The 115,357-nt window shown below is 43.2% G+C and overlaps 3 protein-coding genes across 3 annotated transcripts; 2 read left to right on the top strand and 1 right to left on the bottom strand.

The window, feature by feature from the left end:
- Nucleotides 1-2,918: 2,918 nt before the first annotated feature.
- On the bottom strand, nt 2,919-11,026 carry LOC140133648 (patched domain-containing protein 3-like). The gene is made up of 4 exons (XM_072154093.1): nt 10,213-11,026; nt 8,279-8,400; nt 6,364-6,509; nt 2,919-4,648 (listed from the first exon to the last, which is right to left on the bottom strand). The coding sequence occupies exons 1-4, from the start codon at nt 10,951-10,953 to the stop codon at nt 2,982-2,984; spliced, it is 2,676 nt and encodes an 891-aa protein (XP_072010194.1). The 5' UTR covers nt 10,954-11,026; the 3' UTR covers nt 2,919-2,981.
- A 32,357-nt stretch (nt 11,027-43,383) lies between these two features.
- On the top strand, nt 43,384-68,675 carry LOC140133647 (mycolipanoate synthase-like). The gene is made up of 7 exons (XM_072154091.1): nt 43,384-43,626; nt 44,626-44,701; nt 44,904-45,057; nt 48,394-48,554; nt 49,489-49,692; nt 51,432-51,613; nt 63,134-68,675. The coding sequence occupies exons 2-7, from the start codon at nt 44,644-44,646 to the stop codon at nt 68,603-68,605; spliced, it is 6,231 nt and encodes a 2,076-aa protein (XP_072010192.1). The 5' UTR covers nt 43,384-43,626; nt 44,626-44,643; the 3' UTR covers nt 68,606-68,675.
- A 9,452-nt stretch (nt 68,676-78,127) lies between these two features.
- Nucleotides 78,128-98,688, top strand: RAB18 (RAB18, member RAS oncogene family). Its single transcript, XM_072154090.1, has 7 exons — nt 78,128-78,410; nt 84,552-84,607; nt 86,524-86,585; nt 89,674-89,746; nt 90,797-90,915; nt 91,462-91,528; nt 97,507-98,688. Exons 1-7 carry the CDS (start codon nt 78,343-78,345, stop codon nt 97,677-97,679), a joined length of 618 nt encoding a protein of 205 aa, XP_072010191.1. The 5' UTR covers nt 78,128-78,342; the 3' UTR covers nt 97,680-98,688.
- Nucleotides 98,689-115,357: the final 16,669 nt, after the last annotated feature.

Here is a 115,357-nt window from a genome sequence, read left to right as displayed (position 1 = left end):
TAAGTACAGCCAGGTTTTCCTATGGAGAGGGGAGCAGTGAGCAGCGCTCATCCTTCCAACTCTCTAGCCAAACGTGTTCTACACCTGGGTCCCGACCCGGGCATAGCACATGTTTCTCTGCAAGAAGCATTACTGCTGTATATTAGTGACTGAACTGTATCACATATACCAGGGATTTCTGCTTCTACTATATATTTGAGGTTTTATCATACTAGTGTCTGCAGATGATTACCTGGATCAGGCTTGTTTGGAAACCCTGCCTTATCATGCTGGCTGGAGATAATCCCGGGTTTATTATAACCATCTCTCATTAATACCACAGTGGCCTAAACATACCTTCTATTAAACATAATCATCCATTACTTCACACCATCCCTTGTGCTTTTCTTGTTTTATAGTGTTCTCTATGATTGTGATCGACGTACCCTTTCATACAGTAAACTGTGCATATGTTACCTTATGTTATAGATGTAATGTGTAGTCCTCAATGAGAGCCTAAATAAATGCTTGAATGGTGCCTGTGTATACATGTTGCACCTCAAGGACATGGAGCCAGATTTTGGTCCATTACAAGAGATGGTTGTCTATATTGATATTCTCACTGAGCTGATGTCTCTAATGCTTCTATAATTTTACAACTCCTGGTCCATCTTCTCCCCTGTGCCGAGAAGTGGTGGGAAAGTAATTTACCAAATCCTCGAAAATGGGGCGTTCCTCAGGGTCTATATTTGAGCCTGATTGATACTTACAAATAACATTTTTCAATTTGAGATGCACTGTACAAGAACTGCTGGGATCTGCTGGTTCAGAAGGAAATAACCAGACACATAAGATGACATAATCAGTATAATCACTGCTTTATAGTGTCACTAGACCAAAAATTAGCATCATTCATAAGTACAGATCTTTTGTCTTTCATAAAGTATATAACAGTACTAAAGACAAATGCTCATCTGTCCTTTTTTCAAAAAAGCATCCAATTACAATTTTGACACTGAGAAATCTATGGGGGGCATTTATCAGGGCTTCTGTGCCAGAAAAGTGGTGTAGATGTCGTGCCCCTTCCCCTTGGCCAAGGTTCTCTACAAAAAGGGGAACCAGGACCGCCACATACAGTGCTCAAAAGGGGGGAAAGGTCTTGTAGGGAAATAGTTTGTGACGCCAGTTGGGATGATCGCTGACTTGGGCCCCTGGGAGATAGGTGTTGTGGGTCAGCGTGATGTTTAACCCTTCCCAACAAGGGCTAGCTTCCAGGGGATTAATAATAGAGGAGTAAATTATTTGCCTTGTGGTGATGGCGGCGTCCAAAGAAACAACTCTCGCACTTGTGCGTTTAACTGCAAGGCCACCGGCCACCTTGTTGAGCTATCCTCCTTAACGTGCTCCTCATAGGCTCTGCACTGTGCTAGCTGTGCTCACTCACTCTGCCTCTGCTTGGCTCCTTAGAGCCCCAGGCTCTTCTCTAGCTCCTCTTACACTCCTCAGCACTGACCACATTGCTGTCTCCCTCAGAACTCACTTACTGGGGAAGATTTATCAAGCTGTCTGAAAGTGAGAATATTTCTAGTTGCCTATGGCAATCAATCACAGCTCCCCTTTAAAATATTCATGAGCACTGGTAAAATGAAAGCCGAGCTGTGATTGGTTGCCAATGGCAGCTAGAAATATTCTGACTTTCAGACAGCTTGATAAATCTGCCCCACTGACCTCTAACTCCTCCTTTCTTCTTCCCATAATCCCCCAGTGCTGCTCTAGTTACCTTGGTAAGCCGACCCCCTTCTCCAGCATTTAACCCCCTTAAGGAGGAGATTTTCCATTTTCCAGTCACAGCCACGTATTGTCAGTTCAACTCACTCGAATGAGAAAAGCTTCTCTATCTATCGCTCTCTTATCTGGACCTTCTGTTTTCCAGCCAATAGCAGCAGAAAGAACATTAACTGAATGGGTGAAGGGGTCATTGTTTTGCCAAATTCCATTATACTATTTATTTACATAAAGCAGTAGTTGTACTTATATTTGAACCTTGAATTTGGACTTGTGAAATCAATTATTTACATGATATTTATCATGTAATTTTGCCCCAAATCACTCTTAAAAACAGGCAGGAATCTAGAAATGTACAAAAACATTTTTTACTTTTGAATTTTTTTGCATACACATTAGAAACTTGTTTTACTTGATAGGTAGCATTATTTTTTTTTAACAATTTATCTGGTACAAATATAACTTTGAGCAACCCACGCCGATGTACAATAAATATAAATGTCCTGCTTTTAAAACCTGCTACCATTTTGTTTGCCTATTCTGCGGCCCAGCTTCAGAGGCATAACTAGGAGAGGCTGGGCCTCATAGGAGACTTCTGTATGGGGCCTCCCTCAGAAAATATACATACTTACATACTCAAACATTTATACACCTTTGCACACATACACACATTTGTGCACTGATATATACATTTATACACTTACACATATGCTGATCACATGGCAGAAGGAAACGGCAGGTATTAGAGATAAAAGATCCCTAGTCCTGTCATTCTGCTGTCCCCTATCTCTCCTCTAAAATGTCTTATTTAGCCAATTTGTGCTGTGTACTGTGGAAGATGTGCAGAATAATATGAACACAATGGTACTCATCCTTCATTCTTTAGTGTGTCAGGTCATATTCTGAGGCCCCCTGACACAGCGAGCCCCATAACAGCTGCTATGGCTACTACCTCTTTGGATGTTGCATAATGACACATTTTTTTGAAAGTTCAGGACAGCTACTCCTGGAATGGTGCTATATCTTAATTAGCCAAAGGGATCTATAATACTATCATGACCATGTTTCATCAACCTCATGGGTTGGAAGAAGCTGATTATATGGTAATAACATACTCAAGGATCAATTTTGAATGAAGCTTGTTTTTCTGGTCTAATAAAGTGGATTTGTATTGGAAGCACATCAACTGTGTGTTCATTCCATAAGTAAATTCATTATTAAGGGCATTTAGGATCAACATTTGTAGATTTCTTTGGAAAATGTGTAACTATGTTGTCATAATCATTTAAATATGTTTCTTTCATATCATTGTCTAAGCTTTGTTCATCTATATCTGCTGCAATCTTTGTAGCCTCATTGTGCGTCACACAATTACCGAAGAATGTGAAAAATACAGGAAGGAAAACCAGTCCATGTATCATACCAAATGCAATAACAAGGAATATGATCTTAAAAAATGTCCTGAAGATGTAACTCTCAGCTGCAGAAAGGACAATCACCCCCAGGATGGTGGACACAGCTCCCTGCACTATAGGATACCCCAGAGAATGTAAGGCCTCGATCACCCTATCATTGGCTTTGGTGTTGAAGTTGGAGACATAAGCATATGAAATGTGAGCAGAGAAGTCTACAGAGAATCCAATGCAGATGACGAGGTTGATCATGGAGATGGAATCTAAGTTGACATCCCAGTAAGCCATGAAACCTGTAACACCCACTATAATAGATGCTATAGTGAATGTCACCCACAAGGAGCACAGAGGATTTGGAATTAGGAGGATTGAGATCACAAACATGGTGGCCGCAGCAACTGCAGTGTTCTGTATGGTGTTTGATATGATTACAGCATATTGGTCAAAATATATAAACGCTGGATGATAGACAAGAACTGGGATCTCACACGTCTTTGCTGTATGTCGGACTTGGTTTAACAGGTTTCTCTCATCCACTGCTGATGTAACATTTACCGTCTGGATAAAGAAACGGGAAGCTAATATATTACCCGACTGAATGTCCACATCTTGCCTAAAATCTGGTATTGTAGTAAATAATACTGATAAATTATCGATAAAGTTGCTTTTGTCACTAATGTTCAAGTTCATCTGCTGAGCCATCTCTCTATACACTGTGAACCAGGACTCGGAGAGAGACTTACTAACATAGGGATCATCTATAAAAGACTCCATACACCTGTCAATTTTTCCCTGAACATCTAAGTCCCAGTATGAAAGCTCCTCAGTCACCACAACCATCACTCTAGGACCGTACTCTGAAAAATATAAATCTTCATCGTCATAGAAGGAACGAACATAAGAGCTATCAGTAGCTAGATTACGTAAGTCAATGCCTTCCTGAACCTGAAAACAGCCATATATACTGCTGGCCAGATATCCTAAGTACAATAGAAGAACAAAAATCTTGGTCCAGATGTTAGTCAGAAATGGTCCATACTGATTCCGAAAAAAACTAGTGATGGGATGATCGGTCTCTTTACCAGTGATCTGGCTGTATCCTCCTCCAACACAGCACATGTTATAGGCAGAAGATCGATGGGTGTCTTTCTCTTCTGTCACCTTCTTACAAATGAACCAATGCCTGTTACTCTCCTCTCTTCTGCCATTGAGAGCTAAGAAAGCCCCAAAGCAAGTGACGTTATACAGGAAGCAGAACAAGATGGCCGTCCCAGTGTATATACAAAATGACTGCACAGACTGGAAGGAGGTCAGAATTCCAATGTAGAAAGCTAGAACATCTGTGAGCGTTGTGATTGTTATGGAGACAGCAGCCTCAGCGTATGTATCGGCCATTCTGTCTTCAACTTTATCCTTTACTTTAGTTTGTTGCCAGCTGGAAATCATAATGAACATATCATCCACCCCGACACCTAAATGTAACAGCATTAAAAGTATTGTAACAGTAATCTCTGTAAAAATAGACAAAGGTGTTTTTTATATACAGGTCATTGAATTAGAACAAACAAATCTAAATTTTCTCTCTGTATAACATTCCATTGTATTAAGACAGAACCGAAAAGTAATTGCCCAATAAAGGACAGGTGAATGATAAATTAGCATTTTATAGCCAGGTAAATTTAAAGTTAATTTCTGTTCAATGGAGATGTAAGATAATATGAATTAAAATCTTAGGGATCAATTAGGTTCACATTAAGGAGATTATCAGCAGAACAGTGATGATTTTTACCCTTGTTGTGTCGAAAGATTAATGTGCATCAGATGGTGAAATATGAAAATGAAATGCAGAGAAGTAACCTCATTTAGGAAATAACATCTCTCACAAAATTAATCAAGGGGTTACTAATTATTTTCACTAGGGTAAGACCACTGGAATTGGAATCACCCAAGATGTGGCCCCATATTTGATACGACATCTATGAAGAAATTTATCATGGATAAATAATTCTAAATATCTTAAACATGTTATGTAATCCCCATGTCCCAAAGCGGGGAATGTTTCAATGGAAAAATACAGAAACATAAAAATGTAAAACGGCATTGGAGGCAAAGGTTTAATGAGAGGATGCTGTTCTATGAATCTTTCTCTCTCTCGCATTGGCGTAGTTTTTCACGTCTGTGGTTGTGATTTCCACAGATGCCTCACAAAGCCATTGATTTCTATGGGTGTTATCGCATTGGCTTGTATTTTCACTGATCCGTTGTCCGTGGAAAAATTATGAATCATGTCTTTTTCACGGATGCGGATCACGGAAGGAAATAGAAGTCTATTGGTCCGTAAAAAAAAAAACCAGATGAAATATCCGCTTTTTTTTCACTGATGAGGCTGAAAAACCTGGTGTGATGCTTTCAGAGCAATCTTACACCTTCATTGTTTTTTTGTGGACACAAAACGGGAGAAAAACGGAGACACAACAGAGACAAAATGTAACGGATGCGCAACTGAAGCTGAACATCAATGCCAATGTGAAAGAGCCCTTAATAACAGGGTGCGGGTGTTAAATGTGAATTAATGATGTGATGATATGTGCCAAATATGAATGCCGGTGCTAGCAATGACCGCGGGTGTTACCAGTGGGTGTTTTCTGCAATTTCCAGCAAATACCCACCTTGTATGGAGAGAGCTCGGTCCATGAGCACTCTCCATACATTCGCAACCGGCACGTGACGTACTATTACATCTCATGTTGCAAAGTAAATATTTGTATGTGCGATTTTGGGAGGGAGTCCTTGTCCCTCTAAGTGTAGTCCAAAAGGACGGAACTTCATTTATAGCATATCCTGTGGATAACCCATCTACACTGCTACAGTTAGATTAGCCTGTCTGAGTTAGTGGCTTATGATAGATGATATGTTTGATGCATAATTAAATATTCTTCCTTAATCTTGCACCAGTTATTGGTTGACAAAATTCTTGTGCAAATTTTGCACATTATAAGCCACCAATCTACAGCCGTTTCCCACTAAACCACACCTCCTTTCTAAAAAAAAATGTCATAAATATACCTGAAATATATATAATGAATGCAGTAAAAAGCATGCATACTTGTTTTTTTGCGACAAATTGAACTAATTCTTATGCATATAGATTAGTAATTCTCTACCAATGTTTCTTTTTTTAACTTACCAAGAATGAGGAATGGTGCATTCGCAACAGTCACTACAAAGGGCACTCCACATAGTAACAAAAGGCCAAAACTAGAGAGCACAGCCAATCCAGAAGAAATGACTCCAAATCCGGCCACCCAGAATTTGTTCCTCACACAATCAAGTCTGTAAGTAAATCAAATCCAAAATGTAGAAATTTTTGGAAGATGCAACTATTGCTATGGAACTATAATATATAACATATACTGTTATGTATAATTATATTTGCATGGTAATCAATTGATTAACTAAGACCAATCCTGCATATAGAACTTATATTTACTTGCTTTAAACATTATCAATAATAAATAACAAATTAAAGGTTACGAAATAAGACAGTGAGCATAACCATTTCTCAATATGTGGCTCCCAGTATCACTGTTTGCAGTGGAAACTCTGGCAGAAGTGGAGTCACTAGTGATTGTCACCACTGATTGGCCACAGCAGACACGTGACTGCCAACCCTCCCTGACCAACCGAGGGTGAAGAATTTAATTTTTTCTTGCTTCCATTTCTATTAAAATTGTTAAAACCAGATAACCCCTTGCTCCGACGCTGTTGATCAGCATTAAATAGGCTAGCTGTCACTCGCAGCCAGGAACACCAAAATGACAGGCGACTGTGCGGATATTGTGCGCAGTGGTAGCCTATCTAATGCTCTTCAGCAACATGCACATGCACGTTGGAGTAGTTCTCACTCGCAGCCGGCACTGTATACAGTGGGGGTCATTTACTAAGGGCCCGATTCGCGTTTTCCCGATGTGTTACCTGAATATTTCTGATTTGCGCAGATTTCCCCTGAATTGCCCCGGGATTTTGGCGCACGCGATCGGATTGTGGCGCATCAGCGCTGGCATGCACGCGACGGAACTCGGGGGGCGTGGCCGAACGAAAACCCGACGGATTCAGAAAAACCGCCACATTTAAAAAAAAATCTGTTGCGGAGCTTGCACTTACCTTCACTCAGCCCGAGCCGGTGAACTCCAGCGCATTCCGATGCTTGTCAGCGCAGCAGCGCCACCTGGTGGATGGCGGAGGAACTACCTTAATAAATCCCGGCCGGACCCGAATCCAGCGCAGAGAATGCGCCGCTGGATCGCGAATGGACCGGGTAATTAAATCTGCCTCAGTAAGTACTCTTACTGGTGTTCGTGCTGAAATGACAGATACGGAAATGTCAAAAAGAATGAAGTGACTTAAGCTGAGGGGAGTGCCGAGGGGCATGTGGAGGGGCAGGTTTACAAAGCAGGATAGCTGTAAGACGGTGGAGAGCTGTATTGAAGAGCTTTCCTGCCTCCTTGACTGAATTTTTTAAAGAAAAGTGAGGGAATAAATAATTTTTCCAGCAGGGCAGCAACCTACTGGATCATCACTTATGAAACATAATTAGAGTCTTGTATAAGGTACTAACTTAGGTTTATTAAAAGGGTATTCTCCTTTGGGCATTCACATTTAATTTTATTCATTGCCATAGCTGCCTCGGATACGACCACCCTGCACTCTGGCAGCGGTGGCCAGACATGCGCTATTGATCCCTGCCCAACCACCTGGCTTCAGCGTTCATTACCACAGGACGGCTGTAGGACCTGCAGTAACTCCCGGACATTTCATATACAAAAAACTTTTTGTTTCTTTGTGCAATCACTCCAGCAGAGGTGGTCGTATCCATGGACACAGACTTGTTTCTATGGGACCATATGACTACATTTATGAGAAATTATCTTCACTCAGGTAATTTAGATTTAATAACATCTAATTGAAGAAATTTATATATATGGCAGATTAATGAAACTGAATATAATTGCCCAGACAAGAATACCCCTTTAAGTATCTCTGAGTTGACAAGTTAGCTCTAAAATCCCACATTTATTTGGCAAACGATCATTTGATCTTACCTTATACATGACAAAATAGAAAAAAATATGGTGATAAAATAGGTAATGGAAAACAATGGAATTACAGACTTTGTGATGCCGTCAAATTCCTGCTGCCGTGATAGCGATGTGAAATATGATACCTACAAAAGAAAAGTCGATGAGAAAACATCAGCGTTGAAGTGAACCGTAATGTGTAACATACTGTATAGAGAATAAATATGAAAAAGGTCCCAGACGATTTTAGTGTAAATGGGAATAAACCCAAAACATCTGAAATATAAACTAAAAAAAAATAATAATAATCATAATAATAAAAATTTATGCTAGGTAATGTTTTTTTTCAATAATAAACATTATTGTATAATGTATAATCGTTGGAGTCACGAGCAGTCTTGAGAACCTGAGTGAAGTTGGCCCCCCCACCTTGTCCAAATCAAACAAAATTTGAGCAGCACAAACCAGCACAAACGTAGCAGAATTGATTGGCACCAGCTTTGTTTGGTTTGGGCAATGTGGGGGGGGGGGGGGAGGCTGGTTGACCTCTGATGACCTCTGGAAACTTTCATTAAAATCTTAAAAACGATAGCGGCACAAACTAAATTTTTTGCTGCACAAACGTAGCACAAAAGTTTGACACCAATTTTGTTTGATTTGAACAAGGTGGGGGGGCCAACTTCACTCAGGTGTCATGAGACAGGGATCAGTGGAGCAATAGAACAGATACATGGCCACTGCTCTTCACTTGTATAATAGACAGGATATACTGTACTTGGCTATGTGTCCCGGTGCATGGAGAGGGCTCGTGGGCCGAGCCTTTTCCATAGCCGGTAAGTCTTTGCTTCATATTGCAGAAAAGGCTTACCGGTAACACCGATCCGCCATCTTGTCGCGGATCGTCGCTCCCCGATGGCGTCACGGGGAGCGTCGATCCATCGCCATGGTAGCCTCGGGTGTTCCGAATACCCGAGGCTACTTCATTTTAACCCATGCATTACAATGTGCTAATTTCCTTTAACCCAGTAACGGGAAATAGTGTCCAAAGTCGAAAATGGCATTTTTTTGCCATTTTGAAAAATATAAAAAAATTTATAAAAAGTGATCAAAAGGTTGCACAGTCCCAAAAATTATAGAAATGAAATGACACTACCCACAGCTCCGTACACCAAAGTATGAAAAAGTTATTGGTGCCAGAAGATGGCAAAATAAAAAAAAAATATTTTGTACAGGAGGTTTTAATTTTTTTAAATGTATGAAAACATTATAAAACCTATACAAATTTGGTATCCACATGATCGTACCGACCCAAAGAATAAAGTAGACATGTCATTTGGGACACAGAGTGAAAGCTGTAAAATCCAAGCCCTCAAGAAAATGTCGCAAATGTGGTTTTTCACCATTTTCACTGCATTTGGAATTTTTTTCCCGCTTCCCAGTACACGCCATGGAATATTAAATACCATCACTATGAAGTGCAATTTGTTACGCAGAAAATAAGCCACAACACAGCTCTTTATGTGGAAAAATAAACAAGTTATAGATTTTTGAAGTTTGTGAGTGAAAAAACTAAAAAAGGCCAAGTCGTTAAGGGGGTAAAGGTGGCCACAAAAACCTATCACAAGGCCAGATCCTGCATCAGAGAGCAACGTTGATTCAGCAAGTGATGCTGCTAATGTTTTTTTTTTAACAATGTATGAAAAATTGGTATTCTGGGTGCTGTTCAGGTACTCAGGCTTATGTGTATTATTATAGATGATGGCATCATCTCAGTACCTATAGCAGTAAAAAAGATAAATACATAGTTTTCTGTGCTCAGAAAGTGACTAGGCAGAGACACCAATTAAAACAATTCCATTTTTATGCAGTATGAAATTTGACAAAAGAAAATTGTTACTGAATAATTAACATTTCACTTGTTAAACTTTTCCGCAGCTCATAAAAATGAGTTACAGTACCTTGATTTCACCGAGCTGTAAGTCATTCTTTGAGAAAAATGTGATAAATTCGTTGATCCATTGCAGACTCTTTTCTCTGTCGTTCTCATCGTCTTCTCTCAGGTAATAAACTAATTTGATGGCTTTGGCTTTTTGGACAATATTTCCTGAATTCAGTTGCACTCCACCCAGGTATGTCCCTATGAATGTTCTATTTCTAAACATGGGATATTGTATATGTATTGTCTCTATCAGACTCAGATTGCCTTGTACTGCAGATAGAAGGGGATTAGGTGAGATACATTTTGGTCCCTGGACCTCGGCACACAGTTGCTGAAATGTGAGAGTTGTGTTAGTTGTAGGATCCATCACGGTGAAGTTCTGCACCATCTCATCCAACTTCATGAGTTCTTCAAACGTGTTACTGTTTAGGACATTATCAGATGTGCTCACGGCCAAGAGAGAGACAAAGGAACCTTCTGTGTACAATCGCGATGCAGAAAACTGTCCCGAGTCATTGGTGGGAAAACGTGTCCTTACAAATTCTCGCTCAGTTTTAGCCGGACCTCCAATTGGTGTGAACTGTTCTTCAATGTCATTTGCTTTTCTCTGTGGTAAAAAGTAAAACCCAGCTCCCAAACCAGCAGATAAAACAAAAGGAATGAGAAGGAACCACCAGGGGTATCTTCCCACCAGCTTACCAAGCCACCTGAAGGCTCGAGAGAGAGGTCTCTGTATACAGTCTGTGTGACACCTGGACATTCTCAATCCTTGGTTATCTACAAAGAATAACAAGTGAATAGTTTAGACAGTTTCTTTATACATAGATATATAAATCAGGTCAGCTGACAATGAGGTGAAGGACAAATGCTTTCATTATTTATAGCATGATTTCACATAAGGAAGAAGGAAGTTTCTAATGTCTACGGGCATGGTAACAAAACACACAAATCACCTTTGTAGCAACCTTCTTCTAAAGAACGTCAATCTATTGAAAACTAATGCAAATAAAGAAGAAATGAGCAAACAGGCGAAGCTCTTTTGGGCAACCTACCAAATTACATATGTTACATTCAGAGGAAAAGTGAAACCAAAGTGTAATCAGTACAACTGTGAAGATTTAAAAAATTTCCAAAACTTCTTGCATGCCCAACTTATACCAGCTGTAACTTTTTCATACTTGGGTCTACCTAGCTGGGAAATGTGTAATTTTTTGCGAGAAAAGATAACATTTTTTTATTCGTACTGTTTCGACAAAGATACAACCTTTTGATCACTATTTATTAAAATTTTTATGGTTGGTAAAATGGCAAAGCAGTGTCTGTTTGGACACTTGGATGCATTTTTCCGCGACGGCATTCACCAAATGGAAAAATCATGAGCATACCTGACACATTCATTATTTTATTTATTTTCAGATGTATACTAGAGAAAGCGGGAATCAAATTTTTACTTTTAAATTCTCCCCTAACTTTAAAAAAATTCAAGGGATGAGGGATAGGGATGAGCGGATCCGTTTAACCCGGGAACGTTTTCGGTTATACTGACTCCTCAAAAAGCAGTAGTGTAACAGTTACGAAGCCACGTTTTTAAGTGATTAAAGGGCAATTTGGGTCATATGTCCAACTAAAAAAGTATATTATATTTCTTTATCAGACACAGGACTTATGAACTCTTTTGGAGGGTATTTAGCTCCCGGACATTAAAGGTGGTAAACATCAAGGACACCATCAAAGCACAAAATCAAAGCCTCAGTGGTACCAGCCACAAACAAAAAAAGCTGTGAGAACAGTAAAACATAGAACAATAGGGGCATCACGGCGCAGACTGATCTGTGGCTGGCACCGCTGAACCTGAAGCCAGGCATGGTTGTGTGTGACAACGGCCGTAACCTGGTGGCAGCTCTGCAACTCGGCAGAGTGACAAATGTGCCATGCCTGGCCCATGTGTTAAATCTCATAGTTCAGCGTTTCCTCAAGACATACCCCAATCTGTCTGATTTGCTCACGAAGGTGCGCCGCATCTGTGCGCATTTCAGGAAGTCCAGCCCAGATGCTGCCACTCTCAGGGCAGCGCAGCGCCGCCTCCAACTGCCCGCTCACCGACTGTTGTGCGACATGCCCACGAGGTGGAATTCAACACTAACCATGTTATCCAGAGTTTACCAGCAGCGCAGAGCGATTGTAGACTGCCAGATGTCAACTTCCACCAGAACTGGTAGTCAGGTCAGTCAGCTTCCTCAAGTCTACAATGAGGAGTGGACGTGGATGTCTGATATCTGTCAGGTGCTGAGTAACTTTGAGGAGTCAACACAGATGGTCAGTGGTGATGCCGCCATCATCAGCCTCACCATCCCGCTGCTTGGCCTGTTGAAAAACTCTCTGGTCAGCATGAAGTCGGAAGCTTTGCGCTCGTCACAAGAGACGGGGGAAGAAGATTTCCTTGTTGATAGCCAAAGCACCCTTAGGCCTGTTTCTCAGCGCATATCGGAGGAGGTGGAGGAGGATGAGGAGGAATAGGAGGAGAATGTTGGCGAGACAGAAGAGGGGACCATTGTTCAGTCTTTCACTGTTCAGCGTGTATGGGCAGAAGAAGAGGAGTTGGAGGAGGAGGAAATGGACAGTCAGGCCAGTGAGGGGAGTGAATTCTTGCGCGTTGGGACTCTGGCGCATATGGCAGATTTCATGCTAGGCTGCCTATTCCGTGACCCTCGCATTCAAAGAATTTATTCCAGCACCGATTACTGGGTATTCACTCTCCTGGACCCACGGTACAAGCAAAATCTTTCCACTCTCATCCCTGGAGAGAAAAGGAGTGTGAGAATGCATGAATACCAGCAGGCCCTGGTGCACAAGCTGAAACAGTATTTCCCTTCTGACAGCGCTAGCGGCAGAGGGCATACTTCTGCGGGACAAGTAGCGAGGGAGAGTAGGCGACCAGGCAGCTTGTCCAGCACTGGCAGGGGTACGCTTTACAAGGCCTTTGCCAGTTTTATGTCACCCCAGCAAGACACTGTCACCTGTCCCCAGTCTCGGCAGAGTAGGGCTGATCTTTACAGAAAGATGGTGAGGGAGTACGTAGCTGACCATACCATCGTCCTAAATGATCACACAGCTCCCTACAACTACTGGGTTTCAAAGCTGGACATGTGGCACGAACTGGCGCTGTACGCCTTGGAGGTTCTTGCCTGCCCTGCCGCTAGCGTGTTGTCCGAGCGGGTTTTCAGTGCAGCTGGTGGCATCATCACCGATAAGCGTACACGCCTGTCGACTGACAGCGCTGACAGGCTGACACTTATCAAGATGAATAAAGCCTGGATTTCTCCGGATTTCCAATCTCCACCAGGTGAAAGAAGCTCAACCTGAATAATGTATGCACTCCTCCTCCTCATTGTCCTCCTTCTCCTCCTCTTTGTACACTAAAGCATAGGAAACTGGCTATTTTTTGCCAGGGCCAACTGGCTCTAGCTATAGTACTCTATGTATTTAATTTTTCTGGAGGGCCACCTCTGTTTTAAGCAATTTTTGGGAGTGCCACATACAGGCACTCAATCTATTTAATTTTTCTGGAGGACCACCTACCTGCTCCTCTGGTTTGAAAACTTTTTTGGACTGCCACATACAGGCACTCCATCTATTTAATTTTTCTGGCGGACCACCTACCTGCTCCTCTGGTTTGAAAACTTTTTTGGACTGCCACATACAGGCACTCAATTTATTTAATTTCTCTGGAGGACCACCTACCTGCTCCTCTGGTTTGAAAACTTTTTTGGACTGCCACATACAGGCACTATCCAAATTAAATTGTCTCCATAGCAGCCTCCACATGTTGTCTTTTTAGCTGGCTCCACACGTTGTCTCCATTGCTACCTCCCCACGTCATCGCCATAGCTGCCTCCAAAAGTCGTCCATATAGCTGCCTCCATACATGGTCCCCTTATCAAACGAGCTGTGTCAGGCAGAATTTTGGGTTGTTTTCATGGATTCCACATCAAACTTGTTAACTTTGTCGCCACCCTGCTGTGTAATCCACAAAATATACTGGCAAACTTTTATCATTTACCGATATTATTTCAGCGCTTCTTGCACATCTGTTTACATTCCCCTCACCCGCCATATCCCAAACTTATAAGAACGCTACTACACTTGATCTTATACAAAAGGTTCTTAGAAGTGCTGTTTGGGGAGTAGCCTAGAGACAGGGGCTTGGATTGGCGAAAGCTCGCCTGGCAGCGGAGCGCCAGCTCCATCCCAAGATCCTCCGAATTACCATCCGTGGGCATGGCGCCATCAGTCGGTAGCTCTAGGCACAGCAGCAGTGCCGTCGCTAAGCGACAGCAGGCGGTGCTCAAACTGCTGAGCCTAGGCGATAAAAGGCACACTGCCCAAGAGCTATTACAGGGCATCACGGCGCAGACCGATCTGTGGCTGGCACCGCTGAACCTGAAGCCAGGCATGGTTGTGTGTGACAACGGCCGTGACCTGGTGGCGGCTCTGCAACTCGGCAGACTGACACATGTGCCATGCCTGGCCCATGTGTTAAATCTCATAGTTCAGCGTTTCCTCAAGCCATATCCCAAACTTATAAGAACGCTACTACACTTGATCTTATACAAAAGGTTCTTAGAAGTGCTGTTTGGGGAGTAGCCTAGAGACAGGGGCTTGGATTGGCGAAAGCTCGCCTGGCAGCGGAGCACCAGCTCCATCCCAAGATCCAACTAACATAGTTTTAACTGCAGCACCTTTAAACTACTACTAGTTCACTGCCTCCATACATGGTCCCCTTATCAAACGAGCTGTGTCAGGCAGAATTTTGGGTTGTTTTCATGGATTCCACATCAAACTTGTTAACTTTGTCGCCACCCTGCTGTGTAATCCACAAAATATACTGGCAAACTTTTATCATTTACCGATATTATTTCAGCGCTTCTTGCGCATCTGTTTACATTCCCCTCACCCGCCATATCCCAAACTTATAAGAACGCTACTACACTTGATCTTATACAAAAGGTTCTTAGAAGTGCTGTTTGGGGAGTAGCCTAGAGACAGGGGCTTGGATTGGCGAAAGCTCGCCTGGCAGCGGAGCGCCAGCTCCATCCTAAGATCCAACTAACATAGTTTTAACTGCAGCACCTTTAATCTACTACTAGTTCACTGCCTCCATACATGGTCCCCTTATCAAACGAGCTGTGTCAGGCAGAATTTTCAGGTGTTTCACCAGATACATAGTGGAACGCGGCCCATCTGTCGCCGCCATGCTGGAGACCTGAAGTTGCAATCATAGCAGCGCAATATGGATGCCCCATACTGTCGCTCTTAATCATGGAACCATTTCCGCAAAACAATTACAAATAGAACCACTATGCTATTCCATTATTCCTAGGTGAAATATTCAAACGACCCGGCCTGCTTTGAAAATTATAATTTTTTCAAAGTAAACGCTTCTGGCCCCCAGGCCCATTTTGGGTGGGGAGGAGCCGAGAGACAGGGGCTTGGACAGGCAAAAGCTCGCCTGGCAGCGGACCGCCAGCTCCATCCCAAGATTAGGCAGCCTCAGAGGCATCCATGCATGCTGCCCCTGCTGTTTCCTGTCCATTTTGCCTCCACGATCCTCCACAGCGTCCACCAATGTCTCATTTCAACTCTCTATAACCCAGACGCTGGAGCACGAGAGGATATGCAGCACATCATCCCCTTATCAAACGAGCTGTGTCAGGCAGAATTTTCAGGTGTTTCACCAGATACATAGTGGAACTCGGCCCATCTGTCGCCGCCATGCTGGAGACCTGAAGTTGCAATCATAGCAGCGCAATATGAATGCCCCATACTGTCGCTCTTAATCATGGAAGTCGTCTCCATGGCTGCCTCCACATGTCGTCCCCTTATCAAAAGAGCTGTGTCAGGCTCATTTTTCGGGTGTTTCACCAGATACGTTATGGAACTTGGTCACTATGTCGCCACCATGCTGTGTTATCGACTAAATATACCGTCAACCTTTTGTTCACATAGGAAATCATTTCACCTCCTTTGGTGAAACCTGAGTCCATTTAGGGTATGTCGCCATGACACTCTCTAGCCTGCTGCCGCTGCCTCTGCATGCCGTCCCCTATAGTGTCAGGGTCAATTATTGGATGTTTTAGATGCTATCTAGCCTCATTCGGTCACTCTGTCATGGCCATGCTGTTGCCCATTATTTTGGCATAATGGTGCGATTAAGCAGCCTCAGAGGCATCCATGCATGCTGCCCCTGCTGTTTCCTGTCCATTTCCGTGGTGTTTCCATCCTTTTCTGAGGTTCCCAGGTGTTTGGCCGAGCTTCCCTGTGCAGACCCTTGGTCCCCTTGAAAAATGCTCGAGTCTCCCATTGACTTCAATGGGGTTCGTTATTCGAGACGAGCACTCGAGCATCGGGAAAAGTTCGTCTCGAATAACGAGTACCCGAGCATTTTAGTGCTCGCTCATCTCTAGTGGTAAGGTATTAACACCTCATTTTTGATGCGCTCCCTAAGGAAGGGATCAGGAAAAAATTAACCATCCAGGTGAGTTTGCTAATTCAGAGAGTTTATATCTTGAACGAAGCATGGAATCTGTAAGGGCCGACAACCCTCACAAAGTAGACTTTTTGATCTTCGGAAATGTATTCTTGAGCAACTGATGCAATTGCTCATGCTTGGGAAGAAGAGGTAAGTCGAAGAAAACCTTCAGGACTGCTAACCATGAAGAAACCATGCTTGTTGCAGATGTTCTGGAACTCTGACAGTGCATCTCTGACCTTTATGTTAAAATGTCAGCCGAAACTGAAACAGCTAGCGGAATAGAATCGTATTCTCTGTCAGATATTCAGTGGGGGACATGTATCATAAGTCTGGCTTTTTATGTCTGTTTTTTGAAACGTTTATTGGCTTTCCTGTTAGTCAGATGTATCTTAACAGTTTTTCTTTCCTGATACATTTGGCGTTTGTTCTGTAGTAATTTTGCGACTTTTTAAAACAAAAGTCACAAAAAGTCTCCAAAAGTGACAAACAGTTCCCCATCTAATTTCTATGCCTGGTCAAGGGCAGCCATAGATTTTTGCTAAAATTTACAACTTTTGGGGGACTTTTTAAAGGAAAAGCAATGGCGAACTTTGAAAGGAGACAGTTTTGCGCACAAAAATAGTCGCAAATGAGCACAGGAATCATGAAAAGTCTCAAAAATTTAAGAAAAAGGCAAGCCAAAAGTGTGATACATGTACCCTAGTGAGCAGATGTAGCATAGAGTGTTTATTGAGGGTAGAGGAAGCCAAGTCTTGGTATAAAGTAACCTTGGTGTTGTCCAGCAGTATCTCCTCTTTCTACTTTTTAGAACATGTCTCTTTAATATAAGAGAGTGCACATCGAAAGCTGTAAAAACAGAGCCCGCAATTTTTTTTTACAGCTTTCGAGTACATGGCATGGAATATTTAGTACTAGGAAGTATAAATTGTCATGCAGTTAAGCCCTAATTTAGCTCTGTATATGGATTGAGTGAAAAATGGAAAAAGGTTATCGACAGCATGGGATTAAAATTAAATTTTGCCAATGTAATTGCCATGTGCCACACCTCAGTAATGCCAGGCTTCTGTTGCTTTATTGTATCTGGATAGATGCAAAAAGGTAGGGAGGTAGAGTGGCACCTTGTCTTTTAAATTATTTATTTATTAATTTATCATTGGTAGTCTAGAAGAAAGGAGTATATATATATATATTTTTATTTTCAATATATACAGTTGGGTGCACAAATATTTGGGCAGAGACGACATTTGTTAAATTTTGGTTCTGTACATTATCACAATAAATTTTGAAAAAAGCAATTCAGAAGCAGTAAAAGTTTAGACTTTAAGCTTTAATTTAGCGGGTGGAACAATATGAATGTATAAAAATGTGAGAAACTAAAGCAATTTTAAACACTATCCCTTTCTTTCAGGTACTCAAAACGTAATTAGACAAATTACCGTAAATGCCCATGTGAACCTGGGTAAGATGATTCTCCTGCCTTAAATCCTATACGGTATATACTGCCGCAGTCCCCAGTTATATTCCATGTCACTTTTTTCAGAAACTCCATAGTTGCATAGCCCTCTTTGTCTGGGGGGGAAGGGGGTGCAGGGCATACTACAGTATGGCAGTATATGGGGATTTTATTGATCATCTATTACAATGGGGGGTCATTTACTAAGGGCCCGATTCGCGTTTTCCCGGCGTGTTACCCAAATATTTCCGATTTGTGCCGATTTCCCCTGTGTTGCCCCGGGATTTTGGCGCACGCAATCGGATTGTGGCGCATCGGCGCCGACATGCGTGCAACGGAAATCAGGGGGCGTGGCCGAACGAAAACCCGACGTATACGGAAAAACCGCTGCATTTAAAAACGGAAAATGTGTCGCTTGGGACGCCCTTGCCTTCACTTGGTCCAGCTCGGTGTATTCCGGCGCGTTCCGATGCTCTTCAGCGCAGCAGCGCCACCTGGTGGACGGCCGAGGAACTACCTTCATAAATCCCGGCCGGACCCGAATCCAGCGCAGAGAACGCGCCGCTGGATCGCGAATGGGCCGGGTAAGTAAATCTGCCCCAATGTGTCACTGGCACATTGTAACAAATGTCCAGAAAACATATAGGGGGTCATTTACTAAGGGCCCGATTCGCGTTTTCCCGACGTGTTACCCGAATATTTCAGATTTGCGCCGATTTTCCCTGTATTGCCCCGGGATTTTGGCGCACGCAATTGGATTGTGGCGCATCGGCGCCGACATGCGCGCGACGGAAATCGGGGGCGTGGCCGAACGAAAACCCGACGTATACGGAAAAACCGCTGCATTTAAAAATGGAAAATGTGTCGCTTGGGACGCCCTTACCTTCACTTGGTCCAGCTCGGTGTATTCCGGCGCATTCAGATGCTTTTCAGCGCAGCAGCGCCACCTGGTGGACGGCGGAGAAACTACCTTCATAAATCCCGGCCGGACCCGAATCCAGCACAGAGAACGCGCCGTGGATCGCGTATGGGCCGGGTAAGTAAATCTTCCCCATAGCCTCAAGTCTTTCAAATACCCGAGGCTGTCAATGACGTCATGAGGAGCAACGATCTAAGCCAACATGGTGACGCTCACACGCCACCAGCTTTTTGCCAACACCGTTACCGGTGGGTGTTTGCTACAATATGGAGAAGGCTCAGCCCTTGAGCCCTATCCGTACACCCGCAGCCAAAATGTGACGTACTAAAACGTCACACATCGGTAAGGGGTTAATTACAGTAATTGTCTACATAGCTAGTTGAGTGCTTGTTTTTTCGCGGGACATGTTGTACTTTTCAACAATACAAATTTAGTATTTAGACTTTTTTTTAATCACATTTATGTGCATCAAGAAAGGTGGGTTTTTAAAGAAAATGTTACGCCTTTCATCATGCAGATTTCATAGTGATGTTGTTTTATTGTACGGGTTATTACCGACATGGCGATAACTTATATGTGGGGTTTAAAACCCCGACTCCACCGGCGTCCCTCATACGGCTAGACGAAGCGCAGGAGTGCGCGAAACGGCCCGTCGCCGAAGCTTTTCTTGTGCTGCACCTCCCTGTCCTATGCAGTAACCGAATAAAGAAGATTTCTGGGTGAGTGCCGCTCTCTTTTGTCTTCATTTGATTGCATTCATCTGGTTGAACAAGCTGTGCACCACCCGTATACTTTGGTTTAATCAAGCCCGATAACACCGTACCTGTGCCCCAAAGCCATCCGTACACTCTTGGTCTGGCAGTGCCGACATCCCGCTGGGAGACTTGCCGGTCCCCGGCGTTTTTTCTGTTTTACTGACTTTGTGCATACTGTTGCGTCTGAGCACGCCGCAAGACCTCCATATTCAAGGAACTAGATGGAAATGGACACGAATCAGGAACCGGGCTGCAGTAATACCTTCACTAAATATAGGCAGGGAGGATGCAAGCACATTTTTCGAACAGTGTGATCAAAAAGATGAGTTGCAAGTTTTGAGTACAAAAGCTCTAGAACAAAAAATCTCACATCTAGCAGAAAAAGAGTGTCCCCAGAGGACTACGTCCATATAAAGAAGCATCACAGTACCAAGATGACCCCACTTTCTTGGAGAGATGGAATAGTATTCAACTTACCTGCTCCTTGGAACTTATGCGACTAGTACTTAGCAAAAACGAAGAAGATTATGAGCGTGTCACCTCTGACCTATGCAGAGCTAAGATTGAGTTGAGAACCCGCCTTACGGAAAAGCAGAATGATACCTTCTACAAAAAATTGGAAAAAAGGCTGGTCCCATTACAGGCGGAAATTAAAGAAAAGAAACGTGATAAGTTCATGCGTGATAAGACTGATTTTGAAACGGGTCGTGTCTTTAGCTGGCGAACGAAGAAACCCATAAAACGAAACAAATCCAACAAACGCCGCGCTACAGATTTTTGGACGACCGAATCAGACTCTAGCAGTTCCGAGGAACGAGGCCCGATTACAACCGACGGCAGAGATGAACCCATCACTCCGACATCGGGAACCCCTTTAGGGGGAGTGAACCGAGACGCAGAATCCGGAGGGGAAGGCACCGGAAGAGGCAGAGGGAGATCGAGATCGAGCCAGAAAAGAAAGAAAGTTTCTTGGCGTTAGCACCCGCTAACCTTGCCCCAGATCCAACTTCGGACTGTAACGTTGTAAATCTATCCAAAACAACTCTGGACGATGTCTGCTTGTCAGCCCTATCCAAGGGCTTGAACTTTAGTATCCCTAGGAGTTTTGACTTCGTACAATTTCAGATTGACCTATATAAATCTATTAGGCAAATAGCATTAAGGAAGTTTTTTGATGTCAATATTTCTAGGGATAAACCGAATGTGAAAAAACTAGAAGGAGAAATACCTTGTATAGGACCATTGGGCTTTCACATTAATAGTCCCCTTGAAAGCACAGACCTAATTTGTCTAGACACACTACAAGGTCTATTGATGGATAATGATGACCCTACACATAATACCCTGGTAAACTATGGTCCCAACATTTCCGAATTTAGAGGTGGCAATCGATCCACTTTTTGTCCTCCCTTGCCGGCCGGCTCCTCTATCGACATATTTTACGAACAGGTCTGTAGAGAAGTCAAAGCCTTGATTTATCCCACTCAGGCCCCTAATTTGTCCACCGAGGAGTGGAAGGCCTTGCAAAAACTAAAAAAGGACAAATCCCTTGTTATAAAGCCGGCCGACAAGGGCGGAAATATAGTGATCATGCAGGAAGACTACTATGTGGCAGAGGCCGAAAGGCAACTCAACGACACCTCCACCTATATACGATTGGCAGGAGACCCCACATCTAAGTATCTGTCACTCTTACGCTCGGTCCTGAGATGGGCAGTAGAGAAGGGGGTATTAACAGATAAAACAGCTGAGAAGTTGCTCCCTAAATTCCCCAAAAGACCCTCGTGGTATTTCCTCCCGAAGATTCACAAATCACCGAGTCGACCCCCTGGACGACCAATCGTCGCGGGGATCGGCTCGGTGACAGAATCCTTGTCACAATTTGTGGATTGGCTGCTCAGACCCATCTTAGCCGATATTCCATCATATTTGAAGGACACTAACTCATTTTTACAGGCCGTAGAGGGTATCCCCTGGCGAGAGGACCTCAAGCTCACATCCATTGACGTTGAAAGTCTCTACACTAGGATTCCACACCAGGAGGGAGTAGAGGCTATTTGCCTCGTCCTACGTAAGACCAACAAAAGTGACGCTCTTATAGAGTTTGTACCAGAAGCCCTACTGTTTATCCTCACACATAATTCGTTCCTGTTCAATAACCAATAGTTCAACCAGATTACAGGAACGGCCATGGGCACACCGGTCGCATGTACCTTTGCCAATATTTTTTTGGCCGTGTTTGAAAGTAGGTACATCCTCAACACGGCCAATCCATTTATTAAACACATACACACTTATTTAAGGTACGTGGACGATGTGTTCATGGCCTGGTCCGGATCTGAGCAGGAATTCAACAATTTTGTAGACTACCTCAACGAGGGGAACAAAATGAATATGCGTTTTACCAGCGTTTTCGGCAATACACATCTGGAATTTTTAGATGTTCAAGTGGACGCACTACATGATCATATTCAAGTTAGTGGGTTTCGCAAGTCCACAGCTACCAACGCATTATTACATTACGATAGTGCCCATCCAGATCACGTCAAGAGAGCCATCCCTTATGGTCAGTTCGTCCGCTTGAGACGTATTAACGATACAGACGAATCCTTTCTAAAACAAGCGGTGGAACTGAGGGATAGATTAAGAACCAGAGGGTACCCCGACGGTATTATTGGAAAGGCCTTTGAAAGGGCGTCGAAGCTAGAGAGGAGGCAACTAATACACGGGGGTCGTAATAATAAGAAAAAACACGAGAGGGATAGATTCACATTCACCTTTGATTTCGGACCCAATGAAAATAATATCGGTAAGGCCATCCAGAAAAACTGGAATATATTAGAAAGGGACCCAGAGCTTAAAACACTCACGGCCAATAGACCCATGGTAGCTTTCAGACGGAACCCCGCCCTTAGGAACCTTCTGGTTAGAAGTAGATTTGGAAATGATAAAACCACATGGTTAGACAAAGCTAGCCCACAAGGTAATTTCCCATGTCACCATTGTAATTTTTGTAAATTCCATTTAAGGGACAAGACCCTCAGGGTAGGAGGAGTCACAACTACTGTGAAACAATTCATTAGTTGCAAAACCGATTACGTAGTCTATGTTGTTTTTTGCCCATGTAGACGATTCTACATAGGAAAAACCATTAGACCCCTCTACATTAGGTTTAGGGAGCACCATTGCTCAGTTATCACAGGGAAAGGTTCCCCTAGATTGATACAACATGTGCACACAGCGCATGCAGGCAACCCCGATACACTGTCTTTTGCGGGAATAGAAAGAGTAACAGTTAATACCAACGGTGGAGATAGACACAGAGAGCTCCTCCGATGCGAGGCTAGATGGATCCTTAAGACAGAAGCAGAAGGTCCAGTAGGACTAAACGATAAAAACGACATGGCAGTTTTCCTATAGACGTATTAGGTGCTAGAAGAAAGATATAGAGTAAGCCGACTTGCACTCTGTAAACTTTTGATATACCACACTGCATAGAAAATTGTTTTTAATTATGTGATGTCACTAGGATTATGTGTAACTTGCCGTTTCTTGTTTCACTCATCCTTGTTTCCTGTATTCACAGCGGCTTGAGGGATTGTGCTCGTCGGCGACGTCCGTAACTTGACTGGTCAGCTGACGGTCCTGTGCGGGCGCCGCCCACACTGCTGCACACACACATACACACCCCCTTGTTCCCCGATCACATGATTCCTTTGATCACATAATCTCTCTATGAGTGACGTCAGAGGGAGGACGGTTTAAAACCCCGACTCCACCGGCGTCCCTCATACGGCTAGACGAAGCGCAGGAGTGCGCGAAACAGCCCGTCGCCGAAGCTTTTCTTGTGCTGCACCTCCCTGTCCTATGCAGTAACCGAATAAAGAAGATTTCTGGGTGAGTGCCGCTCTCTTTTGTCTTCATTTGATTGCATTCATCTGGTTGAACAAGCTGTGCACCACCCGTATACTTTGGTTTAATCAAGCCCGATAACACCGTACCTGTGCCCCAAAGCCATCCGTACACTCTTGGTCTGGCAGTGCCAACATCCCGCTGGGAGACTTGCCGGTCCCCGGCGTTTTTTCTGTTTTACTGTATATGTGGGGTTTGTATGGTGATAATCGCTTTTTTAATTTTATATGTTATTTTTATATGTAACGGGCATTGGGGGCATTTTTATTAATTTGTCAGTTTATTTTTATTTAGAAACTTTTTTTTAACTTTTTTACTTGTCCAATTAAGGGAAATGAACAAGCAATAATTCAACCGCTTGTTCATTATAATACCCTGCAATACTGATGTAATAGAACTGTATGCTGATTCATAGGTTGAAGGGTCCTGTCAAAGACAGCCCGCACTTCCCGATGCCAGTTCAGCTCTGATCCACGCCATACTAGTACATTGTGGAGCACTATAAGCGGGACTCCATGACATACTAGTACAGTGTGGAGGGCTATTAGTGGGACTCCATGACATACTAGTATAGAGTGTAGCACTATTAGTGGGACTCCATGACATGCTAGTACAGTGTGGAGCACTAATAATGGGACTCCATGACATGCTAGTACAGTGTGGAGCTCTATTAGCGGGACTCCATGACATACTAGTACAGTGTGGAGCACTATTAGTGGGACTCCATGACATACTAGTATAGTGTGTAGCACTATTAGTGGGACTCCATGACATACTAGTACAGTGTGGAGCGCTATTAGCGGGACTCCATGACATACTAGTACAGTGTGGAGCGCTATTAGCGGGACTCCATGACATACTAGTACAGTGTGGAGCACTATTAGTGGGACTCCATGACATACTAGTACAGTGTGGAGCGCTATTAGTGGGACTCCATGACATACTAGTACAGTGTGGAGTGCTATTAGCGGGACTCCATGACATACTAGTACAGTGTGGAGGGCTATTAGTGGGACTCCATGACATACTAGTATAGAGTGTAGCACTATTAGTGGGACTCCATGACATGCTAGTACAGTGTGGAGCACTAATAATGGGACTCCATGACATGCTAGTACAGTGTGGAGCTCTATTAGCGGGACTCCATGACATGCTAGTACAGTGTGGAGCTCTATTAGTGGGACTCCATGACATACTAGTATAGTGTGTAGCACTATTAGTGGGACTCCATGACATACTAGTACAGTGTGGAGCGCTATTAGCGGGACTCCATGACATGCTAGTACAGTGTGGAGCGCTATTAGCGGGACTCCATGACATACTAGTACAGTGTGGAGCACTATTAGTGGGACTCCATGACATACTAGTACAGTGTGGAGCGCTATTAGTGGGACTCCATGACATACTAGTACAGTGTGGAGTGCTATTAGCGGGACTCCATGACATACTAGTACAGTGTGGAGCGCTATTAGCAGGACTCCATGACATACTAGTACAGTGTGGAGCGCTATTAGTGGGACTCCATGACATACTAGTACAGTGTGGAGCGCTATTAGTGGGACTCCATGACATGCTAGTACAGTGTGGAGCACTATTAGTGGGACTCCATGACATACTAGTACAGTGTGGAGTACTATTAGTGGGACTCCATGACATACTAGTACTGTGTGAAGCACTAATAGTGGGACTCCATGACATACTAGTACAGTGTGGAGCGCTATTAGTGGGACTCCATGACATACTAGTACAGTGTGGAGCACTATTAGTGGGACTCCATGACATACTAGTACAGTGTGGAGCGCTATTAGTGGGACTCCATGACATACTAGTACAGTGTGGAGCGCTATTAGTGGGACTCCATGACATACTAGTACAGTGTGGAGCACTATTAGCGGGACTCCATGACATACTAGTACAGTGTGGAGAGCTATTACTGGGACTCCATGACATGCTAGTACAGTGTGGAGCACTATGAGTGGGACCCATGACATACTAGTACAGTGTGGAGCGCTATTAGTGGGACTCCATGACATACTAGTACAGTGTGGAGCACTATAAGCGGGACTCCATGACATACTAGTACAGTGTGGAGCACTATGAGTGGGACTCCATGACATACTAATACAGTGTGGAGCGCTATTAGTGGGACTCCATGACATACTAGTACAGTGTGGAGCACTATAAGCGGGACTCCATGACATGCTAGCACAGTGTGGAGCGCTATTAGTGGGACTCCATGACATACTAGTACAGTGTGGAGCGCTAATAGTGGGACTCCATGACATACTAGTACAGTGTGGAGCACTATAAGCGGGACTCCATGACATACTAGTACAGTGTGGAGCACTATTAGCGGGACTCCATGACATACTAGTACAGTGTTAAGCACTATTAGTGGAACTCCATGACATACTAGTACAGTGTGGAGCACTATTAGCAGGACTCCATGACATACTAGTACAGTGTGGAGCACTATTAGCAGGACTCCATGACATACTAGTACAGTTTGAAGCGCTATTAGCATGCCCCATGAAATACTAGTACAGTGTGGAGCACTATTAGCGGGACTCCATGACATACTAGTACATTGTGGAGCACTATGAGTGGGACTCCATGACATACTAGTACAGTGTGAAGCACTATTAGTGGGACTCCATGACATACTAGTACAGTGTGGAGCACTATTAGTGGGACTCCATGACATACTAGTACAGTGTGGAGCACTATTAGCAGGACTCTATGACATACTAGTACAGTGTGGAGCTCTATTAGTGGGACTCCATGACATGCTAGTACAGTGTGGAGCACTATTAGTGGGGCTCCATGACATACTAGTACTGTGTGAAGCACTATTAGCAGGACTCCATGGCATACTAGTACAGTGTGGAGCACTATTAGCAGGACTCCATGACATACTAGTACAGTGTGGAGCTCTATTAGTGGGACTCCATGACATGCTAGTACAGTGTGGAGCTCTATTAGTGGGACTCTATGACATGCTAGTACAGTGTGGAGCGCTATTAGTGGGACTCCATGACATACTAGTACAGTGTGGAGCGCTATTAGTGGGACTCCATGACATACTAGTACAGTGTGGAGCACTATAAGCGGGACTCCATGACATACTAGTACAGTGTGGAGCGCTATTAGTGGGACTCCATGACATACTAGTACAGTGTGGATTGCTATCAGTGGGACTCCATGACATGCTAGTACAGTGTGGAGCACTATTAGTGGGACTCCATGACATACTAGTACAGTGTGGAGCGCTATTAGTGGGACTCCATGACATACTAGTACAGTGTGGAGCGCTATTAGTGGGAGTCCATGACATGCTAGTACAGTGTGGAGCACTATTAGTGGGAGTCCATGACATTCTAGTATGGCGCAGAGTGCCGAGAGGTTTATAGTTGAAAAAATTGTAAAACTCAGAGGTCACATGTTTTTACATGAGCAACAATCCATGCCATTATGGAAGTTCCCTGAAGCATGGCCAAATGTGATTTTTAAAAATAGCTGTTGTTAAGGAAAGAGGATTAGTTTGCACGTAAATGTAAATGAACTTTCGCTACAGTGTGGAGCGCTATTAGCGGGACTCCATGACATGCTAGTACAGTTTGGAGCTCTATTAGCGGGACTCCATGACATGCTAGTACAGTGTGGAGTACTATTAGTGGGACTCCATGACATACTAGTACAGTGTGGAGCGCTATTAGTGGGACTCCATGACATACTAGTACAGTGTGGAACGCTATTAGTGGGACTCCATGACATACTAGTACAGTGTGGAGCGCTATTAGTGGGACTCCATGACATACTAGTACAGTGTGGAGCACTATTAGTGGGACTCCATGACATACTAGTACAGTGTGGAGCACTATTAGCAGGACTCCATGACATACTAGTATAGTGTGGAGCACTATTAGCAGGACTCCATGACATACTAGTACAGTGTGGAGCACTATTATTGGGAGTCCATGACATACTAGTACAGTGTGGAACGCTATTAGTGGGACTCCATGACATACTAGTACAGTGTGGAGTACTATTAGTGGGACTCCATGACATACTAGTACAGTGTGGAGTACTATTAGTGGGACTCCATGACATACTAGTACAGTGTGGAACGCTCGTAGTGGGACTCCATGACATACTAGTACAGTGTGGAGCACGATTAGCAGGACTCCATGACATACTAGTACAGTGTGGAGCACTATTATTGGGAGTCCATGACATACTAGTACAGTGTGGAACGCTATTAGTGGGACTCCATGACATACTAGTACAGTGTGGAGCACTATTATTGGGAGTCCATGACATACTAGTACAGTGTGGAGTACTATTAGTGGGACTCCATGACATACTAGTACAGTGTGGAACGCTATTAGTGGGACTCCATGACATACTAGTACAGTGTGGAGCACTATTAGTGGGACTCCATGACATACTAGTACAGTGTGGAGCACTATTAGTGGGACTCCATGACATACTAGTACAGTGTGGAGCGCTATTAGTGGGACTCCATGAGATGCTAGTATGGCGCAGAGTGCCGAGAGGTTAATAGTTAAAAAAAATTGTAAAACTCAGAGGTCACATGTTTTTACATGAGCAACAATCCATGCCATTATGGAAGTTCCCTGAAGCATGGCCAAATGTGAGTTTTAAAAATAGCTGTTGTTAAGGAAAGAGGATTAGTTTGCACGTAAATGTAAATGAACTTTCGCTACAGTGTGGAGCGCTATTAGCAGGACTCCATGACATGCTAGTACAGTGTGGAGCGCAATTAGCGGGACTCCATGACATACTAGTACAGTGTGGAGCGCTATTAGCAGGACTCCATGACATACTAGTACAGTGTGGAGCACTATTAGTGGGACTCCATGACATGCTAGTACAGTGTGGAGCACTATTAGTGGGACTCCATGACATACTAGTACAGTGTGGAGCACTATTAGTGGGACTCCATGACATACTAGTACAGTGTGGAGCACTATTAGCAGGACTCCATGACATACTAGTACAGTGTGGAGCACAATTATTGGGAGTCCATGACATACTAGTACAGTGTGGAACGCTATTAGTGGGACTCCATGACATACTAGTACAGTGTGGAGCGCTATTAGTGGGACTCCATTACATACTAGTACAGTGTGGAGCGCTATTAGTGGAACTCCATGATATACTAGTACAGTGTGGAGCACTATTAGTGGGACTCCATGAGATGCTAGTATGGCGCAGAGTGCCGAGAGGTTAATAGTTAAAAAAAATTGTAAAACTCAGAGGTCACGTGTTTTTACATGAGCAACAATCCATGCCATTATGGAAGTTCCCTGAAGCATGGCCAAATGTGATTTTTAAAAATAGCTGTTGTTAAGGAAAGAGGATTAGTTTGCAAATAAATGTAAATGAACTTTCTCTACGGTGTGGAGCGCTATTAGCGCGACTCCATGACATACTAGTACAGTGTGGTGCGCTATTAGCGGGACTCCATGACATACTAATACAGTGTGGAGCGCTATTAGCGGGACTCCATGACATACTAGTACAGTGTGGAGCGCTATTAGCAGGACTCCATGACATACTAGTACAGTGTGGAGCACTATTAGCGGGACTCCATGACATACTAGTACAGTGTGGAGCACTATTAGTGGGACTCCATGACATACTAGTACAGTGTGGAGCACTATTAGCAGGACTCCATGACATGCTAGTACAGTGTGGAGCACTATTAGCAGGACTCCATGAAATACTAGTACAGTGTGGAGCACTATTATTGGGAGTCCATGACATACTAGTACAGTGTGGAGCGCTATTAGTGGGACTCCATGACATACTAGTACAGTGTGGAGCGCTATTAGTGTGACTTCATGACATACTAGTACAGTGTGGAGCTCTATTAGCAGGACTCAATGATATACTTGTACAGTGTGGAGCACTATAACTGGGACTCCATGACATACTAGTACAGTGTGGAGCGCTATTAGCAGGACTCCATGACATACTAGTACAGTGTGGAGCTCTATTAGTGGGAGTCCATGACATACTAGTACAGTGTGGAGCACTATTAGTGGGACTCCATGACATACTAGTACGGTGTGGAGTGCTATTAGCAGGACTCCATGACATACTAGTACAGTGTGGAGCGCTATTAGTGGGATTCCATGACATACTAGTACAGTGTGGAGTGCTATTAGCAGGACTCCATGACATACTAGTACAGTGTGGAGCGCTATTAGTGGGACTCCATGACATACTAGTACAGTGTGGAGTGCTATTAGCAGGACTCCATGACATACTAGTACAGTGTGGAGCGCTATTAGTGGGACTCCATGACATACTAGTACAATGTGGAGCGCTATTAGCGGGACTCCACGACATACTAGTACAGTGTGGAACGCTATTAGTGGGACTCCATGACATACTAGTACAGATTGAAGCGCTATTAGTGGGACTCCATGACATACTAGTACAGTGTGGAGCACTATTAGCGGGACTCCATGACATGCTAGTACAGTGTGGAGCGCTATTAGCGGGACTCCATGACATACTAGTACAGTGTGGAGCACTATTAGCAGGACTCCATGACATGCTAGTACAGTGTGGAGCGCTATTAGCGGGACTTCATGACATACTAGTACAGTGTGGAGCACTATTAGCAGGACTCCATGACATGCTAGTACAGTGTGGAGCACTATTAGCAGGACTCCATGACATGCTAGTACAGTGTGGAGCACTATTAGTGGGACTCCATGACATACTAGTACAGTGTGGAGCACTATTAGCAGGACTCCATGAAATACTATTACAGTGTGGAGCACTATTATTGGGAGTCCATGACATACTAGTACAGTGTGGAGCGCTATTAGTGGGACTCCATGACATACTAGTACAGTGTGGAGCGCTATTAGTGTGACTTCATGACATACTAGTACAGTGTGGAGCTCTATTAGCAGGACTCAATGATATACTTGTACAGTGTGGAGCACTATAACTGGGACTCCATGACATACTAGTACAGTGTGGAGCGCTATTAGCAGGACTCCATGACATACTAGTACAGTATGGAGCTCTATTAGTGGGAGTCCATGACATACTAGTACAGTGTGGAGCACTATTAGTGGGACTCCATGACATACTAGTACAGTGTGGAGTGCTATTAGCAGGACTCCATGACATACTAGTACAGTGTGGAGCGCTATTAGTGGGACTCCATGACATACTAGTACAATGTGGAGCGCTATTAGTGGGACTCCATGACATACTAGTACAGTGTGGAGTGCTATTAGCAGGACTCCATGACATACTAGTACAGTGTGGAGCGCTATTAGTGGGACTCCATGACATACTAGTACAGTGTGGAGTGCTATTAGCAGGACTCCATGACATACTAGTACAGTGTGGAGCGCTATTAGTGGGACTCCATGACATACTAGTACAATGTGGAGCGCTATTAGCGGGACTCCATGACATACTAGTACAGTGTGGAACGCTATTAGTGGGACTCCATGACATACTAGTACAGATTGAAGCGCTATTAGTGGGACTCCATGACATACTATTACAGTGTGGAGCACTATTAGCGGGACTCCATGACACGCTAGTACAGTGTGGAGCACTATTAGCGGGACTCCATGACATACTAGTACAGTGTGGAGCACTATTAGCAGGACTCCATGACATGCTAGTACAGTGTGGAGCGCTATTAGCGGGACTTCATGACATACTAGTACAGTGTGGAGCACTATTAGCAGGACTCCATGACATGCTAGTACAGTGTGGAGCACTATTAGCAGGACTCCATGAAATACTAGTACAGTGTGGAGCACTATTATTGGGAGTCCATGACATACTAGTACAGTGTGGAGCGCTATTAGTGGGACTCCATGACATACTAGTACAGTGTGGAGCGCTATTAGTGTGACTTCATGACATACTAGTACAGTGTGGAGCTCTATTAGCAGGACTCAATGATATACTTGTACAGTGTGGAGCACTATAACTGGGACTCCATGACATACTAGTACAGTGTGGAGCTCTATTAGCAGGACTCCATGACATACTAGTACAGTGTGGAGCTCTATTAGTGGGAGTCCATGACATACTAGTACAGTGTGGAGCACTATTAGTGGGACTCCATGACATACTAGTACAGTGTGGAGCGCTATTAGCAGGACTCCATGACATACTAGTACAGTGTGGAGCGCTATTAGTGGGACTCCATGACATACTAGTACAATGTGGAGCGCTATTAGCGGGACTCCACGACATACTAGTACAGTGTGGAACGCTATTAGTGGGACTCCATGACATACTAGTACAGATTGAAGCGCTATTAGTGGGACTCCATGACATACTAGTACAGTGTGGAGCACTATTAGCGGGACTCCATGACATGCTAGTACAGTGTGGAGCGCTATTAGCGGGACTCCATGACATACTAGTACAGTGTGGAGCACTATTAGCAGGACTCCATGACATGCTAGTACAGTGTGGAGCGCTATTAGCGGGACTCCATGACATACTAGTACAGTGTGGAGCACTATTAGCAGGACTCCATGACATGCTAGTACAGTGTGGAGCGCTATTAGCGGGACTTCATGACATACTAGTACAGTGTGGAGCACTATTAGCAGGACTCCATGACATGCTAGTACAGTGTGGAGCACTATTAGCAGGACTCCATGACATGCTAGTACAGTGTGGAGCACTATTAGTGGGACTCCATGACATACTAGTACAGTGTGGAGCACTATTAGCAGGACTCCATGAAATACTATTACAGTGTGGAGCACTATTATTGGGAGTCCATGACATACTAGTACAGTGTGGAGCGCTATTAGTGGGACTCCATGACATACTAGTACAGTGTGGAGCGCTATTAGTGTGACTTCATGACATACTAGTACAGTGTGGAGCTCTATTAGCAGGACTCAATGATATACTTGTACAGTGTGGAGCACTATAACTGGGACTCCATGACATACTAGTACAGTGTGGAGCGCTATTAGCAGGACTCCATGACATACTAGTACAGTATGGAGCTCTATTAGTGGGAGTCCATGACATACTAGTACAGTGTGGAGCACTATTAGTGGGACTCCATGACATACTAGTACAGTGTGGAGTGCTATTAGCAGGACTCCATGACATACTAGTACAGTGTGGAGCGCTATTAGTGGGACTCCATGACATACTAGTACAATGTGGAGCGCTATTAGTGGGACTCCATGACATACTAGTACAGTGTGGAGTGCTATTAGCAGGACTCCATGACATACTAGTACAGTGTGGAGCGCTATTAGTGGGACTCCATGACATACTAGTACAGTGTGGAGTGCTATTAGCAGGACTCCATGACATACTAGTACAGTGTGGAGCGCTATTAGTGGGACTCCATGACATACTAGTACAATGTGGAGCGCTATTAGCGGGACTCCATGACATACTAGTACAGTGTGGAACGCTATTAGTGGGACTCCATGACATACTAGTACAGATTGAAGCGCTATTAGTGGGACTCCATGACATACTATTACAGTGTGGAGCACTATTAGCGGGACTCCATGACACGCTAGTACAGTGTGGAGCGCTATTAGCGGGACTCCATGACATACTAGTACAGTGTGGAGCACTATTAGCAGGACTCCATGACATGCTAGTACAGTGTGGAGCGCTATTAGCGGGACTTCATGACATACTAGTACAGTGTGGAGCACTATTAGCAGGACTCCATGACATGCTAGTACAGTGTGGAGCACTATTAGCAGGACTCCATGAAATACTAGTACAGTGTGGAGCACTATTATTGGGAGTCCATGACATACTAGTACAGTGTGGAGCGCTATTAGTGGGACTCCATGACATACTAGTACAGTGTGGAGCGCTATTAGTGTGACTTCATGACATACTAGTACAGTGTGGAGCTCTATTAGCAGGACTCAATGATATACTTGTACAGTGTGGAGCACTATAACTGGGACTCCATGACATACTAGTACAGTGTGGAGCTCTATTAGCAGGACTCCATGACATACTAGTACAGTGTGGAGCTCTATTAGTGGGAGTCCATGACATACTAGTACAGTGTGGAGAACTATTAGTGGGACTCCATGACATACTAGTACAGTGTGGAGCGCTATTAGTGTGACTTCATGACATACTAGTACAGTGTGGAGCTCTATTAGCAGGACTCAATGAAATACTTGTACAGTGTGGAGCACTATAACTGGGACTCCATGACATACTAGTACAGTGTGGAGCTCTATTAGCAGGACTCCATGACATACTAGTACAGTGTGGAGCTCTATTAGTGGGAGTCCATGACATACTAGTACAGTGTGGAGCACTATTAGTGGGACTCCATGACATACTAGTACAGTGTGGAGTGCTATTAGCAGGACTCCATGACATACTAGTACAGTGTGGAGCGCTATTAGTGGGACTCCATGACATACTAGTACAGTGTGGAGTGCTATTAGCAGGACTCCATGACATACTAGTACAGTGTGGAGCGCTATTAGTGGGACTCCATGACATACTAGTACAGTGTGGAGTGCTATTAGCAGGACTCCATGACATACTAGTACAGTGTGGAGCGCTATTAGTGGGACTCCATGACATACTAGTACAGTGTGGAGTGCTATTAGCAGGACTCCATGACATACTAGTACAGTGTGGAGCGCTATTTGTGGGACTCCATGACATACTAGTACAATGTGGAGCGCTATTAGCGGGACTCCATGACATACTAGTACAGTGTGGAACGCTATTAGTGGGACTCCATGACATACTAGTACAGTGTGGAGCACTATTAGTGGGACTCCATGACATACTAGTACAGTGTGGAGCACTATTAGTGGGACTCCATGACATACTAGTACAGATTGAAGCGCTATTAGTGGGACTCCATGACATACTAGTACAGTGTGGAGCACTATTAGCGGGACTCCATGACATGCTAGTACAGTGTGGAGCGCTATTAGCGGGACTCCATGACATACTAGTACAGTGTGGAGCACTATTAGCAGGACTCCATGACATACTAGTACAGTGTGGAGCACTATTAGCAGGACTCCATGACATGCTAGTACAGTGTGGAGCACTATTAGCAGGACTCCATGAAATACTAGTACAGTGTGGAGCACTATTATTGGGAGTCCATGACATACTAGTACATTGTGGAGCACTATGAGTGGGACTCCATGACATACTAGTTCATTGTGGAGCGCTATTAGCAGGACTCCATGACATACTAGTTCATTGTGGAGCGCTATTAGTGTGACTTCATGACATACTAGTACAGTGTGGAGCTCTATTAGCAGGACTCAATGATATACTTGTACAGTGTGGAGCACTATAACTGGGACTCCATGACATACTAGTACAGTGTGGAGCGCTATTAGCAGGACTCCATGACATACTAGTACAGTGTGGAGCTCTATTAGTGGGAGTCCATGACATACTAGTACAGTGTGGAGCACTATTAGTGGGACTCCATGACATACTAGTACAGTGTGGAGTGCTATTAGCAGGACTCCATGACATACTAGTACAGTGTGGAGCGCTATTAATGGGACTCCATGACATACTAGTACAGTGTGGAGTGCTATTAGCAGGACTCCATGACATACTAGTACAGATTGAAGCGCTATTAGTGGGACTCCATGACATGCTAGTACAGTGTGGAGCACTATTAGCGGGACTCCATGACATACTAGTACAGTGTGGAGCGCTATTAGTGGGACTCCATGACATACTAGTACAGTGTGGAGCGCTATTAGTGGGACTCCATGACATACTAGTACAGTGTGGAGCGCTATTAGAGGGACTCCATGAAATACTAGTACAGTGTGGAGCACTATTAGCAGGACTCCATGACATACTAGTACAGTGTGGAGCGCTATTAGTGGGACTCCATGACATACTAGTACAGTGTGGAGCGCTATTAGTGGGACTCCATGAAATACTAGTACAGTGTGGAGCACTATTAGTGGGACTCCATGACATACTAGTACAGTGTGGAGCGCTAGCAGTGGGACGCCATGACATACTAGTACAGTGTGGAGTGCTATTAGCAGGACTCCATGACATACTAGTACAGTGTGGAGCGCTAGCAGTGGGACTCCATGACATACTAGTACAGTGTGGAGTGTTATTAGTGGGACTCCATGACATACTAGTACAGTGTGGAGCGCTATTAGTGGGACTCCATGACATACTAGTACAGTGTGGAGCACTATTAGTGGGACTCCATGACATACTAGTACAGTGTGGAGCGCTATTAGCAGGACTCCATGACATACTAGTACAGTGTGGAGTGCTATTAGCAGGACTCCATGACATACTAGTACAGTGTGAAGCGCTATTACCGGGACTCCATGAAATACTAGTACAGTGTGGAGCACTATTATTGGGAGTCCATGCCATACTAGTACAGTGTGGAGCGCTATTATTGGGAGTCCATGACATACTAGTACAGTGTGGAGCGCTATTAGCAGGACTCCATGACATACTAGTACAGTGTGGAGCACTATTAGTGGGACTCCATGACATGCTAGTACAGTGTGAAGCGCCATTAGCGGGACTCCATGAAATACTAGTACAGTGTGGAGCGCTATTAGTGGGACTCCATGACATACTAGTACAGTGTGGAGCACTATTAACGGGACTCCATGACATACTAGTACAGTGTGGAGCACTATTAGTGGGACTCCATGACATACTAGTACAGTGTGGAGCACTATTAGTGGGACTCCATGACATACTAGTACAGTGTGGAGCGCTATTAGTGGGACTCCATGACATACTAGTACAGTGTGGAGCGCTATTAGTGGGACTCCATGACATACTAGTACAGTGTGGAGCACTATTAGTGGGACTCCATGACATGCTAGTACAGTGTGGAGCACTATTAGCAGGACTCCATGACATACTAGTACAGTGTGGAGCGCTATTAGCGGGACTCCATGACATGCTAGTACAGTGTGGAGCACTAATAATGGGACTCCATGACATACTAGTACAGTGTGGAGCACTAATAATGGGACTCCATGACATGCTAGTACAGTGTGGAGCTCTATTAGCGGGACTCCATGACATACTAGTACAGTGTGGAGCACTATTAGTGGGACTCCATGACATGCTAGTATGGCGCAGAGTGCTGAGAGGTTAATAGTTGAAAAAATTGTAAAACTCAGAGGTCACGTGTTTTTACATGAACAACAATCCATGCCATTATGGAAGTTCCCTGAAGCATGGCCAAATATGATTTTTAAAAATAGCTGTTGTTTAAGGGGTATTCTCATCTGGGCACTCACATTCAGTTACACTAATCTTCCATATATAAACATTTCTTCAATTAGATGTTATTAAAAAAAATGTTTCTGTGTGAAGATAATTTCCCATAAACATAGCCATGTTGTCCCTTAGAAACGAGATAGCTTCCTCGGTTACGACCACGTCACATTTAGGCAGCAGTGGCCAGACATGTACTATTAAGCCCTGCCTGACCACCTGGCTTCAGCGATCATTACTACAGGACGGCTGTGGGACATGTAGTAATTCTCAGATATTTCATATACAAAAACTTTTTGTTTATGTGTGCAATCCCTGCAGCAGAGGTGGCTGTATCCGAGGAAGCTATCTCGTTTCTAAGGGACAAAATGACTACATTTATGGAAAATTGTCTTCACACAGGAAATTTTTTTTTAATAACATCTAATTGAAGAAATGTTTATTAATGGCAGATTAATCAAACTGAATGTGAATGCCCAGACGAGAATACCCCTTTAAGGAAAGAGGATTAGTTTGCACGTAAATGTAATTGAACTTTCGCTACAGTGTAAAGCGCTATTAGCGGGACTCCATGACATACTAGTACAGTGTGGAGAACTATTAGCTGGACTCCATGACATACTAGTACAGTGTGGAGCGCTATTAGCAAGACTCCATGACATACTAGTACAGTGTGGAGTACTATTAGCGGGACTCCATGACATACTAGTACAGTGTGGAGCTCTATTAGCAGGACTCCATGACATACTAGTACAATGTGGAGCACTATTAGTGGGACTCCATGACATGCTAGTACAGTGTGGAGCACTATTAGTGGGACTCCATGAAATACTAGTACAGTGCGGATCGCTATTAATGGGACTCCATGACATACTAGTACAGTGTGGAGCACTATTAACGGGACTCCATGACATACTAGTACAGTGTGGAGCACTATTAACGGGACTCCATGACATACTAGTACAGTGTGGAGCGCTATTAGCAGGACTCCATGACATACTAGTACAGTGTGGAGCTCTATTAGTGGGAGTCCATGACATACTAGTACAGTGTGGAGTGCTATTAGCGGGACTCCATGACATACTAGTACAGTGTGGAGCGCTATTAGTGGGACTCCATGACATACTAGTACAGTGTGGAGCACTAATAATGGGACTCCATGACATACTAGTACAGTGTGGAGCTCTATTAGTGGGAGTCCATGACATACTAGTACAGTGTGGAGTGCTATTAGCGGGACTCCATGACATACTAGTACAGTGTGGAGTGCTATTAGTGGGACTCCATGACATACTAGTACAGTGTGGAGCACTATTAGCGGGACTCCATGACATACTAGTACAGTGTGGAGCACTATTAGCAGGATTCCATGACATACTAGTACAGTGTGGAGCGCTATTAGTGGGACACCATGACATACTAGTACAGTATGGAGCTCTATTAGTGGGAGTCCATGACATACTAGTACAGTGTGGAGCGCTATTAGCGGGACTCCATGACATACTAGTACAGTGTGGAGCGCTATTAGTGGAACTCCATGACATACTAGTACAGTGTGGAGCGCTATTAGTGGAACTCCATGACATACTAGTACAGTGTGGAGCACTATTAGCAGGATTCCATGACATACTAGTATAGTGTGGAGCACTATTAGCAGGACTCCATGTCATACTAGTACAGTGTGGAGCACAATTATTGGGAGTCCATGACATACTAGTACAGTGTGCAGCGCTATTAGTGGAACTCCATGACATACTAGTACAGTGTGGAGCACTATAAGCGGGACTCCATGACATACTAGTACAGTGTGGACCTCTATTAGTGGGAGTCCATGACATACTAGTATGGCGCAGAGTGCCGAGAGGCTAATAGTTGAAAAAATTGCAAAACTCAGAGGTCACGTGTTTTTACATGAACAACAATCCATGCCATTATGGAAGTTCCCTGAAGCATGGCCAAATGTGATTTTTAAAAATAGCTGTTGTTAAGGAAAGAGGATTAGTTTGCATATAAATGTAAATGAACTTTCGCTACAGTGTGGAGCGCTATTAGCGGGACTCCATGACATGCTAGTACAGTGTGGAGCGCTATTAGCAGGACTCCATGACATATTAGTACAGTGTGGAGCGCTATTAGCGGGACTCCATGACATGCTAGTACAGTGTGGAGCGCTATTAGCAGGACTCCATGACATACTAGTACAGTGTGGAGTGCTATTAGTGGGACTCCATGACATGCTAGTACAGTGTGGAGCGCTATTAGCGGGACTCCATGACATACTAGTACAGTGTGGAGCGCTATTAGCAGGACTCCATGACATACTAGTACAGTGTGGAGCGCGATTAGTGGGACTCCATGACATACTAGTACAGTGTGGAGCGCTATTAGTGGGACTCCATGACATACTAGTACAGTGTGGAGCACTAATAATGGGACTCCATGACATGCTAGTACAGTGTGGAGCACTATTAGTGGGACTCCATGACATGCTAGTACAGTGTGGAGCACTATTAGTGGGACTACATGACATACTAGTACAGTGTGGAGCGCTATTAGTGGGACTCCATGACATACTAGTACAGTGTGGAGCGCTATTAGTGGGAGTCCATGACATACTAGTACAGTGTGGAGCACTAATAATGGGACTCCATGACATGCTAGTACAGTGTGGAGCACTATTAGTGGGACTCCATGACATACTAGTACAGTGTGGAGCACTATTAGTGGGACTCCATGACATACTAGTACAGTGTGGAGCGCTATTAGTGGGACTCCATGACATACTAGTACAGTGTGGAGCACTAATAATGGGACTCCATGACATGCTAGTACAGTGTGGAGCACTATTAGTGGGACTCCATGACATACTAGTACAGTGTGGAGCACTATTAGTGGGACTCCATGACATACTAGTACGGTGTGGAGCACTATTAGTGGGACTCCATGACATACTAGTACAGTGTGGAGCACTAATAATGGGACTCCATGACATGCTAGTACAGTGTGGAGCACTATTAGTGGGACTCCATGACATACTAGTACAGTGTGGAGCACTATTAGTGGGACTCCATGACATACTAGTACAGTGTGGAGCGCTATTAGTGGGACTCCATGACATACTAGTACAGTGTGGAGCACTATTAGTGGGACTCCATGACATACTAGTACAGTGTGGAACGCTATTAGTGGGACTTCATGACATACTAGTACAGTGTGGAGCACTATTAGTGGGACTCCATGACATACTAGTACAGTGTGGAGCACTATTAGTGGGACTCCATGACATACTAGTACAGTGTGGAGCACTATTAGTGGGACTCCATGACATACTAGTACAGTGTGGAGCGCTATTAGTGGGACTTCATGACATACTAGTACAGTGTGGAGCACTATTAGTGGGACTCCATGACATACTAGTACAGTGTGGAGCGCTATTAGTGGGACTCCATGAGATGCTAGTACAGTGTGGAGCGCTATTAGTGGGACTCCATGACATACTAGTACAGTGTGGAACGCTATTAGCGGGACTCCATAACATACTAGTACAGTGTGGAGCGCTATTAGTGGGACTCCATGATATACTAGTACAGTGTGGAGCACTATTAGTGGGACTCCATGAGATGCTAGTATGGCGCAGAGTGCCGAGAGGTTAATAGTTGAAAAAATTGTAAAACTCAGAGGTCACGTGTTTTTACATGAACAACAATCCATGCCATTATGGAAGTTCCCTGAAGCATGGCCAAATGTGATTTTTAAAAATAGCTGTTGTTAAGGAAAGAGGATTAGTTTGCATATAAATGTAAATAAACTTTCGCTACAGTGTGGAGCGCTATTAGCGGGACTCCATGACATGCTAGTACAGTGTGGAGCGCTATTAGCGGGACTCCATGACATACTAGTACAGTGTGGAGCGCGATTAGTGGGACTCCATGACATACTAGTACAGTGTGGAGCGCTATTAGTGGGACTCCATGACATACTAGTACAGTGTGGAGCGCTATTAGTGGGACTCCATGACATACTAGTACAGTGTGGAGCGCTATTAGTGGGACTCCATGACATACTAGTACAGTGTGGAGCACTATTAGTGGGACTCCATGACATACTAGTACAGTGTGGAGCGCTATTAGTGGGACTTCATGACATACTAGTACAGTGTGGAGCACTATTAGTGGGACTCCATGACATACTAGTACAGTGTGGAGCGCTATTAGTGGGACTTCATGACATACTAGTACAGTGTGGAGCACTATTAGTGGGACTCCATGACATACTAGTACAGTGTGGAGCGCTATTAGCGGGACTCCATGACATGCTAGTACAGTGTGGAGCACTATTAGCGGGACTCCATGACATACTAGTACAGTGTGGAGCGCTATTAGCAGGACTCCATGACATACTAGTACAGTGTGGAGCGCGATTAGTGGGACTCCATGACATACTAGTACAGTGTGGAGCGCTATTAGTGGGACTCCATGACATACTAGTACAGTGTGGAGCACTAATAATGGGACTCCATGACATGCTAGTACAGTGTGGAGCACTATTAGTGGGACTCCATGACATACTAGTACAGTGTGGAGCACTATTAGTGGGTCTCCATGACATACTAGTACAGTGTGGAGCGCTATTAGTGGGACTCCATGACATACTAGTACAGTGTGGAGCCCTAATAATGGGACTCCATGACATGCTAGTACAGTGTGGAGCACTATTAGTGGGACTCCATGACATACTAGTACAGTGTGGAGCACTATTAGTGGGACTCCATGACATACTAGTACAGTGTGGAGCGCTATTAGTGGGACTCCATGACATACTAGTACAGTGTGGAGCGCTATTAGTGGGACTCCATGACATACTAGTACAGTGTGGAGCGCTATTAGTGGGACTTCATGACATACTAGTACAGTGTAGAGCGCTATTAGCGGGACTCCATGACATACTAGTACAGTGTGGAGCTCTATTAGAAGGACTCCATGGCATACTAGTACAGTGTGGAGCACTATTAGCGGGACTCCATGACATACTAGTACAATGTGGAGCGCTATTAGAGGGACTCCATAACATACTAGTACAGTGTGGTGCGCTATTAGCGGGACTCCATGACATAGTAGTACAGTGTGGAGCGCTATTAGCGGGACTCCATGACATACTAGTACAGTGTGGAGCACTATTAGTGGGTCTCCATGACATACTAGTACAGTGTGGAGCGCTATTAGTGGGACTCCATGACATACTAGTACAGTGTGGAGCCCTAATAATGGGACTCCATGACATGCTAGTACAGTGTGGAGCACTATTAGTGGGACTCCATGACATACTAGTACAGTGTGGAGCACTATTAGTGGGACTCCATGACATACTAGTACAGTGTGGAGCGCTATTAGTGGGACTCCATGACATACTAGTACAGTGTGGAGCGCTATTAGTGGGACTCCATGACATACTAGTACAGTGTGGAGCGCTATTAGTGGGACTTCATGACATACTAGTACAGTGTAGAGCGCTATTAGCGGGACTCCATGACATACTAGTACAGTGTGGAGCTCTATTAGAAGGACTCCATGGCATACTAGTACAGTGTGGAGCACTATTAGCGGGACTCCATGACATACTAGTACAATGTGGAGCGCTATTAGAGGGACTCCATAACATACTAGTACAGTGTGGTGCGCTATTAGCGGGACTCCATGACATAGTAGTACAGTGTGGAGCGCTATTAGCGGGACTCCATGACATACTAGTACAGTGTGGTGCGCTATTAGAGGGACTCCATGACAAACTAGTACAGTGTGGTGCGCTATTAGCGGGACTCCATGACATACTAGTACGGCTCAGAGTGCCGAGAGGTTAATAGTTGAAAAAATTGTAAAATAAAGTGTCTTTGTTCTCAGAGGTCAGGTGTTTTTACATGAACAACAATCCATTATGGAGGTTCCCTGAAGCATGGCCAAATGTGATTTTTAAAAATAGCTGTTGTTAAGGAAAGAGGATTAGTTTGCACGTGTGATTACTGTAAATGAACTTTCGTTATTTAAAAAAACAGAAAGGTCAAAAGTTGTAAAGGAAGAGAACAAATAATAATACAGTTACAAAACTTATTTCTACTGAATAAGGAAATCAAATCTCTGATATAGCAACATTTGCATCATTCGCAGGCATGGAAACATTGTAAACTAGATCTCAACACTCGGAATTGTTTACAATACAAAATCCCCTTAATAAAACCACAAAAGGGATGGGAGGGATAAACCAACAAATAAAAAATGTGTGAACGCTGAGGGTTCTTACCACTTGTTTCATTCTGCAGATATGTACTAGAGGTGTTGCTCTCTGTCTCTTTGTGTAGGTTGAATTCAGTATAACTTGTGCCAAGGTTGTCCTGGGTCTATTTTATTTTCTGTCTGATCTTTCCTGTATGGGTGAAACCTTAGTGCATCTGGCTCTACAATTAAATCCGAACTTCAAGCGGCCATCGTTGTACAGGACAATGCTAGTGCTATAGGTGTTCAGCTGTCCAAGATAACCAACGCTCCATTGAAGCCACCAAGGAAGCAAACAGAAAGGTTAGTAAGTCTGTACAAGGTAACCAATACAGGCGGTCCCCTACTTAAGAACACTCAACTTACTGTACATACGACCCCTAGTTACAAACGGACCTCTGGATATTGGTAATTTATTGTACTTTAGTCCCAGGCTACAATAATCAGCTGTAACAGTTATCACAGGTGTCTGTAATGAAGATTTAGTGTTAATCCTGATTCTTATGACAACCCAACATTTTTAAATCCAATTGTCACAGAGACCAAAAAAGTTCTGGCTGGGATTACAATGATAAAATATACAGTTCCGACTTACATACAAATTCAACTTAAGAGCAAACCTACAGACCCTATTTTGTATGTAACCCGGGGACTGCCTGTATTACATATTGCAAGTAAAGCCTGAAACAAAAAGACAGTACGTGTCTCTGGGCTACTCCTCTCAACACTTTGATCACATTTCCTTTAATGTTATCACTCTCACCAGATTTCATTCTTTGATTATTGGATTGGATTGATTTGATTGGATTGTAACGTTTAAAATAAAAATGTTTAGCTTTTTTTAGGGGATGGTAAAAAACAATTCAGGCAATATTTTTATACTGAACAATAGGAAGGTTTTTTTCTATTTTTATTGTATACAGTTTTAAATACTTTATTTTCTATTCTCGATTGGGTATAGTGCTTATTAATCTATGGGTGGGATGGGTTGACTTCCCGATATTTGTAATCCTGGGATGCCTTCAACTATTATCGTTATATAAATTGACTTATATTTTGCTATTCTTAGTGACATGGGTCAATGTCTTAATAACAAATGGATTCCAAAATTTGAAAATATGTTAATATTAAACCCTTAATACATAATATTGTTTATGAAATAATCACTTTACAATGTGATTATTATTGCCATTTTATTACATTATACTGTTACTAAGTGTCGAAGTAATGTTGATCTATGATCATTCAAAAATAAGCGCCATTTCCATCACAAGTTATTACATTCCCTTTTTTCCTCGGCAGAACTAGATCATTGTTGGGATGGAGAATGAAGATGAACCAATAGCAATAGTTGGCATAGGATGCAATTTTCCTGGAGGTAGGTGTTTTCCTTGCTCCTGTAATTCCTTACTTTTGTACAATTCTTATGCAATCATTAAAAAAAAAGAAAGACAAAAATATCTAAAAAAAAACAAACTATGCCACACTGCATTCTGGGAGTCATATGATTTCAGAACTCTGAAAAAAGTAGGAATGGTTGTTGTTCTATGTGATATGAATACAAAATGTATATCTAACAGGTGAAGGAATAGAACATTTTTGGAAAGTCCTTTTCGATGGTAGAAATTGTACAAAAGACATACCCGAAGAAAGATTTTGCCTCAAAAAATGGTATGATCCTGATCAAAATAAACCAGGCAAAATATACTCCAGGCGAGCAGCTTTTATAGATGGGTAAGTACATTATAAGTATTTTTATTAAGTAAAATAATCCTAATTAGCAGCCTCTTACCAATTATACTTGTCCTTGTGATCGAGCTGGTACTGTGAGAGAATTAGCCTAATCATAAGCAGGAGACCGGCTGTTATACATAGCCTGGTCACTGGTGCATCTGCCCAACATGCAGGGCAGTTTAACCCTATAGCTGCAACAATCAAACTTGATCATGGAAGATAAGGAGAGAGACAGAGCGTTACCTGTCTGCCAGCCCCCGTAACTCAATCATAGGGTGCCATGGCAGCCCAAGATTTGAATAAGACCTCTGTGACTGCCATGTACTGCCAAGACTATTAGTCACAGGCCATGAAATGGATCATTGTATCCCATGTGCAAGTCCCCTAGTGGGGTAGTAAAAAAATTAATTAAAAATTAAATTAAATAAATAAAAAAATTGAGTAAAGTTTTAAAAACCAATAAAAAAATTAGCAAAACTGATAATAAAAAAACAAACAAAATCATCCTTACATATATATAGTTTAAAAAAAAGTAACAATAATTTTAAAAAACGTGCAGTATTGACGCATATGTAACAACCTTGGCTAAGAGGATATGATGTTATTATACCCATATTGTGAAGGGCCTAAAAAAGTAAAGCAAACCTCCCAAAATATTGCAATAAAAAGTGATCACATTTTTGGGAGTTGGAGTTACCCCCAAATAGTACCAATTGAAAACTTATCTTATACAGCAATAAACAAACCCTAATAATGCTCTCTTGATTGAGAAATTTAAAAATGTAAGCTCTCGGAATATGGAGACACAAATTAGTTTTCCCCAAAAATGTGAATTTATTTGCTTAAATACTAAAACATAAGAAAACCTGTACATGTCTTGTGTCTTCTTAATTGCACTAACTTATAGAATTATTTATGCACTTTTTTAAACATGTAGGGTCAAAGTAAACCTTTTATTAAAAACCAAGTAGTGGCATAGATGTTTTATTTTGGCTAATAAATTTTAAATATTTTGCTATTTTACCACAAAATTTAAGGTATTGAAAAATACACTCTTACCCACAAAAATAAGCTCATATGACCATGTCACATTTAAAAATGTTAAAAACTTATTTCGTCTGGAAACTTAGGATGAAAAAAATTAAAAACAAGTACTTTGTCCTGTAGGACAAAATATCCCTCGTCCCTAAGATGTTAACCCTTAAATCATTATATTTTCAAATCTTTTAATAAGTCCTAAGAGATAAATTTACATGCCATATTAAGTAAAGATGGTAGTTGTAGTGATTTGTGCTACACTTATTAAGCTCACTTGTCTCTCTTTCTCACACCTAAATTCTATCACCTACAGAAATATTGACGACAGTCAATACTAAAATTTGCCATTTCCTAAATTATCTCGTATTCAGACAGATAGTCTTACAACCCAATACTAATAATCTTTATTTATACAGCACCATCAAATTCCATAGGCCTTTACAAATCATAGGAGACATATACAAATATAATATTACATTACAGAGTAAAAACAGTCATGTGGAAGAACAGGAGTGAGGGCCCTGCTCACAAGAGCTTACAGTCTATGAGGATGAGGGGGTGACACAAGAGCTTACAGTCTATGAGGATGAGGAGGTGACACAAGAGCTTATAGTCTATTAGGATGAAAGGGGTGACACAAGAGCTTACAGTCTATGAGGATGAGGAGGTGACACAAGAGCTTACAGTCATTGAGGATGAGGGGGTGACACAAGAGCTTACAGTTTATGAGGATGGGGGGTGACACAAGAGCTTACAGTCTATGAGGATGAGGGGGTGACACAAAAGCTTACAGTCTATGAGGATGAGGGGGTGACACAAGAGCTTACAGTCTATGAGGATGAGGGGGTGACACAAGAGCTTACAGTCTACGAGGAGGAGGGGATGACACAAGAGCTTACAGCTTACAGTCTATGAGTAAGAGATTGTATAATGGTCAAGCCATTCTTTATAAGGGAACAGGATAAAATAATTTAATAAATAAATATTCTGCTGCTTGAACCAGCCATTATTCGCCATCTTATTTACAGGGTCCAAGGTGAAAGTGACTGCAGAGAAGCCTGGAGCTTGGTGCATATCTGGTGTTTGACGGGAGATAGGACACAGGATTGATTAGTAAAGAGAGAGTTGACATTTCATGCAGTTAGCGAGTGTGATAGGCTTGCCTAGAGAGATGGGTTTTAAGAGCACGTTTGAAGCTTTGGAGGGTGGGTATCAGTTTTCGAGTCCGGGGAAGGCCATTCCAGAGAATTGGTGCAACTCGGAGAAGTCCTGGAGACATGCATGAGGGGTTCCAATTAAGGTAGAGATTAATCTAATGTCACTGGCAGATCGAAGAGCACGGGTTGGACGATAGACTGTGATAAAAGAAGAGAGGTAGGGAAGTGCAGCATTGTGCAGAGCTTTGTGGATGAGGGTTATTATTTTAAACTGATTTCGCAAGGAGACAGGCAACCAGTGCAGTGATTGGCACACACTGGAGGCATCCGTATAGCGTTTGGTCTGAAAGACGAGCCTGGAAGTAAGTGGAAGACCAATTAGTAGGGAGTTAAAAATATTTGTTATTCCATTATAGTTGCCATAGGAGGCAACTGTAGGGGGATAGGGGGGTTGTAGAAAATACATCAATTCTGTAATAGATTTTTTACTTTTTCTTTGGTGTTCACCATATACTTTAAGTAATACATTGGGGCTTATTTACTAAGGGTCTCGTAGCCACGCTTTTAATGGATTTTAGACATTTTCGAGATTTGCGCCGCTGTGACTGCTATTTAGATGGGGATTGTGTCACACGCAATTTCACCGACTTTCATGCAACAAAAATGAGGGAATGGGGCCATCTGACGAAACGATGGATTCGGACTGAGTGTGGGATCTAACATTAAAATTTTGTCGCAAGACATGCACTTACATACGCCGGGAACAAGAAGGTGAACTCCGGCGGACCAGAGCGGGGAAGCGACAGATGCAGGATATTGGGCGCACCATGTTAGTGAATCGCACCACAGTGCATTAACATCAGAAGAATGCACTTCAGGTGAACTCCTCGGATCGGGTAAGTTAATGTGCCCCATTATCTTTATTCTACTGATCAGTACGATTACGAGGATACCAAAGTTCTATATTTCTGCTTTAATTTTACTCACTGTCTAGAACTACTTCATTCGGGTTTTAGATGACATTAGAGCAGTTTTAACAGGATGACATTCTGCAGAATAAAGTAATAACATCCCTATGGCATATACTGTGTATAAGGTATTTCATCGTGAATTATATCTTTTTTTCTTTATATTTATTAAGGATGAATGAATTTGATAATAAAGTATTTGAATTAAAAAATTCTGAGACTGACAATATGGATCCACAACACAAATTATTGCTTGAATGCACGTACAGAGCTCTGGAAGACGCAGGCTATGCCTTTGAAAGTATACAAGGAAGTAAAACTGGTGTGTTTATAGGTAAGTTATGGTACATAAAGGAGATTTCACAGTAAACAAGTTAGGCCTATCCACAGCATAGGGACTAACTTGCTGATCGGTGGTGGTCTCAGTGATGATCATGAAAACGGGGGTCCAAATTACCTCCATCGGACCCCTCGTCACTCCCCGAGAAGAGCGTAGCACACGGCCGCACATGTCTGTTCTGCTCCATTCATCTCTATGGAGCTGATTGAGATTGGCGAGCAAGCAACTAAGGGTTCGACGAAGGTACCTCAGACCCCACCAGACCCCCAAGTTCTTTAGATCCGTAGGGGTCTCATCACTATGATGTGGGTAGGGACTTACTTGTTTCCTGGGAAAAGACAACTTTGTTTTATAAAAATAGATTGATAGAGTTGCAAAAAGGGAGACAACACATTGGGGCACATGTATTACTAGTCTGGAATTGTGATCTTGGCTTTTTTTTCTGCTGGTCAGATGTGTACAAAAATGCACATTCGAGGGTAGTTATATCCGACCCTCTCATAGCTACTGTAGCAATATTGACAGGAATGGAAAAAAGGGTGGATCTTACCAAAATCATGTAGGCTTTAAGAGTCATGTAGCTTGAGGGAGTACAATGCGCCAGTGCGCAAAGGACTGTCCCCTTATAGCCTACAATTGACCCTATCTCCATGATTGAACTCCCACACTTACAGGGGCAGTACCAGAAAGTTCCCCTATCGGTGCTCAGACCTTTCGTATATGATCTGAAGTTATGCACCCTATGTAAGTGTTTTTTTTTGGGCAGAGGAATCTGTACTTTCTATTGAGATCAATCTGATCAGGTTTTAACACATTACAGAAAGAACAAAAATGGCAATATATTTACTATTTAAGGGTTCACTGTAAAAAACTGGAAAAATTATGTTCATTATTATTGATGCTCTTTAAAAAAAATTTGTATTGCCAGGTCTCATGAACAGAGATGCTGACTTTATTTATAACAATTGTCCAGAAAACATCAACCATTTTAATGGCACTGGGACAGCAACCAGCATAGCAGCCAACAGGATATCCTACTGCTTCAACCTGACGGGACCATCCCTATCCATCGACACGGCCTGTTCTTCATCCTTGGTTGCTTTACATTACGCATGCCAAGCCATCAGGCAAGGTAATAACTATTAAAGAATGTGAAAATAGAGAGATGATAAACTGCCAAGCTGTACATTAACACTTTTAGGTTTTTGCATATCCTTATATTCACTCCCCTCCTTATAGTCCTTAAAGGGGTTTTCCCACAAATATGTTAGGCCCTATCCACAAGATAGGGCCTAACTTGCTTATCGGTGAAGGTCTCAGTAATGAGACTCCGACAGATCACAAAAATGAGGGGTCCAATGGGGTCCCCCATACCTCTGTCGGACCCCTCATCGATCTATGAGAGTAATGGAACAGATGGCTGGGCATGACCGTTCTGCTCCATTTATCTCTATGGAACTGACGGTAATTGCCAAGCACGTCACTCAGCAATTTCCGTCAGCTTCCTTGAGATGTACAGGCGGTCCCCTACTTAAGGACACCCGACTTACAGACAACCCATAGTTACAGACCTCTGGTAAAGCTCTCTGGATGTTACTATAGTCCCAGATTGCAATAATCAGCTGTATGGTGTCTGTAATGAAGCTTTATTGATAATCCTTGGTCCCATTACAAAAAAAAATGTTTAAACTCCAATTGTCACTGGGGCCAAATTTTTTTTTGTCTGGATCTACAATTATAAAATATACAGTTTCGACTTACATACAAATTCAACTTAAGAACAAACCTCCGGACCCTATCTTGTACGTAACCAGGGGCCTGTATTATCTTATTGTTAAATTTATGTAAATTATTTTAATAACATAAATAATATTTTTTATTTTTGCAAAAATGAGCGGGGTAAAAAATCCATTTTTAGAAGAGCCAATACAATTTTGAGAAATATACAAACTTTCGATCACATTTTATAAAAATGAAATGGTTGTTGAAATGGCAAAAGAACTGTGATAGACATTTGGTGATTTCTTTTTACAGTGTTTGAAAGATAAAGATAATAAAAATTCAAATATAAGTATTATTATCCTAACTTTGTTATTCATTTATTGTTTTTGGCACCTGTCATGTTTTAACCACAAACATGATCAAAAATGATTCATGATTTGTAAAACGCTATGGAATATGACGGCGCAATATAAATAAAGATTATAAAAAGGTCATATAGTTCCCAAATTGTATCAATTAAAAGATCATCAAAAAATGACTCCATACACAGAGGTATTGGAAAGTTATTGAGCTCAGAATATGGGGAGACAGCAAAATTATTTTTTTCTTGAAAGGTTTTAAGATTTTTCAAAATATTGAAACATAATAAAAACTAAAAAATGTTGGTATCCACGTAATCGTACTTTACCATATAATAAAAGATGTGTCACTTGGAGGGAACAGTGAAAGCTGTAGACAAATGGTGCAACTGCGTTCTTTGGATTTGTTTTGCATGGAATATTATATACAGTTTGTACAATTTGTCTCACAGATATTAAACCCTAATAAAGCTCTAAAACTATGGATTTTTGAATGTGGAAAGTGAAAAACAAATGCAAAAATTAAAAAGGGCATGGTCATTAATGGGTTAAGCTGTTAGGTGTAAGCCAATTGCCCCCCCTTCCCCACCAGGATACATCCACCATAAATAGAGTAAGCTCAACTCCTGAGCCCTGTCTATACATTCTTAATGAAATGGATAAAAGAACACGATAGTTTCACAAAATTGGGGACATATTAATGGAGGATACTCTGTGTGCAGTAATTTCATTCTTTTATGGTCTATTCTTGTGGTTGTAAGTTACATAAATATTTCCATACCTTCACCAGGTGATTGTGAGATGGCGATATGTGGTGGTGTCAGCTGTATCATTGAACCTCGCGTCTTTGTCTCGCTTTGTAAGGCAAAAATGCTTTCTGCTGATGGAACCAGCAAGCCTTTCTCCACCAGAGCTGATGGATACGGGAGAGGAGAAGGATGTGGCATTGTTCTTCTAAAACCCTTAACAAAGGTATCAAATGTTTTCTACAAACCTTCAGCAAGATCGTTATGGCTCACTGAAAGGGAACCTGTCATCAGCAGCCCTTTTTCTGGATACCCCATGTCCCATAGAGAATAGTGTACACATTGATAAAGTGTTTTTATTATAAAAACACTTTGGCAATGCGCACAATGGGGGTCATTTACTAAGGGCCCGATTCGCGTTTTCCCGACGTGTTACCCGAATATTTCCGATTTGCACCGATTTCCCCTGAATTGCCCCAGGTTTTTGGCGCACGCGATCGGATTGTGGCGCATCGGCGCCAGCATGCGCGAGGCGGAAATTGGGAGGCGTGGCCAAACGGAAACCTGACGTATTCGGAAAAACCTGGGATTAGTGCCCCCAGTGCCACACTTGGATGTCCTTCACTTAGGTAATATACAGGCCATCTTTATATATCTTTCAGATGTTATATTGATTATATCATGTTTTACACCATCCACTAAGCTTATCATGCCTTACTTATATACAATATAGCCTGTACATACCCCTTTTTTGTATTATAGACTATTGTGCAGTGGGGACAAGGGTACTTTATACAGCACCTTAAGTGCTTTTTAATTGTTTTTATACATTTTGCTTTTGTGTATCTATTGTGGGGAATTGCTCTGGTAGTTCACAGGTAGCAGTGCAAGAAGCAGTGACACACGCAGGTTTAAAAGTCCAACTTAAGTGTTTATTCACACTTGCAAAACAGAACACAAATTCAGCCTTGGCTTAGGCACATGCAAAAACATTATAAAAGTAATTCCTGCCCGGCTAGGCGCTGTCTAATACATTTGGCGGACCCTAGCTATCCGGGCAGGGCAGCCATCAGGAAATTCGGGGCCCCATACAGCAAAAGTGTCTGGGCCCCAACACACCCCAAAACCGAACAAGCCTCCTGCCCCCCGCAGTGACCTTTCACAAACAGGGTTTGAGGCCTGTTGCTACGACAAGGCACACTCTTCTGGTAGATTGCCAATAGGAGTCATACTTTTGGTCAAGTATATTTATTATAGTGCAAATATGGCATCAAAAACTAAAGCATGGTGAACAGTAAACATATAAAAGTGTTTAACAGACAACATATAACAAATATAACAAATGTGTACTGCGGCTGTAGCTCCATGTATGGCTGTGTACTGCTGCTGTAGCACCATGTATGGTTGTGTACTGCCCCTGTAGCTCCATGTATGGCTGTGTACTGCCGCTGTATAAAGACTATATACTATAGAGACAGGGCCTCCCCCCCCACCCCAGGATAGAAATAGGGCCTCATCCCCCACCCCAGGATAGAAATAGGGCCTCATCCCCCACCCCAGGATAGAAATAGGGCCTCATCCCCCACCCCAGGATAGAAATAGGGCCTCATCCCCCACCCCAGGATAGAAATAGGGCCTCATCCCCCACCCCAGGATAGAAATAGGGCCTCATCCCCCACCCCAGGATAGAAATAGGGCCTCATCCCCCACCCCAGGATAGAAATAGGGCCTCATCCCCCACCCCAGGATAGAAATAGGGCCTCATCCCCCACCCCAGGATAGAAATAGGGCCTCATCCCCCACCCTAGGATAGAAATAGGGCCTCATCCCCCACCCCAGGATAGAAATAGGGCCTCATCCCCCACCCCAGGATAGAAATAGGGCCTCATCCCCCACCCCAGGATAGAAAAAGGGCCTCATCCCCCACCCCCAGGATAGAAAAAGGGCCTCATCCCCCACCCCAGGATAGAAAAAGGGCCTCATCCCCCACCCCAGGATAGAAATAGGGCCTCATCCCCCACCCCAGGATAGAAATAGGGCCTCATCCCCCACCCCAGGATAGAAATAGGGCCTCATCCCCCACCCCAGGATAGAAATAGGGCCTCATCACCCACCCCAGGATAGAAATAGGGCCTCATCCCCCACCCTAGGATAGAAATAGGGCCTCATCCCCCACCCCAGGATAGAAATAGGGCCTCATCCCCCACCCCAGGATAGAAATAGGGCCTCATCCCCCACCCTAGGATAGAAATAGGGCCTCACCCCCCACCCCAGGATAGAAATAGGGCCTCACCTCCCACCCCAGGATAGAAATAGGGCCTCACCTCCCACCCCAGGATAGAAATAGGGCCTCACCCCCCACCCCAGGATAGAAATAGGGCCTCCCTCACCCCCCACCCCAGGATAGAAATAGGGCCTCCCTCACCCCCCACCCCAGGATAGAAATAGGGCCTACCCCCACCCCAGTACCGACCGACAGACATACACACACACACACAGAGGACCTTACCGTGTTCAGCAGCCGCGGGAACGCGCCATCTCAGGTGCAGGCGAGCACAGGAGCAGGAAGCAGGCATCGGGCGCCGGGACCACGCGGCCACCGCCGGGAGCTACGGGGCCGTGCAGGCGTGAGAGAGCCGGGGCCGCGCAGGGGTGAGAGCGCCGGGGCCGCGCAGGGGTGAGAGCGCCGGGGCCGCGCAGGGGTGAGAGCGCCGGGGCCGCGCAGGGGTGAGAGCGCCGGGGCCGCGCAGGGGTGAGAGCGCCGGGGCCGCGCAGGGGTGAGAGCGCCGGGGCCGCGCAGAGGTGAGAGCTCCGGGGGCCGCGCCGTCATGGGAGAGTTGGGAACTCGACCGCATCGGAGCACCGGGACTCGGCACGCGTCAGGGCCCACCGGAGGATTCTCCGGTACTCCGGTGGGCCAGTCCGACGCTGTGTGCAGCACAGACCGCACAGTCTGCGGCCCACCGGCCGGGCCCCCCCCCCCCCCCCCAGGGCCGGCTCCAGGTTTTAGTGGGCCCCTGGGCGACAGAGCCCTAGTGGGCCCCTTTATGGGCCCCCCTTCAGTAGTCACACTGCCCCCCTCCCCCGCGTGGACACATCCCCCCTCCTGTATACACACTGCCCCCCTCCTCCTGTATACACACAGCCCCCCCTGTATACACTCTGCCACCCTCTCCCCCTGTATACAGACTGCCCCCTCTCACCCTGTATACACACTGCCCCCTCCTCCTGTATACACACTGCCCCCCCCCCTGTATACACACTGCCCCCCCCCCTGTATACACTCTGCCACCCTCTCCCCCTGTATACACTCTGCCACCCTCTCCCCCTGTATACACTCTGCCACCCTCTCCCCCTGTATACACACTGCCCCCTCTCCCCCTGTATACATACTGCCCCCTCTCCCCCTGTATACATACTGCCCCCCTCCTCCTGTATACACACTGCCCCCCTGTATACACACTGCCCCCCCTCCTCCTGTATACACACTGCCCCCCCCTGTATACACTCTGCCACCCTCTCCCCCTGTATACACTCTGCCACCCTCTCCCCCTGTATACACACTGCCCCCTCTCCCCCTGTATACATACTGCCCCCTCTCCCCCTGTATACACACTGCCCCCCTCCTCCTGTATACACACTGCCCCCCTGTATACACACTGCCCCCCTCTTCCTGTATATTCCCTGGCCCCTGTAAGTCTCCCACTCACCTCACTGATGCAGGTCTCTCTGTGTTGTCACTGCTCTCCCCGGCAGGTCATGTGACCATGACGTCATCGCAGGTCCTTCAGTCTCCTATGCAGCAGCTCCTGCCGGGGAAAGCAGTGAGTGACTGCAAATGCTCTCATAGCGATCTGTCCAGAAGACACAGATCGCTATGAGAGACACCCGACACTGCTACAATTGATCTGGGGGCCCGAGTGGGCCCCTCCAGTACCCCGGGGCCCCGGCACTAGTGTCTTAGAGTCCGGGCCCCATAGGGCAGTACCAGTTGTACTGCCCTATCGGCGGCCCTGTATCCGGGTACCAGGCTGCCTGGCACACGCTCTTGGCCAGCAGCAAGACAGGAGACCCTCAGTTACCTTTGCTGTCAGAATGCAATCTCGCTTTCAGCTCTCCAGGTAGGGCCTCTCCTACTGCTTCTGGCCTGCAGACTAAATCAGGCCCTAACGAGGCCTGTGACCTGCACCTGTGGGCTATACAAAAGCCCAGGACCGAAGCCCGGGTGGAGTAGGAGTCCCACTACCAGCCTACCCCTACTCCATAATAAGCAGGCCCAGTACGGACATTACCAATGTGTCTGTGTTAGCTAGGCCAACACAGACAAAACAGACTATTCCTGCTTATCATGTCTGCATTAACCCTTGGGTTACTGCAGACAAACCCAGGGCTTTTACCACCAGCATTTCATCTGCCTGTAAGACAGATAGCGGTTTTCCCACACAACACCTCTCACTTTCTCACATACCCTCCCCCTCAGTTCAGACCCACCGGGGCGAACTCCTGACATTAAGCAATGCGTTCGGGACAAGGCATCCGCGTTGCCCTGTAGCTTCCCGGCTCTGTGCTCCACCATGAAACTGAAATTTTGGAGGGACAAGAACCACCTAGTGACCCTGGCATTCTTCTCCTTAGTTCTACTCATCCACGTGAGAGGAGAGTGGTCAGTTATGAGACGGAACTGTCGTCCCAGCAAGTAGTACCGTAGGGACTCTAATGCCCACTTTATCGCCAGACATTCCTTCTCTACGATACTGTAATTTTTTTCAGCTGGCGATCACATACCCCAAATAGTGTGTCTCCTCCATTCCCAGCGCACACTTCTTGGGGTTTGCAGTCAGGCCCGCTGCCCTTAGAGAGTTCACTACGGCCTGTACCTTGGCCAAGTGACTCGCCCAGTCTTGGCTGTAGATGATAATGTCATCTAGATAGGCGGAGGCGTATCTCCTATGTGGCTTTAACACTATGTCCATTAACCGTTGAAAGGTAGCGGGGGCCCCATGAAGCCCAAACGGTAATACAACATAGTGAAAAAGGCCCTCAGGGGTGATAAAGGCTGTCTTTTCTTTAGCCCTATCTGTCAGGGGTACCTGCCAATATCCTTTAGTTAGATCCAGGGTGGTGAAGTACCGAGCACCCCCTAGTCTCTCAATAAGCTCGTCCACCCGGGGCATGGGATAGGCACAAACTTAGACACCTCATTCAATTTTCTAAAATCGTTGCAAAATCGCAACGTCCCATCCGGTTTGGGAATTAGAACAATTGGACTGGCCCACTCACTTTTGGACTCCTCAGTAACCCCTAGCTTCAGCATCTTCTGAACTTCTTCTGATATGGCCTGTCTACGAGCTTCAGGGACTCTGTTTGGCCTTAATCTTACCCTTACCCCTGGCTCAGTGACAATATCATGTTTAATTACAGACGTGTAACCAGGCAACTCTGAGAACACATCTGTATTTCTTGCTACAAACTCTCGAGCCTCTCGCTGTTGCTCTTTGGTAAGGGTATCGGCTATTCGCACTTCTGCCTCCGGCACAGGCTTACCTGCAGCCTGTGAGGGTATCGCAGGAGGTGGACTAGCCAGAACCATCTCTGTATGCAGACTCTCTCTGTCTTTCCAGGCCTTCAACAGATTTACATGATAAGTCTGCTCGGGTTTTCTCCGTCCGGGCTGACGTATCCTGTAGTTCACCTCTCCTATTTTCTCTATAACCTCATACGGTCCTTGCCATTTAGCGAGAAACTTACTTTCTACAGTGGGGACTAGCACCAACACACGATCACCGGGACTAAAGCTCCTTACTTTTGCTGACCTGTTATAAACCCGGCTTTGAGTTCTTTGTGCCTCCTCCATATGCTCTTTGACAATGGGCATGACGGCTGCCACCCTGTCCTGCATATCTGCGATATGGTCTATTACACTTTTGTGGGGGGTGGGCTCTTGTTCCCATGTCTCCTTGGCTATGTCCAGGAGACCCCTGGGATGTCTGCCATACACTAACTCAAACGGTGAGAACCCAGTAGAGGCTTGTGGGACCTCTCGGATGGCGAACATTAAATATGGCAATAGTACATCCCAGTCCTTCCCATCCTTGTTTACCACTTTTTTTAGCATACTCTTTAAAGTTTTGTTGAACCGTTCTACCAATCCATCCGTCTGAGGATGGTACACAGAGGTGCGTAACTGTTTAATATTAAAGAGCCGACATAGCTCCTTGGTAACTTTTGACATAAAAGGAGTCCCCTGATCTGTGAGGATCTCCTTGGGAAGTCCCACCCAGCAGAACATGGCAAACAACTCTTTAGCAATTAGTTTCGCAGAGGTGTGCCGCAGTGGGATGGCCTCAGGATATCGGGTAGCATAGTCCATGACTACCAGGATATGCTGATGCCCCCGAGCAGATTTAACTAAAGGACCGACCAAATCCATGGCGACCCTTTCAAAGGGTACCTCAATAAGGGGCAGAGGTACCAACGGACTTCGAAAGTGTACCATGGGAGCATGCAATTGACAATCAGGGCAAGTTTCACAATACCTTTTTACCCTATCATATACTCCTGGCCAGTAAAAACGCTGCAAGATGCGTTCCAGAGTTTTTGTGGTACCTAGGTGCCCTCCCATCACATGCTTATGTGCAAGGTCTAACACCATCTGACGATATGGCTGAGGTACCATTAACTGCTCCCGGGTTTCACCGTGGACCTTATCAAAGCGGTACAACAACTCCTGATTTACCACCACACGAGGGAACAACTTATCCGCACCTGGGTGCTGAGGTACGCCATTAATTTCTACCACATTTTCTCTGGCGCGGACCAGAGTGGGGTCCTGGAGTTGGGCAGTACCAAAGTTGTCACGGGATACCTCCAAATCAGACAACTGCGGTCCTGTCACTACCTCCTCAGTTTCGCCTGCCATAACATCTAGGGGAAACATTACACTTCCATCTTCTGTGGCGGTCACCCCTACGGCAGGAACTCCAGAGTCTGGGTCATCAGGCTCGGCTTCAGAGATCTGACCGGACAACACAGGAGAACAACCCCCCAACTCTTGGTTTCCCCGCCATAGAGTCCAGAACATGGGGAAGTCCCGTCCCAAGATAAGGTCATGGGGCAAGTTCTTGACAACCGCTGCCTCATGTAGTGTCTCTCCACAAGGGGTCTGGAAGTTAATAACTGTGGTGGGGTAGTCCTTTACGTCCCCATGGATGCACAGGACTCCAATTGTGCGCCCTGTGACTGCCTTGGGGTCTGTGAGGGACCCATTAATCAAGGTCACCCGACTGCCTGAGTCCAGCAGGGCCAACGCTGGATGCCCTGCCACAGTCACCCAGCACAGGTGGCGCTCATCAGCAGAGTCGGGGCTAGTAGCTGTGTAGACAGGGGCAGCATAGAGAGAAACCCTTCTGGCGGAACTGCAGTCCATGGGCTCTGATGAATTGGGGCAATGGGCTGCAATATGACCTGGCTCATGGCAGGTCCAACAGGTGGGAGCCTCCCCCCTCCTCCTCCCCTGGGGTACTTCCCGGACATTGGGCGTTGTCCTGCCCCGGGAATTTGTGGGTGACAAGACCTTCCGTGCCTTAAGGCCTGTCTTGGTATAAGGGGCTTTCTTTGTTAGGGCCTGAGTGGCACAAAACCTCTCCACCAACCCCACCAGCGCATCGGCATCAGACGGGTCCCCGTGTCCCACCCATTGTTGGATCTCACCCGGCAAGGCCCTCAGGAAACGGTCCAAAACAACCTTCTCGACCATCTGGGCTGGGGTTGATGTCTCCGGCTGAAGCCACTTGCGGACCAAGTGAACAAGTTGGTGCATCTGCCCCCTCGGTGGTAGCGCCTCCTGGTATCTCCAGCTATTCACTCTTTGAGCGCGTAGATGCTGATCCACTCCTAGTCGGGCCAAGATCTCTGCCTTTACCTTGGAGTAGTCCCGGGCATACTCCTCGCTCAGGTCGTAGTATGCCTGCTGGGGATCAGCGACGAGGAAGGGGGCCAACACCTCTGCCCAGTGTTGCTGTGGCAACCTCTCTCGGGTGGCCACCCTCTCAAAGCCTGTCAGATAGGCCTCCACATCATCCTCGGCGGTCATCTTGGTCATAGCTTTGCGGACCTCTTTCCTGGCGTCCTTCACCGTCATTGCTGGGACAGTCCTTTGCTGAGCAGCGGTCAGGGCTGTTATCTGCTGGAGCAGCAATCTGTTTGTCTCTTGCTGCTGCACGTTGGACTGGACAAGCTGCTTGATTAACTCCTCCATGGCTGTGGCTTGCAGCTTCAGTGCTGTCAACTTCCAGGACATGCACTAGTGTATACTTCACTGCACTTTGCCCGCTCCAATCCACCATATGTGGGGAATTGCTCTGGTAGTTCACAGGTAGCAGTGCAAGAAGCAGTGACACACGCAGGTTTAAAAGTCCAACTTAAGTGTTTATTCACACTTGCAAAACAGAACACAAATTCAGCCTTGGCTTAGGCACATGCAAAAACATTATAAAAGTAATTCCTGCCCGGCTAGGCGCTGTCTAATACATTTGGCGGACCCTAGCTATCCGGGTACCAGGCTGCCTGGCACACGCTCTTGGCCAGCAGCAAGACAGGAGACCCTCAGTTACCTTTGCTGTCAGAATGCAATCTCGCTTTCAGCTCTCCAGGTAGGGCCTCTCCTACTGCTTCTGGCCTGCAGACTAAATCAGGCCCTAACGAGGCCTGTGACCTGCACCTGTGGGCTATACAAAAGCCCAGGACCGAAGCCCGGGTGGAGTAGGAGTCCCACTACCAGCCTACCCCTACTCCATAATAAGCAGGCCCAGTACGGACATTACCAATGTGTCTGTGTTAGCTAGGCCAACACAGACAAAACAGACTATTCCTGCTTATCATGTCTGCATTAACCCTTGGGTTACTGCAGACAAACCCAGGGCTTTTACCACCAGCATTTCATCTGCCTGTAAGACAGATAGCGGTTTTCCCACACAACACCTCTCACTTTCTCACACTATGTAAACCAATAAAATTGTTATATTTACTTATTCATGGGCATCCGCTTCTTTCTCCAATATTGGACGTATTCGGAAAAACCGCCGCATTTAAAAACGGGAAATGTGTCGCTTGGGACGCGCTTACCTTCACTTGGTCCGGCTCGGTGCATTTCAGGGCATTCGGATGCTTTTCGGCACAGCAGCGCCACCTGGTGGACGTCGGAGGAACTACCTTAATAAATCCCGGCCGGACCCGAATCCAGCGCAGAGAACGCGCCGCTGGATTGCAAATGGGCCGGGTAAGTAAATCTGCCCCATTAAGGGATGCTGATGACAGGTTCACTTTAATGCTAGATTTTTAGTCATGTTCTCCACCCTAGCTTTATTGATAATCATTGGTCCCATTACAGGAAAAATTTTGAAACTCCAATTGTCAGTGGGGCAAACGAAAAAAAAAATTGTCTAGAACTTCAATTTTAAAATATACAGTTTCGACTTGCATACAAATTCAACTTAAGAACAAACCTCCGGACCCTATCTTGTATGTAAACCGGGGACTGCCTGTACTTGCTCTTGTTGACTATGCCAGAAGGTGACTTTGAGATAATCCCAACGCCATTATCCAAGAGATCTGTCACTATTTCGTTTTATGTGATAAAGTTAAAAACTGAAGCACAGCACAGGAACTGTTGCACGCACATAGAGTGCTTTCTTCCAACCAAATGAAACTTTTCGATGGCACATAATCGTTATCAAGCAGCTAGTTGTAGTTTTTTGCTTTGTATATTGAGCCATGGACTGGGGTTGATGGACTACGAGCACTTTCTGACACAGTTAGTTGTCCTGCTGGTAACTTTATGGTTATGATTTCTACACTTTATACACTCACCGGCCACTTTATTAGGTACACCTGTCCAACTGCTCGTTAACACTTAATTTCTAATCAGCCAATCACATTGCGGCAACTCAGTGCATTTAGGCATGTAGACATGGTCATGACAATCTCCTGCAGTTCAAAGCGAGCATCAGTATGGGGAAGAAAGGTGATTTGAGGCCTTTGAACGTGGCATGGTTGTTGCTGCCAGAAGGGCTGGTCTGAGTATTTCAGAAACTGCTCATCTACTGGGATTTTCACGCACAACCATCTCTAGGGTTTACAGAGAATGGTCCGAAAAAGAAAAAACATCCAGTGAGCGGCAGTTCTGTGGGCGGGAATGCCTTGTTGATGCCAGAGGTCAGAGGAGAATGGGCAGACTGGTTGGAGCTGATAGAAAGGCAACAGTGACTCAAATTGCCACCCGTTACAACCAAGGTAGGCAGAAGAGCATCTCTGAACGCACAGTACGTCGAACTTTGAGGCAGATGGGCTACAGCAGCAGAAGACCACACCGGGTGCCACTCCTTTCAGCTAAGAACAGGAAACTGAGGCTACAATTTGCACAAGCTCATCGAAATTGGACAGTAGAAGATTGGAAAAACGTTGCCTGGTCTGATGAGTCTCGATTTCTGCAGCGACATTTGGATGGTAGGGTCAGAATTTGGCGTCAACAACATGAAAGCATGGATCCATCCTGCCTTGTATCAACGGTTCAGGCTGGTGGTGGTGGTGTCATGGTGTGGGGAATATTTTCTTGGCACTCTTTGGGCCCCTTGGTACCAATTGAGCATCGTTGCAACGCCACAGCCTACCTGAGTATTGTTGCTGACCATGTCCATCCCTTTATGACCACAATGTACCCAACATCTGATGGCTACTTTCAGCAGGATACTGCGCCATGTCATAAAGCTGGAATAATCTCAGACTGGTTTCTTGAACATGACAATGAGTTCACTGTACTCAAATGGCCTCCACAGTCACCAGATCTCAATCCAATAGAGCATCTTTGGGATGTGGTGGAACAGGAGATTCGCATCATGGATATGCAGCCGACAAATCTGTGGCAACTGTGTGATGCCATCATGTCAATATGGACCAAAATCTCTGAGGAATGCTTCCAGCACCTTGATGAATCTATGCCACAAAGAATTGAGGCAGTTCTGAAGGCAAAAGGGGGTCCAACCCGTTACTAGCATGGTGTACCTAATAAAGTGGCCGGTGAGTGTATACTACTATTTAGTTTTATGTCAGGCAGAATCCAAGTTACAAACCTGAGGACAGACCAGGCTGTTATGGATCAAGCAGAGTTTAACCAAGAAACAGACTCACAGACTATAGCAGAGCTGAACACCACCGCATACCACTAGAAAACTAGGAAGCCTAACGCTAAGACACTTTTCACTAGCGGATGATCCATGTTATTGCCAGGAAGATAAAATGGACACCTTGCACTTTAGCCGGATTAGCAGGAACTGTGGCTAGAAGGTAAGGGCAGTAGGAGCTGGCAAGAAGCAGAGGCCATTCCTGCCCGTTGAAGGAATGATGGACACAGAATGCACAGACACAAACAAATGCCATACTGAATTAACGAGGATCACAGAAATAAATCCAGACCCCATTCAGTATATACGTATACCTTTATATATACCTAAAACAAGATTTCTCATTTTAAATGTAAAAACATTTTTATTAACAGAAAGAATTGTCTGAATAGTAATACAATAATATAATATAATACACAGAGTGCAAGTTTTAGTATCTTCCCTCCTATAAAATAGGTGCATTCCTCAACGATAATTGATACTGTTATATAAAGTACTACTGGCAATTATTCTTAAGAAGTAATGAGTTGTTCCTTATAACAAAGTTTCCAATATCTCTCTTTACGTAGGCTAAAGAAGAATACTGTAAAGTCTGGGGACTTATAAGTGCATGTGCAGTGAACCAAGATGGACGCTCTGCATCTCCAATCACAAGGCCATCTCAACATCAGCAAGAAATGTTATTGCAACACATCTATAGCAAGATAGATCCATGCTCTGTGCAGTATGTTGAGGCTCATGGTACTGGAACACCAACTGGTGACCCAATAGAAGCCTCAAGTGTTGGAAATGTTATTGGGAAGAAACATTGTAAAGGAATTGAACCTCTGAAAATTGGATCTGTTAAAGGAAATATTGGTCATACAGAAGCGGCTGCTGGGGTTGCAGGGTTGATAAAAGTTCTTCTCATGATGCATCATGAAATTATCCCTCAATCTCTACATTATTCTAAAGAAAATGGTATTAAAATTATTGAGGAATCCAATCTAGAAATTCCAACCAGTCCCGTAAAATGGCAAGAGGACAGCAAATTTGGAAGAATGGCAGGAATTAATTGTTTTGGGTTTGGTGGAACTAATGCTCATGTTGTTGTCAAACAAAGCAAACAAGAATATCCTAAATATCATTCAAAAAGATCCGTTGAAATATTTATATTATCAGCAGCTTCAAGCAAATCCCTTCAACTCTGTATTGAAGACACAAAAATAGCATTAAGCAATGCAACATCCTTATCCCTGGAGAACCTGGTCTACACGACAGCTTGTAGAAGAAGTCATCTAAATTACAAGTACAGAACAGGATTTCTGGCCTCTTCCTTATCTCACTTACACCAACAGCTACAAACAGTCAGCAAATATGACACAGTAGCTAAATCCAGTCCTCATATAGTATTTGTATTCTGTGGGAATGGAGTCCTTTATAAAGGGATGTGTAAGATGTTACTTGAACATGAGCCTGTGTTCAGAAAGAAATGTATAGCGATAGACAAGATGATAAGATTTTATACTTCCATTTCGGTGGTACAGTTGTTGGAGAAAGAGGCTGATGATTTCTCAAGTCCAGATGTGGCCCAGTTGCTACTCTTCACAATACAGGTGTCATTGGTGGCTCTTCTGTCACATTGGGGGGTGAAGCCGGACTCCATTGTGGGACATTCAGTCGGAGAAGTTGCTGCAGCTCATTGTTCTGGACTTCTTTCTCTTGAAGATGCTGTTAAAGTCATATATTACAGGAGCACACTGCAATGTAAGGCTACTGGGGGAAGTATGCTGGTAGTCGGAAATCTACCAGTGACTGAGGTATCAAAAATTATTCATCAACATGAAGGTAAAGTGTGCATTGCTGCTTATAACAGCCCTACTTCATGCACGTTGTCAGGTGACACTAACACAATCGAAAAACTCCATGGGGAACTGTCCAAAGAATATAGTAAAAAGAATATATTCCTCCACACACTCGATGTTCCTGCAGCATATCACAGCCCCATGATGGATCCTATATTAAATGAGGTAAAACAGAACCTGCGTGATCTACAAAGACAAAATATGAAAATTGATCTTGTTTCAACAGTGACAGGAAAGCCGGCATCCACAGAAGATTTCACGACTGGTAGTTACTGGGCTGAAAATATTCGAAAACCAGTTCTCTTTCAACAAGCTATCGAAATTACAGCAAAAGATAAAGAAAACACTCTGTTTATCGAAATCAGTCCTCGAAGAGCACTACAAAGGAACATCATTGAAACTATAGGACCAAAAACAACAGTATTACCTGTTATACAACCTCAACAAGAATATGAGACCATCTTTTCTACTCTGAAAGATCTGTTTACACGAGGTTATAATCCTGACTGGTGTAATGTATTTGAAGAATATAAGTCTTCTCCATCAACAATTCCAAGATACCAATTTGATCACATTAAGCAGGATATTAAATATGAAAAAATTAGACAAGGGAAGGAAACTGCATCAACTCGCAACCATCCATTAATACACATCATGAGTGAAGATCTCACAGAGTTCACATGTAAAGTATCAAATGAACTTACCCCCTATGTCTATGAACACAAAAACTCAGAATCTGCCCTAATTCCAGGTACATTCTATGTGGAGCTTGGATTGGCGGCTGCAATGAATAGCTTTAAACCTAAAGTGCCTTTAAGTTCTTTGGAGATCAGTGCAACATTTTCCAGTCCCTGTGTTCTTTACCAGGACTCTATAGATCTAAAAATCAAATTACACGAGAGTGAAGAGAAAGTTTTTGAAGTTCTATCATCTCATGTTTTTGCAAGTGGGAAAATACAAAAACATAACTACGGTGTAAAGAATGGCAGAAAAATCTCTGTAGAACATATATTCAAAAGATGTACTACTATAATCAAGTCAGAACATATCTATCAGCGTCTTTCCACATTTGGATTCGAACATGGGAAGGTTTACAAGCAACTTGGTGATGTTCATTATGGAAAAGATCTGAATGAAGGAATTGCCAGAATAAATGTCAGTGAAGAAGTCAGGGAAACAATGTATGAGTACCACATACATCCAGTCATATTAGACTGCTTTCTCCAAATGGCTGTTTGTGTGCGATCAGATACCAAAGACTCCACCATATTCCCGTCATCCATAGAAGGTTTAACAGTTCTTCAGCCTCTTCAAGAAGATATGATCATCTACATGAAATCTACAAAAACAACTGAAAATTTTACAGAAATATGTGGATGTTTTGCTGATAAAAATGGTTTAATTTTAGTAGAAATCAAGAAGGCTAAGATGGTATTTGTAAATCCCAGCACAGACAAACAACAAAAACTGTTTTTCCAAGTTAAATGGACAAAGTGTTTGCCATCCAGTCATAGACCAGAAATTGGGCCAAAAATGTTGATATACTCAGATGATCTTGGAATAGGTAAAAACGTATCAAACTACCTGCAGAATGAATTGAGCTTCATCAACCCTAATAGTTGGAATTCAGATATTGAAGAACAAAAACTTTTAAACAGTGGATGTAAAGATGTTGTGTTTATGTCGGGAATACAAAGAGAAAATGAAGATATTCTGAACAACGTTACTCAATATTTAGCGAAGTGCTGTGAAATCTATAGACAGCTCATCTTAGCAGTAAGAAAGACAAACCCCAAGCCTTTTATTCGGACAGTGACATGGAGGACAGTTGACAATACAGTGGATCACATTAACCCTGGATTTGCTTTTACTGGAATGACAAGAGCCTGTGTAATTGAAATACCAGATATAACATTCCAGCTCATTGACATTAGCTCCACAAGTTCACAAGATGTTGCGGCACTAGCCCAAGTTCTTCTTGACTATAGCCCAGAGGAGCACCCAGAGATCTGGATCAAAGAGGGTTCCATTTATACCAACGATATCACTTACACTGACACTGAAAGGAGAACACAGCAGGTGAAATCTTTACAGAAATCTGATAATTTTACACTTTGTACTTCAGAACCTTTTACTGTGACAAACATTTCTGCTGAACAAACTAATTACAAAGTTTCTGAGCTTAAAAGCAAAAACATAGAGATTTGTGTCAATCAAATTAGCTGCCACACGGATGACTATTTTCCAGTTAGTCTTTCAAGCTGGAAATATGGGAATACTTTGTACTGGAACTCTTCATCTAGTGATAAGCATGAACTTGTTGCTCTGGATTTTGCAGGGATTGTGACTGCAGTTGGCAAAGATGTTAAGAAAATCCAAGTTGGTGATCGAGTTGTGTCTTGCTATCCAACAACTGCGACCTCTCACATCAGTCTTCCAGAGAATGTTTGCTACTTAGTCAAAAAAGCTCCAGTGATACAAAATGCTCCCTGCATCTCATTTTTTGTCTTAGCCTGGGAAATTTTACACAATCAGCTGCCACGTGCAAAGAATAAGCCAAAACTTGTAATTTTGACATCTGATGCAAAGTCAGTCTTATGTACAGTTTTGTCGAAGATGGCAAAACGGTGTGGATGGGAACCGGTGATATCTGTGGGCAGTAGGGAGGTTGATAAGAAATGCACTTACATGGTTATTCTTCCTACAGCTGGAACACTTACAAAAGACAATATTGATGGATTACCACTTCTCAATGATGTGGTTTTTGTATCAGATAATAAAAATATGAAAAACTGTCACAATCTAATTTTAAGCAGCAATCAAGATCTTCACATTCACTTTGTTGACATTTCAACTGTTTTCCTGAAAGCATATTTACAACGGCATGCACCAGAACTGCACAAATGGCTTTATTCCATATCTTCACAAAACAATATTATCATTTCAAAATTTTTGATGCAACCACTATGGAATGGAGCAGAATTTGATTATAGAGAAGACAGCTACTTTAAGACTCAGGCCTTACCTGTAATTGAGCTTGACAACAGTACCATCTCAAGGATTCCTATGTCAGCCCCCAGTCTACAGCTTTTCAAAGATAATGCTGTATACATTGTCACAGGGGGTCTGACTGGTCTTGGATTTGAAACAGTGAAATTTATCGTGAATAATGGTGGTGACCACATAGCAATTCTATCAAGAAGAAAGCCAACCCCAGAGATGGAACAACAGATAGCTGAGGTCCAGAATCAAAGGGAAACCACCATAATAGTTGCTATACAATGTAACGTTTCCTCTTACCCTGAAGTAAAACAAGCCATTTATGTCATAAAAAGAGCATTTCCTACTAAACCAATAAGAGGAGTCTTCCATAGTGCTGTTGTTTTTCATGATGGACTTTTGCAGAACCTGAACTTGCTTTTGTTTGAAAAAGTTCTTAGCCCAAAAGTAGATGGAGCAGTGAATCTTCACCGTGCCACATTAAACATGGAACTTGACTATTTTGTTTGCTATTCATCTGTTGCTTCATTTGTTGGTAATCCAGGACAAGCAAATTATGCTGCTGCCAACTCCTTTCTAGACATTTTCTGCCAATACAGAAGGAATCTGGGTCTTTGTGGGCAATCGATCAGTTGGGGTGGCCTCAATCTTGGAGTATTACTCAATCAGCCTCAAATTCATGAACTCTTAAAAGCAAAAGGAATACTTCTTCTGAATTCTGAGGAAATTCATGAGCATCTGAAGAAAAGTCTTCAAATAAATAATCCACATCAGGTAATAGCAAAATTCAACTTTAGAACCATGTACAAAAACCTAATATCAACTATGCCAGCTCTGAAGAAACGTTTCTATAATGTGATAGCGGAAGAGATACAAACTTGGGAGCAAAATTTACAAGAAAGCAAGCCTAACAGTAATAGGAAAACATGTAATGATTACATCTTTTTAGTAGTGGCTGAGCTTACAGAAGTGAGCCCCAGTGACATCACTACGACGACTCTTCTGAGTTCTCTAGGAATGGACTCAATGTTGGCTATGACATTACAAAGTCGTATCTTCCAAGACAAGAATGTAAACATTCCCCTGGTCACACTATTGGATCCCAACACAACAATCTCAGTCCTGGTAGCACTTGTTGACACAAAGTGTGAAACAAAAGACATTTATGAAGAAAAAGTAGATGAAACATTTTTCTAATAGAACAAATTCTATGATTGTTTTTTATTCTCCTGTTTATTTTACATCTAATTCACGGTTTTTAAATAATTATGCGTTTATCAATTTAAAAACTATTCGTGATTAAATTGCAAATTATTTGCAGCAAGGTCATTAAAGCAGAATTGGATTGACATCAATATTAACTCTTACTCTTTTTTATTTATTAAAACAGTTTGTTGCAAATATTAGAAATCAACCTTCTAGCCAACTTTTTCCATAATAATATTGGAAGTGCAATACTATTTTATAAGATAATCCTGAATTATTTTTAGTAGCAGATGGTAAATATGTTTTACTCTAAGACCTCAGACCTTTTAAAAATTTAAACCATTATAAACAAAAAAAATATAGAAAATTCCAATCACCCCAATTTCCCTAGAACTGATATAAAAATAAACAGTAAAAATCTTAAAACATGTTAGGTATCACTGAGTCCCAAAATGTACGATCTATCAAAATATAATAATGGTTATTCCCGTTCTTTAACCCCTAAGGGGAAATAGCACCCAAAATTTCAAAACACTGCTTTTTTGCCATTTTGCAACATATAAAAAAATGCAATAAAAAGTGCTAAAGGGATCAAAAATGTATGAAAAAGTGATAAACAGTCCTCAAAATGGTAGCAATGGAAACATCGGGCAGATTTATCAAGTTGTCTGAAAATCAGAATATTCCTAGTTGCCCATGTCAACCAATTACAGCTCAGCTTTCATTTTACCATTGCTCATGAATATTTTAAAGGGGAGTTGTGATCGGTTGCCATGGACAACTAGGAATAGTCTGACTTTCAGACAGCTTGATAAATCTGCCCCATCATCTCAGCTCACAAAAAATTACACCTCACACAGCTCTGTAACACCATACAAAATGTATTAAAACACAATAAAACCTATATAGATTTGGTATCCCTGTGATCATACCGACCCAAAGAATAAAGTAGACATGTCACCTGGGACGAACAGTGAAAGTCATAAAAACAAAGCCCACAAGAAAATGGCACAAATGCGTTTTTTCAGCAATTTCACGGCACTTAAAATTTTCTTCACGCTTTCCAGTACACGGCATGGAATATTAAATGCTGTCATTGTGAAGTGCAATTTGTTGCACAGAAAATACTTTATAATTTGGGTCGGTACGATCATGGGGATACCAAATTTATACAGGTTTTATAATGTTTTCAAACATATACAAAACTTAAAACCTTAAAAAAAAATCTTGATTTTGCCATGTTCTGGCGCAAATAACATTTTCATACTACGGTGTATGGAGCTGTGCGTGGTGTAATTTTTTGCAACTTTTGATGACATTTTCAATTTATTTTAAGGACTGTATGGCCTTTTCATCACTTTTTATAGAATTTTTTTTATATTTTTCCAAATGGAAAAAAGTGACATTTTCGACTTTGGGCACTATTTTCACTTGCGCGGTTAAAAGCCGGAAAAAACGTTATTAGATTTTCATAAATCTTTTGGGATTTTTTGGGACGCGGAAATAACAGAATTATGATTTTACCAAAAAATCTTTTGGGATCTTTTGGGACGCGGAAATAACAGAATTATGATTTTACTGTTTATTTTTTTACTATTCTTTAAACCCCCTAAGGTACTTCAACCCTAGGTTGTCTGATTGATCCTACCATATACTGCCAGACTACATAATTTACCACATAATTTATTACAATGTGTAAATTGCACATTGTAATGAATAAGTTAAAAGAAGACAGCCTCGGGTCTTCATATTACCCTAGGCTGTCATAGTAACCGATCGCTGTCCTCCCATGACTTCACAGGGGGAGGCAATGGAATCCAATATAACGTTGCCCAAGTGCTGGCGGGATTTAAATTCCCCTGGCAGCTTTGCCAGAGGCATTTACATGGTTAACATCCGCCTTTGGTGCCAACACCATATGCAGCAAATGCCCACTTTGTATGTAGAGGGCTCAGCCCAACAGATGTATGTGGCGTAATAGTAAGTCACACGTCGGTAAGGGGTAAGGCATCCAAAGAGTTCAATATTGACCAAACAATATTCTACTAGTACTTTACAAGATTATGTAAATGTGGTTGAGAAAACTTGTACCCGATGTGGCTAAAGCCCTTTTCTGGGTCTACATATTTGTTTTTTGCCCCTCTGTCCAAAAGCCAAAACTTTTGTTTATTTTTCTTGGTGCCTTTTGTTGAAATTGAACTTTTGTTGAAGTTTTATTCATATAAAGATAGGAATTAGACTAACTGGTAATTTGGTTTTCATTAGACCACCATGACAGCCCACCCGGAGGTTGCTCCTATTCTCTGCAGGGACAGGAAGTTAAGAGTTTAAATGGCCCTCCCTAGCAACCCCTCACCAGTGTCTACCAGAGTACCACCCGAAGAGATAGTAATAATAGTCCAAAACCAAGATGAGGGAGGGAAAAAACAGGGCTGTCATGGTGGACTGGTGGAAACCAAATTACCGGTAAGTCTAATTCCTATTTTCCCACTGCGTCCCCCATGACAACCCACCTGGAGACTTACCAGACATCTTTTATGGGAGGGACCAACGCTTGAAGAATCATTTTTGTAAAGGCTAGATCTTCGAAAACATCACATCCAAGCGATAATGGAGGACGAATGTCAAAGGCTTTGCCTAAGTTGCAGCACAACATGTCTGGTCCAGCGATGCCCCTCAGTTCTCCGCCCAGGAGGCTGCCACTGCCCTAGTAGTATGTGCTTTGAGTGAGTCTGGAAAAGGTACATTTGATAACGTGTAACATTCCCTAATATGTTTAGTTGATTTCAACCATCTTGCAATTGAGCTTTTAGAGGCTTTGGTGCCTCTGCTTTTCCCTGAGAACTGAAGAAAAAGATTAGTCCTTCCTCCAGCTCTTTGTTGCTTCCAGATACTGCATGACTGATCTTCTAAAGTCCAAACAACTCCATTTCGTCTGCTGTAAATTTTTTGGATTACTGTAAAAAGATGGCATAATTATTTCTTGATTTTTATGAAAACCACTTTTGGAAGAAAAAAATTGTCTAATTTTAGGATAATTCTGTCATCAAAAATACATAAAAATGGATGTTTACATGATAAAGCCTGTAGTTTATTGAGTCTGTGAGCTGTTGTAATTGCTACACGAAAAACACTCTTAAGGCCTCATGCACATGACTGTATAAATACGGCTGAAAAACTGCCCCATGCATTCCAATGGGCAATACGCCAATCCATGTACATGGCCGTTTTGTCCACTATACCGTAATGTAACGTAAGCGAGCCGTATAACAATATAGAGCATGTGCTATTTTCCACCGTATTTTCATTCCGTACGGCCCATAGAAGTCGATTGGATTGTATAAAATACGGGCTAAATACGTGCTGCATACGGCTGTGCACAGTATGCTGCCGTATATATATGCAGTATCCCGAACCAGTGGGAGGTGCATTCTGTCAGCCAGCCAATAGTCAGCTATCCATCATTTGCCAGACCACTGTATTTCATACGGATACGGTGCAATATGTTGCCATACTGCTGCAGTATGTCCCGTATTTACGTCCAGAATACCGCCGTATATACGGAACAGAAAATATGCAATATTGGCTCAAATAGCAGATTGCTTAAGGCTTCCAAAACAAGAGTCAGGTCCCAAGGAGGGACTGTATTTCTAATTGTAGGCTTGAGTCTTAGGCATCCTTTAATGACTCTTCTAATCCAGGGATGTTCAGCAAGTGAACATCCTGCTTGTATAAAATCAAATTTTTTTTAAAGCTATGTATTGCGGAGTATACATATATAAAATATGCAATATACAAAAAGAGGACCACAAATAAAATACAAACAAAACAAAAACAAGACCTACATACAGATATTGCTTTTACAAGTTATTATTGTTATTTCAATATTAATAACATACAAAAAAAAGAGCTTTTATTTTTTTTTTTGCCTGGGAGGGGCAAGAATTCCACTTTACATACAAAGTGAAAAAAAAATATTTCGAATGGATCTAATTATAGCCTTTCTATTGGATAGGGCTATCTAAAGAAATTTCTGGAAAATCTAAAATTTAACCCCTTAGCGCTCTGCGCCGTAGCTGTACTGCGCTGAGTCCCGCAAATAGCGCTCAGCGCAGTACAGCTACTGCGCAGAGACGATGCCGGTTCAGCGCTGCATAGCAGCCGAACCGGCATCGTTAGCCGCGGGATTTCAACGGTAATCTACCGTTGACATCCCCGGCTAACACCCGCGGTCGGAGTGGGCTCCGATCGCGGGTGTTTAACCCGTTAAATGCCGCGGTCAACGCGACTGCGGCATTTAACATGCCTTCTGGGGGTCTTTACCCCACGATCGGCCCCCCCCGCACCGTTTTCGGGGAGGGGGGAGCCATCGCTGTTTTGGCACCTCTGGGGTCCGATCGGGACCCCAGAGAAGCCTGGAGGGATTACCTTTAAGATGGCGTCTGTGACGTCATCTTAAAGGCAAAGTGTCAGCCTATGCATCTGCATAGGCTGGCACTGCTAATACCCTGCAATACATTAGTATTGCAGAGTATTATCAAGAACAAGCAATCAGATGATTGCTTGTTCATATCCCATGGTGGATCATGTAAAAAAATGTAAAAAAAATGTTTTTCAATAAAAAATTACTTTATAAATCACTAAAAATGCCCATAAGCCCCAAAACATATAAAGAGACATATAACGCTCAAAAAAGTCTAAATCATAACACAAACCCCACATATATAGTATCACCGCGTCCGTAACAATCCATAGAATAAAACTAAATAACTATTGAACCCATATGATGAACGCCGTAAAAAAAAAACGTTAAAAACCCGCCAAAAATTATGATTTTTACCTATTATATCCCACTAAAAATGCAATAAAAAGTGATCAACAAAACATATGTACTCCAGAATGATCCCTTTGCAAAGAACATGTCCCGCAAAAAACAAGCCATCAACCAGCTCTGTAGCCAAAAACATAACATGTTATGTCACTTGGAAGACGGCGATGCAAAAATGATAGATTTTTCCCCACATTAGGGTTTTATTTGGCAAATTTAGTAAAACATAAGAAAAAATATTCATGTCTGGTATCCCCGTAATCGTATCGACCCATAGAATAAAGATAACATGATTATTAGGCTATACGGTGAACACGAAAAAAAAAAAGTAAAAAATCCAGTACAGAATTGATGCTTTTCTACTCATGACCTCAAAAAAAGTTCCAAAATTTTCAACAATAGGTGATACCAACCCCAAAATGGTAACACTGGAAAAAGCATCTCGTCCCGCAAAAAAAATGCCGTCACATGGCCCAAATAACGGAAAAGCGAAAATTTTATAGCCTTCAAAAGGGGGCAACGAGAAAACTAAAATCCTGGCAGCTGCAGGGTGCTCCTTCCCTTCTGCGCCTCGCTGTGCCCCCATAACACAAGTAACTGCCATGTGTGGGGGGTCGCTGCACTCAGGAGAAATTGTAGAACAAATTTTATGGTGAGTTTTCTCTTTTTATCTTTTGGAAATGTGTAAATTCTAGGGCTAAATGAACGTATAACCGACAAAATTTGACCATTCTAAATTTCACCGCCATTTTGATTCAATTACTATGAAGATCTCAAGGGGTTAACAATCTTTGTAAATGCTGTTTCTGATAGTTTGAGGGGTGCAGATTTGAAAATGGGTTGGTTATATAGGGGGTTTTTGTTGCTAAATATGTAAAATTTGATTTCAAACAGTATTTATCCCCAAAATAGTCAATTCTGAAAATATGGAAAATCGCTATTCGATTTGTAGGCCGCGTGACGTCAAAATAAATTATCCAAACATTTCAAAAATTATGAAAATGTAAAGTAGACAAATGGGAAATGTTATTCTGCAAGTTATTTAGGTGGTAAATCGATCTGCCTGAAAACGCGGTGATTTTGAATTTCGAAAATGGCAAATTTTTCTAAAAATTCATAATTTTTTTTGTAAATAAACGCAAAATTCATCAGCCAAAATTTACCACTAAAATGAAGTACAACATGTGGGGAAAAAACAATCTCAGAATCACTTTGATAAGTAAAAGTGTTCAAAAGTTATAACCATATAAAGAGACGCAGGTCAGAATCTAAAAAATGTGACTGAGCCTTAAGCTGTAAAATGGCTGCGTCCTTAAGGGGTTAAGCAATATTTGGTTTCCGCTGGTCTGGAGGGTCATCTTCACACCCTGAACAGAATCGTTTCCAGATCTTACAATAGATTGAATTCATGACCAGTTTTCTACAATCTATCATGGTGTCTACTGCTTTCGATTCTAGCAGGCTACTTTCAGGATCTATGCTACAAGGTTTAAATTTTGAAGATCCGGATTATAAATTGGACCCTGAAAGAGAAGATCTGGACGAGGAGGTAAAAATGCTGGATGTTCTAAGGCCAATTTCAGGGGAGCTGAGAACCAGCTTTTCTTGGACCAGAGTGGCGTGATCAGGATCAGTCTTCTTGGTTCTATGCATAGTTTCTGAACTACTCTCGCTATTACCGGTGTTGGAGAAAATGCGTACGACAACTCTGTGTTCCAATTCTGTGAAAAAGGGTCCAGGCCCACTGACTGGTCTCTGGGGTCTAGTGAAAAGAAGTCCAGTATCTTGCAGTTCTTCACTGTGGTGAACAGGTATATTTGTGGCATTCCCCCTCTTGCAGTTAAGGAAAGAAACACCACATTCAGGGCCCAGTTGTTGGTGTCTATGAGTGTACAACTTAAATATTGTATAATATCTGTATTTTCTGAGCCTTTCAGATAAACTGCTGTCCGACATCACTCCAATGTGCTTGTTCTTCAGTGATTTGTTTGACCAATGCAGAGTTTCCCAGACAGCTTGCAATTCTCTTTAGTTTGATGACTTCAGCGTTGTCTCTGCTGACCTGAGTCCCTGTAGGTTTGAACCCTGAAGTGTTTCTCCCCAGCCTTGTAGACTGGCTTTGGTATGAATAATTAAGGCTGGGTAAGGGTTCCAGAATACCCCAAGTTCACATGTTTTGTCCACCAGAGTAGGTCTATTTTTATTTTCTGAGGGATCTGGACTTTCTTGTCCAGATGAAGGGGATTCTTGTCCCAGACCTCTAGTATCCAACTTTGTAGCACCCTCGTATGGTTCTGCCACCACCTTACACATGGAATGCAGGATGTGAGAATGCCCAGAAGTTTCAATGCTGATTGAACTTTCCATTGCTTCTGGTAAGAATATTTTCTCACTCCCTCTAGGATTTTTGTTAGTTTGTCCTGTGGAAGAAAGTAACATTGTTTTTCTGAATATAACATTACACTTAGAAATTTCTTGGTCTTTTCCCCCTTCAGATCTGATTTTTATAGGATTACCACCTATCCTTTCTGCGCCAATACTTTTATCATTAGATTCTTTGTTTCTTCTAGCTCTCTGCTTCATTGAGCTACCAACAAAAGGTCGTCCAGTTAAGGCAGTGATGGCAAACCTTTTCGAGACCAAAATCACAACTAAAACCCATTTATTTATTGCAAAGTGCCAACACGGCAATTTAAGCAGTGACTTATAGCTCTCTGTTCTACCACAAATCCAACAGAAGAAGAACCTCCATGGATAAACTGCCCCTGTCGGGATCTTCTCACTCTTTCTACAATCTGAAGAAGCCAAGGATGTGTTGCTTTAAAATACTGCTGAGAGCACCAGGTCAATTCTTTGAGTCGTGTCTGGTTGGGGCAATGTGGCCTGGGTGCCCACAGAGAGGGCTCTGAGTGCCACCTCTGGCACCCATGCCATAGGTTCGCCACCACTGAGTTAGGGGATGATAAGAACATTCTTCCTTCTTAGCTTCTGCACTATTGCCACCATGACCTTTGTGAATGTTCTAGTAGCAGATAAAATTCCAAATGGGAGAGCCCTGAATTGGTAGTGTACAATCTCCCCGCTGGAATCCCTGACTGCGAATCTTAGAAACTGTTTACTTGACTTGTGAATGGGTATCTGGAAATATGTATCTCTGAGATTGATAATGCACATGACATTATTTTTCCCGATCAAATGAGTTGCTGATTTTATAGATTCCATCTTGAAATGGTAGTATGTTATCCATGTGTTTAGTTTCTTCAAATTTATTATTAATCTGAATGCACGGTTTGCTTTTTTTTACTAGAAAGAGGGAGGAGTAGAATTCCTACCTTCTTTCTGAAAGAGGAACCGGAACAATAACATCCATAAGAATCAACTTCTGGATGTTGGTCCATAAATGTTCCCAGAATTTGGGAGTCTGTTGGGAAGAAACCATACATTTTTGTGGAGGTTTCCTGTAACCTGATTTTATTATGTTTAAGACCCATGAGTTTTGTGTCATGTCCTCCCAGACTGGTGCAAAAGGATAGAAGAACCCCTCACACACCTTTATGTCACTGTTGACTCTTTGTATTTGGGGTTAAACAGGAAACCTCTCCCCTTACCCCCTTTTGGAAAACTCCACCTGCTCTCCCCCTGAAGGTGTCTTTATTTTCCCTAAAGGGGAAAAAAAACTGTTTGCTTTTATTTGTTTTATTTTCAGGCAAACCTTTTTTTCTTGTCGGAAACTCTTTCAACAATAAATTACCCTGAAAGGGGATACCAAATAATTTGTTCTTAGACTTGAAATCACCTTCCCACCGTCTTAACCACAATGCTCTACGGACCAAATTTGTAAGGCTGAAAACCTAATATTTTTCATGGAGGCATCGGCTAGAAACCCCGTAGCTGTTTGAAAATAGGGAGGGTATTAAGTATTTCTTCCCTAGGAGTCTTCTCTCTTAGATGCGTCTCAAGTTCCCCTAACCAAAAATATAGGGTCTTATTTACTAAGGGTCACGCTCTTCAATTTTGTCGGACTTTGCGCCGTTTTCGGGTTTTGCAGGGCTTCAACAGGTGTCTGCGCTAGGATTGCGTCAAGCGGCGTGCCATCGAACGATCCAACTGATTTGGACTGAGCGCATAATTTAACTTTAAAATTGTGTCGCAAGACCAAGCACTTACATGCACCAGGAAGATGGTGAACTCTGTCGGACCTACGCGGGCAAGCAAAACATGTAGGATATCGGGCGCATGATCTTTAACTGATGATAAATCTGCTATTACATCTTCCTCGGAACTGGATGACTCCTGAAAATGCCTTTGTTTTTTCTTTAGAAGCTCAAATTTTTTATTTTTTTTATTTTTTAAACGCTAGTGTGAAAGGGGCCTTACTCCCTGATACACACCTCAAAAACGGACCTGTAGTTTATGTGCAGGTAACGTAAAAGCAAGAAATAAAATTATTCAGGTTTCCTAACGTAATGTGGCAAACATTGCTGTATGCAGGAATTAGTTTCTCCTCATGAAAGTCTGCTGCTGCGTACATTCTCTTCCTGCTGCTGCGTACATTCTCTTCCCGCCCTCCGTCCTCTCAGCTTCTCCTCAGCCGCCCCAGTCATTATATACACGAGCACCGCGCGCCACCTAGCGCCGGACACCAGCAGCGCCGCCGTTCCCGGAAGCGATGACTGGGCCTCAAGCAGCGTCGCCGTGTCGATGACGCAGCAGCCGGCGCGTGAGCGCGCACGCAAGAGGGGAGGGGGGAATCCGGAAGAGCAGATCACGGGGACGCGCCTCCCTCAGCTGTTGTTGTCCAGAGACTACTCGGTCTCGGTGACGCGCAGAAGGTAAAAAGGGCGTCGGGAGCGCGCAGTGTTGTGCTGCGCAGAGCCGGAGCGGTGGTGGTGGCCTCAGGATGGAGGAAGATATACTGACCACCCTGAAGATCCTAATCATCGGGGAGAGCGGGGTGGGCAAATCCAGGTGAGGAGGGGAGGGCTGGCGACTGCTGGGCCTGGACTGGACACCTCAGAGGGAGGGCAGGGGCCTGGTCAGTGACATGTAACTACAAGTCCCACACTACCTACACAGTGACTGCTGGGGCTTGTAGTCCCCCACCTCTTATATTGACATTGAGCGTCTGGTAAGTGTCTCTCATAACATATGAGGAAGGGGAGACTCTTAGACACATGGTGGAGTTTGTATCTGTCACATGACCTCCCACAAAATGTGGCACCCCTTATTCTCTGGCCACTCCCGAGAGAGGGTCACTTATCACAAATATAGTGATATGACGTCAAACTTTCGCTTTACGTTATGTAGCAGAGCTGTTCTTGTCATATTTGGCCTCTCTGGCGCAGCGTCCTGTGTGGTGATAACTATCCAAGCGCTAACAATGTGATAATTATATCTGCAGTCCTGTGTAAACGCAGATCCGGAGTTGATACTGACCTAAATAAAGCGACACGGCGACATTCTTGGCACTGCTATATCTGCATGTTCACAATGCAGTGAAAACCTTCTCCGTGATTCTTCTTTTACCCATAAAATCTCTCATCCTAGGAGAGGCAGGATCACCCCCCAAACACATTAGACAGTTTTCTCATCCTTCCTGATGTGTCCCACAGGAAATTTATTTTTTTGCTAAAGAAATAATCCTTTTAATTGATCTGCAGCCCAGGCCCGGCCTAACAATGACGTCATTGGGAGCCAAGCCTGCAGTTACAGTACACAGCCACTATACATATTATGGGGCCATCTGCTTCTGACTACATGTACTGTGATATGTGATACCCAAACTCTTAATTGATGTTGGGGCTCAGATGTCATTTAGGTGCTGATAGTTTATCCCCAGAATCTACTATGGTGCATGTGAATTCAGAGGTGTCCTGTGCTACTTCTAGGTACAATACTGTTAATGGGCTGAGTACTTTAGTCCTGCCAGGGCTCCTTTGTTTGAGGAGTATTTTTCTATTCTATTAGTCAGTATGATCTTACTTGGAATAACAAAATATTTTGCAAATGTATCTGATATTTTGGGAAAATATAATGTTCACCCTAACATTTCCATAAGGCTGAGTTCACACTTTTTTTTTCCCCCATAGGTACAAAGGACATGTCTGGGGGATTCCAATGTGTCCTAACAACATATGGCACAGACCTATCCCACTATATGCTTATATGTCACCTAGGGACCCCCACCCCCCCTCCCCGAATGCAGGATAGAAGTGCAAAGCAGCAGCAGTGGGATGCTGCCAATGTACTGGGTATTTCTCCACGGGGTCCCCCACCTGCTGATTGACATATGCGCTCAACGAGGCTGGATGAGGGATGCATCCGCTCCCCATAGGCTTCCATTGCCTCCGCTGAGTGTATACATAGCTCAGCAGGAGGGAGCAGGGTGGATAGACGTAACTTGCTACGTCTTTCCATTCTGCCTTTTTTGCCAGATACAACGTATAGTGGTCAGACTGAGGCAACAACTATGCCTCCATCTGTCACTATACGTCAATATGCTCGGGGGATGTGTCGGGGGCTTTTCTGGTGTATACGCTGAGGGAAACGGAAAACGTGATGTGAACCGGGCCTTATTCTTTTAGGATCCCACATATAGAACCCTGTTTGGCAGTGGACATTGAATTATCATATAAATGATTAGGTGGTAGTCTTAGAGGATAACCATCCATGATTATCTAACCCTAAATGTTCGTTCTCACAGTTAGGGGATCAAATGCTTATACATATATGCAGCTCATATGCCCCGTACCCCATTCAATTCTACCGTACTTGCCAAATAGCTATCACAATAGTCCCTAAAAACTTCATGAAGTGCTGATCTATTATGTGCACCACTATATCATTGGAACAGTCTATTTTAGGGGACTTCCAAGCCCCCTTAATTTTAGAGGGTAGATAATAAAAGTTTTTATGGCACAACCCTGTATAATAAAGCATATCCCATATCATATGTGTTAGTGGGCCTGCAGGTAGGTGATCATACTAGATGTGGGTATTGTGTCAGGTTTGTCAGTGATAACATTGTATTACATTTTGTAATAGTTGTAGGTATAACATTGTATCACTATTTGGAGCTACTTGTAGTCAGTCCTGCTAAGTGCTGATGTGGCAGTCCTGGACAGTAAGCCTTGGAGCTCAGCAGAGGAGGAAGGGGGGTTGTATATAACAAATCTTTACACCCTGATGTGAATAGACCCTCTATGGTTAATGTTCCTAGGTAAATGATGTGCTGTGTAACTACTACTCCTCTCCTGTGGTTCCTGTTAGTAGTCACCTGGTATATCAGACGCCATGTGACGGTGACCTCACTCATTCTGCATTTTTGTCAGTAGATTTCATTGCTATTAATTCTATTATCTGTGTAATGTCACCAGAGGACATTCTAATCATATCTACTGGGACTGTACCTTACTCCAGGTGCTGTGAAAAGCACTTGAGCAATGGGGAAAATACTGCTGTCACATTCGCTTAATCTGGCGTCTCATCGTTTTCACATATCACTAGACTGCATTCATAATACATGTACACATATCAAAGCCCTAAATCCTGTCTATTCTGGGGTCTTCTGTCCCAAATTCAAGTCATTAGACCTGATGTTCATAATGAATTTGCAGCATGAGCCTGCTGTTTATCCCAGGCACAAAACGAAAATCCTTATGAATCAAGATCAAGAGACGTCGAAGCAAAGATGTTGTTAAATACAACTTTGTTGTTAAAGCAGTAGCCCAATATTTTTCCCTTAGAATAGGTAATCGATATCAGACTGGCAACAAATTGTCACAGGCACCGCCACTATTCAGCCGGTGGTTTAGCAGGATGGACTTTTGATGGTAGATTTCCTTTAATTTGAGACTCCCTTTATGAGCCCCCATATAAAGATTTGTCCTGTAGAAGTGGCGTTGATTATAACAGACTCAAGGCCTCCTTGCATTACATGGGTAGTCATCCATCTGAATGGGGAGACTGCTTTTTTACAGCTTTTCCCAGCAGGATACCTGGAAGTCATGTGATTTGAGCAGGCAACGCAGCAGATTGCCAATCTACCAACATGTTCTCTCCATTGTTAGCTGTGTGTTTTTATTGGGTCATTATGGCACTGATGACGAATGTCTGTATATATAGCAGGCCGTGAGTCTTGTAGTTTCCAGCTGCCTGTCATGTAAGTGACAAGTGTATAAGCCTCAATAACAGTCACCATATAAAAAGAGACCATAATTACTATCATTACCGAAGAGCCAAATCCTGCAGAGTCGCTTACGTGTTTTATAAGTGTCCTCGGAGCTTAGTCACACATAGTCTATTGTAGATGCTATTGTTAATGGCTCCCCATGCTTGTATAATGTTATCCCCACTTTACAGCTTGAGCCGTCGTTAGCAGAGTTACATGTCACTTGTACCACATTTACAGGGAAAAGTTCATCAAGAACCGTCTGTCCTTTCACTGCACATTTGGCAGATTATTCCAAAGTACGTTCTATATTTAAGTTTCCGACATGTCCTTGGTGATGGTGCAACAGTCTGCGATCACAATGTAGCGCTGGCAAATTCTCTTACACTGAGGTCATGTTTTGTCATAGAAGTCACAGGGCAGAAACTGAAGCAGTTTTACTTCTACAAGTATAAAAGACTTTAAAGTAGTGCACCGCATGTTCCCGAAGTTCGTTGGAGGGGGGTAGGGGGCAATGAACATCTACAACTAGACCTAGTAGCCTAGCCAGTGACTATAAAGAAGCACTACCGGGAAAAAGTATGCTTACCGTGCTCTAGTGTCACACCGGCCACTGGACGACTTGGAACAATTGACATCTCTGGGCATCAGCAATGCCAAAAAGACTGCAACATGCATGACATTGGAAGCCTGATTAGGGTTGTAGCGCTTTTTTTATGGTTTGTGCATCTATGAAAGTTACATGGCCCTGTTATGGGTAAATACATTTTTCATGACATTCTTTTTTTTTTAACTTTGTATAACATCAAGATGATAAGGTAACAGAAGGCAGTTTTGCAGAGGACAACAATCCAGTAGTATAATGACCCTGCCCAAAAATCGCACTGTAATGGTACAGATTCGTATGCATATTACAACAAGCTAATATCTAAAGTATATGACTCTGATATAACTTGTTAATGACTCCATTGGTGAAGTACAGGCACAAAAGGGAGACACACAAGAAACTGGGGGACTAGGGACCTGTCACATGACTTCTGAAAGCCAACATGACATGTTTTTCGAATAATGAAACACGGACAAACTAGACCAGATAAGGTGAAAGGCGTTGACAACTTCCTTATCGAGAGCAGTGGGCTCCTTCATTCTCATTATTAAATGTATTCCTCAAATAAATTCAGCCCTGGATGGGAAAGGGAGATCTCCAATGACACGGAATGGCTAACATGGCACCCTTATGTAGGACCTGTCAGTGACAAGGTATACTTCCAGCTGACATTGGAAATGCTGTTAGCTGGCTGATCACTTTGCTCCCGCACTTGATACTTAAGATAACAAGACTCATTCTGCATACTCGCCCAATTAACAGTAGGGTCTCTCCACATCCAATGTCAAATGAGGCAGGAGGCCTCCTCTGTGTAGAGGCTGACCCCAGTTTGATTGTTGGTCTTTATCCACAGCTCTGTGCTTCCATAGACATTGAATAGAGCGGCAGGATGAATGCTCCATCATTCAGTTTGAACATGGCCCTGTCCCTCCTGATCCGTGAAGGCCCCAGTAGTCGGATCCCCAGCAACCACATTGTTATCCCCTATCTTATTGATAATGGATAACTATATATCTTGGGTTGACCCCTTTTTAACTTTTTAGGTTACTCCTTGAGTACTTATTTTAAAGAGGACCTGTCACCCTTAAAAACGGCACTAGGAGATGCTTACTAAAGTAAGCAGCTCCTAGTGCTACAACAGTCCCAGCAGTGTTACACTGCTAGTGTTATCAGAAACGGTCCTGCCGGGGCGCATGACGTGCTGCAGTCACCGCTGGTCTATGAAGTGAGCCAGGCAGTCCAGGGAAGAGGCTGCGCTGCTGGGACTGTTGTAGCACTAGGAGCTGCTTACTTTACTAAGCAGCTCCTAGTGCTGTTTTTAAGGGCGACAGGTCCTGTTTAATCAACACAACTTCTGGGAGTTGTTTTTCAACTTAGGGCAGGGCCCTCACTCCTATTGTTCCATATGACTGTTTGTACTCTAATGTAGTATATTATGAGTATATGTCCCCTATGAATATAAGCGCTATGTAATATGATGGCACTATATAAAGATTCTTATTATTATAATACAGGCTGCTATAGGGATGGATTCTTATTCTCTGAGGATATGTCCCGTCCTTCATGGATGAACTTCGTATATTCCTCCACCCTGCAGCTGCAATTTCTTAAATCCCCATTTAGAGTCCAACTTAAAAAAATAAGTTCAGTAAATATTCAGTATATATGCATTGGGAGCTAGCGCTACAGGGGGGAGTGCGGCATATAGAGTTGTAATAAAAGAAGTCATGAGAAAGAAATTCTATTTATTTAGATTTCATATATGATGTCAGGTAGTTGCGTTCTGTGGTGTGATGGCTTCCTGGATAGGTTTCTGTTGTAGTGAATTACTTTGTGGCCCTCGCCTCTTGGGATTTGCGGAAAAAGTCTTACAAATGTCAACAGTTCACAGTTGACATTCAGGGAGTGGTGCCATACAGGATTGCTTGTGTTTCTAAAATGTTAAATATCACCCGTCCCTTTGTGGTTGGCGTGGGGTTGTGTACAGACTATGATAATAGACTCGTGTAAAAAGAGCATGGAAAGAAATATTATCACTTATAAGCTGGAGGCTACAAATCGTGGCAAGGAACTGTTCACACTGCTGTATTCCTTCTGTGATACAAGAGGGAACGGTATTCCAGGAGGAACGTAGATATAGACATCTCTGTTACTACCGCTCTGCACACAAGACCTGATACTAGTATAGAGGGATTCATAGCATTATCACTAACTATGAGGCTTGGAGTTCGGCTCCTTGTGCAAAGTGGAGGCTGGATAGAACAAATGTGTGAATATGACCTAAGAACACAGTTATGTATCCAAAAGTAACCACATGTTGTTTTACTTTCAGCCTTCTTTTAAGGTTCACAGATGACACGTTTGACCCAGAACTTGCTGCTACTATTGGTGAGTAGTTTCTCTCTTTCAGTACAACTTCTTTTCCAATAACGTTACGTGGGGTTTATCATCTCAAGCCGGCCATATGTATTTTACAGAACTTCCTGCAAATTCCTATTAATCTTATTTCTGATTGGCCAAAGTGTTGGTGGGAATTAATAAACTATACCCCAAAATTTGTGCAAGCTAACAATTTTTTTTTTCCGGAATCGATGTCCTCACCCTATCACTTTCATCAACTCTTTGCATCCTTCAATAGATGCATAGTTCTGGCGCGGGGACAGATTGGGCCGGCGGTGCTCCTGCCCCGCACCTGCACTCTCGCTACTTTCAGGGACTGGTGATATTGCAATTCTATGCCAGGCAGGATCTGATGTAGAATTTACGCCAGCGCAGCCGTCCGCTAAATACATCAGGAGGCCGGAGCCTCCCCATGTATCCAGTGGGGCGATGCTTCATTATATATTGGATTCATCAAATGGTAAACTGTTCTAGCCCAGGACCACCCATCTGACAGTATAGCTTAATGGGCTTATTGTTTTTTTTTTGTTTTTTTTAAACTAACCTAGAATTCTGCTAATTAGACACCAGATGGGTGGCCCGGAGCAGACAACCTACTCTGCCCATCTGCAAACTACAGAGCAAACAATAATAATGACATTGATTACTCAGGACTAGAGAGATTATTCCATCTATGCCAAAATTAGTGGAACATTGCCCATTAGGATGCAAAGAGTGTAGGTGGTGAAGGGTTAACTTAAAATTAAGAGGGCACCATGGGAGCTGTTTCCAAGGTCTTAGTCTCTGTTCTTTGCTTCAAAAATCTGCTTAAAGGGGTTGTCCACTTTCAGCAAATTACTAATATGGTTTATGTGAGTAAAAGTTATACAATATTCCAATATACATTCAGTATCAATTCCTTGTGGTTTTCTAGATCTCTGCTTGCTGTCCTGCTATAGAAGCTTCTGTGTTTACTTCCAGTAGATAGAAATCTGTCCCTTGTCATGTGGTGTCAGACAGGTGCACAAGATGCTATCACGCGGCTCCGATTACTCTCTGTGATAATAACCTGTGTGACATCACGAGACCATGGACAGATTTCTGTCCACTGGAGGTAAACATAGAAGCTTTCTATAGCAGGAAAGCAAGCAGAGATCTAGAAAACCACAAGGAATTGATACAGAAAGTATATTGGAAAATTGTATAACTTTTCCATACACAAACTATATCAAGTATTTGCTGAGACTGGACAACCCCTTTAACAATGCATTGTCCATTATTGGTGGAAGCCCCGTCCCTCTAGTGCAGGATACAACAAGAGGCTTAGGCCTCCAGATGTATCTGGCAGGTGGCTGAGCCAGTAGTTATGTGGCGTAGTTTGGCGCAAAAGCCTTGTGAACGTTTAAGGTGAGTGCGCACTGGCGGCAGTGCCCTCTCCACATCCCTTTGGAGTGGATCTGGCGTAAAAAGGGGTAATAATCACAACGTCTGGCGGTTTGCAAGGCACTTCGATTGTTTCGGGGCTTCTATGTCAGTTTTCTGATAAATGTCCCCTCATTGTCCCCATTTGTTATTGTGTATGTCATTTTTTGGAGGCTCAAAACTTCTGACCGCAGTTGCAAGTTTACATAGGCTTTTCCCTAAAAATCATTTTTCCTGATTATATTTGTGGAAGGGGTGACTATTGGCCGCGCCTTCTCTTTCCGGCTTGTCAGGTATTGATGGAGGATGGGGAAGGTGCTGGATCTTTGTATCCCCTGTGTCTCCGGTGCTCCTGTTCATCTGGAGGCTGATGTCATTCCTCGCAGCAATGCATGAGCTGACTTGTCCCTTAACAAAGCCCACAGCAGTTTAACCCTTTACTTTCCAGAAGTTACACTGTATCCATTCAGCCTTCATACGACTGTAATGTATTTATTTTACAGGTGTTGACTTCAAGGTGAAAACAATTTCTGTGGACGGTAACAAAGCAAAACTGGCTATATGGGTAGGTATGAGAACAATGGCTTCATTGTTGTGGAATGTTACAAATTGCTATGCAGTACATCTGTGGTAGGTATGTCTTTAAGACTTGTCTAGATGTGTCTGGATGACTTAATTCGTGGAGGGCTCATTCCTGCTGGTTGTGTCAGCACCTACGGTTATCACATGCTGTTGGAATAAGGGTGTATTATATTGTCCAGTTTTAATAAATACATAATTCAGTATCATTTCCTAATGGACAACCCCCTTAGGCCCCTTTCACACGACCCTATATGGCGGCCATATGCTAGACTTGCATACATCAGCTAGCGTACGGTCGCCATAGAAGCGCATTTTGCATGTGTCTTTGTGGTAAAAACTATGGATAAAAATGCAAAATAACAGTTCATCTGAAACCATCTCAAAGGAAAACTACCATCAAAAAAAGAAAAAAAGACCACAACCTCCATAGTTTCCAAACACTGGATTGGGTGGTGCACGCAGCCTAAGATCCTGGTGTGTAGGGTCTGAGGCCCAAACAAAAGAGAAGGGGCCACAGCATCCAATGTAGTTAAGAAGACGTTAAACATTTATTCACACGATTCATGCTTGTTTGAATAAAAGTTTAACGCCTTATCAAAATCAATCATGATAAACTAGGGGCACTTCCAGGGTCTTCTCCAGGTTTCATTAGGCCCTTGGGTGACAGAGCCTCAGTGGCCCCTTTTGCAGTAAACTCACATGGCAGAATTAAAAATTCGGAAACTAAAACAGTCTCCTGTTCCCTATAATATTCAACAAGTTTATTCTCCCATACAACCCCCTTATGGTTATTTTGGATAAATCCCCTCCACACCATATGGATTCATTAGATCCAACCCCCTAACCCCATGGATTCCCGATGTCCAGCCTTATGTTGGCCCCCCATCAGCTCTAGGCCCAGGTATGCCCAGTGCTGGCACCAGCCCTGGGCACTTACTCATAGATACAGGCGCTGTGGTAATCATCTTATATATGTTATCCATGGCCTCCTTCCTTCTAAAATAATCTTTAAATATTATTCTAATGAGTTAGAAGGACTTTAGAGGACATTACCAGAGCCTTTGACTGTGCATGAATTTCCCCCGCCTACTGTAATCTCGCACAGTGGGAAGGGGGAAGTGCTCCTGCACTGTTTAAGAGCCTGTGAATCTACAGCACAAAGGGCTCAGTATAACAGTATACTGCATTTATGGGGTGCCGGGCAGTATAGTGAATATTGCTTTTTTTATTTTTTGTATCCAAGAAATACATTTCTGTTTGGCTGGGCTCTAAAAAAAAAAAAAAAACCCATAAGCCTTGAATCCACATCACAAATATAACTGTACTTTTATACATCTTTTCTACTTGGGAGAAAATGAATTATTTGTTTTCTATAGAAACAATTTCAGACTAAATAAATAGAAAATGGAGTACCCAGTGCCGGTGTAGAACATTACACTAGTATAACTACTGTGTAAAAAGTGCAGCCAGGAATTACAGCTGTAATGTAAAGACCCCACCAAATATTCAAATATAACCAGGTGAAGTTAGGTCAGGTTCACATCGAGCTTTGAGTTTCAGCTGAAAACTACATTTCGTTGAGAATTTGCAATAAATGACGTTCTACAAAATGTTTTTTTACGGAATTATATACCATAGCACTGTACACACGTACATACTAAGTGTGCAGTGAGCACAGGACCTCAGTGCTTCAGAGTGATGGTGTAAGGCCAGGTTCACTTACCACACATGACACTTTATCCTGGGATAAGAGAGGAGGAAGTGGGGTGGATTCATAGACTGTGTAAGCTCTTGTGTCACCCCCTCATCCTCATAGACTGTAAGCTCTTGTGTCACCCCCTTCATCCTCATAGATTGTAAGCTCTTGTGTCACCACCTTCATCCTCATAGACTGTAAGCTCTTGTGTCGCCCCCTCATCCTCATAGACTGTAAGCTCTTGTGTCGCCCCCTCATCCTCATAGACTGTAAGCTCTTGTGTCGCCCCCTCATCCTCATAGACTGTAAGCTCTTGTGTCGCCCCCTCATCCTCATAGACTGTAAGCTCTTGTGTCGCCCCCTCATCCTCATAGACTGCAACCTCTTGTGAGCCGGGCCCTCACTCCTATTGTTCCATATGACTGTTTATACTCTACACTGATTTGTAAAGCTCCACAGAATGATGGTGCTATATAAATATTATTATTAATATTATTATTGATGCATCCAGGCTCCTTTTATACACTGTAGCCGTAGTGTAGGTGCCTAATGGGGCTGTACTGGTTCTGTTGGCACCATAATTGGTGCTTGAGCAGGAGAAAAGGGAAAACTACTAAAAAATGCAGAATATAAGTGACCTGATGGCCAGAAATAGTGTTACTAGTGTTGACATGACAGGTTGGAGACCTGCGTTCCCAGGGGGGCACATGGACAATACTTTACCTAATGCAGTGATTTTTTTTTTTTAATTTTGCAATAAAAATTGTAAATTTTAGATGCAGGACTGAACTTCTTGAGCAAATAGTTGTAATGTCACCCAGACTGTGTGTAATTGGGTTATGGTGGGTAAAGGGCACTAACATGGAGGGCAGTGTATTCAGACTCTTGGATGCAATGAGGTCACCACAATGGTTTAAGATAGTCCTGCAGACCTCTGTCCATACGTCACACCGCAGCTTTATTATATATTTTATATATTACTATATTTATCATTTATAAACAGGTGGATCTCAGGATTTATGTTTGTTTATTTTCTCTGTTTTATTAGTTTTTTTGCCTACATTGTAAGGACACGCCAGGGTCCCCCCCTTCCCCCCCTGCATTTGGGGGAAGGGGTGTGCATCGGGTGCCGCCATCTGCCATTTTATGTCAACGTATACACTGAGCGCATACGCCGGGACCTTTCCTAAAACTCTACATGTGTAGAGGCTACGATACGTTCAGTTAAACCTTTTGTCCACAAGGTGGAGCCAGAGCACAAGTTATTTGTTTTATTTCATTTTCCTTTTTATTACATTTTCTCAAACTGTTCTCTTGACCTGTTTCCATGTAGTCGCACAGAATATTAATATATAAATGTATCATTCATCTGCAGGACACTGCCGGACAAGAACGTTTCCGAACCTTAACCCCCAGCTATTACAGAGGTGCACAAGGTGTTATATTAGGTAAGATGATGTACATGAGCTGCTACCTGTTCTAATATGCTATCAGTCCATCCTGCTGTCAGATTGTCAGACGTGTATTGTATACATTTACCATGTTATACACAGGCCTGGAGTAACACTAGATATAGGTGATGTGTAATAACGTGTATTATGTCAGTGCCCTAGGTCATACAATGTAGTGATTAAAGGAAATCAACCAGTTAAAAAAAAACACACACACACACACGGAAAAAAAACCTATAAATACTCAAAAAAAATTCCTCTTCATCTTGATCTCTGTGCTGTCTTTTGCTAAGATTGACATGCCAGGATCACCTAGAGAAGAAAGTTATAATTAGCAGCATGGAGCGTGTCAAGCTTAGGGTGAGTATTTTGTAGGTTTTTTTTAAAGTGGTTGATTTCCTTTAAAGTAACTCTACCATTTTGGAATGTTCTTGCTTTGTAGAATCCCTATGCCTAATCCCTATGCAGCTTTTATTACTTAACCTATGTGTTTTAAAACTTTATTTAGCATATATGCTAATTACCTCTGACTTGTATGAGCTCCAGGGGTCTAGGCCAGTCCATGCCCCAAGTAGCCTCTGCAGAACCAACACCCCCTGCACATTCATGCTGTGGGAGCCACTGTGCCTGCGTGTAGCATGGACGCATGGGGTGGGGCGATTTGCAGAGGCTACTTGGGGCATGGAGTAGCATATACACTAAATAAAGTTATAAAACACACAAGCTAGCTATAGAAAAATAGTAATAGTTGTATAGGGGTTAGGAATATTTGGGGAATCTTCCAAGTAAGTAGATTCCAGACTGTAGATTTTCCTCTTTAAGACTCTTAAATTATTCAGTGCATGTTGCCTGATTTATTCTGACTGCCTCAATCAACAGTGTGGGATTTTAGGTTGCAACTGATGGGTCTATTCAACCAAATGTACTGTAACATTTATCTTTGCTTATCTACCATATATTAATACATGGCTCATACTGTATGTACTTATATGTTATAGTTATTTTCTTTATCTTTCTGTTATTTGTCTACTTTTCATCTACTTTTAGTGTACGACGTCACAAGACGAGACACGTTTGTAAGGCTGGACAACTGGTTGAATGAGCTGGAGACGTATTGCACAAGAAATGACATAGTCAAAATGCTAGTGGGCAACAAGATAGACAAGGTGAGTCCTAGGACACATTACAAGGCTTGGTGGACGGGAGTGATTGCACCATTTCCCATCCAGGTCAACGTCTGCAAGGAGTTTGGATGTTCTCTCTGTGTTTACATGGTTTTCCTTTGGGTCCTCCGGTTTCCTCCCACACTCCAAAACATACTGGTAGGTTGAATAGACTGTGAGCCCCATTGGGGACAGGGATGGATTTGGCAAACTCTATGCTGTTTAATCAGTGTGCACTATATAAATAAAAAAATATCATTTGTATGTATTGCATAAAGAGGTCCCATATAAAATTGGTGACTTTATATATCTTCAGTGACTATTGTAACAGAGGTTTAGAAACATTTTGCTTTGCCATATATCTGATTTGTAAATGAATCATAAAAAATACATGACAAAAGTAAAAGGTTTTGGCTGATTTGATTGGGCATCAAAGAGATTTATTATCAGACCAGTCCTTGTACTTTTAGCAATGTGAATTCTTCAGATGTTAGTTTTTTTTTTTGTTGCTGAGATGTATCCTGTAACATGTAACGCGTCTCTTTACAGGAGAACAGAGAAGTGGACAGAAATGAAGGCCTCAAGTTTGCACGAAAACACTCAATGCTGTTCATAGGTATGACGTTTGATATTTTACTTCAAAGTCAGCAATTCCCATTATATTTTCTTATTTCTAGAAGAAGCAGCAGTTTTGTGCAGATTCCCATAATGAGATAATGGCTGGGGAGCAGCATTTTGCTCCTGCACCAATCAGCTGCATGTTTTTCTTAAAAAGAAAGTGTAGACCCGAAAACGGTTAACTCTGTGCTGTCTATATTGCCTGGAAGCTGAATTTCATTCACTTCTGTTTTGCTATAGACACAGCTACATGCACAGACACAAGCTGCTGGAGCTATATAAGGTTTCTTTTTTTCCCTAAGTGCTTTACTCACATCAGCGGAGGTCAGGACTCCTCTGTAATGTTCTGTATGATCTTAATCTCCTCTGAGAGTTGGTGTTTGATTCTTCAATTATTGTAGTTTTGCCTTCTAAAGCTTCTAAGTCACATAACGGTCAGAAAAGGTGTTTGTGGTGCTTAAATCTCAGGACATGCATTCCCGTAGAAGTGGGAACACAGTACTTTCCCTGATGCAGAAAATATTTTTTGGTTTTAAAACAGTGAAAATACTCTTAAAATTAGAAATCTGGAAGCTGTCCTACAGCCAAGGTTGAAGTTGTAACTTTACACCTTTCAAAGGAACAGGAAGCCATCTGCGTATGTACTGCAGGGCATTGGGCTGGCTAGCTATGTACTGCAGGGCATTGGGCTGGCTAGCTATGTACTGCAGGGCATTGGGCAGGCTAGCTATGTACTGCAGGGCATTGGGCAGGCTAGCTATGTGCTGGAGGGCATTGGGCTGGCTAGCTATGTGCTGGAGGGCATTGGGCTGGCTAGCTATGTACTGCAGGGCATTGGGCAGGCTAGCTATGTGCTGGAGGGCATTGGGCTGGCTAGCTATGTGCTGGAGGGCATTGGGCTGGCTAGCTATGTGCTGGAGGGCATTGGGCTGGCTAGCTATGTGCTGGAGGGCATTGGGCTGGCTAGCTATGTACTGGAGGGCATTGGGCTGGCTAGCTATGTACTGGAGGGCATTGGGCTGGCTAGCTATGTACTGGAGGGCATTGGGCTGGCTAGCTATGTGCTGGAGGGCATTGGGCTGGCTAGCTATGTGCTGGAGGGCATTGGGCTGGCTAGCTATGTGCTGGAGGGCATTGGGCTGGCTAGCTATGTACTGGAGGGCATTGGGCTGGCTAGCTATGTAATGGAGGGCATTGGGCTGGCTAGCTATGTACTGGAGGGCATTGGGCTGGCTAGCTATGTACTGGAGGGCATTGGGCTGGCTAGCTATGTACTGGAGGGCATTGGGCTGGCTAGCTATGTACTGGAGGGCATGGGCTGGCTAGCTATGTACTGGAGGGCATGGGCAGGCTAGCTATGTACTGGAGGGCATTGGGCAGGCTAGCTATGGGCTGGAGGGCATTGGGCAGGCTAGCTATGGGCTGGAGGGCATGGGCTGGCTAGCTATGTGCTGGAGGGCATTGGGCTGGCTAGCTATGTGCTGGAGGGCATTGGGCTGGCTAGCTATGTGCTGGAGGGCATTGGGCTGGCTAGCTATGTGCTGGAGGGCATTGGGCTGGCTAGCTATGTGCTGGAGGGCATTGGGCTGGCTAGCTATGTGCTGGAGGGCATTGGGCTGGCTAGCTATGTGCTGGAGGGCATTGGGCTGGCTAGCTATGTGCTGGAGGGCATTGGGCTGGCTAGCTATGTGCTGGAGGGCATTGGGCTGGCTAGCTATGTGCTGGAGGGCATTGGGCTGGCTAGCTATGTGCTGGAGGGCATTGGGCTGGCTAGCTATGTGCTGGAGGGCATTGGGCTGGCTAGCTATGTGCTGGAGGGCATTGGGCTGGCTAGCTATGTGCTGGAGGGCATTGGGCTGGCTAGCTATGTGCTGGAGGGCATTGGGCTGGCTAGCTATGTACTGGAGGGCATTGGGCTGGCTAGCTATGTACTGGAGGGCATTGGACTGGCTAGCTATGTACTGGAGGGCATTGGACTGGCTAGCTATGTACTGGAGGGCATTGGACTGGCTAGCTATGTACTGGAGGGCATTGGACTGGCTAGCTATGTACTGGAGGGCATTTCCCATCCTAGGATTATACTTGAGTCAATAGGTTTTCCCAGTTTAGGTTCCTTGGCTTTTACTCTGGTCTGTATATACAGTATATTAATAACCTGTCGGATTGGCCACCAGTTATAATTCCTGGCCCAACCCATCTCATTATATCTTATCCACTAGATGTTAGAATGTATTTTAGACTTGTCACATGGGAATATTGTGCTTTGCCCAGCGGTAATGTACAGTTATTGTCCACTAATACACTTTACCCGCCGGCATCTATGCCCGGCACCAGTGGTGTATGCTTCTGATTATAACAGCACAGTGCCAGTCAGTGTTGGTGGTGGTGGTGGTGGTGGTGCTGGCAGGACTTGGTTCTACAGAGACCTTTGCTCGAGTGGTTTGGACCAGTTGGGCTTTACTGTTCCATGTGTCTGCTTTCTCCCTGCGTTCCAGATCTGGGTCTCTAAAACCTTTAAGTCATGCACGAGACAGGAAACAGTCTGTTCCGGAGACCACAGCTTTTTCTTTGCTACTCGTCTGACTCCCCTTTTGATCTTCTTTTTCGCTTTATTTAACCGCATCTTAAAAAAAAGCAGCAATATGGTATTGATTGTGTCCGAACAACATGCAAATAACGAGTTACATCTAACGCTGCCTACAGCTCCTCCGAGACATTACTTGTATCTTTTCCCATAATAGATTTGACACTTTGTAACTTCACCTGTTCCAAGTGTGGAATCATTTCCTGATGGCCCGATATCCTTTGCCCCTGGGCTGCTCTGGCTGGATCGGGGGGTGGCTTCATGCCGAGTTTTAGGCTGATGAGTATTTCTTGTGCTGCTCAATTCGCTCGACTTTTTTTTTGTTGTTGTGGTGTTCATCATTATTGGCCAGTCCTTGGATTAATTTCACATGTGTAATGCAGCGGTAAAGTCTATTGTTAAGCCGTGTTGGCAGTGGTCCTTGTTCTGTTCCATTAGCAATCCATTTTCCTGGGTAATAGCTGTGTAGACTGATGGTTTGGTGGTTGGGGCTGCAGCCTGGCAGCTCCTGGGTCCTTGGTTAGGATGTGGGGATGTGAGCTGGTCCACATCTGCAGAAAGTTATCTTGCCAAACCCATATTCTTGTAGGTTTACTCCAGGTGCTTCCATTTCCTTGAATTCTTTTCTGGTCAAGGATTGAAATATAAAATTAGACAGCAAGTGAATAGTCTTTAACCTGAGGATTGGTAAGTGTAAGGCCCAGAACAACTTTGACAAGGGACAAATTGTGATGACAAGATGTCTGGCGCAATGGTTAGTGCGTGCCAAAAGGCATCCGAGGATGGAGGAACATTCATAAGGATGGGTTGAAAAGGCTGGATATAATTACACAGAAGAGCTACGGTCCCGCAAGTTTCTTCAAAAATTTACCATTGCTGTGAATCATTGTGTGTGGGCGAGATAATCGGGACTCACTGTCCATCACTGTGTGTGGGCGGGGTAATCGGGATTCTCACTGTCCATCACTGTGTGTGGGCGGGGTAATCGGGATTCTCACTGTCCATCACTGTGTGTGGGCGAGGTAATCGGGACTCTCACTGTCCATCACTGTGTGTGGGCGAGGTAATCGGGACTCTCACTGTCCATCACTGTGTGTGGGCGAGGTAATCGGGACTCTCACTGTCCATCACTGTGTGTGGGCGAGGTAATCGGGACTCTCACTGTCCATCACTGTGTGTGGGCGAGGTAATCGGGACTCTCACTGTCCATCACTGTGTGTGGGCGAGGTAATCGGGACTCTCACTGTCCATCATTGTGTGTGGGCGAGGTAATCGGGACTCTCACTGTCCATCATTGTGTGTGGGCGAGGTAATCGGGACTCTCACTGTCCATCATTGTGTGTGGGCGAGGTAATCGGGACTCTCACTGTCCATCATTGTGTGTGGGCGAGGTAATCGGGACTCTCACTGTCCATCATTGTGTGTGGGCGAGGTAATCGGGACTCTCACTGTCCATCACTGTGTGTGGGCGAGGTAATCGGGACTCTCACTGTCCATCACTGTGTGTGGGCGGGGTAATCGGGACTAGCTGTCAGTCAATGAGTATGGGGGTGGAGTAACCAGGACTCTCACTGTTAATCACAGACTGTGGGAGGGGTAAACAGGACTTGATGTCATTCACTGTGTGTGGGAGGAGTAATCAAGACTCTCACTTTCTTTATTAAGAGTCCTGGCAGAATTTAGTCTGTTGTCCTTGGAAATCCTGCCCCAAACCATCTAAACCTGTATCTTACAGGTATCTCAGCTATTCTCCCTCTATTCTAATTAACATACAATTTGTACAACTTACCCAAGGGGGCAAAAGAGAGGATCTGGCTTGTTGGATATCTCATTATGCGTTTGGGGCATAAAAGGTGTCTGTCTGCCTTATCTATTATATGGGAATCCTTAGATATGTGCGCGCCATGTGCTATCACAGTGCTCAGAATATATTACAGAATGAAACAAATCCATGGGAATCTCCTGAGATTATTGCAACAAATAGGAATGTATTGGAACCTGAATCCTACCTTTCAGTAATTTAGTGGCTGATGGAGCAGATATGTCCCTTTACACTCCCCTCCCAAGTTCGTGAGGTCAAGCTGTTAACCTCCATGTCCAGCATCCACTTTTTACAGTCTCGTACTTCATGCAAGTGCGTCTGCCAAGAATCATACGTCTTGACCCCTGGAAAGCGGAGTAGTAAATTTTAATGATAGCTAATGTGTTTTCTTTTGATTATGGAGCGCAGCTCTGCGGGATTCAGGACCTGTCATTGCCCTTCAGCTAAATCTAGATTTAGTAAAAAGTCAGCATAACGCCTGCCGAAACGGAGAAAATCTGAAGATTTACACTTGATCAGTTACTGGTGATTTCAGGGCATATATATGTTATTCTACCATTTAATGATTTAGGTTTAATGAAGTCAGACTAATTATTTTACATAATAGAAATTGTATTCGTGTTATTGTACCGCATAGTGGTTGGATTAGATTTTTACCTTTTATGACCCCGCAGGTGACGTTGTACAGTATCAGTTTTTAGAGAAGGGCTCAGTAAATGTTTTATAAGCTCTTTTGCAGCTGGAAGTTTTTAAGCTTCATGGAAGAATTAAAGAGGTATTCCTGTTATTTCACGATATTCATAGGATACAGGATAAACATTGGATCGCTGAGGGTCCGACCTCTGTGACCTCCACCGATCACACAAGTGCCTGATAGTGCTCTATATACAGGCAGGCCCCGGATTCTGTGGGTTTGTATATAAGGTGAAGCAATTATATTTTGTGAGTGTAACTCCAGACAAAATATTTTTTTCGTCCCTTTGATAAAAGGGCTTTCATAATTTTGGGCTGTTACTGGAACAAGCATAAGTAAAGCAGTAGATACCTTTCATATCTCTTATGTTGACCATTACAGCTTTCTTCAAGATGTATGTAAATCACCAGCATCCAGAGCAGTTTTACTATGTCAAAACCAGGAGTGGAGATAAAAAATAAAAATTATATGTTCTCTCCATTTTTAGCCAATTTTGCCTTATAGAATTTAGTGGTTTTTAGTTGGTTTGCCCTTGAAAGAAAATTCTCAATTTTTAAACCCCATTAGTGATGTTTACACAATAAAGATGATTTTTGACCTTTTAATATACAATTTTACTCAGTTTTAGTAATGTTTTAGCTCCTGTCACTCAGTGAGGGTCCGTGTAAGATTCCAGAGTGTGAGCAGGGACTCTCTGAGCAGACACTTCATGATTCCTCTAGTGCTGTTAGATACTGTGTACTGACAATGTGCTTTTTAAAGTATTTCTTTTGGGTAGGTAAATTTAAATGGCACGCTCCCTTGAAGGAGCACCAAAATCTATCGGGATCTTCACACTGTCCCCAGTGCTAACCCCCTATCTTCTGTCTATTCCAGAGGCCAGCGCAAAGACCAGGGACGGCGTTCAGTGTGCCTTCGAAGAACTCGTGGAAAAAATCATACAGACTCCTGGACTATGGGAAAGCGAATCTCACAACCGAGGCGTTAGGTTGTCTAATGAAGAAGGAGGCCGGGGAGGATCTTGTGGCGGATACTGCTCCATGCTATAAACTAGTTGTCGTACGATCTTCCTATGATCCGCCTATAGCCGTAACCAGTTTCCTGTATATAAAATCATTTACAGTTCATGTAGGGACCTTACCAGTTTGCACATATTTGTTTGTATCATGAGGCAAATATTTGTAGAATAACCGTTCAGCAGAAATGTCTAAGCGCATGAAACTTTTTTTACTTTTTACCAGCGGCATGAACGAAAAGCGCGTCGGCACCTGCATTACCTACAACGCCACCTGTTCATGTTGTACTTTTTAACTTTTCTTACATTGTGTCACATTTCTATACAATGTAGCCAAGTCTTATCTGTCCCCCCCCCCCCCTGTTCCTTCTGTTGCTCCTGTAGCCTGTACAGTTGCATCTGTTAAGATTATTTGAGCATCACACAATCCCAGCGCGGCCATTGTTGAGGATGACCCCCCTCGCTTGTCTCCGGATGCACACTAAAGCATGTTCAAGCAGATGTCTTTTTTTTTTTTTAGCACTCTGCCAACAAATTTGCAATTTCCTCTGGTACCGTAGGTAATAACCCTCGGCATATGGTGTTTATGTTTTGTAAGTCGCATATCAAATCCCTTAAGAAGTCATCACTTCTCCACACGTCTCCCGAAATATGAGTTTATAGTCAATGGAGGAGTCGAACCTGAATTTCCAGCCATTGCTTCCTGTCGGAATTAACTGTTAGAGAGGCGGAATGTTGTCTTCCCGCTGCATGTTGTGACCGGTCTCTTACTTTACCCCCCTCCGTCTTCCTCTCTGTGGGATTTGCAGTCAGTTATTCTGAATGTAGAATCAATATATATATATATATATATATATTTTCTCCCCTAAGGCTTCTATTGCTACTGTGTGAACAAACTAGGGACTTTGTTTATTCTCTATAACTGTGAAAGTCCTATACCATCTAGCTCAGTTTTTTGGGAAATGTCTCTGTAAACCTTTAAAGCTACGCATATATTTTTTTTGATTATTGAATAGTATTAAATATGTGATAAAAATCTGTAATTGGGTGTAATGGAAAATTCTATCAATCTATGTCTTGAATGATAAAACATGCAGACCGCTCCGTCTGGTTCAGAGTGAACTCCTTTAAGAGGAACTGGACACCACATTTTTCGCAAATGCAGCCAGTGACAAGTTCACAAAGAGCCCAATTAAATAAATGCCACCCCTTTGTTTGCTAAAATTGGTTTCCTCATATAATCCACTTTGTTGTGTTACCTGGCATTCAATCAGGTCTATGATGAATTTGAGAGGGTGTGTCCTACTTGGCCAAGTCCAGATGCCCCCCCCCCCCATGCCACAGCCTTCCTCTTTACCATTCAGAACTTCATGTCTCGTGACCAGGGTGATATCATCTAAGGTCCTTTTACTCTCGTTAGCAAGCCTCCATGGAGGATGGAGAGTAGTAGAAGTCTATAGAGGCATGCTGTGATTTCATGTGATCAGATGCATACATGGGGTACTTTTTGCAAATGTTAGTGGGTAAAGGACCTTAGTTGACATCACCCTGGTCACATGACATGAAGTTTCCTAGTGGTGAGAAGGAGGCATCTGGAAGAGTAGAAATGAGTGAGGATGGAGGATATGCAAACCCTGACCTGCTCAGGATCTGTCTGCATTGCAGTTAAGATAACAAACTTGATTTTGTGGCAATGTGAGGGAAACCATTTTTAGCTAAGAGAAGGGTGACATTTCATTAATAGGGTTTTATGGGAACTTGTCACTAGATGTGTGAATAATAATCTGACAAGTTCCCTGTAAGTCTATATCATATAGAGATGAGTCTCTATTCCCTGAGCACTTCTTAAAGATAAGACCTAAACCTAAAGAAATCTATTTTTAAAAAAATCTGCCATCTTGGATCAGGTCGGAGACCAAGATGATTAAGAAAATGTTCTATTTGGCTGCTCGGCTCCAGTTTTCACCAACTAATGTATAACAACACACAGGTTGCAGAAGACAAACTGTGGAGAATTTTTACATTGGCTTGTATATTATCTTGATATTACAAATTATTTACTGAGTTGCAGTACCAGAGACGACCAATGAAGGAGAGTGGCACTGTTTCCAAAAACAATTAAAAAATATATATATATATATTTTTATTATTTTTTTTTTTTGCCAACCTATTAGAACCCTTTTAGAAATTCTCTCTGGGATTATATGGACTGGTACATACAAGGCCAATAAACAAGACCTTAAGCTACCCGCTGCCTAAGTAGCAGAGGTTTCCTAGGGCAGAGTAGTGAGACCATATACAGAAGCTCTATATGTGCACGTGGTGACACCGTCTCTTATTCCAGAGGCATTGGAGCGACTCCAGCTGTAATGGAAGCAGCTGCCGCTCCATTTACATGAAGGGGAACATGACAAAGTGTGGGGAATTGTGGGAATAAACTACATGGGGCGCAGTAGTGGAGTAGAGTCTATTCCAGGGGTTGGCACAGTATTTCCAATGTTATTCAATTCATCATTCAGAACTTGACATTGTACCTTTTAGTTTTGGCCATTCCTCATCGCTCCGCCATCACTCCATGCAGCATTTCATAAGACCTAAAATTGCCTCGAAGTTACTAAAAAAAATGTTTATTCCACTTACCCAAAGCACATTCTAACTTATTTGCAGCAATGAATAAATCTTCTATCACTATTCTCCTCTGTATGTGCTGCTTTTGTGGTTTTTTTGGTCTGTATTTGGGTAGATACAATGTATGGGCACACAAGGTGGTATTGTAGAGGGCGCTCTAATCTCCTGTATAGCAGATGCTTCAGGAGTATTGTACATATAGGGGCTCGCTGTGTTACTGCGCTATACCTGGCACTTATATTTCTATATGACCATATATACATGTAACAAGTATTCTGTCACTCTGTTTAGGTGTGAATTGCCACATATAGGTTTACCTGCCTATATTCACAAATAAATATAAGATATATTCCTTTTTTTTTTAAAATTATTATGGGTACTTCATTAATGATTCGTCATTGTCGAGATCGCATGTAAGGCGTCATAAAGTAAACCTGGTTCAAGGTTCGTTACGTCTAGTATAACTTCCTAGAGCGATCCAAAAGGAACAATAGTTCTCGGCACTATCCACACATATACAGACCTCAACAGCCTCCCCCAGTGGAGATTTGGTCAAAGAGGCAATACTGGGTGCTCCAAAAGGTTCCAATAGTGGTGCCCTGCCAGAAAGGTATAGTCCGAGTAGGCAAATGAATCAGAAGAAAGAAGCGGCACTCGCCAATGTGTCGATCCTTTTATTTCATAACGGGTCGTACAGGGATAGAGCGGGCCTGGCGACGGGACATTTCGCACCACCTAGTGCATTCTCAAGCTGTTGAACTTCCTAAAGCAGTGACGACCTATGATGAGCTGACACCAAGAGATGTTTTGCTGACATAATCTGAAGGTGCGGTAAATCTCCTGCTGAGAGTGCTGAGCAATGCCTTCACTAATGGAGGCAAGATGGCCGCTGCAGTTGCCCTGCCTCCAGCTGCTGATGCTGTCTGTTTGCTGCTCTAGATTTGTGGAAGACTTGTACCCAGACACCTGGAAACACTAGAACTGTGTCCCTGAGTTGTCCTTTCAGTGGCAGATGGCTGGACCAAGTAGTGATGTGTCGTTCACCAAAGACATAAGCACACTCACCTTAGTGTGCCTGTGGCTCACTTAACCCCGCCCCTGACCGGTTCACCACAACCCCTTTAACCTAATACAATTGGGTTCAAAGTGGAGCAGTGTGGGGTGATTGATTGGCCAGTGTGGGGTGATTGATCGGACGGATTCTGACTGAGCATGGTATTTAACTTTCAAATTGTGTCGTAAAATCAAGCAGTTACATGCACTGGGAAGAAGAAGGTGAACACCAGCGGACCTGAGCGGGGAAGCGACACATGCAGGATATCGGGCACACGGTCTTAGTGAATCGCGGCACAGTGCATGATTGTCGTAACAATGAATTTCGGGTGAACTCCTCGGGACAGGTAAAGTAAATGTGCCCCATTGTGTTTTATATCCATCTCCTGGATCTCATCATCTCTCATCTGTCTCATCTCTCTTTTTCTGTGTCAGATACTAGTGAATGCACAGAAGCTAAATAAAAGTGTATATAAACCCTGTACCCTGATTATCTAAGCACATTGTCAGCACACAGGGATCATAATGGCCCAGATTTACTAAGGTCCTTGCGCCAGTTTTCTGTCAGAAATTGCACTTTCTTTCATGTGCAAACTGCTTACAAGTGTCCGTACCACATACTGTGGCTGCACTATACGTCAAGTAACACATTTCATCATTCAAAGGGTGTTCCGGTGCTCAGTCGGACCATGTGCCAGATTTAACATGCAAAGTCCTGCAGAAGTGTGTCACATGCCCCTTTTAATGGTGCACCAAAAAAAGTTGGTGCACTCTGTCACAGCAGAGCTAGAAATCATAAATCTGGCGCCCTCTGCACACTACACAGGCAAACTGCACATAGTACAGTTTGCACTGTTTTTAGTAATTGTTCCCCAATATCTCTTCTTAGAGAGTCCCCGCACACACTCTGGAATCTTACACTGACCATCACAGAGTAATAGGAGCTAAAATAGCAATAAAACTGAGTAACATTGTAAACTAAGGGGTATCTTTGTTGTATAAACATCGCTAGAGAAATTTCTTTCATGGGCAAACCCCTTTAAGTATAAACCTTAAGAACCAGATTCTCAGGATCGGCTCCAAGTTACAGAAGGCCCCTGTGTGACAGAGCCTCAGTAGGCCCCTTTACAGTGAACTCATGTAGCGGCATTAAAAATTCTGAAACTAAAAATATTCCCTAGTTAATTATCCCAAACAGTCACCTCATCCCCTATGGAGTCATTATATAAAGCCTCATACGGGCTCCCCCCATCTCCCCAGCGGCTCTGGCCCCGGGAAAGCCACATGTTGGCCCCAGCCCTGCCTATCCTGTACGTAACTTGGGGGACTGCCTCTATATGTGCAGTAAATCTCCAGTAGATTAGATTGTACACTAGAAACAGACATAAAAACATTATCAGTGTAGACAGGGGGCCTCGCTTTGTGCAAGGACCGTGAATCTAAGCTCTTGCGAGCAGGGCCCTCACACCTATTGTTTCCATATATTTTTACTCTATAATGTCTTATTTTATTTGTATATGTCCCCTATGATTTGTAAAGTGCTATGGAATATGATGGCGCTATATAAATAAATATTATCATAATAATTTGTTCTGTTTTCAGATTTGTATTGGCTATGAGCCAGTATCCCCCCACCCCAATTATACCCCTCATTTTGGATTTGCTTTTTAAAAAAAACAAATTACATTAAATAAGGGCTTCCATATGTCTATTGATCAATGACATTACAGTGAAATGGATCACTATAGCTTTGTGATTCATAGATAGAAGTTTTGCTTTAGTATCTATGTAAACGATTAATCTGGTTCACAAATCCCATTTTGAATCTGCAATTAGAGAAGTTAGAGTATTTACAAAAAACATCTCAGTCTGGAGAGCCCGACACATTCTGGCATTACAACCACAACAAATTGATTTCTGTTAAAACCATGTAAAAAAAGCCATTTGTCCTCCGGGGGTTCTGCAGACAATTCAAACACTTTGGGGCACATTTACTCAGGCTTTGCACCACTTTGTGACACACTTTCTTCGGACTGTGCCCTATCTTCAATGGGATAACGTCTTGTCCGGGTATTTAAGTAACGGGTGTGTTGCGATTGTGTCGCACGCGACCGTTTTTTTGACGCAGCTGCGCTGGCTTCCATGCGACACAATTCCGACTGATTCGGACTGAGCGCCGGATTTAACATTCAAATTGTGTCGCAAGGCCTAGCCCTAACATGCACCACTAAAAAGATGGTGAACTCTGTCGGAACTGAGCGGGGAAGTGACACATGCAGGATATCGGGGGCACAATCTTAGTGAATCACAGCACAGTGCATTATCGTTGTGAACTCAGGTGTCCCTCCATGTAAATGAGCCCCTCTCTGTCAGGTTCTTTCTTTTATAATATCTGCTTACTGTAGGTGATAGCAACAGAAAATGCTGCGATCGGCTCAATGATGGAGGAGCCTCACAGAAAAGTATGGTTCAAAGTGAACAACCCTTTTAAATTATGGGAGGATACCCAGCGCCAAAACCCAAAGGAACCTGCGCCAGTTTTCTGTGGGACTTTGCACATTTTTATCTGCAAACCGCTTGCACAGGTATTTAAGAAGTGTCCGCGCCACATTTATGTCGCATTTGTGTCACGACCCTTTTATGTTGCGGATGCACTATTCTACACGCAACACAAATTCCGTAAGGGGCATTCCATCGCTTTGTTGTACCGTGCGCCACATTTAACATGCAAAGTCCGACAGAATTGTGTCACATGTCCCATGTTAAAGGTGCCCCCCAAAAGAGTTGGTGCACTAGTCAGAGCAGTGCCGGGGGCGCCAGATTCATGCAGAACGTGCGCCAGAAATCCTGAATCTGGCGCCCCCTGCACACTACACAGGCAACTGCACATAGTACAGACTGCACTGTTCTTATTAAATGTGCACAAATGGGGCTCATTTACTAAGGGTCCGAACGCCGCACTTTCGTTGGGTTTCGTGGAATGCACGAGGAAAAAGCAGGTGAACTCCGGTGGACCTCAGCGCAGAAGCAACATATGCAGGCGCCCGATGTTAGTGAATCGCGGCAGACCCAAATCCTCGTTGGACAAGGCACCGCAGTATCGTGACAGGACCGGGTAAGTAAGTGTATAGTCATAAAAAGTAATATACCTGCACTGACTTCTGGACTCTCTATATCTTTTGGATACATTTCCCTCTTTTTCTGTTTTACAGTAATCTCCCCTGATGACCTTCTTATCAGAACCAGATGCTATCACTGGCTTGGTGGCTGGATTACATTTGAGAGCTTTTTTGGACTCTTCTGTTCCTATAACTCTGAATGACACCATAACCTGTAGAAAAGAAATACGGCATCCTAAACGTTCGGAAATTAAAGCCATATTTGTTCACAATAAGTTCTCTCTAAAAAATGATAACAAGGAATCGTAGGTTCACTATGACTGAGGAGCGGAGGTAGAAAAAGCAATAAACTGCCCCATAAATCACACGGAGGACTAATGTAGGGCAATGGTTCAGGAGTGAATACACATGTCAACAACCTCTACTTTAACATTAGCTAAGCTGTACAAGACACCGGGGCAGATTTATCAGCGCAATGAATTATTGAGCAGCCGCCATTAGGTTCTTGGAGCTGAAACCACGACCAGCATGAATCCCTGATAGGGCCCCCCTGCTGACATAGTGGAATATTCCTCAAAATTGATTCAAAAATTTGCACCTAATTTATAAAAACATTGCTCACTTCACCAGAATCGTTATGCACGTTGTCTCTCCACACCATGACCATGCATGGCGATGTATAGGACATGTCCTATATTTGGTTGTGTTATGGCGCTGGCTGCTCGCTTCTCTAAGAAAAGGGGAGGGGTGAGTAGCGTCATCCCTCCTCCTCTCAAGCGCGCAGCTGTATGTCGTGTGAATGTGTGAACTATAAAACGGCACCCCATACCACCCCATGCAGTAGTAATATATTCAATTTTTTAGTAGGTGTTGTGTCTTACATTGACATTGGTTGTGAAGAGACACCATTTTTAAGTGTCAGGATCTGTTTTGTAGCAAGTGACTGCACCTCAGTTGCCGCCCCCCATCTTGCTACAGGGGGTGCTGCCTGAGGCAAGAGGATCAATTTGCATTATGGCAGGTGCCGCCCTAAGACAAGGTTGAAATCAAGTCGAACTTATAAATCCTACAGTGTTGATCCTTTTAGATTGTTTCCCAAGTTTTGCAGTCCTCTCAAAGCTGTTGGGAGAAGACTTATCTGATGTGATGCCCTAGCAGTCCTTTCCCTTCCTCTACATCTTGAGCTTCCATGTAATCTGACACCTCATTAAGTTTCTCTGTCCTCTTGTTAGCCAGATGGAGTTCAGAAGAGATTTCAGGGAGAAAAGCAGCTTAGGAAGGAAGGAGGGAGGATGATAAGATCCAAAGTTGAGAAGGAAATCAACTTGTATAATTATGCTAATGAGCCTAAAGAGCGTTAACCGAGCCCCTCAGTGTTGTATATTCACAGGCTGTTTCAATGAGCAGAAAGTGTCTCACCCAACCCCCTTGCTCTCTTTCTCCTCCCTCTGCCTGTGTTATCTAGCATTAGCAGGAAGTGCAGTGGGAGGGGAGATCTGCTCAGCTCTGTGAAATAGCCTTTGAAGCTACAGCATGGAGAGGCTCTGGAAACATCCTAGAATACCCTCCAGAGCCCTTTAGGCTCATTTAAATAATTATAAAAGTTTATTTTAGTAGGCACGAGGCCATGGATAACAAATATAAGAAGATTACCACAGTTCCGGTACCTGGATATATGAGTAAGTGTCCCTGGTTTATCATGATAGATTTTGTTGGTAGTTTTCCCTTAAGCCACTTAATAAATTAGATGCCCTTCAAATGCTTTTTTAACCAAGCGCTGTGCTCAGCAATTTCTGACAGTTCAATATTACTAAATTGAGAGGCAGGACGCATGCTTGACTGAACGCTCCATCAATTAGTGAGAACTGGACCCCCACCAATCATATTAATAGCTAATACCCACAATCAAATTTGGCACCACCCCTTTAAAGGAAATTGTCTGCAGGTAGCAATAAATCACATTGTAAAAAAAACAGCATACAAAATTAAAACCTAGCATTGTTTAGATGCAAAAGGTTAACAAACCTGACACATAGTTCTCTCTGTAACGTTGCAGGATTAAGGAGTAAAACATTTTTTTTTAGCTGTATTTTTTGTATTGAAAAGTTTTGCAGATATTTTTTTTACAAAATAGAGAGAGAGGGAAGATATACAGCATATAGTTTCCCATACAAAACAGTTTTCAGCTCTCATCCCTTTAGCACCAGTTAATAAAATAGCCCATTGTTGGATGGGTAGACTCAGACATGGGTTCTAACAGCTGGACCTGCAGTTTTAAAAAATCCCATTGTTTATAAAGTAACTAAAAATGATATTTTCCTTTTAAAGTTCCTTGGTATACCATTTTACAGGAAACCGCTGTGTTTAAAAAAAAATGTGTCGCTTGACACACACTTACATCCATCCAGGATAGGTTGGGGAACTCCGGCGAACCTTGGTGGACATCGGGCACACGACCTTAGTGAATCGCTGGAAGACCCGAATCCTTGTCAGAGAATGCGTCACTGGATCGCGACAGGACCAGGTAAGTAAATGACCCCCAATCTCTTGTGTCACAGAATGTATGGACAAGGCATTGCCCTAAACCACCCCTCTCCAAGTCATCTCCAACTTACTAATATTATTTTTACATTAAAGGGAACCTGTCATCATAAAGGGCATATTTCAGTGATGGCAGGTTCCAAAAGGGCAACTAATGCTGGATGCGATGCAAATCCGCTTTTTATTAGAACATAAATCGCTTTATTCCTTCACAATGTTGTTTTTATCAGCTCCCTGCCAGTAACCCAGCGCTGAGTCCCGAAGGGAAAGGGGCATTTCAAATCTAAGTAGCTGTGTGCGCTTCTGTCCCTTCTCCTTTCAGAGTGGCTTATCTTAAAACCACCCCTCCCACATCCTCTATCTCTCCTCCCTCCTCTTACTTACTTTGGTTCACCACAGCAAGCAATACTGTGGCAGTGAGGAGGCCGTTTGGCTCATGCACACTGAGAGTGGCGACACTTCTCAGTGCACATAACCGAGGAAGCGCAACTATCACTTGCTGTGGTGAGCCAACGTAAGCAAGAGCAGGGAGGAGGAGAGAGAGAGGATGTGGAAGGGCTGGGTTTGAGACCAGCAATGCTGAAGGGAGGAGCGGCAGGAGCACAGACGACTGTCTAAATGTGAAATGCCCCCCCTCCCTCCCCGGGACTCAGCACTGGGAGACTGGCAGGGAACATAAACTACATGATCACTCCTAGTGCTGGAAAAGTTCTAAATGGCCAATGCACGGTTTCGGAATACAAGCATTGGCTCCATGTCCTGGGCAAGTTGTGTATTGCATATTGGATTTAGGTATGAAGAAGAGCAAGGTTAACGGTATAGGAATGACGTGGAGAAGAATGATAGATGTAACAAAGTGGTGAAGACAATAAAGATATAAGTCACGGCTCATTGGGTTCCAGGACTTTCCAGTTGCTTGCGTCACAGATCCTACATGGACTAGTGTGGTGGCATCAAGCCTTGGGGAAAAAAAGACGGATCCACCAAATTTTAAAAGGTAGACATTATTCCAAATGTTACATCCAACACATACAATCCAGTATGGTCAGGGTGGTGCTCAAGGCAATGCAATGGGTGCACCACCAGACTCATTTACATATTCGTAACACATATTTTTTGATCAACTAAAGGGAGAAAGATTATTATAAAGTTATGTTGGACATTACTGAAAGGGAAGGTATAGGGCAGTACCAAAAACATATGTGCAGTGGGGGGGGGGGGGGGGAATGTAGACTCCCTTTAAAATTACTTTCTTGAAAAGTGTCTTTTCCTGAAGTAATAAAATGGAGAATAATCATTCCAGATAACAGCGATCAGAATTGATGTATATTCATGTTAGTTTAGAAAATTCAACAAAAAGAGTCTCAGGGGGTGTTGAATCCTGACAAAACAGTTTATCTTTTGTTCTTCTGCACAGTAAGGAATAATGTATCTGACATCCTTACCCTGTTTCTCCCCTCTCCAGTTGCTGCCTATGAAATCTCAGACTTTGTTCCAGCAAATTACAATTAAAATTGGCACAACGGGCAGACATGACTTTGGCGCTGGCAGCGAGAGCTTCAATTATTTTCACAGGGAATTCATTTAGATCTTGGCTGTAACACCGGCTTCTCTTCTTTGTAGCAGGTACCACTTAAATATATATTTTTAACTTTTTTTTTTTTCTAATGCCTTTTGGCTTGTGTTATTGTTATATCATATTTTACCTAAACAATACAGCATGTTCAGATTCCTTTTCAAACAAATAGTTGGGTTAAAACAACACACATTGGCTGGAGGGATCAAAAAACCGAAGCTATGGAACATTCGTAGGTCAGATCAAGAGCAAATGTATTTGTCTTAAACCCTTTGTGATTCATGGAGTTTTAGAAATGTAACAAAATAAGCTTAAATGATTCCATACTCACTGTCACTGAAAGAGCCGTGTAATACGAATAAAGATCGATTAATTTGTATGGCGATGCTGTATCATCAGTTAAATTCGGTTCAGCTTCAGGATTTGGCCGTAGTTACTAATGTCCTTATACAGGGTGTAACAAAGTGGTCGGGATGGTAGAATATCTCAGGAAACATACATACACAAATTGGATTGAAAAAAAATTAAAAAATATAAGTATCAAATATTTTCAAAAATCTATTAAATGATACTAAACTCAGTCCCCTACCCACAAACCCTGGTGGTGGGATGGGGGGCAGCTTAAAAATCTTAAATAGGAATCCCCATTTTTTTAAATTGCAGATTAGGATTCCCCAGCAAAAAATACATTGATTTGACCTAGGTCTTTTTTCATTTTGGTGACTCGCCAAAAATCTAAATGTGAGCAAAAACATTGAAAAAGGGAATATTTTGATAAATACAAATCAGAACTGAAAATAGACATATTCAATATTTTTCTGAAAGCTATCCAATGTTACCAAATCAGAGCACTTAATCTAGTGCATTCCCATCTTCAGAGGGGAGGAGACTTCTCTTCAATGTGTGAGAGGCAGGGACTCACATTACACCAGCCCCCGATAAGTGAGAGGTTGGGGCCTCACATTACACCAGCCCCCGATGTGTGAGAGGTTGGGGTCTCACTTTACACCAGCCCCTGATGTGTGAGAGGCTGGGGTCTCACATTACACCAGCCCCTGATGTGTGAGAGGCTGGGGTCTCACATTACACCAGCCCCCGATGTGTGAGAGGCTGGGGTCTCACATTACACCAGCCCCTGATGTGTGAGAGGTCGGGGTCTCACACCACACCAGCACCTAAGAGAACAAAAAACTACTACCCCCAGGTCGTTGTTCCTGGGTTACCTTAAATGTAGTTTCTACATAACAAAATTAGACTCCCCCCACGTCACCGCCAGAGGGTCAACTTTAGTATCATTGGGTAGATTTTTAAGAACTATTTCTCACATGGTTTTTTGATTTTTGATCCAGTGTGCATTTCTCAAGATATCTCAATTTTTGGAAAAATGTTTTCCCATATTGATTTTTGGCGATTACAGCACAATCTGTCAATAAAAATGACTTGAATGGTAGATTGAACCAATGTAATGTTTCCTGGGGAAACCAAATCTGCAATAAAAAGGGGTTCCCATTTAAGATTTTAAAGATGAGGGAGCTGAGTTTGGTATCTTTGCATAGATTTTTGAAAAATATTTGACACTTATATTTTTGGTTTTTCGATCTGATGTGTATTTCACCTGATATTCTACCATCCTGACCCGTCAGTTACACCCTGTATACATCATAAGCCGTAGCATTTAATGGAGATGTCGGGAATAATTATTGATGGACTTGATTGTCAGTTGTCTGAAGGGACCAGTTGGCTTCTGTCAACATTGGCTACTTTTGCTACACGTAGGCTTAGCGGTGCATGCACCCACTTCACCTAATACTTGCCACAGCAGGTGATAGGAGTTGCCACACGGGACCGAAGGCAAGGACCAGGGTTAATAAGGAGGTTCTTTATTATTTTAACACTAACTGGGCCCAATAATAAAACCCATATTTAATCCTGGACAACCACTTTAAATTTCGAGTGTTGAAGTAAGGTCAATAGAAAAGTTCATCGTCAACTTTTAAACCCCAGTGTAAAATTGATAGGCTTGGAAAACACATTCATCATAACGAGGTTTAACAAAAGAAAATGTTTTTACCTCCAAAACTGTTCAAACATTTTGACTTTGCCAATACGGTATAAATCCTTGGGACGCCCCCCGAGGTATAATTTATGGTGGTGGTTGTGCACAATGCAGAATGTTAACATCTTTATTGCTAGCCTAAAAATTGTTGGTTTGTTGATGATACATTTAGATATTACAACTTTGGCCCAGAAATCCCATCTTATATTTCAGCGCTGTCCTGTGGAGACCATGGAATTAACGAGCGGCAGTAAATCTGTAACATCGGTTCTTAAAATCTTCCAAAATATGTCCTGATTATATCTATGGAGCTATATATGTTCCTAGGAAAGTGAGATATTTACTTTTCATTTATAACCAAGTCCCCTGAGGGTCTCTAGTGTCATTCATAAAGAGTGTGCAGGTTACATTATGGTGGAACTGTAGACGTTATGTATCGGGGGCTTGTAATGCCAGGCTTATGGCTCCGTAAGGTTCTGGCTATACAAAAGGCTGAATAACAAGAACCAGTAAGTGAAATGATTTACTTCAGGAATGTTAAATTACTAATCCAGATCCATATTATGACCTGATGTCTCACCAACCTAACAGGTGGTGAGACATTTTCGGTGCCCATCCAATGACGCCCACCTGGCAGCTCCTTCAAGAAGAAAAATTCCAACTTGTTATTTCAGAATTTAAACCAATGTACTTTATATTACATTAGCAGAAACCCCAGATCATCAGACTCTGAATTTATAGTGCTTCTCAGATTTATAATTTGGATTGTTCCACCAATATGTTACATCTTATCAGTGTTGATAATCTGCAAAGGTGCAGGAAGGGAAAGAGAGATGGAGAAATTAGAAATAAATACTCAAGACAAGTCATTAGGAGAATTTACCAAGACTGGAGTTTTATACACACGTCTTATCCCACTTTCAACCTTGGCCCGGTTTTATGTTTGATATTTTTGTCTTTCTCCTTATCTATTGGATGGTATTTAAGAGACATCAACGTTCGGTTTTACGGAGGGTTTACTTGTCCTACTAAGAAGTTCTAGAGGAATGATATTATGCAGAACTTCTTCTTTTATCACTCTATATGCTGCGATTGTGGCAATATAGAGTTATAAAAATTACACTAATTAGTCTGGGGCTCTCCGGCTACACCACCAGAGTGGCTCAGAGAACCTCATATTTTAATTTATTTACTCCCTGTACACTACAAGTCCCGCCCCTGCACAGTGCAAAGAGCAGGTGATGGGTGGGACCTGTGTCGGAACGAGGAGAGTGAATAATTTAAAAGAGGTGCTCAGGTGACGTAGCTGGAGAGCCCCAGGTTTTTTAACATCATTTTTATAACTCTATTTTGCTGCAATTGCGGCGTATAGGTGTATCATAATAGAAGTCCCGAGGAGCATTGTTCCCCAGGACGTTCTTAGTAGGACACGTCTAACATCGGTAAAACTGATGGTAGATGTCTTTTAAGGAGTGTTTCATGAACCAGTTTTGATCTCCATCACACTAGAGTTTGCTGCACCTACTTTTTTAAGTGATGCTTTCCCAACCCCCCTGACTACATTATTGTCAGGATAATGTGTTTTTATTTTATAAGACATATCTTTTGCTGTTTCTCGGGGATTTGTCGTTTCACAGAAAGTTTTATGTGTACCTTTATGCGAATGGGTTCCTTGCTGCACTCAGGCTTGCCTGTTGATACACCTCTTTTCCTCTTTCTATGTTGCCTATCACAAAGCAGCACTCAGTTGTTTAAAGTTTGACTCCTACCATAGAAATAAAGTGTAACAAACATAGTATAGTATAATGGGGGCACCATCGGGCCAAGCCCTGGCCTTAGTGCACCAAGATACAAAGCTTCATAAAGTTGAAAATGGTGTTTTCTATAATGAACCAAAAGGACTCTGACTTCAATGACTGGTACACTGTACACTCTCCCACTCTGTGAGATTACAGCAGGCAGAGGGAGGATGGAAGTTCTGTGGGAGCAGGGGGGGTGGAGACACACACACACAGTGTAACTGCCTGTGAAACTGCAGCATGAAGGGGCTCTCCTAAAAAAAAACCAGAGCACTTTTACCTAATTAGCATAATCATAAAATATGGTTTTAGAAGGAAGGAGGCTAGGGAAAACAAATATAAGAAGATTACCACAGTCATGGAGCCTGGAGTCCTGCATTTTGATGGTAGATTTCCTTTAAGCTTTAAAGTCTCTTAGAACTAAAATAAAATTGTTAACCACAGAGATAACTTTTTTGCTTGTGCAAGCCACGGTCACCCATGCTTAACCACAGATCTCCAACCACTGTTCCAGGTCACAAGCACAGTACTTACCTTTCCAAGCTCCTAAACACTTGTCTGTAGTGAAGTCCACAGAGTAAAGTCTTCTCTCGTGATAGGCCCTCTGTGTGGGGCCAAACAAAGACATCTTGTCCAAGGACAAATTAGGGGTACTGGGGGGGGGGTCGTTTTATCCAAATCTGTGACCCATCAGGTTATGGGAACATCAAGCTGAGCAGCTGAAACATATCAGTTTATTGACAAAAAAACAATGTAGTCTCATCATATGGAGCAAATGGCACAAAGCGAAGCCCCGTGAGAATCTGTAACCTTATCGACCTTACACATGCTTACAAATGTTTTGTTTATCCATGATATTTCTAAGACCATTACAAAATATATCATCTCCTCCCCTAACAAGAATCAACCTAATGTTGTTTGTTAGTTGCTCATTAGACATAATAAGAACAAAAACAATAGTAATGTAAAAGTCATGGCTGTCTAGAAGAAGAGCTGGCAGCCGGGGCTTTAGGGGTTGTATTGCCAGCAATGTATAAGCATCGTTAACATTTTCCATTGTGTTACAGATGTGAACCGGACCTAAGTGACTCTCTTGACCCGTTTAGCCAATGATATCATATCTCACACCAGGCATAGCGAGCTGCGATCAATTACCGATCCCTCCTTGCCTCTCCATGTTGTAAGGCTCTTGGATGCGTCGTCACCGGTCTTGGATATTCGGGATAGGATGAGCCACCTGAACACGAGCGGTGTTTATGTAAGGTCTTAAAACTTGGCAAGTCCAAGGCAATAACATCTTGAACTTGTAACTATCTCTGTGTTGTCTTTCAAGCATTAATAAAAGCCACATTGGAGATGTGGCTTTGATACTGAGGAAGGGAAGCAAACACATCTGTATTTGCTAAACCTTGGCCCACTTTTATGTTTGTTACTTTTGTCTTTCTCCTTTTGATGACATCTTTTGGATGGTGTTTTAGGCTTAACATTTTATTATATTTTATTCTGCTGGGGGGGGGGGATGGAATAATCTAATTTCATATTAACCTTACTTTGTTCTTCTCTACAGAGCAGGATCTGTATCCTAATGTTTACTTATTCCACATGTGTGTTACCTGAAGATGTAGGCAAGACTGGGCTTGATTATTAATTATATACACTTCTCAGATGTAACCATACATTCTGTAATGTATAAACAAAGATTTTTAAAATCTATAGTTCTTAATAGTATTAAATACAAACCCGTTAACAGTGATGGTTTATAGTATGGATATGTCTTTATGTAGCAGAGGAAACTGAAATCCCAGTTCCTAGGTTTGGTGACCTGTGCACCTCATATGGCCTTCAAATTACACATTTTTTGGTGTTATTACAAAAGTATGATTTACAGGCTCAACACAAGCATAATAAATACAATGATATGACCGTATATATGTAATCAAGTCAGTGAAGTAACAGTACAGGGATAATACACACAGTGATGTCACAGTACAGGGATAATACACACAGTGATGTCACAGTACAGGGATAATACACACAGTGATGTCACAGTACAGGGATAATACACACAGTGATGTCACAGTACAGGAATAATACACACAGTGATGTCACAGTACAGAGATAATACACACAGTGATGTCACAGTACAGGAATAATACACACAGTGATGTCACAGTACAGGTATAATATACACAGTGATGTCACAGTACCGGATAATGCACACAGTGATGTCACAGTACAGGGATAATACACACAGTGATGTCACAGTACAGAGATATTACACACAGTGGTGTCACAGTACAGGGATTATACACACAGTGATGTCACAGTACATGGATAATACACACAGTGATATCACAGTACATGGATAATGTACATGGTGATGTCACAGTACAGGGATAATACACACAGTGATGTCACAGTACAGGGATAATACACACAGTGATGTCACAGCACAGAGATAATACACAGTGATGTCACAGTACAGAGATAATACACTGTGATGTCACAGTACAGGAATAATACACACAGTGATGTCACAGTACAGGGACAATACACACAGTGATGTCACAGTAGAGATTATACACACAGTGATGTCACAGTACAGGGATTATACACACAGTGATGTCACAGTACAGGGATAATACACACAGTGATGTCACAGTACAGAGATAATACACAGTGATGTCACAGTACAGGGATAATACACACAGTGATGTCACAGTACAGGTATAATACACACAGTGATGTCACAGTACAGGGATTATACACACAGTGATGTCACAGTACAGGGATAATACACAGTGATGTCACAGTACAGGTATAATACACACAGTGATGTCACAGTTCAGGGATAATACACGCAGTGATGTCACAGTACAGAGATAATACACAGTGATGTCACAGTACAGGGATTATACACACAGTGATGTCACAGTACAG

Source organism: Engystomops pustulosus, chromosome 5, assembly GCF_040894005.1.
Source record: "Engystomops pustulosus chromosome 5, aEngPut4.maternal, whole genome shotgun sequence".
NCBI classification, from domain to species: Eukaryota; Metazoa; Chordata; class Amphibia; order Anura; family Leptodactylidae; genus Engystomops; species Engystomops pustulosus.
Note: the sequence above shows the minus strand (reverse complement) of the source record. Positions and strands in the feature narration are given on the sequence as shown.

Coding starts and splice junctions, on each gene's coding strand:
- LOC140133648 (XM_072154093.1), bottom strand. CDS start 10,953: ATGTCCAGGTGTCACACAGACTGTATACAGAGACCTCTCTCTCGAGCC. Junction 8,401..10,212: donor TACAGCTCGGTGAAATCAAG/GTACTGTAACTC, acceptor TTTCTTTTGTAG/GTATCATATTTCACATCGCT. Junction 6,510..8,278: donor TCTATTTTGTCATGTATAAG/GTAAGATCAAAT, acceptor ATTTACTTACAG/ACTTGATTGTGTGAGGAACA.
- LOC140133647 (XM_072154091.1), top strand. CDS start 44,644: ATGGAGAATGAAGATGAACCAATAGCAATAGTTGGCATAGGATGCAAT. Junction 44,702..44,903: donor AGGATGCAATTTTCCTGGAG/GTAGGTGTTTTC, acceptor TATATCTAACAG/GTGAAGGAATAGAACATTTT. Junction 45,058..48,393: donor CGAGCAGCTTTTATAGATGG/GTAAGTACATTA, acceptor ATATTTATTAAG/GATGAATGAATTTGATAATA.
- RAB18 (XM_072154090.1), top strand. CDS start 78,343: ATGGAGGAAGATATACTGACCACCCTGAAGATCCTAATCATCGGGGAG. Junction 89,747..90,796: donor TGCACAAGGTGTTATATTAG/GTAAGATGATGT, acceptor ATCTACTTTTAG/TGTACGACGTCACAAGACGA. Junction 91,529..97,506: donor ACACTCAATGCTGTTCATAG/GTATGACGTTTG, acceptor TGTCTATTCCAG/AGGCCAGCGCAAAGACCAGG.